General features: G+C 44.7%; 3 protein-coding genes across 7 annotated transcripts; 2 read left to right on the top strand and 1 right to left on the bottom strand.

Annotated features, from left to right (window-relative positions):
• Positions 1-28,141: 28,141 nt before the first annotated feature.
• YWHAQ (tyrosine 3-monooxygenase/tryptophan 5-monooxygenase activation protein theta) lies at positions 28,142-69,147 on the top strand. Of its 2 annotated transcripts, none has more exons than XM_066234711.1 (6): positions 28,142-28,252; positions 28,662-29,020; positions 60,870-60,993; positions 64,348-64,511; positions 65,114-65,209; positions 68,062-69,147. In XM_066234711.1, exons 2-6 carry the CDS (start codon positions 28,727-28,729, stop codon positions 68,119-68,121), a joined length of 738 nt encoding a protein of 245 aa, XP_066090808.1. In that variant the 5' UTR covers positions 28,142-28,252; positions 28,662-28,726; the 3' UTR covers positions 68,122-69,147. The 2 variants fall into 2 exon arrangements, with proteins under 2 accessions (XP_066090808.1, XP_066090809.1); XM_066234712.1 differs by lacking the exon at positions 28,142-28,252 and adding an exon at positions 28,260-28,385.
• Positions 69,148-83,387: 14,240 nt separating this feature from the next.
• Positions 83,388-133,898, top strand: ADAM17 (ADAM metallopeptidase domain 17). Of its 3 annotated transcripts, XM_066237260.1 has the most exons (19): positions 83,389-83,666; positions 95,853-95,985; positions 102,143-102,273; positions 103,951-104,039; positions 104,797-104,965; positions 106,050-106,183; positions 108,669-108,758; positions 111,670-111,783; positions 115,050-115,194; positions 115,282-115,370; positions 116,737-116,889; positions 119,251-119,450; positions 120,466-120,569; positions 124,837-124,971; positions 127,267-127,397; positions 128,020-128,098; positions 128,788-128,876; positions 131,824-131,874; positions 132,294-133,898. In XM_066237260.1, exons 1-19 carry the CDS (start codon positions 83,570-83,572, stop codon positions 132,630-132,632), a joined length of 2,472 nt encoding a protein of 823 aa, XP_066093357.1. In that variant the 5' UTR covers positions 83,389-83,569; the 3' UTR covers positions 132,633-133,898. The 3 variants fall into 3 exon arrangements, with proteins under 3 accessions (XP_066093358.1, XP_066093357.1, XP_066093359.1); XM_066237261.1 differs by lacking the exon at positions 108,669-108,758 and having other exon boundaries at positions 83,388-83,666; XM_066237262.1 differs by lacking the exons at positions 83,389-83,666; positions 95,853-95,985; positions 102,143-102,273; ... (1 more) ...; positions 104,797-104,965; positions 106,050-106,183 and having other exon boundaries at positions 108,684-108,758; positions 111,665-111,783.
• On the bottom strand, positions 132,821-142,411 carry IAH1 (isoamyl acetate hydrolyzing esterase 1 (putative)). 2 transcript variants are annotated; one of them, XM_066237263.1, is made up of 7 exons: positions 142,281-142,411; positions 140,440-140,492; positions 138,660-138,808; positions 137,836-137,997; positions 135,558-135,679; positions 133,906-134,354; positions 132,821-132,847 (listed from the first exon to the last, which is right to left on the bottom strand). In XM_066237263.1, the coding sequence occupies exons 1-6, from the start codon at positions 142,359-142,361 to the stop codon at positions 134,172-134,174; spliced, it is 750 nt and encodes a 249-aa protein (XP_066093360.1). In that variant the 5' UTR covers positions 142,362-142,411; the 3' UTR covers positions 132,821-132,847; positions 133,906-134,171. The 2 variants fall into 2 exon arrangements, with proteins under 2 accessions (XP_066093360.1, XP_066093361.1); XM_066237264.1 differs by having other exon boundaries at positions 133,922-134,354.
• Positions 142,412-142,691: the final 280 nt, after the last annotated feature.

Here is a 142,691-nt window from a genome sequence, read left to right as displayed (position 1 = left end):
AGGATGGATGTGTCAGAGCCGAGAACATGAAGACATTAAGGGAGTTCACTTAACACCCCCGCTGCAGTGGAGATTTGGTCTTCCTGTGAGAACTCAAGGAAACACAGCAGCTGGCATGACCTGAGTCACTGTGACGAGCCCAAGTTTTCATGGCCTGGGATTCTAGACACAAGAGGTGCTGGAGTTTGGAATGAATCAATGGCTTCATGCTTGTCTTGGCTCAAAGCCCTCCATGGGCTCCCTAGTTAGGATTGCTAGATTTAGCAAATAAAAACACAGAATGCCCAATGAAATTTGAATTTCAGATATCCACTGAAAAAAATGTTTGTGTATGTTCATGCAAATGTTATTTGTTGTTTATCTGAAATTCAGATTTAACTGGGTGTTCTGTATTTTATCTGGCAACCTTACCCTCCACCTGCACCCCTAGTGGCTGCCAATTAAGGATTTAGCCTCTTCTGACTTTGCAATCTCATTTTCTACTCACTGTTTCCTTTCTTGTGTCCAACTTAACTTCCTCCTCATATTGCTCTGCATTTTGTTTTCCTGCCCTCTACCTTTGCAAACACTGTCCCTTCACTTGCTACCCTAAAAGCCATGTGTACTGTGCTATCCGTGATCTCCAAAGGGGCCGAACCCCCTCTCCTCTTTAACCATCTTCAGTTGTCTTTTTGAACTAGCTTCTTTAATTGCAGAGGGCACTTATTGCTTTGTTTGCCAGAACCTTCTCCTTCTTTTGGGAAAAGCACCTTCTTTTTGAGACCTGCTCCTCTGACCACAATCACTTCATTCCAACGGGAACTTCTGTGCTCCTACTGACTCTGCCCCCTTGGCCACAGATGATTGGCCCAAAAGTGGACACTTGATCCACATCAGGCCTATGAGATCCTTCCATAGGTGTTTTTTATAACCCATCTTTTCTGGTATCCAGCCAACTCACACCCTAACACCTGTACTGAGCATTGAGCCAAGTTCTTCATTGCTGGGTCATAATCACTTTGTCTATTAGGATAAATAATCACATATGCCGTATCACATAAGGATATGCCATATATCACATCCATGTGACCATGAATGATAGAAGAAGTCACAATATAATCAGATGAGCATTGGTCTGGGAGTCTGGAGAAAGACCTGGGCTCTAGTTACATCTGTGGGCCATTTACTCCCTGCAAGACCCACCATCGCAACAGAGTGCAAACTCTTTGAGGGCAAAACCTCATCGTCTTCTTGGTAGCCTCAGATACATACACTTGGTAGGTGTTAGGTAAGTGGTAAATGATGCTGGTAATAACAGTGATAGCAACAATGAGAGCAAATCTTTCCTCTCTCTGGGCCTCGGCTTTCTTTATTATAAAATTGGAGAATTGTGTTTGAGGAGCTTTAAGAGCACTCTGAGTTCAACCAGTCTATCACCACCAATGCCAATCCTAATAGACTGTCCTGATTGCCTCATAACACCCCTGAGCACTGAGCCAAGATTGCCAATGCAGTCAAAGACAGAAACATCTGATTTGTTAGGCCCGCAGGCAAACGGTCCACAAGAGCGCCAAGGTTTTACAAAAATGTGTTGAACCAGGAAATCGATATTGACTCATTGGTATGACAAAAATAAAAAATGTTAACTATTTAATTAAAGCATAACATTACTTTATTGACTGGCTGTCCACCACCCAAGTTACAGAGTTATATCATTTATATTGAGTTTAAATGATCAGAATTAAGTATTCTTAACAAAATTCAAATACTTAATGTGGCTCTGTGAAAGGTGTCTCCCCTCCTTAACAAAAGGACTTTGCAGGTCCAATATACAGCATTCTGTGTCCTTCACTTTATAAGATCAGCACATTTTAGGAAAGTTGCACTTAAACTGAACTTCCGCAAAGCAAAAATTTGTAGTGATATTTGCTATTGGCTGGACTGCTACAATGGAGTTCATTGCTTTAAAAAAAAGAGAGAGAGCCTAGCGTGAGGAGGACCTGGGTTCGATTCCCGGCCAGGGCACATAGGAGAAGCGCCCATTTGCTTCTCCACCCCTCCGCCGCGCTTTCCTCTCTGTCTCTCTCTTACCCTCCCGCAGCCAAGGCTCCATTGGAGCAAAGATGGCCCGGGCGCTGGGCATGGCTCTGTGGCCTCTGCCTCAGGCGCTAGAGTGGCTCTGGTCGCAACATGGCGACGCCCAGGATGGGCAGAGCATCGCCCCCTGGGGGGCAGAGCACCGCCCCTGGTGGGCATGCCGGGTGGATCCCGGTCGGGCGCATGCGGGAGTCTGTCTGACTGTCTCTCCCTGTTTCCAGCTTCAGAAAAATGAAAAAAAATAAAAAATAAAAATAAAAATAAAAAAAAGAGAGAGAAATAACAGGGCTTGTGAGAAATCCATCAGCTACTTTGTGTCAAGGCCAGAGAATAACTAATGGCTTTGTCCCCAAGGCAATGGCTGCCCAGAGGGTATTGGGAAGGATTAAAGAGTATCAGGGGAATAATTCTAATTCAAGACTCACAGTGCTTTACATCTGTCAAGATGAGAAAATGAAAACTTATCTTTCTCCCTCTTGTCAAGGAGGCTTTGAGAGACAGTCTCAGGAAGAGTCAGAAATCTGAAGTCAGGGAGTAGATGCTGAGCTAGAGGTCAGGGGGCAGCTGGGGGAGCTGCCCATGGGCGGGGGCGTCCCACCAAGCAGCAAAGCAGAAGCAGAGAAGTCCAGGCAGCTTAGTCAGAGGAAGCTCACAAGCGGAAGCAAAAGCTCAAACTACATTTAGTTAATTCATTCATTCCTTCCCTCACTCATTCATTCATTAGCCTCATAGTTCCTTCTGTAAAATAAGACTGTTCAACTTCAGAGTCTTGGGGACCATTCAAAATTCAGTGAAATGTTCTTTTGTATTTACTCAGCTGCATAAAAGTATTTACTTTCTAAGTAGAGTAAATATTTACTTTTGTATTCGCAAGTAAACAAAACCTTAAGACAGAGCCATCTGAGCAGTAAACATTGCTGATTGCAGTGTCAAATCTACACCTTCTAAATCAAAACCCGCTTTGGCTCGAGTCACTATGACCTGGAGGCAACCCAGCCTAGTGATATCTCAGGATCTCCACCCAAGCCTCAAGCTCTGTCAACGGCCCCAGAGAAGGACCTGCCCGCCTGCCATCAAACAGAAAGTCTGACGCAAGTTGGCACCAACCCAAGGAAAGCAAAGCATGTGAGTCCTGAGCAAGGACAAGGCATGGCCCGTCCCAACAGACTTTATCCTTCCCAGGCTCTTCTCCAAGATGGGAAGTTGCAGCCATGACATGTTTTTGCCTGAACAATTTCTACAGACATTCTTGTATTTTGGAGACTTGGCGTTGGGATGAGAGTTTAGCAGCAGTTATTGGTACCTGCAGTATCCAATGAACTATTCAGGGGCACCCCTTGAATGCATGTTTCTGAGTACTCAGACTGAGGTTTTCATTTATAGAAGACAAAAAGTTCACTCCGGATGTATGTACACAAACTTATAAACACACATGTAAAATAAAAACATCACACCAGAGGGAGTCTGGGGTTACCAGCCCATCTCATCTCACTAAGTAATTGCTTCACTTCCCAACTGGAAGTGTTTAGTGTAGTCTCCCTGGTTCCTTATCCCATCACTTTCTGTGTTTGATCCATCCCATCCGCACAAGCACCATGTTCTTACAATATTCCTGGGTGTTGGCCGTATTGACTGCAGAGAGGTCTCATTTTCTGCCAAGTTCTGTCTCATCAGCGCAGATGTTACCCGCTGTCCTCTTGCTCTGGATGCATCCGTATCCATGGATATGGATCTATGGGGAGCTGAAATGCTGATGGGGTTAGGGGGCTTCTGGGACCAAGGAACTCATACATTGAACATCAGGAGAGCAAAGGATAAAGGAGTCCTTTTGGTTGCAAAGAAACAGTGCAGTGGGTTTAAGAGACAGGCTGCTTGCTGCAGTCTTAGGAATTGTCTTTGAAGCAGGTGACTGTCCTACCAGCACCTTCTGTCTGTCCTGCAGCAACCTGGAAACTTTCTCAGAGTATGGGGCAGGGATACTGCTCTAGTTTTGGGTACAGTTAACATTGTCCCCCCCCCAAATTCTTACTCTGTCTTTAAATATATCTTAAAATGCTTGCTATGTTTCTTTTCAATTTCCTTAAAGAAAAAATATGTTTAAAAATAATAATCACCCATCATCCCAATACGCTAATCCCAAAATAGCCATTTTTGATTTTGATGTTACATGTCATACACACACTGATCTTGTACCCTTATAGTCAAGTGTACAAACAGTTTGGATTTTCCTTTATTTTTTTCGTGAGTGGTATATCAAAAGCATTTCCCCACATTTTCATAAAGATCGTGGCTACAAACTATTTTGTCCTGTGGCCTACCATAATTTGCATGATTTGTTTTTTTAGGTTCAAAGCAGAAGCTGTGTCTTATCTACCAGTGGCCACCATGATCCTGGGTCACAGTAGACCCTCAACAAGTATTTACCCATGTATAAGACGCACCCTTTTTCAAAAAATTTGGGGTCTATAAACTGGGTGCGTCTTATACAGTGGTTGTGGCATTTCAAATGCCGTAGATGGAACTAAGGACGAGGCAATATATGAAGACAGTGATTCATCATCAGACACAGATGAGGACAAGATAATGGATGGGAGTTTTGACAATGATGAGGAGTTATATAAATTTTATGATGAATAAAACTTGAGTTCAATAACTTTAAATAATACTTTTTTTTTTAATTTTGGGCCCCCAGAGTTAAGGTGCATCTTATACATGGGAGCATCTTATACCTGGGGAAACACGGTATCTGTTAGGACAGGGGTCGAGAACTTTTTTGGCTGAGAGACCCATGAATGCCACATATTTTAAAATGTAATTTCATGAGAGCCATACAATGACCTGTGTATGTTACTCATTATCCAATAAAAATTTGGTGTTGTCCCAGAGGACAGCTGTGATTGGCTCCAGCCACCCGCAACCATGAACATAAGTGGTAGGAAATGAATGGATTGTAATACATGAGAATGTTTTATATTTTTAACGTTATTATTTTTTTTATTAAATATTTGTCTGTGAGCCAGATGCAGCCATCAAAAGAGCCACATCTGGCTTGCGAGCTATAGGTTCCCGACCCCTGTGTTAGGAAGTCTTGCCTCTGAGTGATAATCAATAATATAACAACATCAGTGTTTATCTTGGCCTTTGGCCACCTCCTACCTCATTGCACTGCTGCTCCTGTGTATTAACACAGGATCTCCTTCCTGCAATGGTTCCCGACCCTCCACAGGGGGGCACAGGTGATGGCTGGGGTTGGCCTCACGGATGCCCATCCAGACCTGGCTAGCAGCATGTGCTGAGAATCATCTGGTTGCAGAAGGTACCCGATGCCAAGGAGCCATGGAACATTCTGGGCCTCAGCAGCCACGAAGCATGCCATGCTGTCCCGTGTTCTAAAGTAGCCGTGCCGGTGTAGCAGTTCCACGGTGCGGTCTTGGCCATGACTGTGGTCAGTGCACAGAGCTCTTCAGTCCTGATCACTTCCACACATGGCCCTGCAGCCTCCTGGCATGTCTAAACATCATTCCATATACTGGTAATAAATCTGTTCTCTTCTTCTTTTAGCCTGAGTCTGTTTCTGTTGTTTGCAACTGAGCACCCAATCTGGTTCAAGCTTCATCTTCTATCAAAATCTTTCCAAGAAAGAATTGAAAATCTTCCCTGGCTGGAGAGCTCGGTTGGTTAGAGCATTGCCCCAAAGTACAGAGGTAGCTGGTTCAATCCCTGGTTGGGGCACATACAGGAATAGATAAATGTTCCTGTCTCTCTCTCTCTCTCCCCCTTCCTTTCTCACTAAAATCAATAAATAAAAATTTTAAAAAGAAAAAAAATTGAAAATCTATTCCCACTGAGGCATAGAAATGCCTCTCTCATTTCTATAAAGATTCAGTACAAATAATATTCTCTTTTCATTATGCATTCTCTTATTTGATTTAAGTCAAAGCATTCTAACATACATTTTTATTATGTCCAACTTAAAGATAAAAACAAATAGGGCCCATAGTGGTCTAGTGACTGGTTCAAGGTCACACAGTGTGCCATGAGTCTGATAACTAGAAATTCCATGCTGTCTTCACTGATCAAACAACCTCCCATCTTAACATATTCCATTTCGGATATTTCGGATGCTTAGGAAAATAACAGGGGTAGGAGATGGAAATGCAGAAGGGAAAGGCTTCTCAGAAGGAGAAATTTTACCCAGTAGGTGGTGATTTTTTGCCACCTAAGGGGAAAGAGGTCCTGGGCATACCCACACACACATGTGCATACACATACTCCCATGCACACACACACGCGCACACACTTGTCCACTGATGTCCTTCCCTTCTGCTTTTCCATTACAAGGTGCCAAGCCTCCTATGAATTGGCTAACAGCCACCCAGCTGAGCAAAGCACACCTTTGATGAGCTGCTTCTATTTTTGCGATACCAAGTGTTCTATCCATAAGGAATTGCAAATGTATGAACCCCTCGCAGAAATGACTCACACGGGGAGGCTCTGACCAAGTGAAGGGGACCAACCGCTGCTGCTTTGAAAGCCGTGCTCAAGGGGAAGCCAGGAGCATCTCCTTCTGTTACAGGACTGCCATGCTACGTACCTGCAGGAGGAGATAAGCCCGCAGCTTCAGGGGAGCTTAGACAGAACTGCAGGGAGGATGGCTCCAAAACGGGGTGCAAGGAAACATTAGGGTCAGGCTCCCCAGTCTTTGAAGGAGATCCCTAATATTTTGAGGTACGTTATAATACTAGTAGGTCCACCTCTTATAACACCCAGTGACAGACATGGTACAGCAGAAATCACACAGTACCGCCTAAGAAGTCAATGTGCCAAAAAAAAAAAAAAAAGAAAGGAGCCTCTATAGATATATCCACCACTGATTGAAAATAAGAGGTGTCCCACAAGAAGAAGGGCCAGAGATGAGGATTTGCATCCAGGTAGTTTATCTGGAAGATGGTCTCCTGAAGAAGTGAGGGAATGAAGAAAGTAAAACCTGGGAGAAAAGACAACGGTGTGTGTGTGCGTGCACGCATGTTTCTATTCCCAGTTCTTGACACAGAACTCCTAAATCCCTTGGAATTTCCTGGGTGATAGGAACATCTTTTGTTCTAATCAGGTGACTCTTGGTGGGCTTCCAGATGGCTTCAGTAAAAGAGTCAGTCACCAGAAAGACCAAGCCAGGAGTACAGAGTTGCAGCCCAACCCTGTGCTCCATGGAGAAGAAAAGGGCCAGGACTGAGTTCATAATTGATCCTTCCAACATGGTGAAGCACCATAAACATCCCCAGACTGCAGATTCGGAGAGCTTTTTGCTTGAGAAACACACTTGCTGGGAGGGTGGTGCGCCCAACGCCGTAGGGACGGAAGCCCCTGAATCTGGGACTCTTCCAGATCTTTCCCTATGCTCCTCTTCTGTCTGTTCATGTGTCCTTTCTTTTTTTTTAATTTTTTTAAAATTTATTCATTTCTTAGAGAGGGGAGGGAGAGACAGAGGGAGAGAGAGAGAGAAGAGACAGAGAGAGAGAAGGGGGGAGGAGCTGGAAGCATCAACTCCCATATGTGCTTTGACCAGGCAAGCCCAGGGTTTCGAACCGGAAACCTCAGCATTTTCAGGTCGACGCTTTATCCACTGCGCCACCACAGGTCAGGCCATGTGTCCTTTCTTATAGTATTATAAATTAGGCAAGTGTTTCCCCGACTTCTGTGAGCCATTAGAGGAAGTTATCAGACCAGAACAGAGGCTTATGGGAAGCCCCTGCCTGCAGCAAAGTCAGACAGAGGAGTGAGTAACTTGCCACTGACGTCTGAAGTGGGGGCAACGTGGTACCAAACCCTCCTCCTGTGGGGTCAGCATGGACTTCAGGAAGTTAGTTCATGATTGCACCGCATGACACCCACTTGGTGTCCAGAGAGCTGGAGAATTGGTTGGTGACAGATCTGGTGTCAGAGTGTTGGTATGTGAGGAAAGAACACACAAGGTTTTGTTTTTTATTCTTTTAGTAATATTGACAATTCAGTTAGTGCTTGAGCAAGACTGGAAAAGAGAGAACACTTGAAGGACCTCACACCTCCCCCCTGCCACCGCCCCCCATCGGGAGTCTATAATTTAACTGCCTGCCTTAAAACCTTCTTTCTTTTTTTTTTTTTTTAAATATTTATTTATTTATTTATTCATTTTAGAGGAGAGAGAGAGATTGAGAGAGAGAGAGAGAGAGAGAGAGAGAGAGAGAGAGAAGGGGGGAGGAGCAGGAAGCTTCAACTCCCATATGTGCCTTGACCGGGCAAGCCCAGGGTTTTGAACTGGCAACCTCAGCATTTCCAGGTCAACGCTTTATCCACTGCGCCACCACAGGTCAGGCAAAACCTTCTTTCTTAAAGCTCCATTTGAAAGAAATCCTATGTGGTTTCTGGTTTTTAAGATATCTGTACATTCCGTTAGCCAATATTCTCAAATGGTATTCCTTAGTGTTTCTGAGAGTTCACAGAAAAGCAGGATTGGGTGGTTGGAGGTTGAACAGAGATACGGGGGATAGAGCAGATGGTGTTCTGGGAGACTTGGAAGTGGCAGCCTTGGTCAGGATTCCATGGGGCCTTGGAATTGGGACCACGTCTAACAGGAAGGAGGGATCAAGCTTTAGAGACAGGACAAGGGTCATGTTTGTTTCTGTGCAGCTTCGTGGGGACCCCAGGGCCCCTGGCGAGCACTGTTCAACACAGGGTGACTGGGAAATAATGACTAACTACCCAGAGCTCCTTCTCTCGGAGACGTCCAGGTGACCCTCCCTATTGCAGCCCCTCCCAGACGGCACGGGGGAGTCAGCACAGTTCCACGTGGCTCCCCATGTTTGAGCCCTGTTGCTTGTCAGGCTTTGTACTGGGCCTAGAGATGTGGAGATGAGAAGGACACTGTCTCTCTGTCAGGGCCCTTTAATTGTAAGCAACAGAAGGGACCTCCAGCTCTGGGGTGACTACTGGAGCTAGGAAGCTGAAGAATCAAGCCTCAGGGAAGACAGAAACCCAAGGAGGCCAAGGAGGCCAGGGACTGGCTCTTCACAACCCCTGTGTTCCAGTCATTTAAAAACAATTGTTTTTTCATTGATTTTCAGAGAGACAGGGCAGGGAGAATGGAAAGGAGAGAGAGGGAGAGAGAGAGAGAGAGAAAGAGACATCAACTCATTGTTCCACTTAATTGTTCCATTTAGCTGTGCACTCATTGATTGTTTCTCATACGTGCCCTGACCAGGGATGGAAACTGCAACCTCAGCTGGCTGGGATGATGTTCTATCCACTGTGATACCTGGCCAGGGCCACTCCAGGTTTTTTCTCTTTTGCCATCCACTCAAATCCAAACACCAGGGAAGAGGTTTCTAATTGATTTGCCTTGGGAAGAGCTGGGCTGCTAGACCTGCAAGACCCAGAGGCTGTCTCAGAAGAGGGAATGGAGGCAGAACTGGGTGACAGCAACACCTATTTTATATCCCTTCAACCAGTATCTGCCCTCAAGGAGCTTGACCCAGTGGACAGCCAGACCAATATGCCAAGGTTGTGGTTTTGATCCCCGGTCAGGGCACATAAAAAAGTCAACCAATGATGGCGTAAATCAGTGGAACAACAAATCAGTATTTTTCTCTGTCTCTATCTCGCTCTCCTCTCGATCTCTCTCTCTCTTAAAGAAAAAGTTATTTCTTTAAAAAAGGAGGGACAGTCAGAAGTGTGCTCAGTGGCATCTCAATAAAAAAGATTTCCAAAGGGAAAGGTACTGGTCACTCACCACTGACCAAAGCACCATGGGTTATACATCTCTGGGGGTCCTGGCTAGGCAAGGGGCCCAGCAGGCTGAGCTCAGCGGGGTATGGCCGGCGGGTTATGAGCCTTGCTTCCCACTCACTCTCACAGCTGTGTTTGCTGCTTACAGTCAGCCAGATGGGTGACTGGGGGCGGACCTGTGGTTCTCACTTTAAAACCTGAGATATCTGTAAGTGGTTTTCCCTGGCTTCCTTTCCCAGCAGAAATCATTCATTTGAAAAGTTTATTTTCACAAGAGAGGTAGCTCAAAACTTGACGACTGATTTTGTTTTGTTCTAAAAGGTTTTTTTTTTTTTTCAAGTTTCTAAAACACTTTTAGAAACGTGGAGGGAACCACGCCCCACCCCAAGTTGCCCACCATGGAGGAGGCTGGAGGCTCTATCAGTGGGGTCCCCTGGCAAGAAGCACTGTGAAATAAGGAGAAAAGTGGAGCAAAAAAGCTGGGAGGGAGAGGAGGAAACAAACAAAAAAAGTGAAAGGGTAAAGAAAGGAAGGAGGCAGGGCAGGGACTCTCAGCCCACACTTGGGAGCTGGGATCTGTGGCTGGCTGGTGCGCCCCCCACCCCCACCCCCCAACCCCTGTCTAGGTCGGGCTGGGCGGCTTTTGTTGGTCCTGAGCACCCCACTGTGTGCTCGCTTGCTGCTTTTCAGAAGGCTGGCTCTTGATGGGGTCCTCAGCACTTCCACACCAACTCCCAGGGAAGCAGGGGTCGGGGCAAGAGCCCACAGTGATGGCTAGGAGACCCCGCTCTGCGTGGGACCCCAGGACCTGGAGCTGGAGCCCCCAGGAGAGCGTCGCTGGGAGCAGCTGGCCTAGTGCAGTCGAATAGCCGCCATGGTTCCAGTTGTAGGAACTCATCTGTCCATGTCCACGCCTCGCAGCAGGGCCAAGGATGGACAGGCACAAGAAGATGGATGGAAGGAGGACTGGACAGACTCTACTCAAGAAAAACCCTTTTGTATTTATTTTGTTCAGTTTCTCTGGGACTTGACGTTTCCCCATTTCACCTAAAAACAAACTGAGGCTCAGAGAGGCTCGTTTGAGGTCAAGCCCCGGATCACTCGGGGACATCACACTACGGTTATACACAGTCATATACGTAGACCTTATGCTAAGAATCAAAGTCCAGTCTGGATCTCACATGGTGCCCTCCCCGGCCCAATAGGATAGATGCTACTGTCCTAACTTTACCAGAGAACTAGGTAAGTGGCCCAAGGTCACATAGCTAGCGAGTGACAAGCCCAGGACTCACTGACAACACTGTATCCACTAGATTTCCGTGGGAAGTTTCCTCCTGTACAGCTAGAACAACCCATTTAGGTAACAAGACAAATAATCTCTACGAAAGGCCTGTTCTGTTCTGTTCTGTTCCTGTGCTCACTCCTCAATCTGTAAAACTCTGAAAAACAAAGCATTTCACACACACACCCCATACAAGCTACGAAAACATCTCCCATTGTCTTTTCAGTGATGTGCTCCTAAGAGAAAAACAGATGTGCCAGCAAAGATTGGCCCCAAGGACAGAATCTATATGAAAGGACAAATGTTAAAAAAAAAAAAAAGGCTTCATAAGCAGAATACAAAATTGTATGTTCACTGTGATTCCCACTGAGTTTAAAATGCCTATGTGTATAAACAAAGGCTAGAAGGGAAATGCAAAAATTAAATCAGTTCTATGGCAAAGGGACAGTTTGTTTTCTTTTCTTAAAAATGTATTTAATGTTTGTATCATATTTGTGCCTTAACAAAAAGACTTTGATGTCATGCACAGAGACTCAATGTGAAATACAAAAGATTTTCACGCAGTGTCATAAACCCAAAATGCAGCTGCTGAAGTCGCTGGAAGAATTAATTGTGGCTTGGTTGACCATGTTTGACCTTGACCAGTCTTGGTAATGGTCACCATAGAGATAGACAGGAAGAGGAGGGAGCCGCTTTGCCACTGGGCCTTTTTGCTGATTGCTTGTTACTATAACACTTTGAATGCAGGCTATTCCCCGCATCTCCATTTTTATAGGGCTTTGTCCTCAGGTCAGAATCAATTAAATTCTGCTAAGTTCACTGTGGGGGGCCAAAACATGGTAGGACAGGGTCTCTGCAGAGTGAGAACTCACACCCCTCTCAATCCTTCACAGTGTTTGGAGCCTGTGGAGGGTCAAGTCTTTGTGTACTCCTCCTGCCACCGCCTGCTCCCCTCGCCCCAAGGGGAAGGCTGCTAACGTTAGAGGCCCCCTCTCTGCATTGCATCATCCAGACAATGCCAAGCACATGGCAGGCACTCGATATATATTTATTGACTATATCTCACTGCTACCTTGCAGCGAAGGCCCGCTGATCGCAGATCAGCTGCATGATCTTGGGCAAGTCCCCTGGACACTACCGTCCATCATTTTCAATAAAGCTAGGTGATGAGGCCACCAGGGACAGGTTAGTGTCATATCCTTGAATCACAAAGCTTGGCATGGTGAACTGCTGTTTGAGGGGGCGGCGCTCGCAAAAGGCCTGCTGAACCCTGACTTATCCTTGGAGGAGGCCCAACTCCTTGGTGGGCTTCTGGGACATTGTCCCGCCTGCTCAGCCCCTGACAGGTTACACAGGGGACTGTTCAAAGAAGCCACTTCAGGAGCTGCACCACGAATCCAAACCACCTGTTCCCGTGTTTGAGCTCAGAACTGCTTCCCTCCTCGGTGGACTAGAGAGTAAAGAGAGGGCAGGCCCGGGGGTCCCGGAGAGCTGTCCTCCCAGGACACTGTCAGGTGGCAGCTGGCCATTAGGAAGCCTCTTCCAGAAGGACATGTTGTCTATTTACTCTGGTCTCTCTCTGTCTCTTAGACCCAAACTACTTCAAATTTTAAAAATAACAGATCCCAGAATGCACCTCCTAAGTCCTCTCCAAATCTTTTTCTCTCTCTCTTTTTTTTTTTTTTTTACAGAGACAGAGAGAGAGTCAGAGAGAGGGATAGACAGGGACAGACAGACAGGAATGGAGAGATGAGAAGCATCAATCATTAGTTTTTCGTTGCACATTGAGACACCTTAGTTGTTCATTGATTGCTCTCCCACATGTGCCTTGACCATGGGCCTTCAGCAGACCGATTAACTCCTTGCTCGGGCCAGTGACCTTGGGTCCAAGCTGGTGAGCTTTGCTCAAACCAGATGAGCCCGCACTCAAGCTGGTGACCTTGGGGTCTCGAACCTGGGTCCTCCGCATCCCAATCCGATGCTCTATCCACTGCACCACTGCTGGTCAGGCGTCCTCTCCAAATCTTGCTGAGGAATTCTTCAAGTTCCTCCTCCTCCTCCTTTACTTCCTTCTCCTCTTCTTCTTCCCTTTCCTTCTTCTTCTTTGCCATTGGATGAAAAGAACTCTTAGAAAATGAGACGTGTACATGTATATTTTAGTCTTATTGCTGGATTGTAGTACCAGCTCCTGGAAAACAAAGACTGACTTACTACAGCTAGTGCTCGACTTACGACCACGATTGGTTCCGACAGATCGGTCGTAACACAATTTGGTCGTAAGTTGAGAAGGCTATATGTACAGTACTGTGAAATGATGTTATTAAAATCTTTAAGTCATATTTTATCATAATTTTCTTTGTTCATTTTATCATCTCTACACCATTTTGTTTCTTATTTTTACATTTGTCAGGTTTAAGTAAAACACTGCATTACCAGTACAACTGGTTTAATATTTGCAAAGACAATTTCCTCTTGGTAGACATCTTGGGAGGGGTTTGATGAAAAATATCCAAGACACAAAACACAAATTGCTGTACCGAGTCTGGGATAACAGTTGAAATGGTGCACACGGAGATGGTAGTGATGCCGGAAGCTGGTCTGCACTGTCCAGCTTGGCAACGCTTGCACTGCCAGATGCGGAGCAGTCGTGGCTAGTGATTGTGGTCGTAAAGTCGAATGGTTGTAAGTTGCATAAGTCATAAGTAGATCAATATTTGTATACTCTTGGCCTAGGATAGGCATGGCCAACAGTTTTTGCCCCCGGGCCAGATTAGAAAGAAAACTTTTTTACGGCGGGATGAAATATTAAAATTAAAAAATGTTAAATACAAAAACAATTTGTTTAAGTAAACAAAATTTTATTATGTAATTTTTATGAATAAATGAGTGAAAAAAAGTGAGTGAAAAAATTTAATATACAATATTATTTTAATAAAAATATATTTTAATAAAAATATAATTTTATACTGTATAAATATCCAAACTGTATCACAATCAATCAAAACTATTTAATTAATAGAATGAGCTCGAAGGGGTTATATAGCAAATAAAACAATTATTTCATTTTACAAACAGCCTGGACACGTTTTCAGTTATCAACTGCAGCTATTGTCTATGCTACAATGCCACTTGCTTCATTCAGTACACTTGACCATAAAAATAAGGAATTGTTTGACCTTGGGTGAGCACTGGCAAACTCCGCCTATAAGAATGTGGGTTTCACATCGCCGCTAAACGTCAAACAGTTCATATCAAGTACAGACAAGTACAAAAGTTGTAAATCTTTATAATGGAATTTTTAAAAAAAATAAAGAAGTATCGCAAATCCATTTGACGAATTATTGGAAGTTAACCCTAGATTAGTCATATGCGAAATTCTTTTCTGCGTATCACTATCTTCTTAAATATCTCAATTTCCAATAATCAAAGACACTTCCACTTCTGAGTAGCTGAGATTTTAAAGTAGCGGAGAATATTAGAAATTTAATCGCGAGCCGCATAAACTCAGTACGCAGGCCGAATTCGGCCCGCAGGCCATATGTTGGTCATGCGTGGCCTAGGATATAACATTGACTATGGCATAGATGCTCAGTGTTAATTGAATGTAGTAAGCACCCACATTGAATTCTGCATTGTGCAGAATGGAAGAGTAAATGAATGGATGAATGAATGGGTGTGTGGATGGGTGGTTAAATGGATGGATCGACAGGCGGATGGATGGATGGACAAGTAGATGGGTGAATAAATAAATGGATGAATGGATGGATGGATGATGGGTAGATGAATTGGTGGATGGATGGTTGATGGGTAGATGAATGGGTGATGGATGGATGGATGGATGGATGGATGGATGGATGGATGGATGGATGAATGGAAGGATGGATAGGTAGAAGGATGGATGGGTAGATGGATGAGTGGAAGGATGGATCGGTGGGTGGAAGGATAGATGGGTGGGTGGATGTATGGATGAATGGATGAATGAATTGATGGATAGGTGAATGGATAGTAAGGCACTATGTCAGAAACAGATGCACAAATTGGAAAATTGGAAGAGAGTTTAATAAAGAATTATTTATAGACTGGTGGGCAAAGGATTAAAGAAAATAACTGATTGAAGTTCCAGGGCAAAGAGAAAAGAATGATCACCAGACTCAAACAGAGTGGCTGACAGCAGAGGAATCTGTGTCTCCCAGAAGAGGAAGCAGTCACAGCAGGAAGCAGGCCGGAGACCTTGACCTCAGCTCCTCCTGATGCGTTATCGGTTGAATTATGTCGCCTAAAAAGATGTGTTGAAATCCTAACTTCCAGAACCACAGAATGTGACCTTATTTGGAGATAGGGTCATTATAGATGTAATTAATTAAAATGAGGTTCTACTGAAGTAGAACAGACCCTTAATCCAATATGACAGGTATCCTTATAAGAGAGAAGAATGCCACATGAAGACAAAGGAACAGAGAGAAGATGGCCCTGTGATGACAGAGGCAGAGATAGGAATGATGCATCTACAAGTAAATGAGGCAAAAAAAAAAAAAAGAGAGAGAGAGAAAAGAAAAAAAAAAACCTAGAGAGTTACTCAGCAGCAACAATGGAGGCCAGTTTATTTTGGGGATGAGGAAGTCCAGGTTTGAATGGAGTAGCTATCTAAAGTCACCTGGCAGTAAGTGGCAGAGCCAGAGCTAGAAACTCCTCTTTGACCATCTATACCCCATTGTCTCCCAGCCCTGGCAGCACCCGGGGAATGGAAGAGTGTGGGTAGATGGAATGCTCTCTGTGCCATGCCACAGGCATGCCAGGTACAGGGGGAAGGCCAGTACCAAGATGCTGCCATGTGCAGTACCCACCTGGTCTCCTCGACATCTGGTGTCCCCATGAGTGTGATGGGTCAGCAGGACGACCTTCCCTAAAGGCCTAATCAATGCTGTGCAGGCCACCAGCTCGGGCCTCACAGGGGCCAGGGACAGCCCTCTCCCCCACAGTGCCTCCAGTCACTATTGGACCCAAAGGGGGAGCAGGGTCTATTGTACATATACAGCACATCTCAGTTCAGACATCCCCATCTCGAGTGTGCAGTGGCCACACGTTGTAGATGGCTACCAAATCAGACAGTGCTGGCCCAGGTCCTGAACAGACAGGTCATCTTCTCAAAGTCACATAGCTGGTACCTGGTGGAATTGAGATATGCATTTTGTCTGTCTGACACCAAACATGGGCATTGCCTACTGCCCCACACAACTAGGGTCCCTAAGGACGTGCGTCTGTGACTTGTTAAAAGCCTCCCACATGGGCTAGCCTAGTGGCTGCCCACTGACTTCCAGTTCAGAAGATGGCGTCTGAGGTGGGGTGGGGGTGTAGAGGAATGGATCAAGGACAAGAAGACACGGTCACAATCTTGGGTTGCTGAGAGGACTGGTATGACAACAGCCAAGGAGATTCTAAGGAATGAAGCTGTCACCCAGAGACACCCCCTTGCCCAAGCAAGGCCTTCTCATGCACTCTGCCCCAAAATCAGCCACTGTCTGCCCCTTACTTCTGTCCCTGCCACCCCTACCTGGTTGCAGGGCCTGGTACATTCTGGAAAAGCTAGGAGCACACAGCTTCTAATCTCTCAATATTTACTGTCTCTGCAAACCAATAAGGCTGCAACCCACAAAGAATGCTGATGAGATCAATGGCCTCTGAGGGGGACTTTGGAACAGAACAGGGGTGGGGAAAAGGATAGTAAAGTCAGTGGGGGGATCCAGAGAGGGGTCCCCACCCTGCAGGTGGACGGTGTGTGAACTGGCCCCGTTACTGAGCAGCAGGTGGACGGCTTCAGAAGTGGGCTTCAATGAAAGCCCGGAAGGAGGCCCCAGTGCTCAGAAGCACATATTTTTCCCCCAAACTAAGAATTGTGCTTACGCAATGGAGGTCTATTCAACAAGTCATGGGTTTCATAAATTTTTCTGAACTTTAGACAAGATTCTGGATTTCTTTTTCTTGAGTATCATTTTATAGCCTGTTTCAGTTCCTAAGTGAGGAACTGTTGCAGCTCCAAAGGGCTCGCTTTGCACACCCAAGACGGGGGACTGAACCCAGTGCCAGGAAATTTGGAGATCTGGGTTTTGTCTCGGTTCTGCCACTAACTAATTGGGAGCTCTAAGATAATGTGAATTAACTGGTCTGGGTTCAGTTTCCTCATCTAAAAATGGGTCTACGCTGTGCATTGCCTCAGAGGCAGCTGTGGGATTCAGCCGGTTCGCACCGGTTCGGCAGAATTGATACCTATTTTTTTTGTTGAGTTTGGTGAAATGGTTGTTAAAATGGCACTTGTCATCAGGGTTCTCTCTAAGGTGGGTGCACAGGCAGCTGCCCATTGTGGAAATCACAAACTGACATTCCTTACTTTTTTTTAACGTTCATCGCACAAAGGTATATTCTAAGCATCCGTAGTAATGTTCTTTCTGTCCATAGGTGAAAAAAATTGCAAGTGAGGATGCCAATCAAGAAGTAATATGGAAATATCTTAAATAACAGTTTTATTGGTTTTTATGTCAAGTATTATTTAATATTTTCCATTAATATTTTAAAACTCTTATAACAGTCTAGTTTTGTGTGTCTCTTTTATTATTGTTATTTATTAAATGCATTAAATAATAAACTATCTTTCAGTATCATTTTTTTATATACTTAAAACAGTCATTAGGGCAGAGAACTTGTTGTTCAATTATTTGAATCCCACCACTGCTCAGATGTCCCCATTAGTTAGTGACAGAGGTAAATGAGGATTGATGGGAAGGAAGATCAGAAGCACACATCTTGCATGCAGATACAGCCCAATGAATGATGTGAATGGAATGAATATAACATGTAAAATATAGCTCTCTCTGCACACATGAATTATGGTCCGTGTTCTTACTCCTACCTCCCTCTTCAGCCCCCTATGTCTCATCTCATGCTTTCTATACAAAGCAGCTCATGTCATCAGCAGCCCCTTTAGTCAAGAGGACACAGAGGGGTAGAGCAGTTAAGTCACTTGCTTATGACAGAACAGAACTGGAATCCAGGTGTGCTGAGCTCCACTCCAGCCCCTGTCGGGAGCCAGCTGTCTTTAGAATGCAAGCTTCAGATTTCTTTTCCTAGCATAGACACTGTTCCCAATTGCCACTGCACATTTAATGACCATACGCTACTCTTGTAAATTATTTCTCTTTTGTAACATGGATCAAAGCGTGCAATGTTTGAATCTATTCCAGAGCCATCTCACCCATCCTTCAGTAATGATGTGGGGGGTGCATTTTGCCATCTACATTAGCTGTAATTTTGAAATATTTATGCGCTGATAGGGCCAGAAAATTATCCAAAAATCAATTTTACAAGATAGTAAATCTCCTGTCACCTGACCAGGTAGTTGTTGTAGTGGATAGAGCATCGGACTGGGACGTGGAGGACCCAGGTTCGAGACCCCGAGGTCACCAGCTTGAGCGCTGCTGGCTCATCTGGTTTGAGCAAGGTTCACCAGCTTGAGCCCAAGGTCACTGGCTTGAGCAAGGGATCACTCAGTCTGCTGGAGCCCCCCGGTCAAGACACATATGACAAAGCAATCAATGAACAACTAAGGTGCCACAAAGAATTAATGCTTCTCATTTCTCTCTCTTCCTGTCTGTCTGTCTGTCCTTATCTATCCCTCTCTCTCATCTCTCTCTGTCATACACACACAAAAATATAAAAAAACTTGAAAAAGTAAATCTTCTGTTCTCCTCACACAAGAAGGGGCATGGGTTTGCTATGGAGAAAATAAAACAGAAGAAGACGCCATTGGAATCATCTCAGAGAGCTCTCAGCTCCTACATCTACTCCGTCAGTGCCTCTGGAGCTCTCCTGTCCCTTCCCCTCCTGTCTGCCACCATGGCCACTGCCTTTGCTCAGCCTCCTCAGCGACTCTGGAGTTTTCTGCGAGAGCTCCTTACCTCAGCTCTCCTAACCCATCCTTCACATCGTAGGCAGTGGGATCCTTCTAGAAAATCCCACCAAATTCAGTCCCTCGCTTAAAAGTTTCCTATGCCCGAGACAGAAGGGTGTTACCAGAGCAGTGGGAGGGGTGGGGGAGCTAGCTGCTGTGTAATGGGTACACAGTTCCAGTTAGGGAAGATGCAAAACTCTGGAGATGGACGGTGGTGGCTGCTGCACAACGACGTGAATGTAGTTAATGCCGCTGAACCATACGCTTAAAAACGATTAAAACTGTCAATTTGATGTCTATTTTATCACAATGAAAATGAAAGAATATCTGTTGATTTCTAATGGCTTTAGGAGACAGTACCCATTCCTCAGAAGACATTCAAGGCTCCTCAGAATATCGTTTCACACTTGCCCCAGCAACACACACACACATGCACGCACGTACACACACCATGTCCTGCCCACTCGTTGCCTTGGATTCCAATGACTATGGAGCCAATGCAGGGTCCAGGGTCCTGGGTTCAGGATCTGGTGCCCATGGAGTCCGTGAAGCCGGGACTGATGTCTGAGGTCCAGTGGTAAAAGCAACAGGGACCTATCAGTCTGGCGAGTCTGCGGTGTGGTTTTGGCCACGGTTCTGGCGACACCTCCTCCCCAGTACCGCCTAGTTTCTCAGCCTGGTTCACCAGCGTTCCTCATAATCAGTTAGAGGTAAAGAGTCCATTTCTGATACTTGCAAATAAGAACTCTGCTAGAGAGATTAACCTTGACCAAGCTGGGTCCCTGGTCTTCAGGAAGGGGAAGGGAAACAGGCATTTTCTGAGCACCTACTAGCTAATGTGGTTCCATGTGTTTTTACTCAAAGAAACACTGTGGACCCATCAGCTCACCTGTGAGAGTACAGAGGCTGCCGAATCCTCTTCACACCTAGACTGAGCTCCAGATTCAGCACCTGAACGAACCCCAGCCCTTTGGGGGCTGCCTAGGTGGTGGCCACAACTCTCTATCAAAGACCCAAGATGACTTACTTTGGCCTGCTGAGCTAACTTCTGATTTCGCCAACATCCTGTATGCTTTCTGTATTTTTTTTTTAAATCTCTCTTATTTGGTCTCGTGTTCTAAATCCACTGGCTGGAGAAGTGACAAGTTGCTGCCCTTCCCCCTTTATTTCAGGAAGATGGTTTGACAGCTGCGGCAGCTGCTGCTACTGGGTCCGTTAGGACACATTTCGGCAATTCGCCTGCGTCTGATCCTCCAAGTGGTGCTAGGGTCAGCAGTCTGGCTGGCCGCGTGTCTGAGTTTCAGATTCAGGATCAAGGACAGTGGCCAAGGATCATTTGTTCGTTAACATTGATTAGAACCATCGCTGTCTCCAGGCACCATGTGGCATATTAATAGCTGAGCAGGGCGATATTGTCTCCTTTCTTCCAGAGGTGACCTTTGATGAAACATGCTTTTATTTATTCTGTTCAGATGCATGAGGCCTCCAAAGTTTTTTTTACCGGGGCTTATCCTGGGTTTAAGGGAATCCAGAAGAGAAATTATTTAAATGAATCAGGGGATTGTTCATATTCACAGGGGTTCTTTCCTCTGCCAAAGCTTACTTCACTGGGTTCTCTTAATTACCAGGCCCCTGGTGCAATGGAGAGTGTGTTTACAGAGCTGGACTGGACAGAGCAGAAGGAGGGCCTGGAGCTTCCAGTCCCTCCCAGCTAAGTCACAGGTGCCTCCAGCTGGGTACTGGCCCCAGGCCAAAGCCTAAAGCCATTCCAAGCAGCAGCCTCAGTTCACTCTGTCCTGTGGCCATTGTGTACTTGCCCCTCAGTCCTCCACCCACCCTTTGTTCATCTGTCCGTTCAGTTATCCATGTGTTGGCACCAAGTTTATCCCCCAAGCACTCCACTAGACACTGGGGCTACCCAGGCAAATGGTGGAGGCACAGCCTCACCTTCTTGGTAGCATTAACCAGTGGGGGAGCAGACCCAGGAGAACTGATGTCATGTGCTTCCTGCTGGGAGGTGGGGGTGGTGCACAGGACAGGAGGAGTTCACCTTGCTGGGAGGGGACGGGAGCCTGAGGACAGCCCCAAGAGACAGTGTGGCTTCTTCTGAGTCTCTGGAGATGAGTCATCAACCAGGTAAAGATGTGAGGGAGGAGAGGAACACGGGAGGGCTGAAACACAGAGGGACAAGCCACGAGATAAGACAGGAGGTAAGTGGGGCTGAGATTCCCTGGGGGCTTATGCGTCACCTCAACAATTCTGAGTCGATTCTATCTAAACACGTACGTAGCAGTGGTCAAAGCACTTTATCAGAATTAGCTTACTAAATCCGCATAACAGGCCTATGAGGTAGGTATTATTATAATCACCATCCCTGTTTTACAAGTGGGGAAACTGAGGCACAGGGTAGTTAGGTAAACTGCCCAGGGTGAAGTTGGAATTAGAACTCAGGCCACCTGGCTCTGAGTCCAACCAATATGTTAAGCTGCAGCTAAATGCAGCTGTAGGGTGTTAAGCAGGAAAGGGATGCCAAGCTCAGACTTGTAATTTTTCCAAGGTTGTGTCTGCTGAAGGGACCGGAAGGTTCATGTCACGTCTCCCCAGTGAGGCCCATACTGCCCGTATAGCTGAGCTGTTGAAGGCAGAAGGAGGTGGAAATACAGAAGAAACTCCACCTCTGGACAACGGATGTCTGGCCCTCCTTGGGTGGTCTGCCTTCTGGCCCATTGAGCCTGTTGTCCTCAGCCACCTTCTCATGGCTCAGCCCTGCCCCAGGCTGACTCCCACCTAAGGAGGAACAACTGAGGCCTTCCTGCCCTTACCAGGGCTTCCACCGGGACAACGGGAAGGATGGAAACGCAGACCATTGTAATCTTGTTGGCTCTCCCCTTTCCTATCATGACCCCCTTTTCTCCATCACCTCCTGATGCCTGACTTCTCCACCGCTCCAGCCCACTCTCACGTCTTCCTTCTTTAAACTCCCAGAGACCTGATTGTGAGAGCGGAACAATCAATCCTGTGTGCATTGTTCTCGAACTGTTCTGTGTTCATTCATCTGTTCAACTCTCTTGAATTGTCTGCAGATGAGTCATAATTGGGGGGAAGGTTGAGGATTTGTTGCTTTATGTACCAATTTATTTTTTTAATCCCAATACTCTAGGCATCAAAAAATAGATGTATATGTATATGTATACGATATGTAAGTTACTTCTCCAACAGCAACGAAAAGAGAACATAATGAACGTTTTTTTGTGTGATGATTAAGGCACGTCTATACGTACCCAGGCCCTGTCTGAAACATGGAGGTCGTGCGCCTTTCCACTAAATATGCCAGCCTCTTAGGCTTTTTTGTTAGCTTTTTGTGGATTTGTGGTCTCCACCCTGTCAACTGATTGCCTTGCCTAGACCTTGTAAATAGACAGGATCCCAGGTCAGCAGTGGGGACAGGCCTGGGCTGGCCAACAAACCTAGCTCTTCCTCTACACTGAATCATCTGGTGAAATGTAGAGGGGATGTCAGAGTGGATGTCAGAGAGACTCCTTCCCAAGAGCAAGTCTCTTCCAACTTCCCAAACAGCCACTTCTGGACCACAGAGAGCTCGGAAGCAGGTGGTTGAGCTCGAGAACTGAGAAGAAAGGGAGACCTTCCCGTCTCTTCCCTGAGCTCTGGGTTAGGCGCTGGCCTCAGGGCTCGCCATCAAGCTCCTTGTAGGCACAGACTGAACCATTTGCAGACTCCCGGCCCCTAGGACACTGTCTGACACATAGTAGACCCATTAATATTTTGTTTAATGAACTGATAGGAAATTGAGCTGGAGTTGGGGGTTGGAAGCACTCCTTTGGGTACACTGTGGATGAACATTAGTGCAAGAAACAGGACATTTGTCTTACTGCTCAGGGACGGGCCATGCGCATTTCAAAGATGGTAGTGTGGTTGTCATAGCAGATGCAATCCTGTGCACAGGGGATACCTGGGGAATAGATAGCTCTACTTGTCTGCTTTCCTTTGTGAATTTACAACCGTTCTAACGATTCTGCATATGGTTGGGCACAAAGTAAGCACTCATTGCGAACCATTGCTGGTATTAGAAATGTCCCATGGATGGCCTGGATTCACTCTCAAAACAAACTCTCACTAAATGCCTTCTATGGGCCAGTCAGAATCACCAGGGGCATGAGGACAGATGAAATTCTGCCACTAGAAGGTCACAGTCTAACGGGGGTGCTGGTGGAGGAGGGGAGAGACAGACTATAAAGAATTAAAAAAAAAACCACAAAGGATGAGGAGATACCCTCTCCTTGCAGATACGACGAGAGTAAAAACAGACTTGCATATGAAAATAAAATTCGCATTGACTCGCTGGCAGATGTAAACTTAGCCACCTACCAGCCTCAAATAACCGAACATTGTTCTCTGGCCAGCAAACACTGAAGCCTCCATCTTTCATGGCAGGTACCAGAATCTTGTCTATTGTACTAGGAGATTGAAATCAGACAGACCTGGTTTTGAATCTTAGCTCAGTAGCTTACCAGTGCAGACGGGTAATTCAACCTCCCAGGTTCAGTCTACTCCACTGTACAGTGTGATCATCATACCTAATTTGTTGAGAGGCACTAGGAATACAAGATTAAAAAGGAAACCCTTATCCTCAGGAAGCTCACAGTCTGGCAGGGGAGAGAGGAGAGAATGACATATCACGGACTTACACTTAAAGCTATTAAGCCTGGCCTGTGGAAGTGTAATGGATAAAGCGTTGACCTGGAATGCTGAGGTCATCGGTTTGAAATCCTGGGCTTGCCCGGTCATGGCACAAATGAAAAGCCACTTCTATAAGTTGATGCTTCCCGCTCTTCCCTCCACTTCTCTCTCTCTCTCCTCTCGCTGAAATAAATCAATAAATCTAAATAAATAAAGCTATTAAAAGAAATGTTGGCATGCCTTGGCTGTGAGCTCGGTTGGTTAGAGCATCAACCAGCACAGAGGTTGCTGGTTTAATCCCTGGTCAGGGCATATACAGGAACAGATGAATGGTCCTGTCTCTTTCTCATTCTCGCCCTTTCTTTCTCTAAAATCAATAAAATAAATATTTTTTTTTAAAGGAAAAGATATGTTGGCCTGGCCTATGGTGGCACAGTGGATGAAGTGTTGACCTAGGACTCTGAGGTCGCAGGTTCAAAACCCTGGTCTTGCCTGGTCAAGGCACATATGGGAGTCAGTGCTTCTTGCTCCTCCTCCCTTCTCTCTCTCTCCCTCTCCCCTCTCCAAAATGAATAAATAATAAAAGCTAAAAAAAAAGATACCATATTTTTTCCTCCATAAGACACACTTTTTCCCCCTAAAAGTGAAGGAGAAAATGTCTGTGAATCTTATGGAGCAAAAAATACGGTACTTTATTAAATATCATATTTTAACACACCACTTGGTTCAGAATTTTTTTTTTATTTTCCTCCTTAAAATTCTAGGTGTGTCTTATGGTCAGGTGCATCTTATGGAGTGAAAAATACGGCATGTTGTTTGTTGAATGATACAAACTTAAAGTATACTTACAGTATTAGTTAAGGTTCTCTAGAGCACAGAATAGTTAGACAGATAGATATCTAGATAGATAGATAGATAGATAGATAGATAGATAGATAGATAGATATTGTAAGGAATTAGCAAACCAAAAATTGGGAGATGAGCCTGCAGGCTGGACCTGATGTTTCCATCTGAGTCTGGAGGCTGTCTGTGATAGAACCTGAAGAGCTTAAGTGGCAGATGAAGCCTGAAGGCCATCTGTGGGAGAATTCTCTTTTGCTTGGGTGGGAGGAGGACCTGTCTTTTTGTTCTTTTCTGGCCTTCATCTGGTTGGATGTGGCCCACCATGTTTTGGAGGGCTATCCGTTTACTCAGTTCATGAGAGTAAACTCAACCTGGAGGACTCATTCATTCTGAAATGCACGCTGAAGGTGACCATTCTGCAAACCATTAGCTCTACTAATCACGGTGACTCAGGAGGTGAGCCTTCCCCAAGGTTTTACAAGGCTCCGAGGCCTCCTGCAGCACCATGGGCATCCCTCTCCCTCCCTTGGCACCCCCCACCTCCACCCCACGCAGAAAGAAAGAAGGAAACGACTAATGTTTACGGAACACTTGCTATTGGCCCAGCATTTTCCTGTGTGATAGCTCTACGACCCCTTAGAGGTAGGGATAGTTGCTGGTTAGAAAACAGAGGTTCAGAGAGAATCACAGTGCCTAAGCTCAAACTGCAGATAAAACTGGCTTCAAGTTCAGTGTGCTCCTTCCTGCTGAAGCAGCCTTTTCTCACCAAGTAAATTAGAAAAAATTACAAGAACATCAAACAAATAAAATAATAGCTTCTCAGTACTTTCTGTTAGCTGTCTGTTCCCTAGAGTTCTTCACCGCACGTTGGATGTGGATGTGTAACACGCTTCATAATTACCAGGATGGAATCCCAGCAGGCGTCCCCAAACTACGGCCCCGCGGGCCGCAATGCGGCCCCCTGAGGCCATTTATCCAGCCCCCACTGCACTTCTGGAAGGGGCACCTCTTTCATTGGTGGTCAGTGAGAGGACCACTGTATTTGGCAGCCCTTCAATGGTCTGAGGGACAGTGAACTGGCCCCCTGTGTAAAAAGTTTGGAGACCCCTGTTAGAGGATAGAGACTAGTCTGGTCTTCCAGAGAGACCTGATGACCCCCAGCAAAGATCTGGCAGAGTGGTTACGTGGATGGGCTTCAGTGCAGAGACCCTGTGCACAGGCTTACACCCGTGCTCTGTCATTCACTAACTGTGTGACTCTGCACATGATACCGAACCTCCCTGTTCCTCAGTTTTCTGGTCTGTGAAATGGGGATGATGATAGTAATGGTACCATCAGGCAAATTAAATGAGTCAATATGTACTTGCAAAAGACTCAAAATAGTGTTTGACACACGTTGTACTCAATAAATGTTAGTCCTTATGTGTCCAGGGACTTCCTGGAGCTTTAATTATTTTTCAGTTGCTGAGGAATTTAGGCATGAACTCATTCCTCTGGTCCCTCATAAAATACTTAATCTCATAGTGTGCCATTATTTCAAAGCAGTTTTCAATCATGACTCCAGATGATCATAACTATATGAGTTGGTGCTCAATAAATATTTGATGATTGAAATGAAAGCAGAAATTTTAGAGACTGTGTTACAGAGAGCAGTAAAATCTGGCCCAACGTCACCTGGGGAGATGGCAGTAACACCTGGACTTTCTGACAAAGAATTAGTGTGTTTGCCCCCTCCCTCCTTTCCTACCACAGGCGTTCAGTCCCCCGACAGTCCCCCCTCAAGAGTCAGCACCCCTTCATCTACTTCCACTGGTCTTTCCCCTGCCTAAGCTGTCTCTAATTCTGGCAAGCTCAAAATTCATTGGGTCGTACAGAAAGCATTTTATCTCACCTTCCACATGCAAATTCTTTCCAATGGGATTTCTTGGTGTCCAGCTCCACCCCAGCCCACATGGTCATAAACACTTGTGTGTCTGCAGCCTGGCCCCAGGGATTCCTGAAATAACAGTAGGACCCTCCGTTAGAATGCTGGAACATAGTAAGGCATTTCTGCATTAAGACACAGGCCCTTTCCAGCCTGGGTGGCTCCTGTCTGTCAAAGCACAAAGCAACCTTTACAAAGTCGGGACAGAGAGGACAGGTGGGAGGGAGTGGAGATTTCTGGAAAGTGTGCACTTCCTGCTCTCTGTCTGCACCCTCAAAGCTTCCGAGCTAGCACCTTTCCAGATGTGTTCTGGTCCCCACTTAGAATCTGCTGCTCTTTCCCGGCTGTGGCAGTCTTTGCTTTCAGTGATCTGTTCTTCCTTGATGTGCTAGAACTGGAATCATGGCAGTATGAGCCCAGATGGCAACTTTCCCCTTACAATGACACAGAGGCCACTTTCCAGACACCCAGGACAGCCACCTTACTTGGAGTAGAGCCCTGGGGAAGTGCCAGAAGAGAAGCAACTGGCTGGAGGGAAGTGTCTGGTTTAGAGGGAAAAAGAAAGGTGCCAGCGATGATGACCCTAGTAAAAGGCACCCGGGCAATCTTTCTCACTTAGGAAGAGTATTCATGACCAGAAAGCCAGAAGTCAACATCTAGAGAAGTTTAGCTTTTCAAATGTCCTCTCAAAAATAATACCAGAAAATAAAGTGTGTACACATAAGACAATGATGTGAAAAATACATATTAAAATGTATAACCAGGAAAGATGGGAAACATAAAAACAGTTGCTTTGGGGTGTGGAAGTGGGAATTAATGAGTGTTTTTCTACAAATTCTCTTTAATGTTATTTTTCGTTTTAAAGAAAAGCATAATTATCTGGCATTGCCGGAGAGACCAGCCTGGACTTTTTGGGTTGTTTTACAGGGGAATTTCAGGTTTTAGGTGCCGGTCTGAAAACTTGAACTTATCATGTAAAAGCCGCACAGAGACCACTTTCTCCAGGAGCTATTTCCTCTTTAATGGGGATGGGATGATTTCTAATTCATAGCCCCAATCACAACGTCATTAAAGGCTGGTTTCAGTGTACTGAGCTCCAAACCTTTGTCACGACTAGGAAGGTGGAGGAAAGAAAGGCGCTTGTGCAACAAAACAGCCGATTGTGTCACCCTCGCGGGCCGGGCCTCCCCAGGGCCGACTAGAGCTGCAGCTGCATTAGTCCACAAGATGCAATGCACCATCTGCACCACTCCTGCAGCAGGACACACGGCCACCGCAGGCGAGGTCGTGCGAGCCTACGGCTCCCGTGCCGCACCCACAAGTGCTGGGGATGGTGGGGAGGATGAGGGAAATAGGTAACAGCATCGCAATGGCAACAGTGACGTCCTTTTACCCTGGATCTAATTGGAGGAAACCCCGTGGCCAAAGCCGCAGCCTGCCGGCCAACCGAACTTGCCCAAGCCGACCCACCCTCCTAGCCTCCGCTTCCCCGCCCGCCCCGCCCCCTTTGCCCCCTTCCGCGCGCTCAGGCTTCACTGGCTAGCGGCGGGTCGGGAGGCGGGACTATGTGGGGCATCTCGGCCTGTCATTGGGCAACGGGAGCGAGGGCAGCTGCGCGGAGACCCGCCCCTCGGCTCCGGGGTAGGCTGAGACGGGAGGGTCCTCTGCTAAAGCCAAAAGCGGATCAAAGTGGTGGGACTCGCGCCGCGGCCGCGGAGACGTGAAGGTGAACGCCGGGGCTCCTCTGCTGCCCTTGTCGTGCCTGGCCGGGCCTGCGGGGAGGGGAAGGCGGGAAGGGCAGGAGTCCTGGAGCGGCCGGCCTCGGCGCCACTCTCCGTACGGACGGCTCCGGCGGGAAGGTGCGGGCCAACGGCCGCTTCCATTTTGGGCCGGGCAGGGTAGGGTAGGGCAGGCGCGGGAGCTGCCCGTCCTCCTCCTCCCTCTCCCGCCTCCGGCCGCCTCCGGCCGGAGCCCCTCGTCGTCCCGGGCGCCCCGCGGGGAGCGTGGGCGGGGGAGGGCAATCCAGCCGGGCCACGCGTGCGGGGCAGACAAAAGGGGCGGCGGCGGACGGGCGGCGGGCGCATTGTCTGACGGCGCCGCCCCCGCCTCTCCGCTGCCACCGCCGCCGCCCGCAGGCCCTCCGCACGCCCCCTCTGATCCGGCTCGGTGCTCGCCCTCGCTGTCCTCGCCGGCCGTCCCCATGGAGAAGACGGAGCTGATTCAGAAGGCGAAGCTGGCCGAGCAGGCCGAGCGCTACGACGACATGGCCACCTGCATGAAGGCCGTGACGGAGCAGGGCGCCGAGCTGTCCAACGAGGAGCGCAACCTGCTCTCGGTGGCCTACAAGAACGTGGTCGGCGGCCGCCGGTCCGCCTGGAGGGTCATCTCCAGCATCGAGCAGAAGACCGACACCTCCGACAAGAAGTTGCAGCTGATCAAGGACTATCGGGAGAAAGTGGAGTCCGAACTGAGGTCCATCTGCACCACGGTCCTGGTGAGTCGGCGGGGAGCCTGGCGCGGGGGGGGGGGGGGGGGACGGGACGGGACGGGACGGGACGGGACACGGGGCCGCCCGGGCTCTTTTGTGCGAGGTTTTTTCAGTGAGAAGTTCACGGGCACGGGAAGGAAATGCGGGCCGGGGCATCCCTTAGGCGTCCATCGTGGTGTGTAAAGAGTTTGGGACGGTGGCCTTGACCTCCTTAATGTGTTATTTCAGTTGAGAGTCGAGAAAGCTGTTTTGCCAGGGTAAGTAGATGTTTTGCCAGGTTCCCGCCAACACCGCGTAACTTTGAAACATCCAGGTGGGTTTGCACTGGACGGAAAGTCGTCGTTAAGCTTACCGGGGCTATCTGGCAACCCTTTCAATGTGTTGAATCAATCAGTTCGTGGGCTCCAGGCTTCGGTTGAGAGAAGGCGCAGGTAGCATTACCGTAGACACGATGTATGTAATAGGGTTCCCTCCCAAATCCGGCAGTGCAAATTTACTTTGAAAATCTGAACACACTTTTTCAGGTAAGAGTTATCTGTAGCCCTTTTTGCCCTGTTCAAAAGAGGGAAAGTTCGGTAAATGTGGAAAAGACATCTATGGAGAACAGAATACCTGGGAAAATTTCAGGATTAAATAACATTTCCTTGCTGTTGTGTGGCTACACGTAAACACTAATGTATTGAACAGAACTCTCCAGCGTGGAGCCGGCAAGGAACGCTCTCCAGGTTTTGAACTGTCTGGACTTAGCAGCGGTGGCCCCTGGGTGTAGGAGGTGTTTGCTGTGATTCACCCTTACCGGTGTGAGCGAACATTTCTAGCTTTGTCATAACCTGAGTCTTTCGATCAAAGATAAGTTTAAAAAATTTTAAACACCAGCCTGATATCCTGGAGTGTTTTTAAGTGTTTTAATACAGGGAGTCATTTCTACCGATGAAATGTGACAATTGTCTTTTTTAAGTGCCACTTTTTACCAGAAGTCTACTGATTTTTGACATGTTTGTTTCTCACTGTACTTTTGGCAGACTTTAAAGGACAAGCAGGCTAGGTTGGTGATTTTTCCAGAAGGAATGGGGGGGGTTGCTTCTCTTTCTTCACCTTTCTCTTTCTTGCCCCGTCAGATTGGTGAGGCAGGAATTTTTTTTTTTTAAACTTCTTTTAACCTGTTTTCCCAATACTGTAATCATGGCTGATGGAGCTAGCTGGTAGAGGGGCAGAGGAAGAATGCAGAGTGTGCACCAAGTGCAGAAAGGTTTACTTATAGGTTGTTCACATTCGTTGTTTTCATCTATCTTCTTAGCTTCCTTTCTGTGCTTGACACAGGGGAGGCAGTTACAAAAGCGTTTTGAACTGAATTGCTTCTGTTCAAAAAGTTTACCAACTTGAAAGTGATGGATTTCAATAGCACGTAGTGATTTCTGTAGACAACACTGAGTCTGTATCAAGAGGAGACTGTAAGAATTCGTATGTGAATGAGAAGCTTTTCTCGATATGTAGAGTCTCACAGCACATTTCAGTCTCTTTCTGTTCAGTAATTACTTAGCAGTTTACTTCCTTGCAGTAATTCTGAAGTACCACAGAATTTTTCCTGTTCTCTAAGGCAGGAATGGAGGAGAATTTAGTTTAATTTCTAAGTTACTTGAAAGAGAGACCAGGTCTGTAGAGTAGACCTTCCCATAGGAGAAAACCCTTGAAATTAGGACAGGTTTTTTTTATATACTGAGTGAAATAGAAGAGTTTAACTTGATTAATATGAGGTGTAAGTAAAACATTTTTTATTGGTAAAATGGCTTGAGTCTAATTGTGACTTAATGACCAACCTTACAAAGAGAAATCCTAGGAAAGGTCATCTTCAATTTGACAACAGTGTTTGAGATCTCAGGGTGTGCGAGGCACTGCTCATGAGTGGTCTAGGAAGAACAGCACTGAGAATGGTAGGATTTTTGCATGGATTTATAAGGAGAACATGTGTAAATGCACAAACATAAATAATATATAATTCCCATGAAATGGTTTTAAACAAGCCATGTGTAGTTTTAGGGAAATGGAAACCTCAGGAGGGCTTCCCAAAGAGTTCCGGGTTTAACGTTGAAGGAGGTTGAAAGAGGTTGAAGGAGGATGGGGGTCAATACGCCAGGCAGAAGGAATACACAGGATAGGCCTTCCTTATTCAGGGAAGAAGGCTTCCATGTGCCTGGAGCAGAGTAGATAGCTGTTGCAGGAGAAAAGCCTGGAAAAGAAGGTAAGAACGGTATGAGAAGGTTGTCAGGGAATTTTCCTTATTTGGTTGACAGTGAGGAGGCATTGGAGATTTTTGAATTATTTTTGAGTGGCGTGCATTGGCATCATCTAGAATTTGTGGTAAGGAGTTTTATGAAAATAATGAGGGTCCCTGGCCCAGTAGCTCAGTTGATTAGAGGTTGCAGGTTCGATCCCTGGTCAGGGCACATGCAAGAATCAACCAATGAGCCCTAGCTGGTTGGCTCAGTGGTAGAGCGTCGGCCTGGCGTGCGGAAGTCCCGGTTCGATTGCTGGCCAGGGCACACAGGAGAAACGCCCATCTGCTTCTCTACCCCTCCCCCTCTCCTTCCTCTCTGTCTCTCTCTTCCCCTCCCGCAGCCGAGGCTCCATTGGAGCAAAAGATGGCCCGGGCGCTGGGGATGACTCCTTGGCCTCTGCCCGGGGCGCTAGAGTGGTTCTGGTCATGACAGAGCAACGCCCCGGATGGGCAGAGCATCGCCCCCTGGTGGGGGTGCCGGGTGGATCCTGGTCAGGCGCATGCGGGAGTCTGTCTGACTGCCTCCCCGTTTCCAGCTTCAGAAAAATACAAAAAAAAACCCCAAAAACCTAAAAAAAAACAATTAACCAATGAATGCATAAATAGGTGGAACAACAAATTGATGTTTCCATCTCTTTCTCCCCCCTCCACCTTCCTCCCTTTCCCTCCCTCCCCCCCCTCTCAAAATCCGTAAATAAAAAAGAGGAAAGAGGAGTGAAACCTGAAGTTTCTGAACATGAGTGCTACAGTGAGGTTTCCTTTTTCATTTGGTGAAAACAGACTTGTTATACAAGTGTAGTAACAGTGACAGGATGGGCAAACTAGGTTCTGAATAGCAGAGATTGTCAGCCTCATTTCATTACATAGAGTTGGTTGGGGGCAGAATTAGTTGAGCTATTTACTCAAAGTGAACATGGTAGACAACTCAACCCTTTGGATAAGCATATTAAGAGAGGCTTCTGAACTGGTAAGGGGAGAAAAAATGTTAAAATCGAGTAATTGAAAGAGCAAAGGAGATAAAAAGGACCCAAAGGACCAGATTATTTTTAAAATCTGAGAAATGATGGACAAGATTTTACCAAGTTGTCTGTCTCCCAATGTTTGGGCTAAAATTTCTTGTCTTTTCCAATTTTAATTTTTTGAGGGGGATGATAAAATTATATAGGTCCTAGCCATTCTGCCTCTGCTCTGACTTCTTCCCAACTCTAAAATGAGTAGTTTTTTGTGTTTTTTTTACAGAGGCAGAGATAGACAGGGACAGACAGACAGGAACGGAGAGAGATGAGAAGCATCAATCATCAGTTTCTCGTTGCGACTTCTTAGTTGTTCATTGATTGCTTTCTCACATGTGCCTTGACCACGGGCCTTCAGCAGACCGAGTAATCCCCTGCTGGAGCCAGCGACCTTGGGTCTAAGCTGGTGAGCTCTTTGCTCAAGCCAGATGAGCCCGCGCTCAAGCTGGCGACCTCGGGGTCTCGAACCTGGGTCCTTCCGCATCCCAGTCTGACGCTCTATCCACTGCGCCACCACCTGGTCAGGCTAAAATGAATAGTTTTTAAAGACCAGATTGAAGAACATGCTGTCATGAGTTAGTGAAGGGGTACACAGGAATGTTGGGAATAGCAAAGTTTTTTTATTTTTCCAAAGTTAGAAGTGGGGAGGCAGACAGACTCCTGCATGCGCCTGACCGGGATCCACCCGGCATGCCCACCAGGGGGCGATGCTCTGCCCATGGGGTGTTGCTCAGTTGTGGTTGGAGCCATTCTAGCACCTGAGGCAGAGGCCATTGAGCCGTCCTCAGCGCCCGGGCCAACTTTGCTCCAATGGAGCTTCGGCTGCGGGAGGGGAAGAGAGAGACAGAGAGGAAGGAGAGGGGGAGGGGTGGAGAAGCAGATGGGTGATTCTCCTGTGTGCCTGACCGGAAATCAGACCCAGGACTTCACACCTCAGGCCGATGCTCTACCACTGAGCCAACTGGCCAGGGCCTTTTTTGCTTTTTTTAAAATTTAATTTTAGAGAGAGTGAGTGGGGCATTGATTTGTGTATGTGCCCTGACCAGAGATTGAACCCGCAACCTTGGTTTATCAGGATGACACTCTTAACCAACTGAGCTACTTGGTCAGGGCAGGAATTGCAAAGTTTAAATGAAAAAGATTAATAGGTTGCAGAACAATCAGGCAGTGTTTAAAAAGCATGTGTAAGGTGTTTGTGAGTCATTAAGAACTATGGATGTGGGGTAAGGGCATATTGATGAAATCAAAGGGGTCTACAGAACCCTTCTTGGACTTGGGGAACAAAACCTGTCATTTACAAGAAAGTGACCTTGGAGTAAGAAGGGAACACTTAGAGAATGTATACAAGATGACTGTCTCAAGCCCATCTTATTTCATGTTAATGGTCTTTTTATAGATTGATTTCATTAGGCTGCTTTGGTATAATATATTAAGCAATTTTAGGAACTAAGCTCTTAAGGTCTATGTACCGACTTTTCAAATAAAAATCACTTAAGGGGGGAGGGGGGATGGGGTGAAGAAGGAGAGAGGGGTTGGGGGAGGGGAGGGGCACAAAGAAAACCAGATAGAAGGTGACAGAAGACAATTTAACTTTGGGGGAGTGGTATACAGCACAATCAAATGTCAAAATAATCTAGAGATGTTTTCTCTCAACATATGTACCCTGATTTATCAATGTCACTGCATTAAATTTAATTTAAAAATATCACTTAAGCCTGACCAGGAGGTGGCGCAGTGGATAGAGCATTGGACTGGGATGCTGAGGACCCGGGTTCGAGACCCCTAGGTTGCCAGCTTGAGCGTGGGCTCATCTGGTTTGAGCAAAAAAAAAAAAAGTGCTCACTAGCTTAGACCCAAGGTCGCTGGCTCAAGCAAGGGGTTACTCGGTCTGCTGAAGGCCCGCGGTCAAGGCACATATGAGAAAGCAATCAATGAACAACTAAGGTGTCGCAACGGAAAACTGATGATTGATGCTTCTCATCTCTCTCCGTTCCTGTCTGCCCCTATCTATCCCTTTCTCTGACACTCTCTCTCTGTCCCTGTAAAGAAAAAAAAAATCACTTAAAATAGGCCTGACCTGTGGTGCGCAGTGGTTAGAGTATCGATTAGGAATGCTGAGGTTGTTCGAAACCTTTGGTTTGCCTGGTCAAGGCACATACTGGAAGCAACTACAAGTTAATGCTTCCCACTCCCCTCCCTTCTCTTTCTCTAAAATCAAATATAATCTTAAAAAAAAGGAGTCACTTAAAATAATAATGTAGATGGTGATGGATAAAGATTTGACTTGGGAAGTGAACACAATATGGTGTACAGAGATGTGTTGTAGAATGGGGCACCTGAAACCTGTTATGTTTACCAGTGTCACCCCAATAAAATTTAATTGAAAAATGATGCCTGACCTGTGGTGGCGCAGTGGATAAAGCGTTAACCTGGAAACACTGAGGTTGCCGGTTCAAAACCCTGGGCTTGCCTGGTCAAGGCGCATATGGGAGTTGATGCTTCCTGCTCCTCCCCCTTCTCTCTCTCTCTCTCTCCTCTCTATAATGAATAAATAAAATCTAAAAAAAAAAAAAAAGAAAGAAAAAAAAAAAGAAAAATGATAAACTAAAATAGTATGTAGAAACTGAATGTTGTCTATGTTGGTATGTAAAAGCTCTGTAAACTTAAATCAGCTATAGCCTTGAATTCAGTTAAGTGTTCTAAATTAATATCTTAATGAAAATCAATCGTTCTGGTTATTATTTTGAAGTAAGACTGTTATTTTTGATAGTTAATGAATCTGAATGTAATTTTTGGATATAATGGAAAAACTATGAGCTCTGGAATCAAGAGGAACAGTTTTTGAATCATTGTTCCGTAATAATCTGTTGTGACCATGGACAAGTTTCCTGGTCTCTCAGACTCTGTTTCTTCATCTGTAAATTGGTAACGAGGTGTCTACTTTTATAGCTTGTAATTAAAATAAAAGCTGAGGTTTATTGGGCACTTACTATACACTATGCACTATTTTTAGCACTTTATATACTCACTTTGTTCCTGTAAGTTAGATTGATAGTATTGTTTCTGTTTCAAAGTTGGGAGAAGTAGGGCATAAGGAAGTTAAGTAACTTGGTCAACATCCCAAAGCCTAGTGAGTGGCAGGGCAAGAACGTGAACCCGGCTGGTGTGGCTCCACGTGAAGTGAAACACATTTGTCTCTAAGTACATGGCAGCTGACGGAAGAGCATAGTTTGATTCTCTGTTTTGAGGAATTTGTACAGTTAAGATATATAAGACATGTTTGTAAGTTAAGAGGGAGGTTAAATCGCTCTGGTGGACAAAACTGCCATAATCTAGATTTTGAAGCCCCCCTCAATCACAAGATATTGTAATAAAATTTAAAAATCTGACAATTAGATTTATTGCCTTTAGATTTTAAGCTCTTTGAAGCCAATAATTGTGTGGTTTATTTTTCTTATTTTTTTCTTTGAGAAGTAAAAGAAATGTATTTTACATATAAATGTAGAGTTAGATTGGTGGTTCTCAACCAGGGTGACTTGATCCTTCAGGAGACATTTGGCTAGTTCTGGAGGCAGTTGTGGGAGGGGTATTACTAGCATAATGAGTAGAGGCCTGAATGCTGCTGAGCATCATGTGATGTGTAGGAACTCTCCCCCCCTCCCCCCCACTAAGGATTATCCACAAATAAAATGAAAATATTAAGTTGTACTGAACTGTCTATCATACCTGTCTTTGGGTTATTGTTAACATGCTGGCATCTTGTCAGAACCCTTTGTCTAGACTTCATTTTGTTTCCTTGTCACTATGACTATGCTATATCACTCTATATTTCATCTCTTTTGTTTTGCTTTTTGTTTTGCTTTTAGAGAGAGACGGGAAGAAAGAGACAGAAAGGAGAGCAGTGAAAGGAATCAACTCATAGTTGCTTCACTTTAGTTGTTCACTGATTGCCTCTCATACAGGGCTTGGTGGGGGGTGAGGGGAGGTGGCTCGAGCCAGTGATCTTTGGTCTGAGGCCAGCAACCTTCGGATTACGTTGATGATCCCATGCTCAGTTTGTCATGCCTATGCAAGCTGATGAACTCAGGTTTGAACCTGGGACCTCAACATCCCAGGTCAACACTCTTGTCTACTGCTCCACCACTGGTCAGGCTCACCTTTTTTGGCAAAGTTGCTTCCAAGGCCTTGAGCTTTGCTCTTAAAAACTTGACACTGATGGCCCTGGCCGGTTGGCTCAGTGTTAGAGCGTCGGCCTGGCGTGCGGGAATCCCGGGTTCCATCCCCGGCCAGGGCACACAGGAGAAGTGCCCATCTGCTTCCCCACCCCTCCCCCTCTCCTTCCTCTCTGTCTCTCTCTACCCCTCCCGCAGCCAAGGCTCCATTGGAGCAAAGTTGGCCCGGGCGCTGAGGATGGCTCTGTGGCCTCTGCCTCAGGCGCTAAAATGGCTCTGGTTGCAACAGAGCAACGCCCCAGATGGGCAGAGCATCGCCTTCTGGTGGGCATGCCAGGTGGATCCCAGTTGGGCGCATGCGGGAGTCTGTCTGACTGCCTCCTGGTTTCCAGCTTCAGAAAAAAGAAAAATAAAACTTGACACTGGTTCTGGCCGGTTTGCTCAGTGGATAGAGTGTCGGCCCGGTATACAGAAGTCCCCGGTTCGATCCCCAGTCAGGGCACACATGACAAGCGACTTAGCTGCTTTTTTTTCTCTCTCTCTTCCCCTCTGGCAGCCATTGGCTCAATTGGTTTGAGCATTGGCCCCAGGTACTGAGGATAGCTCATTCGAATCTCAGCCCCAGACAGGGGTTGCAGGTTGCCAGGTAGAGGGAGTCTGTCTCTATCTCCCCTCCTTTCACTTAAACAAAACAACTAACAACTTGGCACTGGTACCTGACCTGTGGTAACACAGTGGATAAAGTGTCAACCTGGAATGCTGAGGTCACCGGTTTGAAACCCTGGGCTTGCCTGGTCAGGAGAAGCCAACTACAAGTTGATGCTTCCCACTCCTCCCCACCATCTCTCTCTCTCCTCTCTCTAAAATCAGTAAAATATTTAAAATAATAAAAAGATTAAAATAAAAATAAAAACTGGGCACAGAGGCCCTGGCTGGGTAGCTCAGTTGGTTAGAGCGTGGTCTTGTTGGTTAATGCATGGTCACAACATGTCAAGGTTGCAGATTTAATCCCTGGTCAGGGCACATACAAGAATCAACCAGTGAATGCGTAAATAAGTGGAACAACAAGACAGTGTTTTTCTCTTCCTCCCTTTCTCTCTCAAATCATTTAAAAAAAAAAAAAGGGCACAAAGAAAAAAGGTCCAACTGAAAGTATAGTGAAATCTATTTGAAAAATGGACTTAAAGTGGGTGAACAGCAGATATTCCCCTCTCCTTCGTGAGTACCACTGATAGTTGGGCATGTGTAGTTCCAGACTCTTACTCCTCTAGTGCGTGTTTATTTGGATGTTGCGTAATTATACTAAAATGTCCTATTGAACCTTTAGGTTGTAGACAATTTTTGGCTGTTGTACACAACATTGCTTTATACTAGGATTTACTTAGGTAATGTTCTTGGAAGTAAAATTTGCAAATCAAAAGAGAATGCTTTTCTTCCAGCTAGCCCTCTGAAAAGAAGGTATGCGTTTATACTGGTGGCACTTGTTGACAGTGGCCGTTCCTCCTACCCTCTCCAGGACAGGCAGGTTTGGGGGAGTAACGGAAACCTAGTGACTGGAAAGGTTGAAATTTACCTCCTCTTAGCCAGTGGTGGGTGTAATGAGGATTACCTCTGTTCTTTTTTGTTTTAAGTCTCACATACAGTTTCATATATAAAATATCATAGAATGGAAATAGCTAATTCAGGGTATTTGAAAGTTGGGAGGTCTGCTTGATTATATATATTTTTTTTCTTTTCTTTTTTTTTTTTTTTTTCTGAAGCTGGAAACAGGGAGAGACAGTCAGACAGACTCCCGCATGCGCCCGACCGGGATCCACCCGGCACGCCCACCAGGGGCGACGCTCTGCCCACCAGGGGGCGATGCTCTGCCCATCCTGGGCGTCGCCATATTGCGACCAGAGCCACTCTAGCGCCTGGGGCAGAGGCCAAGGAGCCATCCCCAGCGCCCGGGCCATCTTTGCTCCAATGGAGCCTCGGCTGCGGGAGGGGAAGAGAGAGACAGAGAGGAAAGTGCGGCGGAGGGGTGGAGAAGCAAATGGGCGCTTCTCCTGTGTGCCCTGGCCGGGAATCGAACCCGGGTCCTCCGCACGCTAGGCCGACGCTCTACCGCTGAGCCAACCGGCCAGGGCCTGCTTGATTATATTGATGTTCCTTTGTAGCATCAATCTCAACTTTTGTATCATATTTAACACTTTTCAGAGCAATGAAGGAAAATTAGTATCTTTTTGTTTCATTGGCTTGCTAGTTGTAAGTGGTAGAGAGGCATTATTTAAAAGATGCAAAAAGAGCCCTGGTTGGTTGACTCAGTGGTAAACTGTTAGTCCTGCATGTGCATGTCGATTTCTGGTCAGGGCACTTAGGAGAAATGACCATCTGTGTCTCCGCCCCTCCCCCTCTCACTTCTCTCCCTCTCTCTCTCTCTCTCCCACCCTCTCTCCCCCCTCCCTCCCTCCCTCCTCCCTTCCTGCAGCCATGACTCTACTGGAGCGTGTTGGCCCCAGCTGCTGAGATGGCTTCATGGCCTCTGCCTCAGGCGCTAAAAAATGGCTCCAGTTGCAGCGGAGCAAGGGCTACAAATGGGCAGAGCATCGCCCCCTAGTGGGGTTGCTGGATGAATCCCAGTCACTGCACATGTGGGGGTCTGTCACTGCCTCCCTGCCTCTCACTGAATAGAAAAAAAAAAAAAGATGTACAATAAAAAGGAGAAAAATTGTAACTCATTAATTGCTATTTTAAAAACTTAATTTTTTTAGAGTTGATTTTAGAGAGAGAAATTAGGATTAGGTATTCATTGGTTGATTCTTATATGTGCCCTGACCAGCGATCTAACCTACAACTTTGATGTATCTGGACAGTGCTTTAACCCAGTGTTCCCCTCCCCTCTTCTCTTCTCTTCTCTTTGTGAGAGAAACAGGCAGAGGCAGCCACACAGGAGGGGAGAGAGTTGAGAAGCCTCATTGCAGCACTTAAGTTCATTGATTGCTTCTCATATGCACCTGGCCAGGGAGGCTCCCACTAAGCTTGTGACCCTTTGCTTAAGCCATTGACCTTGGCTTCAAGTGACCATCGGGACATGGCTGTGATCCCATGCTCAAGCTGGATAAGCCTGTGCTCAAGAGGGTGACCTTGGGGTTTTGAATGTGGGTCCTCAGCGTCCCAGGCCAACGCTCTATCCACTGCGCCACGGCCTGGTCAGTCTAACCCAGTGATTTTCAACCGCTGGTCCACAGCATGAAATTTCAGGTGGGCGGGTGGTTAAAAAACACTGCTCAAACCCACTGAGCCAGAGCTAATAAAACTCTTAATCCACATGTAAATCAATGGTGAAGATTTCTTGAATATTTTGTGATAAAAATCTGACCAGCTTTGAAAATACTGTTTCATATTGGTATGTTTAAAGACAAAATGATGATGGTGCTAAGACTTCAAAGTGAGGGGATAGACAAAATGAGAGCATCTATAAATGAATATGGTTGCAGCTGGTTTTAATGGGAATTCATTGTACTGTTCTTTCCTATATCTTCAGAAATTTACATAATTATAAAATTATCACTCCCCTAGAAATTCTTCTTGGTATTTACACAAGAGGGATGAAAATGTAGGTTCAGAAAGAGACCTGTACACGAATGTCTATAGCAGCTTTATTCTAAGGGTGGAAAACTTGAAATGATCCATTAATAGGAAAATGGATAAACAGACTGATATTTTCATATAATGCAATATTAATAAAAAGGACTAGGTTACTGATACATACTACCATAGGGTGATGTCAAGAACTTGGATTTTGAAAGGACTGAGTGTTCCATTAATGTTTTTTCTATATGAAAGTTAGTTTTATGTAATTTAGCCTTTAAGATATTTATTAAAAAATATATAATACTTAAACATTCAAGGACTGACATTTGAAATAGAAAATGGTATATATATTGAAGCAGCTTGGTCAAACTACAGTAGATCCTCCTTATCCAGGCCTGGGATATTTATTTCTAAGACCTGAAGTGGATGCCTGAAACTGGAGAGTACCAAACTCTATATATACTGTTTTTCCTACACATAATTACTTGAAGAACTTTATAGTTTTTCTTTGGCTTATTTGAATTGCCAGCATCACTACTCTTGTACTTTGGGACCACAATTAAGTAAAATAAAAGTTACTTGAACACAAGCGCTGCAATACTGTGACAGTTTATCTGATAACTGAGAAAGCTACTCATAGACTAACGGGGAGGTAGCTTATGTAGGGTGGGTATTCTGGACAAAGGGTTGATTGACATCTTGGGCAGGACGGAGTGGCACGGCACAAGATTTCATAACAATACTCAAAAGAGCATGCCGTTTAAAACTTATGAATTGTCTGTTTCTGGAATTTTCCATGTAATATCTTTGGACTGTGGTCGACTATGAATAACTGAAACCAAGGAAAGCAAAGCTGTGGATAGAGGGTTACTGCTGTAGTGATGGTCCCGTGGAAATTTTTATTTCCTCTTCTCCTTTCTCACATCTGCCTCACATTACCATAGCCTCTTAAATTGTGCCCTATAATAGAGCTGGTAAACTAGAGGGTTGTATATAATACAGCAGTAAATGTCTGTGGCATGGGTTAGCATGCTGCAGTGTGTGGTATGTGACGGGAAGCACGTTCCAAGTTTTAACAATCAGCTGGTCTGCGGGTTGAAGTTTTTTCATTTCTCCCCACTTGTGTTTGCTCGCCAACTCTGCTTGCTGTTGTGCAAGTCTTTCCAAATCTTCATTCAGTGACTTGAACTTATTCACCCACATGTCTGAGGCCTTCAGGTCAGCAGCTTGTAGTTCAAAATCTCTGACGGAGACACCGTGGATGTAACTCAGGTCGGCGCTGTCCACTGCACACTCGTGTGGATGGGTGATGAACTTAAAAAGATGAGTGCGCTCATGAAATTCTCCAAAGCACGCTTTATATGACTGTAGGAGATTAGATGTGAAGCCTGCTAGCTGCTAGAGATCGAGATGTTGAGCAGGGTCACTTGCTGTGCATGCATCTTTAAATGCTCCCAATTTTTCAAACTATAGTAAACGACCAGTTTCAATGTCGGTGATGAAGAGTTCCAGTTTGTTTTCAAATGCAAACACTGCTTGTTGAAGGGGATAAGACTATTTCCAACGCCTTGCATTTTCACATTGAACTGGTTCAGATGTTCAGTCATGTCCATGAGATAGTAGAACTTCAGGATCCACTCAATGTTAGCTAACTCAGGATGCTCGACGTTTTTCATTTCAAGAAAGGTCCGGATTTCAGGCCCTGGCTGGTTGGCTCAGTGGTAGAGAGTCGGCCTGGCGTGCGGAAGTCCTGGGTTTGATTCCCGGCCAGGGCACACAGGAGAAGCGCCCATCTGCTTCTCCACCCCTCCCCCTCTCCTTCTTCTCTGTCTCTTTCTTCCCCTCCCGCAGCCAAGGCTCCATTGGAGCAAAAATGGCCCGGGCGTTGGGGATGGCTCCATGGCCTCTGCCTCAGGCGCTAGAGTGGGTCTGGTCGCAACAGAGAGACGCCCCGGATGGGCAGAGCATCTCCTCCTGGTGGGTGTGCTGGGTGGATCCCGGTCGGGCACATGCGGGAGTCTGTCTGACTGCCTCCCCGTTTCCAGCTTCAGAAAAATACAAAAAAAAAAAGTGTCCGGATTTCGCGCTGAGCACTTTTCCTCTTGACATTAACGCACATTGCTGTGCAGAAGCAGACCAGGATAATTGTTCCAAACTTCATCCAGCAGTGTTTTAAACTGGCGATCATGTAAAGCTCAGGCAACAATAAAGTTGACCACTGGAATGACCAGCGACATCACCTCACCAAGCTGCTCGCCACACATCTGAGCACAAAGTGCCTCCTGATGCAGTGAAAACTTAGGATGGGTCTCTTTTCATGTTCACAAAGAAGGGCTGTGAATCCTCTGTTTTTCCCCACCATGCACAGAGCAACATCAGTATACACCGAAATAAGTTTACCCATCGGTAGATTTTTTTTCTTTAGCAAACTCAGTGAAAGACTTGAATAAATCCTCCCCTCTTGTTGTCTCTTTCATAGGCAAAACAGCAAGACTTTCCTCATGTAGTGTGTCACCAACAGCATACCTTGCAATCATGCTGAACTGGGATAAATAGCTTATGTCTGTTGACTCATCCAAAGCGAGAGAAAAGAATGGTGCTGCATTTATGTCCTTTACTTGTGTTGCCTCAGTTTGATTTGCCATCATGATGGTACGATCTTGAACAGTTCTTGTCAACGGAGGCTTGTCTTTTATTCATTTGATTATCTTGTCTTTATCCGAAAAGTTGTCAATAGTTCATTGGCAACATCAAGCATGAATGTCTTGGCGTACTCCCCATCTGTGAATGGCATTCCATTTCTCACAATTGCTAAAGCCACCAGCAAAGCTAGCCGAATTCCAATCACCTTGTTGGGTCCAAACATGGAGTTGCTGCTGACTAGCTTGTACTCTGCACAGTAGCTCTTGACATGCTTTCTTCCTGCTGTTCCCTGCTGGATATTTTGATGCAAATGTAGTATGGTGTGTGTTGAAGTGCTGCTTTATATTTGAGCGTTTCATCGATGCAATTTTATCATTGCATATTAGACACTGCAGAACCTGCTCTCTCCACAAAGGCGAATTCTTCTGTCCATTCCTGCTGAAAAGTACAATACTCCTCATCTTTTTTTCTTTTAGCCATCTTCTTCATCAAAAGGGTTTCTGCAGTTAGCTCACTGACTACTTGATTAAAAGGAAGGAAGTTGCCTGACCAGGCGGTGGCGCAGTGGATAGAGCGTCGGACTGGGATGCGGAGGACCCGGGTTCGAGACCCCGAGGTCGCCAGCTTGAGTGCGGGCTCATCTGGTTTGAGGAAAAGCCCACCAGCTTGAACCCAAGGTCACTGGCTCCAACAAGGGGTTACTCGGTCTGCTGAAGGCCCACAGTCAAGGCACATGGGAGAAAGCAATCAATGAACAACTAAAGTGTTGCAATGCACAATGAAAAACTAATGATTGATGCTTCTCATCTCTCTCCGTTCCTCTGTCTGTCCCTGTCTATTCCTTTCTCTGACTCACTCTATGTCTCTGTAAAAAATATAAATAAAAATTTAAAAAAAAAAAAGGAGGGAAGTTTTTCTTCCTGACCTCACAATGACCTGTGTACGTTATGCATTATCCAATAAAAATTTGGTGTTGTCCCGGAGGACAGCTGTGATTGGCTCCAGCTACTTGCAACCATGAACATGAGAGGTAGGAAATGAATGGATTGTAATACATGAGAATGTTTTATATTTTTAACGTTAGTATTTTTTTTTTATTAAAGATTTGTCTGCAAGCCAGATGCAGCCATCAAAAAAGCCACATCTGGCTTGCGAGCCATAGATTCTGGACCACTGACTTAAGACCAAACAGATTTGACTTACGGTGGCTGTTTTCTTAAACAAACAAACAAAAACAAAAAACTTTTTGCCCTGGCTAGATAGCTTGGTTGGTTAGAATATCGTCCTGAAGCACAGTTTGCTGGTTCGATCCCTGATGAGGGCACATACAGGAACAGCTCAATGTTTTTCTTTGCTCTCTGCCCCTCTCCCCACTTCCTCTCTTGATGAAATCAATAGAAAGAAACTTGTTTCCCCAGTCATTTGTCTTTTTCTTCACAAATCAATGTCTGAGTATTTTCTGAATACTAGTAAATTGTAAGTTGTCTAAGGGGAAGGAAGTATGTACCTTGGTTCTTCTGTTAGTATTGATCTGTCGTTGGTAAATTACAGTTGTGTATGTGTAATTGTTTTTGGTGCAGATTGACAAATTTAGAAAGTTTTTTAAGTGTCACTGGTGAATATATTAATGTGTCCTCCCAAAACTATATCTTGCCTAGAGAGTTGGGAATCTTTGAGCAGAAGGTGTGTAACATTTCTGTGTTACTGTTATGGTGCTCACTATTCAGTTGCTGAGATGGGAATATAGCAGACAGAGGTCAGAGACAAAGGACTGGGCATTACATTTGTTTCTAACAATATCTGGAATTGGCTTAGCAGCTTGGGGTGAAGTAAGAAGACAAAGACTGATTTTCTTCGATATTAGCACATTACGGTTCACACACACTCCATTATTTGTCAAGGCTAAAATTCTTTCTGTTATGTCTTCACTGCATTTGTAACAGCTCTATTGCTGAGTTGGAAGACAGGATGAATGTTCTTAGACAAGAGCATTTTTATTGTTTTGGGATTCAAGTGCTAATTGTTTAGGGGAAGAGAGGGGAGGTGTACTGTGTTCACATCCTAGGCTCTAAAAAGCACCATTGTAGTTGAATTGATGGCAGTACTCCTCATTGGTGGTCATTTTGCCTGGGTTAGGGGATGGTGGTAGCTAGTGATCCTACGTTAGGAGGAGTTGTTTAGGAATATTTTGGGCAGGAAGAAAGATAAAGCCTTTTCTTTTTTTATTGAGAGCCTGAGATTGTTTTCACTTGTTTCTGCGCCTTCCCTTACTGTCCTCTGGTTTTTACCCCTTGTTTTCTTTTGCCCATGGAAGGAATTTACCTTGCACGGACAACTCTGGCTTCTTTTTACTCTCACTGTACCTACAGTGGCTCATACCCCTTGTGTCTGAGAAATACTTAGTCTCTGACCAGCTCGGCAGGACCCATTCATATTAATTTGTTTGGGTTTTGTTTGTTTGTTTTTTCGTGACAGAGAAGGACAGAGAGAGGGACAAACTGACAAGAAGGGAGAGATGAGAAGCATCAATTCTTTGTTGCAGCATTTCAGTTGTTCATTGATTGCTTTCCCATATGTGCCTTGACCTAGGGGGGCTACAGCAGAGTGAGTGACCCGTTGCTCAGACCAGATGAGCCCACGCTCAAGCCAGCAACCTCAGGGTTTCAAACCTGGGTCCTCCACATCCCAGTCCGATGCTCTATCTACTGCGCCACTGCCTGATCATTCTCATATTAATTTTAATTTATTAATTTGACCAATATTCCAGACAGTGTTAGGATTTATGTCTTTTGTTATTTTTAGAATTTTATGTCAAAAAAAGTTTGAACACTTTATAAAAGGAGGTTTTTAGTCTACACAAATAATGATATTAATTAACCCTTTTTCCCAGGGTTAATTCACATCCATGAATGCTTCAGAGTTGTATAAATTCTAGTAAGTAGAAATTGAAGATATGAAAGCCCATTAACACTTTCCCAGGCCTCACCCTCACCCCAAAGCAAAATAAGGACAAACTGTTTACTTGTTTTACAGGATTGCTGCATCAGAAACAATAGTGTACACTTATGTTCCAAGTTTCTCTCCTTGGCCATAGGGGCTTCAAATCTAATTTATTGGCATTCTGAGAGGGGCACTTCAGAATTATAAATTGTGGAGTCATGCCAGTGGTTGGCAAACTCATTAGTCAACAAAGCCAAATATCAACAGTACAACGATTGAAATTTCTTTTGAGAGCCAAATTTTTTAAACTTAAACTATATAGGTAGGTACATTCCTTATCAAGGTAGCGCCCTCATGTGGTACTTTGTGGAAGAGCCATGCTCAATTGGCGATCGCAGAAACAAAGAGGCAGCAGTTGGGTGATCATAAGGACTGGATACTCAACCACTGCTGTGGCCAGCTTCCGTATAGGTGCCGCATTGTCGGAAGACTGTTGATGGGCCTATTTTTTATTTTTATTTATTTATTTATTTTTTACAGAGACAGAGAGTGAGTCAGAGAGAGGGATAGACAGGGACAGACAGACAGGAACGGAGAGAGATGAGAAGCATCAATCGTTAGTTTTTCATTGCGCGTTGCAACACCTTAGTTGTTCATTGATTGCTTTCTTTTTTATTATTATTAAATTTAATGCAGTGACATTGATAAATCAGGGTACATATGTTAAGAGAAAATATCTCTAGATTATTTTGACATTTGATTGTGCTGTATACCCCTCCCCCAAAGTTAAATTGTCTTCTGTCACCTTCTATCTGGTTTTCTTTGTGCCCCTCCCCTCCCCTAACCCCTCTCTCCTTTGATTGCTTTCTCATATGTGCCTTGACCGCGGGCCTTCAGCAGACCAAGTAACCCCTTGCTGGAGCCAGCGACCTTGGGTCCAATCTGGTGAGCTTTTCCTCAACCAGATGAGCCTGCGCTCAAGCTGGTGACCTTGGGGTCTTGAACCCGGGTCCTCTGCATCCCAGTCCGACGCTCTATCCACTGCGCTACCACCTGGTCAGGCTAAGTACCCTCTTTTAATAGTGCTGGAGATACTTTCAGTGTTAGCTTTTCCACTCCCCCCATTCCCAAGACCTGCTGTATATTCCCAGCATCCAACAGTGAATGCCTATGTATTTTACTTTGTAGAGTACCACTTTAAGTGTTCGGGAGATACCTCATTGTTGCTCTGTGCTCTTCTGCTGCTGCAGGAATGGTAATAATAGAAATCAGATGTGTGTCAGTCATCAAGACAGTGCTTCCCAACTCCTGTTGTGTTATGGCACACTGTGGAACATGGATTTATCCCCTGGCTGCTTCTGCTGTTGTTACGGCCAAGGGGATTGGTATCTCTGCCACTTACGTTAGTGGGGAGCTCCAGGTTAGAGTCTGAGCTTGAGGGACCCTGAGTGTTAGGCTTTGAGCTTTTTTTTTTCTTTTTTAAAGCTCAGTGTTGGGGAGTCCCAATCTTCGATTTTTTTTTAATTTTTATTTTATTTATTCATTTTTTAGAGAGGAGAGAGAAGAGAGACACAGAGAGAGAGACAGGGGGGAGGAGCTGGAAGCATCAACTCCCATATGTGCCTTGACCAGGCAAGCTCAGGGTTTCGAACTGGCGACCACAGCATTTCCAGGTCGACGCTTTATCCACTGCGCCACCACAGGTCAGGCCTGAGCTTATTTTTTAATAGGCCATCTGGATCTTTGGGCAGAGGATTGACATTCCAGAATGAAATTTATGGTTAATTGGCAACAGCGCATAAAGTAGATTGGAGAAAGAACTCTAAAACTTGGTCGATCATGTAGGTTATCAGTTTAGTTGAGGTGAAATGATATGGTTAACTTGGGTAATAATAGAAGTAGAACTGGGACTATGAAGTTAGATCAGATACCATGACAGAGGTCAAGGCAGCAGGGTGTGAATGACAGCCAGTGCTAGGGTCAGAAATGGGGAGAGAAACATTGACAATAGTGCTGATGGGCCTAGATAGCTGGAACATTGTCCAGTCTAGACAATAGAAAGTCTTCTTCAGTGGTTTATAGTTATAAGGAGGCTGTATATGTATATTCCCAGAGTATTCTGTGCTTACTTGTTTGAGTTTTCCAAACAAAGTCTTGACTTGGAGAAAATTACATCTAGGGACTTGGGTGACTAAGTATGGAGGCCAGGGGAGTGAGGTCAAGGGAGCATTAGGGTGGCACCCAGGTTTCTAACTAGGACACAGAGTGTGTTTCCTAAGATGAAATTGAGTGAGGGAGTAGAATCAACAGTAGGGTGTGTTAGGAAGGCAAAACTAATGTTTTTCAAATAAGTTTAAAGTCCCAATGGCGCATTCAGAGGTGTGTGTTGTGTTTGTGTGTGCACGCGTGCAATAGGTCTGGTGCTTAAGAGAAGGACTTCTGTGTAGTGCAGGGGTCCCCAAACTATGGCCCGCGGGCCGCATGCGGCCCCCTGAGGCCATTTATCCGGCCCTCCGCCGCACTTCCGGAAGGGGCACCTCTTTCATTGGTGGTCAGTGAGAGGAGCATAGTTCCCATTGAAATACTGGTCAGTTTGTTGATTTAAATTTACTCGTTCTTTATTTTAAATATTGTATTTGTTCCCGTTTTGTTTTTTTACTTTAAAATAAGATGTGCGCAGTGTGCATAGGGATTTGTTCATAGTTTTTTTTATAGTCCGGCCCTCCAATGGTCTGAGGGACAGTGAACTGGCCCCCTGTGTAAAAAGTTTGGGGACCCCTGGTGTAGTGCATGGTGATTGGGGTTTACATATTAAGCAGTGTTCTAAGGAATTTGTATTAACTTATTTAATCTTCATTATACCCCATAAAGTAGGGATTGTCTGTTTTACAGATGAATTATTTACTCTGTTTTACAGATGAATTAACCTAACTACAGAGCTGTAGAAATAATTGCCCAGCTAGATTTGGGGTAGATTTGTGAGTCAGGCAGTTATCTTAAAATGGATAGTGAGCTATTGAAATATATTTGAAATCCTTGATGAAACATTTTCTCCCAGTAGCAGATTATCATAGTTGTTAGATTTTAGAAAGCATAGCCTTAAAGGCAGACACTTATTTGATAAAAGAGAAATTAAAACATGTAACTATCCTTAATTTTAGATAATCTTCTGAAAGGTTGGGAAGCAGTATCCATTAATAGACAACTCAACCCTTGTCCATACTTAATATAGAAGATCTTGAAACACCATGCTCTGCACTTAGGAGGCATCATATTGTTACTCAGCATCAGTTTTGGGAGAGTGGAAACTTCGCAGATTATGACCAGGAATTTTTTCATTGCTTGGTATATTAGTTGCTGTAATTACTCTGGTGACTTCTATTTCATTACTTCTTCCTTCCTGTTCTAAAAAGTTTCTTTTAGTAAAGGTTGAAGTGGGAACTTCAGTTTTTCTATAGAAATATCTTTATTTTGCACCTGCTTTTTTTTTTTTTTAAGATTTTATTTATTTTAGAGAAGGGTGGAGGAGGAGCAAGAAGCATCAACTTCTGTATTTGCTTTTTTTTTTTTTTTAAATACAGGGTCAGAGATAGAGTCAAAGAGAGGGATAGATAGGGACAGACAGACAGGAATGGAGAGAGATGAGAAGCATCAATCATCAGTTTCTCGTTTTGACACCTTAGTTGTTCATTGATTGCTTTCTCATATGTGCCTTGACCACGGGCCTTCAGCAGACCGAGTAACCCCTTGCTTGAGTCAGCGACCTTGGGTCCAAGCTGGTGAGCTTTTTGCTCAAGCCAGATGAGCCCGCGCTCAAGCTGGCGACCTCGGGGTCTTGAACCTGGGTCCACTAATCCCAGTCCGATGCTCTATCCACTGTGCCAATGCCTGGTCAGGCCATATATGCCTTGATGAGGCAAGCCCGGGGCTTCAAACCTGCAACCTCAGTGTTCCAGGTGGATGCTGTATGCACTGCGCCACCACAGATTAGGCACACCCACTTTTCTATGGTACTTCTGATTGGTTATGGAATTCTAGCTGACAGGTTTTATTCTCAGCACTTTGAAGATACTTGATTGTTTTCTGATGAAAAATCAACTGTCATATTGATTCTTTATAGGTAATGTGTCATTTTTCTGGTAGCTTGTAAGAGTTTTCTTGTCTTTGGCATTATGTAGTTTTACCATGATAGTCTAGGTATGGATTTATTTTTATTTTATCTTCCTTGGATGGATTTAGCATGCTTTTCCACTATGAAAAGTCTCATCTTTTACTGTTCTCAGCTGCTATCTGTGAAGACCATCTCTTCCTCGTTCTTTTTATTCTCTCCTGGAATTTATATTGCATATTATCTTAAATGCCATTTCTATCTGCATCTTTTGACTTATCCACATTTCTTTCATCTTGTTCTTTGTTGTGTGTTCCAAGCAGATTTTTAAAACATACCTTTTGTTTTACTAATTTTCTGGTTTTTTAAATTACTGTATAGAAGTCCATCTCCTCCTCATACCTGAAAGCTATCTTTTCTTAATTTGTTGACTCCTTTTCTTTTCCCTGGCTTTCACTCCCCCCCCCCCTCCGCCCTGCTTTTCTTTTTATAACCAAAATTTAATTTAACAAATATAAAGAAAATAATAACGGCCCTTATGTTACCCATTAACCAGTTTCAGCCATTATAAATAGCTTTGTTTATATCCCCACATACCCTTCCCCCGTTTTTATTTTGAAGCTAGTCCTGGGCATCATCTGTTTAATTCATAAATATTAAAATATGTATATAATCTTTTCCTGACCTGAGGTGGTGCCATGGAAGAAGTGTTGATATGGAATGTCAAGGTTGCTGGTTTGAGACCCCTGCTTGACAGGTCAAGGCACTTACAAGAGGCAAATACAGTACATACTACTAAGAGTTGATGCTCCGCCCCTTCTCTTTCTTTCTCTTCTTAAAAATTAATAAATAAATCTTTTAAAAAATACATATGTATTTAGTCATTTTCAACATATCTTATGTTTTGTTACACACTGTTTTCATTTTTTTAGTTCTCGGGTGCTAGCCACCTGTTGATTTGCTGAGTCCTCATTATGGTGGATCAGCCCCTAGAGTAGTTCTGTTATTTTTAATAAGGCGGTTTTAGCATTTTTCCTGCGGAACTGTTTGTGCCTCGCATTGTGGAAGTGTCTTTACATAGTAGGGTTTTTAAAAATTGATTTTAGACAACATTGATTTGTTGTTTCACTTATTATGCATTCATTGGTTGATTCTTTAAGTGCTCTGACTAGGAGTCAGACCTGCAACCATGGCATTTCAAGGCGATGCTCTCACCAACTGAGCAAAGTTTTTCTAGGGTCCCTCTGCCCTTCACACCACTGTCATTGTGTTGTAAACATTCACTTTTAGTTCTTTGTTTTATTTTTCAACACCTGCATATTTTTCTTTGGTGCTCTACTATGTTTTCTTCCTTTTTATCTATTTCTATTGAGCATTTTGACTGTTTTTAGAAGAGAAAGTCTGCTCAGTGTTCCTTTGTTGCCAGAACCCAAGTTGTGTTTCTGACCCATGTAGTTTAAGGTGATGAGTCACAGATTTCTTTCTTTTCTTTTTCTTTTTAAAGGATTTTATTTATTGATTTTACTGATGGGGTGGGGAGCAAGAAGTATCAACTCGTAGTTGCTTCGCTTTCGTTGCTCATTGCTTGTTTGTTGTATGTGCCTTGACTCGGCAAGCCCAGGATTTCAAACAGGTGACCTCAGTTTCCCAGGTCGATGCTCTATCCACTTTGCCACCACAGGTCAGGCGAGTCACAGATTTCTTAGGTACTTCATACTAAGTGTGAATGAGGGAGGTGTGTGTGTGTGTATTCTGATATGCTGCTATTCGGGTAACTTTTTGTGTGTGTGTGTGTGTGTGTGTGTGTGTGTGTGTGTGTGTGTTTTTCTGAAGTTGGAAACGGGGAGGCAGACAGACTCCCGTATGCGCCCTACCGGGATCCTCCCGGCATGCCCCCCAGGGGGCGATGCTCTGCCCATCCGGGGCATCGCTCTGCCACAATCAGAGCCATTCTAGCACCTGAGGCAGAGGCCACAGCCATCCTCAGCGCCCTGGCCAACTTTGCTCCAATGGAGCCTTGGCTGCGGGAGGGGAAGAGAGAGAGACAGAGAGGAAGGAGAGGGGGAGGGGTGGAGAAGCAGATGGGTGCTTCTCCTGTGTGCCCTGGCCAGGAATTGAATCCGGAACTCTTGCACGCCAGGCCGACGCTCTACCACTGAGCCAACCGGCCAGGGCCTATTCGGATAACATTTAAAATATGTTACCACCCTCGCCAGATGACTCCATTGGCTAGAGCATTGGCCTGAAGCACAGAGGTTGCTGGTTCAATCCTTAGTGAGGGCACATACAGGAACAGACTGATACTTCTCTCTCTCTCTCTCCCCCCAACCACCTTCCTTTCTGGCTATAATCAATAAATAAAAAATATAAAAATAAAATATGTTACCATTTCATGTGGTCAGATGGACTGTCCACTAGGTACACATTCAGACTTATATTCAGTTACAAGTCTTCTCATGTATTTTATTGTAAAATTGAGTGGACACATTAACTTCTACTTCCCATATTTGTCAGAAATGTTGGTAATACTATATCTGATTTAAGGTAACAGAAATATTAATGCAGTTTTACTGCCAGAGTCTTTAAATAAATGTTCACGAGAGATAAATTTGGAAAATGAACTAACATCATTAACATGCAAAGAGTTTCTACAAACCAGTAAGGAAAAATTCATTAGGAAATGGCAAAGGATGAAAACACAGTTAACAGAAAAGTACATACAGATGTTTGACTTCATTTATAACATGTAATTTATAAAGTTAGAAGATTGTCAAAGAAAAGATAGTAAAATATTTTCACTTAATTAGACTGGAAAGATGAAAAAAGTTTAATATTCTGTGTTCAGAAGGATGTTGAGAAATTGGAGCAGTCATACATTGCTAGTTGGAAGCTAAGTCCTGGAGGACAGTTGAACAGTTTATTCTACAGATCAAGTGTACATCTGGTACTTTGCTGGAAATATAAAACAATTTGAAGCAACTTAGATGTTCATCAGAGGAGACTATTTAAAATAATGACCTTAGTGCCTTGGCAGGTTAGATCAGTTGGTGAGAGTGTTGTGCAAAGGTTGCTGGTTCAATCCTTGGTCAGGACACATGCAAAAACAGATGTATCTTTCTCTCTCTCGCCCCCTTCCACTCTTAAAAACCAATAAATTAAAAAAAAAATTTTAAAGATTTTATTGATTGATTTTACAGACAGAGGAGGGGGGGGTGAGAAAGAAGTAGTTGTTTCACGTTAGCTTTTCATCGGTTGCGTGTTGTATGTGTCTTGACCGGGCAGGCCCACATTTTCAAACGGCAACTTCAGCATTCCAGGTCAGCCCTCCATCCATGGTGCTACCACAGGCCAGGGTAAAAATATTTTTTAAATAAAATAAAAATAATTGCCTTATGTGCATACAATGAAATACTGTGCTGTGTTATACAGTATGGGACAAAGTAGGTTTACAGTGGTGAGTACATGAAACACAGTTTATTCTTGCATTATTATTTATTTACTGTATTATTTTTTATACAAACAACTGCATACCTACTTTAGCTCCACCTTGTATATATATATGAAGCAGTTATATGGACAAAATGATAATGATTCAGCAGGATTATTATATAGGAAAAGCAAGGTATTGAGCAATGTATGTAGTATGCTAACATGAGGGAGGGGAAACATACATGGATGTTAAAGGTGTAAAATAACCTGACCTATAGTGGCGCAGTGGATAAAGCGTCGACCTGGAAATGCTGAGGTCGCCGGTTCGAAACCCTGGGCTGGCCTGGTCAAGGCACATATGGGAGTTGATGCTTCCAGCTCCTCCCCACCTTCTCTCTCTGTCTCTCTCTCCTCTCTGTCTCCCTCTCTGTCTCCCTCTCTCTCTCTCTCTCTCCTCTCTAAAATGAATAAATAAAATTAAAAAATTTAAAGGTGTAAAATATCTGGAGAAATGTACAAGAAACTAATAATTGGTTGTCTTGAGAGAGAAGGACCCAGGAAAGGAAGAGCAACTTGATTTTTTTACTTTTGAATTTTATGTGATGTATATTTGTTACCTATCATTTAAATGTGAACCAGTCTATTGGATATAAATAATGGAGGAAGAATCCTGTAGTGTTGGATTTGATTTGAAGATGCCAGTATGAGGTAATTATTTAAAAATGAACAAACATAAGCTTTGCTGAAGGAAGGTAACTATGAGAACAGAGTGGGGGAGCTTTTTGGTTAGAAATGTTAGAGTGGTAATTATTGCACATTACTGCTTTGATAAGTGAAGAATTAAAAAAACAAGTAATTCAAGAAAAGTGCTGTATCATGGCTGGTGTTAATCTGACAAATGAGTCTTCCGTGTGACAGGCACTGTGCCAAATGTTTGACGTCCCATCCATAGGGTTTTGTGCTGCATAGACACAAATAGCAGTGTGGCCATAGTGGTGGGGGTCGAGGGTGGGGCGAGGTAGGCCCTGTGTAGATGGGGATGAGAGACTGCTTGTGGCGATGGGTTCATGGTGCAGTGTGCAAGTGACGTTTTACTGTGTTGCTGTTGCCTTGAGAGAGAAGGCATAGGGTTTTGTGAATGTGCCCAATGCCCAATATATTCAGTGTAAAAATAAAAATAATTTTGTTAATGAAAAACATGCCACAGCCCTTCTCTGTCTTGGAATGTTTTCGCATATTTGCAAAATCCTATTTTACCCTTTAGGACACTGCTCACTTGATACCTTCTTAAGAAAAACTCTTCCAATTGTTTAACAAAATAGTGGGGTTTTTTTTTTGTTTGTGCTCCCAAGAACTTGTGTGTCTGCCTTCCACTTACCCGTTTTCTGAGCAGGAGTGGGGAGGGCGGGGCCGACGCTGAGTGGGCGGGGCTTCGTGCGCGGGGCTTCGTGCCCGAGGCACCCTGTGGTCCTGTGTGCAGTTAGTTAACTGTTAGGTAGATACTTACTCAGATCTCTCTGGGGCCAGAGCCTAGTTTTGTTTCACATTTAAAGACACAGGGTTTTTTTTTAGCCCTGGCCGGTTGGCTCAGCAGTAGAGCGTCGGCCTAGCCTGCGGAGGACCCAGGTTCGATTCTCGGCCAGGGCACACAGGAGAAGAACCCCTTTGCTTCTCCACCCCTCCGCCACGCCTTCCTCTCTGTCTCTCTCTTCCCCTCCCCCAGCCAAGGCTCCATTGGAGCAAAGATGGTCCGGGCGCTGGGGATGGCTCTGTGGCCTCTGCCTCAGGTGCTAGAGTGGCTCTGGTCACAACATGGCGATGCCCAGGATGGGCAGAGCATCGCCCCCTGGTGGGCAGAGCATCGCCCCATGGTGGGCGTGCTGGGTGGATCCCGGTCGGGCGCATGCGGGAGTCTGACTGTCTCTCCCTGTTAACAGCTTCAGAAAAATGCAAAAAAAAAAAAAAGACAGAGGTTTTTTTAAAAAATGGTTTTAATGCACAGAAAATTAACCAGGAATGCAGCTACCAGCTACCATGTAAAAATCAAAGGTTGTACTTTGTTTTGCTTGTAACCTGACTGGTCAGGCTATTCATGATAGTTGAACAGACTGTGCAAGTCTGTATTCAAAAGTACTTGGCATTCATGGTTATTCCTAGAGGCAAAAATCTGACTAGATTATGTTTTACACTTCAGACATGGGCATTTATATATTGAAATGCATACTGTTTTATTACAGATTACTTTTATTTCTCCCTTATATGTTAATCAGAACATTAATGTATGTTTTAAATTGTGTGTAGATATATTATTTCCTGATAATTTCATTTTAGGGTAGTAAAGGAGTCATAAAATAGTTGTAAAAAGGGTTATTATATACAATTAGTTGTCTGAATTAGTATTGGTTTATTTGACACATAGGTGATTTTTTGTTAAAAAAAGTTTAAAGCTCTTAGTAATATGGCATCACTGCTAGTTCTGTCCTGAAGTGACCTTTATATATAGTAACTTACATTCTTTCCTTCACTTCGCTCATACTTGAGGTGTTTTTGGTCTAGAATGTCTTGAATTACTAGTCCATCTTGTAATTTGGGGTAGGAAATAGGCTGATTTCCTCAGACCTCTCAGGTTCTCAAAAAGGCACACACCACTTGTCTTCTACCCTCGGCCAGGTAACACTGTCCCTGCTGGAGTGGGCAAGTCTTAGCCCTCAGGCCTCCTGGGATCTTCCAACTATGCTGGTTAAAAAGTTTCAGCGGCCTGACCTGTGGTGGTGCAGTGGATAAAGCGTCGACCTGGAAATGCTGAGGTCGCCGGTTCGAAACCCTGGGCTTGCCTGGTCAAGGCACATATGGGAGTTGATGCTTCCAGCTCCTCCGCCCTTCTCTCTCTCTCCTCTCTCTCCCTCTCTGTCTCTCTCCCTCTCTCTCCTCTCTAAAAAATGAATAAATAAAATAAAATTAAAAAAAAAAAGTTTCAGTGAAGAACTCCTGCTTAGTTGACAAATAATTACAGGAGAAATTCATGGGGAGCTTTTAATTATATAAATGTTAAAAACTGATTTCTTTTTTTTTTTTTTTTTCCCCCCCATTTTTCTGAAGCTGGAAACAGGGAGAGACAGTCAGACAGACTCCCGCATGCGCCCGACCGGGATCCACCCAGCACGCCCACCAGGGGCGATGCTCTGCCCACCAGGGGGCGATGCTCTGCCCATCCTGGGCGTCGCCATGTTGCGACCAGAGCCACTCTAGCGCCTGGGGTAGAGGCCACAGAGCCATCCCCAGTGCCCGGGCCATCTTTGCTCCAATGGAGCCTTGGCTGCGGGAGGGGAAGAGGGAGACAGAGAGGGAAAGCGCGGCGGAGGGGTGGAGAAGCAAATGGGCGCTTCTCCTGTGTGCCCTGGCCAGGAATCGAACCCCGGTCCTCCACACGCTAGGCCGACGCTCTACCGCTGACTGATTTTTCTATCATGACTTTTTACCTTATATGGAAAGATTTTCTTATGCAGGCTCCGGAGCCATTTGTCATTTTGGTTTTTTCTCTCTGGTCTGTATTGATGTTTTCTTGCAAAAAGTACACCTAGCCTGAGCTGTGGTAGTGCAGTGGATAAAGTGTTCATCTGGAAGGCTGAGGTCACTGGTTCAAAACCCCAGGCTTGTCTGGTCAAGGCACATGCGAGAAGCAACTACTACAAGTTGATGCTTCCTTCTCTACTTTTCTCTCTCCCTCTCCTCTCCTCTCTTCTCTCTAAAAGACAAAACCAAACAAACAAAAAACAATGGAAAATAGCTTTAAAAAAACAAAAGCAAAAAGTACATCTAGGTTATACACCTTAAGTGTTCAGTCTTTATTCTCTTTGGCATTAATGATAACTGGTATTGATAATACCTGATACAGCTGTGATCATTTCAATAAGACATGAAGCAGAATCCATGTCTTTTAACTGGGCTAAAATCTCAACCTCCACTACTACTAGCCTATGGAGAGATGCAGTTACTCTGCCTGCTGTTTCCTTCACAGAGTTGGTGGCACCTGTCAAAGAACCAGGCATGCTGCCTGGCAGAACTCCAGAAGTAATGCCCAGGTCACTTTATAAAAGCCAACACTGGCCTGACCAGGTGGTGGCGCAGTGGATAGAGCATTGGACTGGGATGCAGAGGACCCAGGTTCCAGACCTCGAGGTCACCAGCTTGAGCACGGGTTCATCTGGTTTGAGCAAAGCTCACCAGCTTGGACCCAAAGTTGCTGGCTCGAGCAAGGGGGTTACTCCGTCTGCTGAAGGCCCACCGTCAAGGCACATAAGAGAAAGCAATCAATGAACAACAAAGGTGTCGAAACAAAAAAACTGATGATTGATGCTTCTCATCTCTCTTTGTTCCTGTCTGTCCCTATCTATCCCTCTCTCTGACTCTGTCTCTGTAAAAAAATTTTAAAAAGCCTGACCGGGTGGTGGCGCAATGGATAGAGCGTCGGACTGGGATGCCGAGGACCCAGGTTCGAGACCCCGGGGTCGCCAGCATGAGCGCGAGCTCATCTGGTTTAAGCGAAGGCTCACCAGCTTGGACCCAGGGTCGCTGGCTCGAGCAAGGGGTTACTCGGTCTGCTGAGGGCCTGTGGTCAAGGCACATTCATATGAGAGGGCAATCAATGAATAACTGGGGTGTCGCAACGTGCAATGAAAAACTGATGATTGATGCTTCTCATCTCTCTGTTCCTGTCTGTCTGTCCCTCTCTCTCTCTGTACCTATAAAAAAAAAAAAAAAGCCAACACTGTAAATCATACACATGGCACTATGAAAACTAGTAATCAAAGTTAATCATTTTTTAAAGTTTGCAATTAGCTCCTGAGTGACTGTTGGGCAGTTTTCCGAGTCCCTGGAAAGCCCTTGTGCTGGGCAAGAAGATAGTCCTTGTGAGCAGGGCCACAGCTGACTTGTGCTTCAGGAGGGATTGGTGGTAGAGGCACATTTCTCTTTTCACCTCAAGACTTTCTGGTTAGGCTCTTCTCAGCGTCTGGTACCACACTTCTGCCATGTTGAGTCACAAAGCACCAGGTCTTAAAGGTACGGGGTAGCTTTTTTGTGACTTTAAAAAATGTCTTCCAACAGAACTGTCACCATTCCAGAGCCCCTTTGTGGGATCTCCTCTTAACTCCTTCACTCACCTGGGAGAACAAGAAAAGTGAGAGAGAGGCACTTTATTTTACATTACAGTTGCTTAGTATGGACACAAGTCTGAGATTTAGAAACAAGTGAACTTTTTGTGACTGTCCCGTTACGTATAAAAAATGGTATTAGAGGGGGAAAGGTAGTATGATTTTCTCAGATTTTGGGAAAGAGTTTCTTAGGTTTGTTTTAATAGCTATTAAAGTTGTTGGTAATCCTGGTGGGATAATTTGGTTTAGAGAATCGTCCTGATATGTAGAAGGTTGCCGGTTCTATCCCCGGTCAAAGTACATAAACAGATAGATGTTTTTGTCTGTCTTTTTCTCTCCGTCCCCTCTCTCTAAAATCAATAAATAATTTTTAAATTGTATTGGTGATGTTGAGCAGAAGAAATTATTAGTCTTATCTTTCACTTGTTTTTTCACTTAAGAGTATGGAGGTGGGGAGGCAGCATCTCCTCCAGGTGTCTGTAGTGGATGTAGCCCAGAGGGACAGCTAGTGCTGCTTTTCTGGCCCTGCAGCATCCCAGATTTAGCCACAATTTTAATGCTTGCTACTTTTAAATAGTGTATGAACTTCTGGGGCTTCGTTATGTAATAATGCTGTAATATTAAGCTTAACTTCCCCTGAGCTTAGGATCCTTTTAAAGTATATTAGTTTCAACCTAAACTAAACATTTTTTAAAATTTAAATTTAAGGATTTAAAACATTTTAAATGTTTTTCTGTTTATTTTCTTTAAAATAACTTACAGATATAATCATTGTGTTTAGGCCATTTTTATTCATATAAACAAGAAAGTTCTTGAATCAGAACTACATTTTCTAAATTTTTTCATGTCTGTAAACAACCTTTTACTTAGTTATACCCCGTTTCCCCGAAAGTATGACAGTGTCTTATATTAATTTTTGCTCCTAAAGATGCACTAGTTCTTATTTTCAGGGGATGTCTTATTTTCAGGGAAACAGGGTAGATTTATGACTTTGAAACAGTCTTTACTGGGTTATTCTCCAAATTTCCCATTTTGTATCATATATGGCATTTTTATTTAGCCTTAACTGATGAGGCCTGTAACTATTTTTCCAAAACATAAACCTGATCATCATACCTGTTCCTTCTTAAATGTATTCACTAGTTTCACTTTGCCCAGATCAGTGCATCTCAGTAGATGGGTGGGAACATCTGGCTGACCTATCATTGCTGACATTTACTGAGCCCTCTGTGATTTGTTCTGGGCTTTTACAGCTATTGTTTTTACTTCCAGAAAAGCCTATGAGGTTAGGGTACTAGTATCCTCAGTTTTCTATGAGAATTTGTTTACTTTGTAATATTTTTTAATTCAGTTCAAAAAGATTTTTATTACTTAGCATCTAGTAAATTTGATAGTCCCAGAAGATGCCTGTCATGTTTGTATTTTGTGACTTTATATACTTCCAGGTACACCTTATACAAAATACCTCAATTTGAGAAGCACAAGCTTATTGGATCAAGTGCACATTTATTTGTGTGAAATGGGGGCTAAACCATTTCTTTGTATGAAATGGTTAGGGCATATACAATGTTTCTGTATCTCCTTTCCTCTTTCTAAAATGTGTGTGTGCGTGTATTCAGAAAATATATTTTATATATATTAAAACTATATATCCAGGAGACATAATTGTGAAATTGCTAAGACTTTTTTATTGATTGGGTTTTGAGAGAGAAAGAGGTAGAGGAGCAGGAAGCATCAACTTCTAGTAGTTGCTTCTCATACATGCTTTGACTGGGCAAGGCCAGGGTTTTAAAACGGCGACCCCAGCATTCCAGTTCAACACTCCATCCACTGAGCCACCACACGTCAGGCTAGACTACTGGCTCTTCATCTCTACTTAACTTGTTTTGGACAAACACTGGTCTGCAGAGGACACTGCATATCCCTGCTCTGGGCCATGATGACTTACTTTCTCTGTGATTATACATCAAGTTCTTCATACTTGATGTCTTAAACATTTTGTTTGCCTCTCTAAAACAGTTGCACATACCTGTTTTCTAAGTGCTACATTCCTGCTGTTCTTCCTGACAAGTCAAACATCCCTTCTAGGAAAGCCTGTCTAACCAGTGGCCATCTCCTGCAGAGCCAGATACGCTCCTCTGCTTCCTGAGTCCTTGTTCGTGTTATCTTTTACTGTCTGGTGTGCATTTAATATGGTACTTACCTCTTTTTGTATTAGAACATGAGTTCTTTATGTCTTCTGTACATCCCTTCCAGTCAGATACAGTGCCTGGCACCAAACATGTATGAGGAAATGCTTGCTGGATGAATGGACTCTAATTGAGGTTTGGTGTAATCCGGCTTTCCCATTAGAAACTGACTTGCTAGCAGCCAAAGCATTCGACCAGTGTCGACCACCTGACCCCTGCTCTCAGCCCATGCTTTAAGTCTAGGGTGGTATGTTGTAGTTACTGTGACCATTGACGATTGACAGCATATCATTGTGAATTTTTTACTGTAATAATAGCCTCTTATTAGTACTTAAAATTTTATCTTATTTCTTTCAGGAATTGTTGGATAAGTATTTAATAGCCAACGCAACTAATCCAGAGAGTAAGGTCTTCTATCTGAAAATGAAGGGAGATTACTTCCGGTACCTTGCTGAAGTTGCATGTGGTGATGATCGGAAACGTAAGTGTATTTGGCTTATATGTGAAGCTGAAATGGAAACTAGGAAGGAAGAAGGAATGGGCACCATGGCAATAATTTCTGTGTAGTCTGGAACTTTAAGAAACATTTTGGAACCTGTATAAAGAAAGTAATGTTACTTTATGTTCTCAAAGATGAAAATAGAGTCATGAGCTTACATTATTTGCTCTTTAAAAAATTAAACTCAGCCTGACCAGGCAGTGGTGCAGTGGATAGAGCATCGGACTGGGATGTGGAGGACCCAGGTTTGAGACCCCGAGGACACCAGCTTGAGCCCAAGGTTGCTTGCTCAGCAAGGGCTCACTCGGTCTGCTATAGGCCCCCAGTCAAGGCACATATGAGAAATCAATCAATGAACAACTAAGGAACCACAACGAAGAATTGATGTTTCTCATCTCTCTCCCTTCCTGTCTGTCTGTTCCTCTCTCTGACTCTCTGTCTCTGCCACAAAAAAAAAAAATAATAACTCAAATTTTCTGATTATAATCTAAGATATTATTAAAAACAGGCTTTGCTTGACCAGGCGGTGGCACAGTGGATAGAGCATCAGACTGGGATGTGGAGGACCCAGGTTCGAGACCCCGAGGCTGCCAAGTTCATCTGGTGGGTTCATCTGGTTTGAGCAAAAAGCTCACCAGCTTGGACCCAAGGTCACTGGCTTGAGCAAAGAAAGGGGTTACTCAGTCTGCCGTAGCCCCCCCCCACCACCACCTCCATCAAGGTACATATGAGAAAGCAATCAGTGAACAACTAAAGTGCCACAATGAAAAACTAATGATTGATGCTTCTCATCTCTCTTTATTCCTGTCTGTCTGTCTGTCCCTTTCTATCCCTCACTCTGACTCTCTCTCTGTCCCTGTAAAAAAACAAAAAACAAAACAGGCTTCATCTTTTATGCTTTAGAGTTTGGTTTATAGGACAGTATTTTCAGCTCCAGAGTTCTGTGCAAATGCTTTGAGTGATCTCGTTAGCACCTCTAATGCCATTCTACTGTGAAACTAAAGATAGCTAGAGCAAAATTACATATAGAATAAAGAAATGGGATGTACTTTTTCTGTTTGACAGGTTAGCTACCACATGTTTTGAAGGATATGACATTGACTACTAATCACATATAACCAAAATTCTGAGGAGAGGGGAATTGAGAGTATTGTTGCCAGTATATAATTTATCAGAAAACTTAGACATGGGAGAAAGAAACCGCCAAATTGCCTAGCTTGGTTGTTTAAAAAGTCGAAATAAATTTATTAGCAGTGAACTTGGGGCCTGGAGAATTGGTAGCCAAGTATAATGTGAGTCCTGTTAAATTGTGTGTGTGTTTCTGGTACCATATTTATTGTGCAAGTGCTAAGTAGAATTCATTTTTTCCAATAAGTCTATTATTTTCTTCATTTTGTCCCATCTGAAAAGGGTGTACCCCCCAAAAGAGTTACTAACTGAAAGTGAGATAGTGTCACCATCCAAGTGTCAATGTAATTAAAGATATAAAGAGAAAATGTTACCCTGCTGTAACAAAATTTGTATACTGAACTTAATAGTGTTACTGGTATATAATTTCTCTTGCCATAAAAATAAGCAAAATTGAATGTGACAGAATTGAAAATTCACTGCCGTCCCAGCAGTAACCTGATGTCATTCTTCCTGGCTTATTGGCATTTCCCAGCCCCCTGAAACAACATGCTCCTGCAGTGTGGAATTGTGGACAGTCTGTGTTCACAGCCTGGGAGCTGAGACACTTGACTTGCTGTAGTGCCTCCCTAAGAGCCTGCCAGCCAGCCAGCCAGCCAGCCAGCCCTCCTTAGCAGTAGGGCTAACCCAGCCACATGTAGACCAATAAATGTGCCACTTCAGAGCACAGAAAATGTGCACATTCATGCTGCAAAGAGGTAATTTAATTTGTTAGGTCACTATTTTCAAAGTCGTAATGGCCAAAGGCATTCAGAAATCCTGTCCTTTTCAAAACGTGGGTATATTCAGATTAGGGTCAGTAATACTTCCTGAACATTATTTTCAGGAAGGTGACATTTTTATTAGGCCAGCACTCAAACTCTGGTTTTAAAGCAGATTTTGTTTCCTATGTTGGCACTTTTTTATCGCTTCTCTGTATAATATGACTTGATACCAAGGGTCAGTATTATTTTTACAAATAAGTCATAAAGGCAGAGATTTTGGTGGCAGTGATCTTTGTAAAGTGTTTTAATTACTTTGATAAAGGGTATTACAGCCAAATACTTATTTCCCCAGCTTTATTAAAACATTATTGGTATATAACAATTTTTTTTTTTTTTTTTTTTTTTTTTTTACAGAGACAGAGAGTGAGTCAGAGAGAGGGATAGACAGGGACAGACAGACGGGAACGGAGAAAGATGAGAAGCATAAATCATTAGTTTTTTTTTGTTTTTTTTGTTTTTTCATTTTTCCGAAGCTGGAACCGGGGAGGCAGTCAAGACAGACTCCCGCATGCGCCCGACTGGGATCCACCCGGCAAGCCCACCAGGGGGCGATGCTTTGCCCCTCTGGGGCGTCGCTCTGTTGCATCCAGAGGCCACAGAGCTGTCCCCAGCGTCCAGGCCATCTTTGCTCCAATGGAGCCTCGCTGCAGGAAGGGAAGAGAGAGACAGAGAGGAAGGAGAGGGAGGGGGAGGGATGGAGAAGCAAATGGGCGCTTCTCCTGTGTGCCCTGGCCGGGAATCGAACCCGGGACTCCTGCACGCCAGGCCGACGCTCTACCGCTGAGCCAACCGGCCAGGGATAAATCATTAGTTTTTCATTGCGCATTGCAACACCTTAGTTGTTCATTGATTGCTTTCTCATATGTGCCTTGACCGCGGGCCCTCAGCAGACCGAGTAACCCCTTGCTGGAGCCAGTGACCTTGGGTTCAAGCTGGTGAACTTTTGCTCAAACCAGATGAGCCTACGCTTAAGCTGGCAACCTTGGGGTCTCGAACCTGGGTCCTCTGCATCCCAGTCCGATGCTCTATCCACTGCACCACCGCCTGGTCAGGCAACAAATTATTTTTAATTGCTGCATTTCCGGTAATAAAGTGAAAAGACATGAAAGAAGAGAGTTGTCTTAGCCCTGGTGACGGAAAAATCTGATGTACTATATTGTGTTGTTATTAAGCTGGTTATAAGCCAGTCACATAAACTAGTTTTTAAATACCCAGTGCAAGGTAATGTTTTGGTTTGCTACTATGGTTTTAAAAGAAAGCAACAGAGAAAAATTTGGTTCTGCCAAGATCTAGTCAGTCACATATGTTAAGTGTGTTAATATGCTGTGTACTAGGTGGATATTTTCAGTGACTTGCTTTTTTATTTCATTTTTTGCCTTCACAGAAACGATAGATAATTCCCAAGGAGCATACCAAGAGGCTTTTGACATAAGCAAGAAAGAGATGCAGCCCACACACCCAATTCGTCTGGGGTTGGCTCTTAACTTTTCTGTATTTTACTATGAGATCCTTAATAACCCAGAGCTTGCCTGCACACTGGCTAAAACGGTAAGATTTGTGTTCAGAAACACCCTCGTTAGCTAAGGTTGTTTGAGATAACAAATATGTTACTTTCTAGGTATTTTATTTATTTGGATATCTCCTTTTCTTACCATCATGACCACCTACCACTTCCCCTCCAAGTGCCTTGCTCTGTCCCAACTGTGGCTCTCAGCAGTAATAATTGTCTAAAGAGCATAATGATCAGAGGAATCGAAGGAAGAAAGAAATGGAAAGGGACGCCTGCCAGGTGTGCTTACTAGCATAGCTGCATTCTTCCAAGTGCTTCACAAAGGGCGAGTACAGAGAGGCTTTTGCAAGTACATACCTATTCTTATTGGTAAGCATATATTGTATTAGGCACAGCTCCTGTACTCTGTATCCTATGAAAGAGCTAAGAAGTGCTTGTTTATGATTATACATGGTTTTTTACATTTCAAGACATACTCAGAAGTTCTTAAACTGAGAATCTGATTCTATTGAGCATTGTTGTAATTGATGGTAAACATGAAGTGGATGTTAACCTATCCTGTAAAAATGGTTTGTAGTAGTGAACTAACCAGGTTGTTCAATGCAAATACTGTTTACCATGGCTATTAATATTTTACCAGGCTTTTGATGAGGCCATTGCAGAACTCGATACACTGAATGAAGACTCATACAAAGACAGCACCCTCATCATGCAGTTGCTTAGGGACAACCTCACAGTGAGTTGAACACTCTTTTATTTCTTTTTCAAGAACAAAAGTACTTATCTTTTATTTGGGCTCCCTGTCTGTTGGGGCAGTTGAAGAACAGCTACACTTTCTCTTAGAAATGAATGCATAGATAGATCTATAACTAAAAGTATTAAGTGTTTGTCAGTATTTTGTACAGGAAAACTATTCTTTTGTAGGCAGGTTTTCAAGTTGAATGGGCATTGTAGCAGCCCTTCCTGAGAAGGTGCAAAGGTTGGAGGAACTCATAGTGTCACTGACTATTCATTGGGATGGAGACGCTAATATGGAGACTTTCGGTAGTTTCAGTGTTTTCTTCCTTTGGGTCAATTAGCTGTAGCAAGGTAGGGACTACTGTCGATATGTAAGCTTCTCCAAAATCGCATGATGTGCCTTATTCTAACAAAGTCTTACTTTGGGAATTGTACATGCTATTATGTAGGCATCTGATAGGTGGTAAGCCTTCACCTTGATTTACTCCTCTGCTTCTAGGCCCAAACCTCTGTTTTGCTTCTTTTGAAATTTGTTTTTTCTTTGTGTTTCTTCCTACAACTTGGACAAACAGATGATAAATGAAAAAATAATGGAGAAAAAATAGTTTGAGCTTTATTTAGCTTCTTTTTGCTAGGTAGGATTCTTTTTAATAGCACCATATCTATTCAACTTGGATGAACAGGGCAATTATGAAGACACTGAAACCCAGCCATTAGAAATCCCTGTAGATCTGAGGTAACAGAAGCATGATTAGCATAGACAGCTGCTGTACAAGAAAGGCATGCTGAGCGAGTGGACCTTCCCAGGTGCACCATGGTGCTGTCTGTGTCTTTACTGGTTTTGTGTTTTCTCTTTTTAAATTTTTTTATTTATTAATTTTGGGGGGAGGGGCAAGAAGAAAGATAGAGATATCACTTTATTGTTCCACTTATTTATGCATTCATTGTTGATTCTTGTAAGTACCCTGATGGGGGGATCAAACCTACAACCTTGGTGTCTGGGACAACGCTCTAATCAGTTGAGCTACCTGGCCAGGGCTGGAGACAGTTCTTCAGGGACATTTGTTTTTACTTATATTAGTATCTCAACAAGATTCTGGTTTTCTGAAATTTAACTATTGTCTTCATATTTGTTGGTCTAATAGAAATCCGTTTTGTGAGCTGTTTATTATCGTTGATAAATATTGACTATTCATTGTCACTTCATTCCATCTTAAAATTAGGTCCTTAGAGGTCAGTTTGTTTTAATATTCTCCGTAGCTCACTACTCCTTTCTATCTCCCCTTCCCCCCCCATATATTTTTTTAAAATTTACTGATCTTGACAGATTGGAAGAGGGAGTGAGAAGTATCAACTCATAGTTGCTTCACTTTAGTTCGTTGATTGCTTCTTGTATGTGTCTTGACCGGGCAAGCCCAGGACCCCAAACCAGTGACCTCAGGGCTCCAGGTCAGTGCTCCTCCCACTGCCCCCCCACAGGCCTTTCTCAACGTCTTCGCGCACACCTGCTGTTTTCCTGTAACTAGGTCACTACTCCTGTTCAACCTTTTGCAGAAACACAAAGTCAGGCTGTCTTTTTTTACTTCATGATAGTCAGATACTTGAAAATAGTTATTAAGACTATGATCTCCCCCCCCACTGCTTATAATTATTTATTTAATTTTTTGCCTTATTAATCTCAAATTATATTTCACTAGTGCTTTCACAAAGAGCTTTGGGCTACTGGGAATGAGAAAACAATAAATTCTAAGGGTGCTATCTTTTTTTTCCTAAAAGTGTAGTACTTATAACAAGTAAGCTTTTGGCCTTAGCTGGGTAGCTCACGTGGTTAGAGCATCATTCAGATATTCCAAGGTTGCGTGTTCAGTCCCCAATCAGGGCACATACAAGAATCAACCAATGAGCCCTGGCCTGAGAGCTCGGTTGGTTAGAGCATCATCCTGAAGTGCAGAGGTTGCCAATATGATCTCCTGTTAGGGCACATACAGGAACAGATTGAAGTTCTGTCTTACTCTGTCTTCCCTCCCTCCCTCCCTCCCTCCCTCCCTCCCTCCCTCCCTTCCTTTCTCCCTTCCCCTCCCTTCTTCTCTCTCTCTCAAATCAATAAATTTAAAAAAAGAATCCACCAGTCTGACCAGGTAATGGCGCAGTGGATAGAGCATCGGACTAGGACAGAGGACACAGGTTTGAAACCCCGAGGTCACTGGCTTGGAGCCCAAGGTTGCTGCTTGAGCAAGGGGTCACTCGCTCTGCTATAGCCCCCCGGTCAAGACACATATGAGAAAGCAATCAGTGAACAACTAAGCTGCCACAACAAAGACTTGATGCTTCTCGTCTCTCTCCATTCTTGTCTCTGTCCCTGCCTGTCTCTCTCTCTCTCTGTTGCAAAAATACAAAGAGAGAGAGAGAGAGAGAGAGAACCAACCAGTGAGCCCTGGCTGTGCAGCTCAGATGGTTAGAGCATCATCCCCAATACACCAGGGTTACAGGTTCAATCCCCAGTCAGGGTACATACAAAATCAACCAGTGAATGCATAAATAAGTGGAACAACAAAGCGGTGTCTCTCTTTCTCTCTCAAATCACTTAAAGAATAAACTTTAAAATTTGCTCAGTAGTGCAGATGTATCTGCACTGTAAGTGTGTTGTAAATGGCCTGCAGGGATTCACTTTGGGGGGAGGAGTTGGTACTTGAGAACTATAACTTGCAGTCTTAGTCATAATTTCTTGTTTGAATAATTTACAGCTGTCAGAATTGCATTTTGTTATAACTGTTGGACTTGATACAGTTTTCTAATTTGGAAATAGTGACCTAATGCGTTTCCCCCCTCCACCCCCCACCCCACCCCCAGTTATGGACATCAGACAGTGCGGGAGAAGAGTGTGATGCGGCAGAAGGGGCGGAGAACTAACTGCAGACAGGATATCGTCCTCTTCCCTCCGGAAACTTTGTACACATCTCCACTCCTTACTCCATTCGGATTTCCTAGAGGAAGAAGCCCATTCGTGTGTATGGAATCAGCTGTTTATAGTCTTTTCACACTGCAGCTTTGGGAAAACTCCATTCCTTGATTTGTGTTTGTCTTGGCCTTCCTGGTGTGCAGTTACTGCTGTAGAAAAGTATTAATAGCTTCATTTCACATAAACATGAGTAACTTCCAAACACTTACGTAGAGGACTAAAAATGTATCTGGTATTTTAAGTAATCTGAACCAGTTCTGCAAGTGATTGTGTTTTGTATTACAGTGAAGATATGAAAATGTAGTTAATTACAATTTAAAGAGTGTTTTACCTAACTTCTTAATTTCTACATTCCCTACCTTACTCTTCTTTGGGGGTTTCCTTTCTGTGAGCAACTTTTTATTGTTCTTAATGTATTTGTTTTTGGTAGAAATCCAGAAGTATTAGATTGAATGGGAAAGCATTTGACATTTCTGGATTGGGGGTCACAAATTGAAATGCCTCCTGTGTCACGTATGATGGAGGTCTTATGTATCTGATGACGGGGAATTCTCTTCTTCACTTGATTTGCTGCTGTTTCAGTTGACAACTGCCCTTCCTAAAAAAATTCACTTACACTTAACTAGATATCATTGTAGTTCTGGTATTCACTTCACTATGTAATAGAAGTAGCATGTTGCTGCCAGAATACAAGCATTGCTTTTGGTGAATTAAAGTGCATGTTATTTCTTAACACAGTAGAATGGGGAAATAAATTAAAAAACACAAGTCCAAGTCTAAAACTTCAGTACTTTTCCATGCAGATTTGTGCACATGTAAGAGGGTGTCCCATTTGTCTAGTGATTTGTTACTTAGAGAGTTGGACCACTATTGTGTGTTGCTAATCATTGACTGTAGTCCCAAAAAAGCCTTGTGAAAATGTTATGGCCCTATGTAACAGCAGAGTAACGTAAAATAAAACTACATTTTATAAACCATTTACTATGGCTTTGTAACAATTGCATACTCCTATTTTAAAGGATAGGTGAATTTTACTACTTTCTGGAGTCTATTGATACTTCCCTTTTATGTAAAATGTAGTAGTGATCCCCATATTTCTGCATTGTGATACACTTGTCTGGGGATGCTTGGAAATGTATAAAATTGGGCTACATTTCTTATAGGTAGTGTTTTATTCATAGATCAGTTTTGTGGGCCATCTCTTCCTCAGATGTAAATGATATCTAGTTAAGTGTTATATGGAATAAAGTAGACATTTTAAAACTAGAAAAGTTGATTATGTGATTGTGAATGCTTTGGCTGGTGTTAGAATTAAGCGTTGGCAGGTGTTCAAACGGCCTGTCAGAGTACAGTTTAGTTTTCAGATAGTTTAGTTTCCCTTGGTCAACCTTCAGTTGCACCATTAGTTAGTTCCAAATAATTTTGGTTTTTGTAAAATCACAATGGCTTGTTAACACTAACCTGTCATAAATGTTGGTCTGAGAATTTATTTTAAAGTCAAAAGAGAATCTGAAAAATAAGCTATGTAAGATTAATCCTTTATCTCCTAAAATGTGATAAGATTACTAGGATTTTGGTCACCAAAAATCTAAATTAATAAGATTTCTTTTTTTTTTTTAATAAAGCCCAAAACATTTTTTTTTAAATTTTTAATGTGGGAGATATCTAAAATTAGACCTTAACATATGAGTCAATTGTTTTTCCAACTATAATATTTGGAAACAATATGTCTAAATGTACACAAGACTCTGCAAACCCCCGAGTATGATTTCAAGACTTAGCGCTGAATTGGGATCATCTCCAGGAAGGAAATCCATGAGCCAGATGTGGTTTTCTTCTTCCAGATGTGTTTTATATGTTTGAGGAAAGGTAAAACGTTTTTTCCCTGCCTTTATTTGAGGCCGCTTAAAAACAGCTCTAAGGAGTACCTACAAATGAGCTTCCCACTAAGTCAAGTGCAGATGCAGCTGCTGCGTTAGCCATTAATGTTAACATAATCTACCAATGTTCTCAGTGTTCCATTGTTTTAAACAACTTTGGTTTTTACATTTTATGGAAATTAAATAGAAAAATATATGTACAGTTTTAACTAAAATGTCATGACCTCAGTATCTGAGGTAAATTTCTGCATAGCAATAAATGAATCACAGCAAAATTTAATAAAACTAGTAATACACCTGAATCTAATCACTTGGTCCTAACGTTTGAAATTATTTTATAATGCCAACGACACAAGTTCAATTAAGAATTCTAATATCACAAAAATAACCATCATATTAATATCTCAACTAACTAAACAAGAAAATGGTTCCTCTGACACATACTAAGATTTTTTTTAAATAAAAATTTCAGTAGAGATGGGAACATTGTGGACTAGGGAAAAAATTTTTTTTAATAAATTGGTTAAGGAATCAAGGAATTTTGAATTGCCAAAGTAGCTGCTTAAAGAGCAAGTTATTCTCAGCATTTAATCACAGAGTTAATGTCTCTGTTTTAGAAGTCAGCATCTTTTTTTTTTTTCCCCAGAGACAGAGTCAGAGAGAGGGATAGACAGGGACAGGCAGACAGGAACGGAGAGATGAGAAGCATCAATCATTAGTTTTTCATTGCGCATTGCGACACCTTAGTTGTTCATTGATTGCTTTGTCATATGTGCCTTGACCGGGGGGCCTTCAGCAGACAGAGTAACCCCTTGCTCGAGCCAGCGACCTTGAGTCCAAGCTGGTGAGCTTTTGCTCAAACCAGATGAGCCCGCGCTCAAGCTGGTGACCTTGGGGTCTCGAACCTCAGCATCCCAGTCTGATGCTCTATCCATTGCACCACTGCCTGGTCAGGCAGAAGTCGGCATCTTCGTGAGGGGCCCTAGCCCATTGGTTCTCCGTGGGGCCATCTGAGATTGGGGCCTCATAGCGCAAGAGTTCGAGGGGATTGATGGGACATTGCTGAGAACTTCGTAGGAGAGAGGACGCCTTGGTGGGGCGGAAGGGGTAACAATGTTTTGTTTGGTATGGAGGGAGGATTTAAAGCCTCTCTGAGAGTTTAGAACGTTTCAGTGTCACACTTGTTTTGTAGTTAGAACACTGACAGTTTTTCCTTTAAAATATCATTTAGGCCTGACCTGTGGTGGTGCAGTGGATAAAGCGTCGACCTGGAAATGTTGAGATCGCCGGTTCAAAACCCTGGGCTTGCCTGGTCAAGGCACATGTGGGAGTTGATGCTTCCAGCTCCTCCCCCCTTCTCTCTCTGTTTCTCTCCCTCTCTCTCTCTCCTCTAAAAATGAATAAATAAAATTAAAAAACAAAAAAATATATATCATTTAGGTTTTAATAACCAAATAATTGGGGGCAGGGATTACGTACGAACACTGACAAAATAGAAGCACTAGGGATTTCTTTCCCAACATGTAGTACATTCAGCTATGACTTGATCTTAGATTGGGAAAGAACTACATTTGGGGAGGGGGGAACAGGATTTAGAATACACTGATATTTTGTAACTTAAATATCAGTAAAGAGTTTTTTTTTAAATCATAATACTATGAAGGACATTTAAGGACCTAAATATTGTAGTAGTTAATTCAAAAAGGTAAGAATTCTGATTTATTTTTTAATGAACTGATATTTAAGGAGTTGATCCAGACATTCAAAAATATTTGAGACCCATGACAGGCATGGATAGGGGACTGTTTTTGTCAAATTATGAGCCTGATTTTATTCTGACCCTTAATGTGTCAAGTGTATTAAAACTGATACTGGCCTGACCTGTGGTGGTGCAGTGGATAAAGTGTTGACCTGGAAATGCTGAGGTCACCGGTTCGAAACCCTGGGCTTGCCTGGTCAAGGCACATATGGGAGTTGATGCTTTCAGCTCCTCCCCACCTTCTCTCTCTGTCTCTCTCCTCTCTCTCTCCCTCTCTGTCTCTCTCTCTCCCGTTCTCTCCTCTCTAAAATGAATAAATAAAATTAAAAAAAAAAAAACACCTGATACTTTGTTCGTTATGGTTTAGGGCATACTACTTCAAACCAGTGAAGGCAGTTATGTTATAGTTCTGTAGTGCCATAAATCTGTCATCCTGTATAATTTGTATTTTGTCACCTTGGTGAAGAAGAGAGTTACCACGTCTATGTATTATGTGTTACTATTGAGTTTTGAGGACATTACAGTTAAGTACCAATATAAACCACCTGCTCCATAACCATAACTTTGGGTCTATTCATCAAGTCCTTAAGGAACTTATACCTAAAATTGTGATCACTGTTATGAAACCCAGGTTGGGCCTGACCTGAGATGGTTCAGTGGATGGGGTACTGACCTGGGATACTGAGGTCCCAGGTTCGAAACCCTGCGGTTGCTGTCTTGAGTGCAGGTTTGCTGACTTGAGGAAGGGGTCACTGGCTCAACTTGAGTCAAGGCCCATATGAGAAGCAATCAGTGAACAACTAAAGTGATGCAACCAAGAGTTGATGCTTCTCATCTCTCTCTCCCTTCCTGTCCCTCACTTAAAAAATAAAAAGCATTTGTCAATCTGTGTTTTATATTTGTTCTTCAGTTTGTGTGCTTCATAGTGAAGGCCTGTATAACCAATGTTAATGGTATACCCAGGGCTTTATCATAGTGGAAAGGCCTTCAGGATTCTACTTCAGGCCTCCCCCTCCCTGACTTATAGCTATATATGATCTTGGACCAGCATATTGGGGGCCTGACTCATCTTCACAGGCCCTGTTTTGAAGCATCTTCACGAATACAACTCAGTTTCATATAAAAAAAAACTTTTTCCCATTGATTTGAGAGAAGCATCAACTTCTTTCACTTAGTTGTGAAAGAACATTGATTGCTTCCCATATATCCCCTGACGGGGGCTCAAAACTATCTACCTTAGGGTCAAGCTGGTGACATTGGGCCTCCGGGAAGGTGCCCTCTACTGGACCAGCCAGGGCTCATAAAAATTTTTTAAGAGATTTTTTTTTTTTAATTGTCTGACCAGGCGGTAATACGATGGATAGAACATTGGACTGGTGTGCAGAGAACCAAGATTCAAAACCCCGAGGTTGCTGCCTGGAGCGTGGGATCATAGACATAACCCCATGGTTGCTGGCTTGAGCCCAAGGTCGTTGGCTTGAGTAAGGGGTCACTTGCTCTGCTGTAGCCCTGAGGCATGTATGAGAAAGCAATCAGTGAACAACTAAGGAGCCGCAATGAAGAATTGATGTTTCTCATCTCTCTCAATTCTTATCTGTCCCTCTCTGTCTTTCTCTGTCACAAAAACAAAAAAATATTTATTGATTTTTCTAAAGTAGATAGAAAAGGCGGTGGGAAGGAGCGGGACGCGTCAACTTGTAGGTGCTTCCCATATGTGCCTTGACCAGGCCCAGGTTTTGAACTGGCGCCTTCAGTGTTACAGGTCAATGCTTTATGCATTGTGCCACCACAAGTCATGCTGTAACATTTTTGAGGTAGGTTTGTCTCCTGGTTTAGGAAACTGAGGTACATGTCCTAGGACATTTCCAGGACTTGGGTCTCATAGTTAAGGCTCAATGGCTAAGAGGTGCTGGGATTTGGACCTGGGTTTAAAGTTGGTTTATTCTTAGCAACTGTGCTATGTTGCCCTTTTTTGGAGATTAAAGCAGTAGTTACAGTAGATCAGTGCTTTTAAAAACTTAGGTCATGGCCCTGGCCGGTTGGCTCAGCGGTAGAGCGTCGGCCTAGTGTGCGGAGGACCTGGGTTCGATTCCCGGCCAGGGCACATAGGAGAAGCGCCCATTTGCTTCTCCACCCCTCTGCCCCGCTTTCCTCTCTGTCTCTCTCTCTTCCCCTCCTGCAGCCAAGGCTCCATTGGAGCAAAGATGGCCCGGGCGCTGGGCATGGCTCTGTGGCCTCTGCCTCAGGCGCTAGAGTGGCTCTGGTCGCAATATGGCGACGCCCAGGATGGGCAGAGCATTGCCCCCTGGGGGGCAGAGCACCGCCCCTGGTGGGCGTGCCGGGTGGATCCTGGTCGGGCGCATGTGGGAGTCTGTCTGACTGTCTCTCCCTGTTTCCAGCTTCAGAAATGAAAAAAAAAACAAAAACTTAGGTCATGACCGGCCTGGGCTGGCATGGCGAAGTGGATAAAGTGTTGACCTGGAACACTGAGGTCGCCAGTTCAAAACCCTGGGCCTGGTCAAGGCACACATGACAATGAACAACTAAAGTGAAGCAACTATCAATTGATACTTCTTGCTCCATCCCTACTTCTATAAAATCAATAAATAAATTCTTTTAATAAAAAACTTAGATTATGGCCTGACCTGTGGTGGCACAGTGGATAAAGCGTCGACCTGGAAATGCTGAGGTCGCCGGTTCAAAACCCTGGGCTTGCCTGGTCAAGGCACATATGGGAGTTGATGCTTCCTGCTCCTCCCCCTTCTCTCTCTCTGTTTCTCTCTCTCTCCCTCTCTCCTTTCTAAAATGAATAAATAAAAATTAAAATTAAAAAAGTGAATGAGGCCTGACCTGTGGTGGCGCAGTGGATAAAGCGTCGACCTGGAAATGCTGAGGTCGCCGGTTCAAAACCCTGGGCTTGCCTGGTCAAGGCACATATGGGAGTTGATGCTTCCAGCTCCTCCCCCCTTCTCTCTCTCTCTCTCTCTCTCTCTCTCCCCCCCCTCCTCTCTAAAAATGAATAAATAAAAAAAAAAGTGAATGAATTTGGTTAGATGGGGACAGGAATAAGGTATAGGCATAAAAAAAAACAAAACTTAGATTATGACTCACAGTTAGTGGACAGTGGGTCAAACCAACCTTTTCCCAAGTGAAATACAATGGAAAATGCATGATTAACATGAATTTTGTGAAGTCAGTTTTTCTGTATGTGAATAGTGGGTTGTGAGGTGAATTTGATTTCAAGTGAGCCAAAGCCATCTCTTCTAGATAGTTAAGGATTTCTTTGCAGTACATGTCTTGGGACTGACTGGGTTGTGCATATTTTAAGGTTGTGGAGAATGTCAGTTTTTAATGATGGCGTGATTGGTTCTGTCTTACCTACCATTGTGAGATTGCAGCACTTTCTGTCTTAGAAGGTGCTAAGTAACGAGAACTTCAATGCCTTTTTCAAAAAGGGGAGGCTCCCTGCCTTGAGAGTGATACTCATTCTACATTGCTCTAAGGATTCCGTAAAGATTAATTCTCTTACGTTTTCTTTGTTCTTGGACACTGTGTCTGCAACGATTCACAGACTTGGCCCGAGACTACTGAGAAAGTACTTAGACCCCACAAGCTTGACAGAGTGAGGATTTACTCACCTAGCAAAGAGGCTTACGGGCTTACCAGGATCTGAATTACTAAGTGGGATTGAAACTGGGTCGAGACCTGCATAGAATGAGTTGAAATACAGCTCTTTCAGGAATATTGGGTTCTCACGCAAATGCTAATCAAAAGGGTTGTTTGCTGTCATTTAGAGATTTAGGCATTTCCTTGCTAATTGAGACAGGTGAAGTTATACAAACTTCTGTGAAATCCTGGTTTGTGGAAAGCTGGCTAAGTTCTCTGCTTCACTCAGACATTTGCTTTGCTCTTGCTCAAAATAAGTGCTGCTGAGGTTGGCTTCCCCTGTCCCCTCGGCCAGCGCTGGTCCACAGACTGGTGCTGGTCTGCCAGAAATTCTGTGCCAGTCTGCGAGAGTTAACCATCCTTATGTTGTATGAAGATTATAGACCCAAACATCTGAGTCAGATTTGCTTTTGCCACTTATGAGCCCATATCATTGATGAAAATCCTATTGAGGTTGTCTTAGTTATCTTTGAAACTTGTGAGCTCATTCGAACAACCTTTTGCCCTGTGGAGAGCATTTACAAATCATGCGCAATGGACTGAAAGCATGTGGACAAACTTAGGTGGTATTCAGTGCACTGTACATGTGGAATTTGGAACGCAGGCACCAGCTTGTACCGTGTTGCACTGTTGTGCATGATAAGATAAAACTTCATTGCATGTTTCCGTTTCTAGCCAGCTAGGTCACTGGTCCCCACGTGTAAAATGATTGACAACCACCAACCTCAGCTGTGGAAGTGCCCTGTTGTGGTTATTAATTTTTCTGTGATCGCCTTCAGTGGTTTCCTAGATGAAATTGTTGAACACTGGAAGTGATTTGTTGAAGGGGCAGCTGAACTTAGACTTGGCGTGCCTCCTGGCTTTCTTTGTGCTGCAGAGATGCGGGGAATTGGAGCTCGGGCCTCGTTTTATGAGGACTGTGGTGTATACTGCAAGTTGGCATTTACTGCAAAGATCCCCTCCACTTGCTCATCTTGTGAGCCCCACACCACACCTTCTGACCTGAATAATTCGGACCGCTGATGGAGACCAGACTACTCGTTCCCCATTTCCTGCTTACATGACCAACCTTTTCACTCATCTGTGATTAGTACTGAGCACTCTTGCTCCGTTCTAGACCTGTGGGTCTTTAGACAAGTCCCTGTGTTGCAGCCATTCCCCTGGAAACGTGTTCATTCAGCTAAATTCGGGAACGTGGTAAGAACCTCAGGATTCACAGAAAAGATGTCTGAAGACTATTAATGGTCTTCTGAGGCTGGTAGCGACACCAATAATTTGGAGCTAGGAAAATTAAGGGGGCAAGATTATTAACTGAGCTACACTTATCCATTCCCACAACTGCAAACCTGAGAGGTAGTGTGACCTTGTAAAAAGAGAGTACCAACCTGGAAGGCCAAGATCTAGCTTATGTGTTCGTTTATTCATTCAGCCACTTGTTAAATATATTGAGAGCCTGCTGTGATCCACTGGACTGGACTGGACTGGTTACTGGGACTTGAAACTTCACTGCCTGATCTCTCAGCTTCAGTTTTTTTAGAAGGCAGACAACGATCCTGCCCATGATCCAGTGTGTGAGAAAGTACTTCTTAGTGTCAAGGGTTGTGGAGTAAGTATGTGGAATGCTTGAGTGGGAAAGACAGCCTGATTTCGGAATTGAAAGGTTCTGGTAAAGTGAAACTGGGCTCATGAATAAGAAAACCAGCCACTCTTTGAGCAGACCTATTGCCCTAGATTTTCAAGGACAAACACAAAAAGGAGATGACAGTGTAACTAGAGAATGCAAAATTAAAAAAATAAAAAAACTATTCAGCAATAGTTTTGCTTCTAATTAGCATTCTCTGATGGGAGAGAATGGGGAAAGGTCGTTCTGCTGAAGTAAGTGAAAACACATCAAGACCCAGGGAAGAAATGCCTGTTTCTCAAGAGCAAACATGGTGCCTACGGGCTGTAATTAGGAAACTCCAGTGTCACCTAGAGGTGCTAAGACAGGTTTTCAGTATTCCTAAGTAATGTGCGTAACAAGTTCCCAGGGGCTGCTGCTGCCACTGCTCACCAGGACTTGGTACTTTGAAGAATTGATGCCAAAGTAAAGATCAGGTGAGTTTCATAGCAGGGGAGTAAGAAATAAGTCAATGAAAGGATCCTGGGATCAAGCAGCTCCCTGTTAAGATTTGTGTCCCCCTGAAGCTAATGAATGAGAGGGCCTTCAACTGAAATGGATCAGGTTGTATATGCAGAAGAGCACAGGAAGCCTTCTGGTTAACTTCCCTGCCCCCCCCCAGTCTTTGCCCAGGTTAACAGTTTTGTATTAAAGTAACAATAAAATACAGTTTCACTCATCCTGACCAAGCACATTTCATAGTTTAACAAGATGCCAAGGGGATCACCTAGAAAAACTGATCCGTACGGTCTTTAGTAAGGAGGCTGGTGCCTAATCAGGCGGTGGCACAGTGGATAGAGCGTCGGACTGGAATGTGGAGGACCCAGGTTCAAGACCCTGAGGTCTCCAGCTTGAGTGCAGACTCATCGGGTTTGAGCGAGGCTCACCAGCTTGAGCCCAAGGTTGCTGGCTTGAGCAAGGGGTCACTCGGTCCGCTGTAGCCCCCTGGTCAAGGCACAAATGAGAAATCAATCAATCAACAACCAAGGAACCACAACGAAGAATTGATGTTTCTCATCTCTTTCCCTGTCTGGTCAATATGAAGTCAGAGGTCTGCATTTAGTGTTGATGGGAGATTGGCTTAAAATTTGAAACAGGAAGCCAGAAATGTGTGAGCAGGAGGCTCAGAGTTGTTTGCGTGTCATGGTTGCTGACTAATGGCTCTGTGGATATTGTGGGTCGAGCCAGGAGCCCAGTAGTAGTTACAGGGTAAATCACTTGAATTTCTTCTATTCCTATTCACCAGTCCCTCTAATTCCTATATTGTTGATTGTCTAAAAGATTTTATTTATTGATTTTACAGAGAGAGGAGGGAAGGGGCAGGGGATAAGTATCAACTCATAGTTGCTTCATTTCAGTTGTTCATTGATTGCTTGTTCTATGTGCCTTGCCCCGGTAAGCCTGGGATTTTGAACTGGTGACCTCAGCATTCTATCCACTGTGCCACCATAGGTCAGACCCTAAATTGTGGATTTAAAGCAAAAATAAAAGGAAACAACTCTTTTTTAAAGATAGAAGAAGTAATAATGTAGGCATTTAGTATTGCATTGTGTTGACATATATTATTTGCTTTTTAGGTATAGAGCTGTAGAAAAAGGAGCAGGAAGCTAGTTCAGGCCAAAACACAGGTATTTCTTGTCAGTTGAGAGAGACTGAAGTTACCTCTGCAAATTTTGCTTGCATTTCTAATAGATCAAATGGTAAAAGGGATGGAGACATGATATTGAAGTCTGTTGCTCACCTGGCATATTTCCGATCCTGTGTTGGGCACTAACAAAAGAGCTAGCCTTATCTTTTGAGTCTACAGTCTGCGGAGACAAGCACAATGCACACATGAAGCATCAGACATACCAATGCAGTGAGTGTGACATGCAGCGCTCAACCAGTTAAGTCAGTGAATCAAATGTGTGCAGTACTGCCTGACCTGTGGTGGCGCAGTGGTTAAAGTGTTGACCTGGAACTCAGAGGTCGCTGGTTTGAAATCCTGGGCTTGCCCGGTCAAGGCACATACGACAAGCAATCAGTGAACAACAAAAGTGAGGCAATTATGAGTTGATACTTCTTGAGACCCCGCCTCACCCCCTGTAAAATCAATAAAGAAAATCTTTAAAATGTGTGTAATACAGAAATGACTGGGTATAGAGAAGAGATCAGCCTGGAGAAGTAGGAAAAAGGATGATCCAAATACAGTATGTTGTCCAGGAATTTTTTTTTTGTACCACCTGCTAATAAAGAGTTCCTGGCTCTGGTGGGATAGATTGGTTGGTTAGAGCATTGTCCCCATATGTCAAGGTTGTGAGTTTGATCCCAGGTCAGGGCACATCCAAGAACCAACTAATGAGCTTGACCAGTGGTGGCTCAATGGATAGAGCGTTAGTCAGAATGTTGAGGCTCCCGGGTTTGACCCAAGGTTGCCGGCTTGAGCCCAAGGTCCCTGGCTCAGAGCCCCCAGGTCAAGGCACATATGAGAAACAATCAATGAATTAAAGTGCCACAACTACGAGTGGATGCTTTTCATCTCTCTCCCTTCCTGTCTTGCTTAAAAAAAAAAACAAAACCAAAAACTAATATTGGAAGTGAAATACCATCACTTCTGCTGTATGCTATTGGTTACACAGACCAATCATGGTCCACCCTGAATAGTGAGTGACTCCACAAGGATAGGAGTATCAGGAAGCAGGGATCATTGGGTGACATCTGGGAGGCAACCACAGTGGCTATCCTATATCTCAGGTATTTATATTCCACTGGGTAAATGAAAAAGAAGGACCTAAGTTTTAATTTTAGAAGTCAGTATTTACATTACACTAGAAATCTCATTCTTTGCAACTACTTATATTTATGATGGGTTTTTTTTTAGTGTATGAAGGGGGCACATATTTAAAAAAATATATAAGGTCTACCAGAAAGTTCTGTCCGTTTTTGGAATAAAACAAAATACAAATTCTTCTGACTTAATTCATGTGGCACCCATCTTTAATATTTCCACACCAATCCTATCTTCCGAATATGATCCGAAATGGTTTGCTGAGCTGAGTTAAGCCTTTCTGCGATCTCCGATGTTGTCAGAAAAGGATCTTGCTCCAACATGGTCTTAACAACATTGTCATCGATCAAAGATGGTGGCCCAGAATGTGGCTTATCAGAAAGGTCGAAATCACCTGTTTTGAATTTTTTGAACCATCTTCTGCATGTCCTATCAGAAACTGTATCTTCACCAAACACTTTCAATAAATTTCTACATGCTTCTGTAGCATTTCTTCCTTGTTGAAATTTGTAAAAATTACAGTGGCGTAAATGAACTTTTATCAGTAGCCATGGGTACATTATTGCTTCACACATAAGACTAATGTGAATCAACTTTTAGTTAATTTGCTACGTCAGTATGTATACATTAAGTGATAAAAATAGGCACACATGCGCCAAATAAACGTGTTTACGTGTCGAAACTTGTGATAGAAATGGACAGAACTTTCTGGTAGACCTTATATTTTGGTGATAAGAGAATAAACGTTTGAAGACCACTGGCTCAGACAACTAGTTCCTCTATCCAACAGCCCCTCTTATCACATTCTCTCGCGCCTTATCTCCCCCACCTGATATGCCTTGATCTTAAAGGTATGGGCAATTTAGAAATGAGTATGAAAATGGACCAGAAGTTTACTTTTTAAAAAATGGCATTTACTGGACAGCTAAGTGCCTTCCATGAGGAAGACTAGAACTGTGATGGTGAACCTTTTTATAAAAACCGCCCACTTTTGCTGTGCTGGTCAACCCGTCCCTCCCACGCACTAGTGGGCATTCCAGCTTTCATGGTGGGCGGTAGTGGAGCAACCAAAGGGCGCCTCGATTGGCCCACCAACTGCAAAAGTGGGCAGATTTTATATAAAGGTTCGCCATCACGGCACTAGAACTGGGGGGGACACCAAAAGAATATAATCGAGGATCTACTAAAGTTATAAACTGGAGAATCTGGTGCTTGGGTTTATTGTGTAAAAAGTTGTACACAACTGCTACATTTTTATGGAATAGTTTTATTTTTAATTTTATTGATTTTAGAGGAGAGAGAAAGAAAGGCACGGGGAACAGGAAGCATCAACTTGTAGTAGTTGCGTCTCCTATGTGCCTTGTGACTGGGCAGGTGCAGCGTTTCAAACCAGTGATCTCAGCATGGACTAATTTTTTTTTATTGATATTAGGAAGGGAGGAAGAGAGAAAAGGGAAACATTCATTTGTTCCATTTTGTTGTTGCATTCATTGGTTGCTTCCCTGCAACCTTGGCATTTGGGGACCATGCTAACTGAGCAAACCTACCAGGGCTTGGAATCTTTTTTAAAATGTTGCAGCCCTGGCCAGTTGGCTCAGTGGTAGAGCATCGGCCTGGCGTGCAGGAGTCCCGGGTTCGATTCCAGGCCAGGGCACACAGGAGAAGTGCCCATCTGCTTCTCTACCCCTCCCCCTCTCCTTCCTCTCTGTCTCTCTCTTCCGCTTCCACAGCCAAGGCTCTATTGGAGCAAAGTTGGCCTGGGCGCTGAGGATGGCTCTGTGGCCTCTGCCTCAGGCGCTAGAATTGCTCTGGTTGCGACAGAGCCAGAGCGACGCCCCAGATGGGCATGCCCGGTGGATCCCGGTTGGGCGCATGCGGGAGTCTGTCTGCCTCCCCATTTCCAACTTCAGAAAAATACAAAAAAAAAAAAAATGTTGCATATAATTTGTGAAATTTGGCTCACGTTTGATTAGGTCTTGTATGGTAGGTGGATAATGGGGAAAGGTCAGGCCCGGGGGAACTTTGGCTAGGACCACCCACAACCAAGCGCGCCATAAGAAACTTCTTAGGAACCCTTTGGATAAAAGCCACTGTCTGCCAGCCAGTGGGATTTCACCACATCATATTAGCTCCACCACCCTAGGGATCCTTTAAATATCTCCCACACCGGTCACAACTTGCGACTTCCCTGGCCTCCATCTTCCCTCGGGGTCAGGGAACCTCGCGGGCAGGATGCTGCTCTGTACTCAATAAAACCTTTTGTTATTCCACACTTCGTGGCTCCGGCCCCTTCCTTCCTTCTCGGTGGGGAAAAATACCTTACAGGTCTGTCATCAACGTGTATGTTTAATGAAGACATTTTATACCTCAGATGAACAAACCAGGTTCAGTTGAGCCCCGAATGCACAAAGCCAGTAATTATGGAAAACTGATGGAAAAGATGCTGGGATTAACTGCAGTGAACCTAAACTGAAACCAGAGTTGGGGTATTTTATTAGGAACTAGCCTTGAAACTTGACCAGGCAGGACTAACATCATTCCTAATCGTTTCACGATGGAAAAAGAGGGTGTCTCTTAAGTGAAAATGTACTATGTCCTACTTGCAGACACTGTAGTTGAACCAAAGTAGTAATACGCATCCAACATGACTACAATGTTTTATTCAGTAACATAAACACGAAACCAGAGCTAAAATTATGCAAAGGATTACAAAACAAAACAAACTGCCTTGGAAAATTTGTAATCTAAGCTAGCTGGAAGAATCGAGCTTCTGCATTCACACAAATGAGTTAGGTGGAAAAATCCAGTTTCTGGACATGCTTGCAGCGCCGCAACGTGCAGCGGGGCCAACGAGAAAACGTGCATTAAAGAGTGAAGCTTTTTAGTTATGATGGAGGGAGGCCTGCGGGGTCGCCGGTGCTCACGCTAAGCGCGGGAAGCCACGCCAGACCCCCGTCTGCGTCTTATCGCGCGCTCCCCAGGGGTCAGGTGCGGCGCCTCCTCCTCCCGGGAACAGATGCTCCGTCCTCGAAGTTTGGTTTGTGGGTCACTGGCCGGGGCGCACGGGGCCAGGAGCCCTTCCCCGCCCGCCCGGGACCGCGCAGCTCGTTTAGTAAAACGGAAAACGGGGATCCTAAGGTCCTAACCAGAGGTAGGGCCAAGGCGACAGAGGGCCGGACGCGCCTTCGAGGGCCTGCTTCCGAGCTCCGCCTCCCCGGCAGCGGTCATCCGGGGAAAGGCGAGGGAGGTGCGGCCGGGTCAAGTCAGGACGCCGCGGGTCGCGTCCGGGTCTGCGACTGCTGTGCGCGGCGGGAAGAAAGGGGCAGGCGGCGGCGCGGCGAGGGAGAGGGACGCTGGCGCGGGGCGGGGCAAGTGGGGCCTCCCGGCATGCCGCGCGGCGCTCGGCTTCCGCCTGTGGGCGGTGCGGGGGGCGGGAGCCGGAAGTGGATTGAGCCCGCCTCCCGGGACGCGGCCTGCGCTTCCGGGGCGTCGTGCCGGGCTTTAGTCTTCCTATAGGCAGCGCGGGAGGAACCATTGGTGTGAGGGGCCGGGCTGGGCTGGGCCGGGCGGGTTCCCACCTTCCCCCCCCCTCCCCGATGTGAGCAGAGTCCCGGACCCCTCGTAAGGCGAAGGCTGTCTAGAGAGGTGGGACGGTGGCGCAGGGAACATGAGGCCGTGTCTCCTCTTCTTGACCGGCGTGGTCCCGCTGGTGCTGTCGCCGCGACCGCGGGACGAACCGGGCTTCGGCTCCCCACAGCGACTCGGTAAAGACCGGGGGAGTCGGCTCAGGCGGGGGCCCGGCGCCGGGAGCGCGCCGCTGCGGGCGGACGTACCGGGGAGCCGGAGCCGGCGTCTGGGGGCGGGGTGCTGGAGGGCTGCGGCTCGTCCCCGAGTTTTCTGTGGCCACACGAGGGGGTGTGGCGCAGGGCGGAGGGACCGGGGACACGGGCTTGTGCCTGAATGGGAAGGGAGTCCCGGAGCGCCTAGGGAGGGCTCTGCATCCGGGGGCGGGGTGGCAGTGGGGGCGCGGGCCGTGCGCCTGCCCCGCGCGGGGTCTGAGCCCTGCCGCTCTTACTGGGCGTTCGCGGGCGCCTGGAGATCCTCCCGCCGGAGGCGCGGTGCTGATGGCGGCGCCTGGGAAACCTATTCTGGAGGCTGCGCTTTGTGAACATCGCGCGCACGCACTTCGTCGTTTCAGTGGTAGCTTGACTGGGGGGATGGGGTTTGGGGTCGGGGGCGCTTACACCTGCTGCGACGTCTCGTGCTGCTGTCCCGGGGAACGTTTCCCTTTGCCGCTTGAAATCAAGAGGACCGTGGGGTTGACCCAGGTGATCAGTTTTGAGCCTAGAAAGGCAGAGGGGTCTTAGGTAGACATTCTAAAGAGGTTGAATTTTTTTTTTTAAGGATCGAGGTGCGTGCACGAAGAGGAGATTCGAAGTTGGGTGGGCGTTGGTGTGAACTGGCAGTTGTCTGTGACGGTCCTGTGTCTTTTTAGAAGTTGACACATGAGACAGTTCGATTAATTCGTAATAAAGGATGGAGCATTCATTTCCCCTGGGTGCCAGGTTGTAGCCTTTCAGTGAATTTTCATGGTTGTATTTGGTCCCCAGATCCCATCATTTCTTAACGTGCAGTGTTGGGCAGATTTGGACACCACGTGGGTGTTTTTGAGGGGCTGATGCAAAGTTTCGCATTAGTCCCCTGGCACTTCTCTTATTTAATGGAGAGAAATTGTCGGTGGCTGAGGGTGTTAGAGGTGTTGAGTGTTCTCACCTGAACAGCTACTTTGTGGTGGATCTGAAGTTGAAATGGTTACAGGTGACCAGTTGAATGAAAGACAAGGGAGCTAGCTCCTTAGGACTTGCTGCGATACAAGTCCTGTATTGATAAGTCAATACAGATTGAAGGAAAATTTTGAGGTAGAAGTGGTCAGGGTGGAAGGGAGGGATAGGATAAGGATCAACTTCATAGGGCTTCATGTTAATAAAAATAACAAACATGTATTTTGAGATATTAAGATTTTCACCACTCTAACACATCTGATTCACTTTTATTATTCTGTTCACAGGCAGAAAAATAAGGAGCATGAATACTAGGGATGCACATAGTCATAGTATAGAGGGAAATCTTGCTTTCTAGGTCAGTTATCATTCAGAAATCATAAGGGTTATTTTTTGGCCATGTGTTTTTTATTTGCATAGCGTAGAATACCGGGGCGAGAAAAATGCATGGATTTACCCAGTTCTTTGCCAGATGTTTGAAGAACACATATGGTATGCAAGTATCATGTGTGGCTTTGGAACTACAAAGCTCAGACAATACCCACCTTCAGCACACTGTGGCATAGTGGAATAGGGAAATCTGAACAGGCAATTCCACAACTACCTGGAAGAGAGGTATAGAGCACAATCTGGCAGGTAGTACTGTCACAGGGAACTGAACCTAGCCTGGAAAGGTTAGGCAAGGCTCCCTGAAGGAGGTTATATTTGAGCCCAGAGTTTAAGGTTTAGGTAGGTGAAGAGGGAAAATAAGGACACTCCTTATGGCGCCCTTAGAGGGTGTTGAAATTAAATGTAGGGATCGTGCCTGGTTTTTAAAATAAAGCAGCAGGAAAAATAAGTCCCTGGTGTGGTGAGTTGTCAGGTTTACACAGTTAGTGATAAATATATGTCTTGTGGGTATTTTTTTTCTTTTGAAGACAGTTGACTTATTGTGTGTTTTTGATGGCTCAGGATATAATTTGTTGCTTAACTTAACCCTGCTATTTAGATTGAATTGGTCAAGACCAATGAATAGTTTCATAGTTAAAAGGGCATTGTTTATAGTTTATTAGCCTACTTATCCTATAAATGTTACTGTAATGTCTATATATTGATTAGGGATTTGAATCCTGGCTTTTGGAGTGCTCCATTGGTTATGCAAAATGATTTCATTCGAACTGTTATGAATTGCATAATTTAGGAAAGTTATGAATCATGTGAGCTTAGTCACGAAGATATGTTGAAGTTGCAGCTGGGGTGTATAAGTCTCACTTTGATTTCAAAAGTGGTTTCCCTTAAAAAAAAAAAAGTGGTTTCCCTTTGTGTTACTTTTAATATAAGAGGATGTAGTGGGTGGAAAGAAAAAAATGTAGGTCACAGATGAGGGATGAAAGCTGAATTGGAATCATATGTTTAGACATTTACCTTGAGGTTTTCCGGGTGGGGATTCTCCACATTGCACTGTTCATTTCTCATTGACAGGACCATTTTATTCAGCGTTTTGACATCTGGCTTCCTCTTTTGATGTTAATTTTGCTTACAGGCTGCATTCTTTTGAAACCCAAACACGTAACCACCCTAACTGTTCCCTCTACCCTTAAAGGGAGGGTGAGTGCAACTGGGTTTTGTACTCATCAGAGATGAACTGAATTCTAGAATAGAATGAAGGGAAGAGTGAAGCAGAGAGCCATGGGGGGGGGGGGGACGACGAGGAGAAATCCTTTTGCCCTTTACAGGATTTTCCAGAACATTAAGTATAGGTGTCCTTCAAAGCCAAGTGTGGTTGATGTTTGGATTTTTCACCATTTTGTATTTATGAGCGATGGCGAGTGTGTTTAGTGGGAAATATAATTTGAGAAAATTACGAGAAATATTGGTAGGGCAAGAGGGACAGGACAGGCTTCAGTGAGTGAGAAAGGGGATGAAATGAAGCGCTTTATCCTGTATCTCCTAACTATGTAGTCCTTAGTCCTAAAACCAGCCAAAAACATGGATGTCTGCCTGCCCACACTTCTCCTTTTTTATTCTATTTATTAATTTTACAGAGGGTGGGGGCAGGGGCAGGGAGAGCAAGAAGTATCAACTCAGTTGCTTCACTTTTTAGTTGGTCATTGCTTGCTTGCTTGTACGTTCCTTGACCGGGCAAGCCCAGGGTTTTGAACTGGCGACCTCAGCATTCCAGGTCGACGCCCTATCCACTGTGCCACAGATCAGATTTTTTTCCTTTTAACCTGAATTTAGGTGCTGACAAGTCTTATCTGCTGCCTTGGTTTCCCTTACTATCAATATATATTTGACTGTATTCTTATAACTACTATCTCTGATATAGACTTGTTCTCTGAAGTTTCACCCTCATGTGTCCATTTCCCCACATGATGCTTCCTAGTGTTCATAGGCACTTCAGATATAACATGTCCAAAAGTACTTTATTGTCTGTTTGATTAGAAGAATGAGTATAGGAAAGAGGGTTTACTTTAGGTATAGTCAGGGGTGCTGAAAATTGTGGAAGTAATCTCATTGCCTGCCCTGCATTTGCATCTCTTTCAGCTACAGAGTCTTATGGACCAGTCCAGGTTTCTTCAAGTTTCCCTTGGGCAATGTGGAAATTTGTGCTCAGTTTCCATGTGATTGATTTTGCTGAAGAGTCTTGGTCCAGGTTAAATCCCAACCCTGGTGAAGAATTCTTGACAAGGAATCATTTGAGGCAGCTCATCTTCCATCCTCCCTAATTGGTATAAACCCCTAAAGTGAAGTTTTTAGTGTTCAGGACCTGGGATCTTCTGCCTATCAGAGACCACTGCTCTCCTTTTCTCATCTTTTATTCCCAAGGAGGGATTCATTCACACCCACGGCTTATTGCACAGTAACCAACCAGGCTGCCCTCTTGTCCGGCATGTTTCGGGGAGTACTGAAGAGCAGTCAGGTTCGTCTGTCTTCTGTACAAGCAGAATAAACACTTAACAGCAGTCCTGGATTTATCTTTTCCACTTCTGACACCAGAAGTAGCAGCATGACACTACAGTGTCACTTTGGGGGAATGTTTTGTACTCCATGTAGCAGAGCAGTGTAGAGCAAGCAGAATGCTACAGGGGTTATGTGTTACACTTGCAAGTTGTATTCCAGGAAATGCAATTTATTACAAAGAGAAATTAAGTATAATTCCACAAATGTTTCTAGATGCTTCTCATTCAACACTTCATTGTTTAAAAGTCAGTTTTAAAAATGTTGTCTCAGGGCCCTGGCCAGGTGCCTCAGTGGATAGAGCATCAGACCGGATGTGCCGACATCATGGGATTTGATCCCTGGTCAGGGCACATAGGAGAAGCAGCCAGTGAGTGACAACTAAATGGAACAACTAAGTGGAACAACTAGCTGATGCCTCTCTCTCTCTCCCTTCCTTACCACTCCCCTGTGCCCCCCTCTCATCAATGGAAAAATTAAAAAAATATGTTGACTCTGGGCTTGATGAAAGAAGTATGGGCATACTTTATGTCATTGTATCAAATTCAGTGGCCATAAAATCTTTTCCAGGGAGTGAAACATTTCTCCGTAAGAGAAGGGTGGAGTGGGAGGTGTATCAGATCTTCTAGAGGCCACTCCATGTTCTCACCCAGAAAGCTAGTTTATCACAGGCCCAAAGGTCCAGCCTTCTCTTTATTCTTGGAGAACATATAGAAGGCACAAAATAACTGCTGCTTTTTACCACTGATGCCAATGTTGAAAGTCATACAATCAGAGATTGGTCCTCTCTCTCTTCCCACCTGAAATCACTATCAGTTACAGAATTGCAAACATATGATGACCTAAAGCAAAAAGTCCTATGTAAATGAACAGTGTAATTGCAAACTATATACTGTATAAGGGACAAGATATAGTATGGAAATTCAGACTCTTTCAGCATCTAGCTGTCTCTCATACGAACCCCCCTCATTGAAACCTTTTTTTTTTTTTTTTTTAAGTCTTCATGGATATGGTGCTACTATGTTCCCTGATACCCAAACTAGAATCTACTGGGGGCGTCCGGGGGCGTCTTTTATGGTCTGCACGTGGATTGCTGAGCTGCTTACAAGCCGATTTCTGAGACTTCAGTCTATTCTCTGGCCCTCTCTCCACACTGCAGTCACCATGAAATTTCTAACTCACAGCTGTTTCCCTTATCCAAAGACCTAGACCCTTAATTTAGCTCCACAGCCTTTCATGACCTCTCCAGTCTGACACCTTTTCACGTCCTCTGGGGTTCTGCACTGCAGCCTGAGTTGCTTCATTGTTTGAGTATTCTTTTCTCTGTTTCCTGTGGACTTTAGCACATCTTATGTCTCCTGCTTAGAACCTTCTTTTTCCTTCTCTTGGCTTCCTCCTCATCCTTTCGTTCTTCAGTGTTGTTTCCCTCGGAAAGGCTCCCTTGGCTCACCAGGCAGGGGTCATGCTCCAGCTGTGTCCTTCCCTGATTCCTGCACCTTCCTCTCCCTTGGCGCCAGACATACTTTTTAATTATTTTTGTGTGGTACTCTTTCTACCAATGTCACAACGTTGGAAATATATTTCTCTCTCTCTGTTATATCTCTAGTGCTTGGAAAGTAGGAGGTTTTCAATAAATATTGAATAAATGAATAGGTGGAGTCTGGGGAAAGAGGAGAACCAACTGCAGAATGTGTGTGCAAGAAAGGACGGTTGGGGTGGGACAGATACAGAAGCAGCAAGGAAGGGGGTCTCCAAGGACAACTATGTAGGAGGCCAAGTGAGGGAAACATGCGTGTGGCAGAGAAGAGCAGGAAGGGCGGGAGCTGATACCTAAATCGTAGTTACTCTAGTCTGATCTTTTGAGTGGTCTTCTGTTTTTTGATTTCTCTTTGTAGCCAGCTGAAATGAGAAAAAGCTCAGTAATTTAGGGTGATTGCTGGAGTAATTTGTAGAAATCAAGGAAGGTGTTCTTATTCCAGAGACTGGGCAGCCATTGTGGAGTTTTTGAAAGGGAGGTTATGACCATACACTGAGCTAAGAACAATAGTTAAGTGGTTTGTATTAAGTTTATTGACAGATTTGCATGTGGCTAAAGGATAAAGACTCTTGGAAAATAGGGCAAATATAAATTCTGTTGAAAAAGCTATAGAAAACTGAGACTACCAGTAGTTGAAATTTGGGAAGTGAAGTGCAGTGAAATATGGAGTATCTGCGAGGTTACTTGCTTGTGAAAGGACAGCAGCAAGTGCAGGAGGTCAGTTTGTTGAACAAGGATAGTGCTTTTAACCATGCTGTTAGGAATGGCTCTAGAACATCCAGCTGGTGCTATGTAGTTCTTGTACTAGGACAAATTACAATGGAAACATAGTAGTTTAGTTAAGTATTGTTTTTTAATTGATTGATAAAAAAGAGAGAAATATTCATTTTTCTTCTACTTAGTTATGCATTGGTTCCTTCTCCTGTGTGCCCTCTAGTAGCTGATTAAGCTAACTGGCCAGGGCCAGAAGTTAAGTATTTTAAAGTGCTTTAGCAAGTTACATTTAAAAAGTGCTTGTTACGGAGAAAATATACCTAAAGATAACCAGTGAGCCTGACCTGTGGTGGCGCAGTGGATAGGGCGTCGACCTGGAACGCTGAGGTCGCCAGTTTGAAACCCTGGGCTTGCCGGGTCAAGGCACATACGACAAGCAATCAATGAACCACTAAAGTAAAGCAACCAACCATGAGTTGATACTTTTCATTCCTCCCCCTTCTCTCTTTCTCCTCTCTCTGTAAAAATCAATAAATAGAATCTTAAAAAAAAAAAAGATGCCCTGGCCGGTTGGCTCAGCGGTAGAGCATCGGCCTGGCGTGCGGGGGACCCGGGTTCGATTCCCAGCCAGGGCACATAGGAGAAGCGCCCATTTGCTTCTCCACCCCACCCCCTCCTCCCTTTCTGTCTCTCTTTTCCCCTCCCGCACCCAAGGCTCCATTGGAGCAAAGATGGCCCGGGCGCTGGGGATGGCTCCTTGGCCTCTGCCCCAGGCTCTAGAGTCGCTCTGGTCACGGCAGAGCAACGCCCCGGAGGGGCAGAGCATCGCCCCCTGGTGGGCAGAGCCTCGCCCCTGGTGGGCATGCTGGGTGGATCCCGGTCTGGCGCATGCGGGAGTCTGTCTGACTGTCTCTCCCCGTTTCCAGCTTCAGAAAAATACAAAAAACAAACAAACAAACAAAAAAAAACCCAGTGATGTTACTATCTTGCTCTTACTATTTTTTTCTAGGCCTATTTCATACATAGTTAAGATCATGCAATTTGAATAGTTTTTTTTTAAAAACCTACCTTTGTTTAATATTATAGTTTCCCATGTTCTTTTTTTAAAAATTTAATTTATTGATTGATTTGAGAGAAAGAAACATTGATTTGTTGTTTCTCTTATTTATGCACTCATTGGTTGATTCCTGTATGTGCCCTGACCCGGGATTGAACCAACAACCTTGGTGTATCAGGACGATGCTCTAACCAACTAAGCTACCCAGTCAGGGCTCCCATGTTCTTAAAACCCTGTTTTTAAGAGCATTTTAAATTATTGCATTTTTTTCTTGGTTATTTAGAATTACCATAATTTATCTGTTTCCCAGTTATTATGTTTTTATTTTTATTTATAAAAATAATGCAAGGCTGAATAATGAACATTTTTGTATTTAAAGGTTCTTTTCTTCCATTTATTTCCTTTAGCCCAGTTCAGTGGTTCTCAAACTTCAGTGTATATTAGCATCACTTGCAAGGCAGGTTAAACACAGATTTTTGGGTCCTACCTCAAGAATTTCTGATTGAGTAGAGAACAGATCTGAAAACTCATCTTTTTAACAAGTACTCAGGTGCTGCTGCTGATGTGGGGAGCACACTTTGAGAACACCTGGCCTGTAATATTGACAGTGAAACTACAGTATTGAGGTTGAATTTCTCTCAGTCAGTAGGAGTGATTATGATCTTGAATGAAACTGAATTCATGTACCAACCTGCATCGTGAAGTTGAAGGGTGAAGGATCGTATCAGCATCTCAGCATTGAGAATTGGTGCAATTTGTGAACATAGGAGTACTGTTTCATGCAAGGTTTTATGCTGGGTATTGTGAGGGAAGGGTGCTGTGGTGAATAAAACAGCTCCCTTTTGGCTATTTTACAGTCTATTTGTGAGATAAAAAGCAAATATAATTCAAAAGTGCCAGAAGAAACACAGCTTCAGAATTCAGAGGGAGGTGAGGTGAGGTCCTGTTTGGTTGACTTATCAAAATGTAGAAGGCCAAGAAGTAGAAGGTCCAAGAAGAGCTAGACTGTCTTTAAGGAGTTTAAAAAAGTATGACATCACACGTTGGCTGGAGAGTTCAGTTGGTTAGAGTGTCGTCTCAGTATGCTAAGGCTATGGGTTCAATCCTGGTCCGGGCACATGTAAGAATCAACAATGAATGTATAAATAAGTGGAACAACAAATAGATGTTTTTGTCTCTCTCTTTGTCTCTTCCTCTCTCCCCCTCTTTCTCTCTCTAGAATAAAAAAATAAAAAGAAATACCCTGGCCAGGTAGCTCAGTTGGGAGTGTCATACACCAAGGTTATGGGTTCAGTCCCTGGTCAGGACACACACAAGCATCAATGAATGGATAAGTAAGCGGAACAACAAAGCAGTGTGTCTCTCTTTCCCTCCCTCTTTTGCTTTCTCTCTCTCTAAAATAAATTTTAAAAGCCTGACTAGGCAGTGGTGCAGTAGATAGTGTGTTGGCCTGGGACGCTGAGGACCCAGGTTGAAACCCCCAAGGTCACCAGCTTGAGCACAGGCTCAGCAGTTGAGTGCGGGATCATAGACATGTTCTATGGGTTGCTGGCTTGAGCCCAAGGTCGCTGGCTTGAGCAAGGGGTCACTGGCTCTGCTGGAGCCCCCCAGTCAAGGCACACATTAGAAAGCAATAAACAACTAAGGTGCTGCAACTATGAGTTGATGCTTCTCCTCTCATTCCCTTCCTGTCTGTCTGTGTCTCTCTAAAAAAATAAATAACTACAAATTTTAATACTTTCTTTTTTAAGTAAACTTTATTTTCATTTTTTTTTTTTTTTTTACAGAGACGAGAGAGAGAGAGATAGACAGGAACAGAGAGAGATGAAAGGCATCAATCATCAGTTTTACGTTGTGACACCTTAGTTGTTCATTGATTGCTCTCTCATATGTGCCTTGACCGTGGGCCTTCAGCAGACCAAGTAACCCCCTGCTCAAGCCAGCGACCTTGGGTCCAAGCTGGTGAACTTTTGCTCAAGCCAGATGAGCCCGTGCTCAAGCTGGCGACCTTGGGGTCTCGAACCTGGGTCCTCCGCCTCCCAGTCCGATGCTCTATCCACTGCGCCACTACCTGGTCAGGCAAATAAATACAAATTTTAAAGTATGGCATCAGTAAATTGGGGTATTCAGCCAGACAGGCTCAAGTTTAAAAGGCGAAAGAGTTATGTGATCTGAAGAGAAACCAGAGTATGCTCAAGTTTAAATCTCAGTTCTATGCTACATTAGCTCTGTGACATTATTCTCCCTTAGTCTGTTTTGTCATCTGTAAAATGGGGATAATAACTCAGGGATGTTTATAGAGATAACATAAAACACTCAGCATGATGTCTTATAGGAAAGAAACACTCGAAAATTGTTGAATAAATGGTAAACTTGATTTTTATTGGTGCTGCTAAGCATTATAGACATTAGCAAGGATGGATCACCAACAACCATTCATAAGCATAAAACTGATTGATGCCTTCTGAAACAGCTTTCCCCTGGATTAAATTTTTTTGAAAGATTTTATTCATTTATTTTAGAGAGGAGAGAGAGAGAGAAGGGAGGGAGGGAGGGGGAGGAGCAGGAAGCATCAGCTCCCATATGTGACCAGGCAAACCCAGGGTTTCGAACCAGTGACCTCAGCATTCCAGGTCTGGATTAAATTTAAAAGGAAATTTTGTTAACAGAAGATGGTGGCACCTAGCAAATGTAAAAATTGCTGTTACTTTGTATAATTTTAACTTGAGTTAGACCCTGAGGTGGACTTGAATTTATTATGATCCTGTAGCTGCATGCCTACCCTCTGCTGTCTTCAGGGTTGCAGAGGGGGTGGCATTCTTACACTTTTGACCACTCTTTACAAACTGGCCCTTCCTGCTCCCTCTCTCTGCAGTCCTGCTTTAACATCCACAGCACTGACTTGTATTTGTACATTGTCTCTCATCTCTCCCACAGTAAAACAAGTGCAAGGACTTTGTGTATCTAGCCCAGTGCCTGGCACAAAGCAGTGAATAAGTGAATTGAAGAACAGACCAGTTGAGGAAGTTTAAGAAGAAGAATAATTTTGGGGCGATTCTTTATTTTATACAAGGTGTTGTGAGCATATTTAACCTCAGTAGCAATTCATTTGTATTTTAAGCTCCTGCTCTATTTTGAGGGCATCCTAAGTCCAGTGGAATGATTTTGAATACCATTGCTTCTGCAGTGATATTTGTTGAGGGAAAAGGAAAGCATCAGCTCAAATATTTTTAGACAGTTTCTACAGAGACTTAAGTCACCAAAATTATATTCCAAAAATTCTCCTGATTTTGGAAGAGGCAGCAGAGTTGCTGTTGATGACAAGCGACTTATAGGGCAGCACAGAGTTTTTACTCTTGCTCTGTATCAAATAAAAACATTTTGTTCTATTTTTGGAGCAGTGAGTGATTTTTGCTTTTCTTGGGTTCCAAATCAGTTGATAAAATAGCCTGACCGGGCAGTGGCGCAGTGGATAGAGTGTTGGACTGGGATGCAGAAGACCCAGGTTCAAGACCCTGAGGTCGCCAGCTTGAGTTGAGAGCTCATCTGGTTTGAGCAAAAGGCTCACTGGCTTGAGCCCAAGGTCACTGGCTCGAGCAAGGGGTTACTTGGTCTGCTGAAGGCCTGTGGTCAAGGCACATATGAGAAAGCAGTCAGTGAACAATTAAGGTGTTGCAATGCGCAACGAAAAACTAATGATTGATGCTTCTCATCTCTCTCTGTTCCTGTCTGTCCTATCTATCCCTCTCTCTGACTCTCTCTGTCTTTGTAAAAACAAAACAAAACATAAAAAAATAATGTTGATTTTTCCCAGGGAGTAGTTTGGTTTTATTCTACTTCCTGGTGTCGACTGGATTGATCATTTGCTGTATTTATTGAGGACAGCAGTAATAAGGATATTAATCACTTTTTTGCTCTTTAATTTGAAATATGTGATCTGTAAAAGATTTACTTTTCTAGTTTTGGTTTGCTCAGGCCATTAATACATTCATTGCTCTTTCTTATTACACATCAACTGATAAGAAATTGATGCGGCCCAGGTTGGCAGTAGGCAGGTTGTGTTGGTCACCTTGATGTTAGGGATTGTAAACATACAAGCCAGAAATTCCTTTATTTATTTACTCGCTTATTTATTTATAATTTAGTTATTTTTTAAGAGACACAGACAGGAAGGGAGAGAGATGAGAAGCATCAACACATAATTGCAGCACTTGTTATTTATTGGTTGCTTCTCATATGTGCTTTGACTGGGGGGCTCCAGCTGAGCTAGTGACCCCTTGCTTAAGCCAGTGACCTTGGACTTCAAGCCAAGCTACCTTTAGACTCAAATCAGCGACCATGGGATCATGTTGATGATCCTGTGCTCAAGCTGAATGAGCCTGCACTCATGCCGGTGACATCAGGGTTTCAAACATGGGGACCTCTATCCACTGTGCCACCACTGATTAGGCAAGCCAGAAATGCCTTTAATTTAGAAGTTAGATCATTGCATAATATGATACTCTTTGAGATAGCAAAATTATCACTATCTCATATGAACATGCTGTCATGTTAAGATTTCCCTAATTGTCACAAATATCTTTCCACAGTTGGTTGGTTTGACCTAGGACCTAAAAGAGTTCACACATTGGCTTGCTTTACATATTCTTGTCTCTCAGGTCTTAGCCCCTCCCTTCTTTACCATACCTTTTACTGTATTTCCTGAAGAAACTGGGTCATTTGTTCTGTGGGAATTCTAACATTCTGGGTGTGGCTGAATGCTTGCTAAGGTTATTTAATTTGGCAACATGAATATTTAGGTTTGTGCCGGGCACTTCATAATGTGTCCTATTAGGAAGAGCTTGTTATCTGACTCTCATTTTAAAATATTACAGTCGATTAGTAGGTTTACGTGTTAATAACTTTTTTGCCTTTATTTCAGAAAAGCTTGATTCTTTGCTCTCAGACTACGATATCCTCTCTTTATCCAATATCCAACAGCATTCTGTAAGAAAAAGAGCTCTACAGGCGTCAACACATTTAGAAACACTACTAACTTTTTCAGCATTGAGAAGGTAATTTGACTATTCATAGAAAAATGTTGGGGCAAGTGGGACTTGGTTTGGCAAAAGCAGAAAAATAAGTGTTCCCCCACATAGATTTTTTTTTTTTATTACAGTTGACATACAATATTATATTAATTTCAGGTGTATAAGGGTTTCTTGGAAATTACATTTTTAAAGATTTGTAATTGATATACTTAGTTTGTCCTGATTCTTACATCTAAAATTTATACTGATGATTATTTTAAAAAAGTAAATAGGTATCTCGAGGATGTCAGTGATGGTAATATTATGTTTACAGAATTTTAACAAAGAATTTAAATTAATTGAATTATTATACCTTAAAATGTTTGTGCTACTTTAGTACTCTCAGCTGTGTACAGAGTACTACCTTTATTTTATGTATGCAGACACTGAGGGTTAGCAATGAAGGATTTTTATTCACTACCCCACAGCCTAGTGGTCAGTTGAGTCTAGAATTTAATGCTCTTTCTACATTGAATTCTTTTCATGTGATAGCATGAATTAATAGATGTGGGCTGGGCCCTGGCCGGTTGGCTCAGCGGTAGAGCGTCAGCCTGGCGTGCAGGGGACCCGGGTTCGATTCCCGGTCAGGGCACACAGGAGAAGCACCCATTTGCTTCTCCACCCCCCCCCCCTTCCTCTCTGTGTCTCTCTCCCCCTCCCGCAGCCAAGGCTCCATTGGAGCAAAGATGGCCCGGGCACTGGGGATGTCTCCTTGGCCTCTGCCCCAGGCACTAGAGTGGCTCTGGTCGCGGCAGAGCGACGCCCCCTGGTGGGCGTGCCTGGTGGATCCCGGTCGGTGCATGCGGGAGTCTGTCTGACTGTCTCTCCCAGTTTCCAGCTTCAGAAAAATACAAAAAAAAAAAAAAAAAAAATAGATGTGGGCTGTTCGGGCAGTGATTTTATTATCTCTTAATGTTTTGCAAATGTAAATCTGTTAGATAATTGCAAGCTTCTTTCTAAAGTCTTTCTAGAGAGCTTTACTAATATCAGAAACAAACAGTGGGAGAACATAAATGGGCTGAATTTTTTTTATTCATATGATAGGCCAGTGGTCGGCAAACTCATTAGTCAATAGAGCCAAATATCAACAGTACAATGATTGAAATGTCTTTTGAGAGCCAAATTTTTAAAACTTAAACTAAATAGGTAGGTACATTGTTATTAACTTAATTAGGGTACTCCTAAGCTGGCCAAAGAGCTGCATGTGGCTTGCGAGCCGCGGTTTGCAAACCACTGGGATAGGCCTTCTCCAACAAATATTTTTAAAAATAAAAGTAATTCTGCCCTAGCCGGTTGGCTCAGCAGTAGATCGTCAGCCCAGCATGTGCGTATCCCGGGTTCAATTCCCGGCCAGGTCACACAGGAGAGGCGCCCATCTGCTTCTCCCCCCTCCCCCCTCTCCTTTCTCTTTGTTTCTCTCTTCCTCTCCCACAGCCAAGGCTCCATGGGAGCAGAGTTGGTTGGGGAGCATGCGGGAGACTGTCTCTCTGCCTCCTCGCTTCTCACTTCAGAAAAATACAAAAGTAAATAAATAAATATTGCCCCATTCTCTGTCCCTCTCACCACTCCCCAGAAGTACGACCACTCCTTGGATTTCAGGGAAATGATGGGTCCCGTTTGACAGCACAGGGGCTAGTGGGTACTGAGAGGCCACCTGCCTGCCTTCCTCTTGTCCTGGGCTTGCAGCCGGGTTCTAGCCCAGGGGGACCAGTGCCCCTGCTTTATCCAGCTTTGGGGTGTTTCTTCAGCTCTCTGTCTTGGTTTACTGTTCAGGAAACTGGGTCTCTCAGGGAAATGCCAAGTTGTGTTTTTATAGCAAGCAGAGATAACCACCAAAGACTTTTGAGAAAAACATAGAAAATAAGAGGTTATTTCATCAGTCTCTTACTACATAATGACCAAAGAGGCCGCATAGCCGATTAGGTAGAACTCGGATGCCAGTGTCTTCTTCTTGACCAAGAGGTGGAATGTTGACATCTGCATCTAAAATCTAGGATAAAACAGAACAATTCACTTAAGGGAACTTCTACATAATGCCACCTCTTAAATCTTTCCTATCGTGTCATTTAAGAATGGAGACTTAAGTTTTAAGACAATATGTTCCTAAGAGAAATGTACTTATTTAAATCTTTTTTTTTTTTTTTTTTTTTTTTTTGTATTTTTCTGAAGCTGGAAACAGGGAGGCAGTCAGACAGACTCTCGCATGCGCCTGACCGGGATCTACCCGGCATGCCCACCAGGGGGCGATGCTCTGCCCATCTGGGGCGTCGCTCTGTTGCAACCAGGGCCACAGAGCCATCCTCAGCGCCCGGGCCAACTTTGCTCCAATGGAGCCTTGGCTGCGGGAGGGGAAGAGAGAGACAGAGAGGAAGGGGGGGGTGGAGAAGTAGGTGGGGACTTCTCCTGTATGCCCTGTCCGGGAATCGAACCCGGGACTCCTGCACGCCAGGCCGATGCTCTACCACTTAGCCAACCGGCCAGGACCAAATCTTTTTGCAAATATAAAACAAAATGCAGGTTAGAAACATGTGAAAAAATAATTTTTTCTTTAATTGTACCATTCAGCAATAATCACATTTTGAAAACATTTTTGGAGACGATATACACAAAGGGGAAACAGGATCGTTTCATAATGTGCAGTATTGTTTCTGCAACCTGCTTTATCATTTAGCAATATATCTTGGCTGTCTTTTCCTCTGAAATAAACATTCATTACTTGTTTTCAAAAAAAATAAAAAAGAGTAATTTAGTTGTCTCTCAGTCTCATGGGAATTGGCTCCAGAGTCCATGGCAGATACCAGACCAGGAGATGCTCAAGTTCCTAATGAAATGGCGCAGTATTTGCGTATAATACACACATGCCTTCTGTATACTTTAAATTATCTCTGGATTACTGGTAATACCTAATACAATTTAAATGCTATCTAAATAGTTGTTATACTGTATTGTTTAGGGAATAAGAAAAAATGTATATATTCAGATGCAACCAACCATTAAAGGCCTAACTTCATAGTACATGCCAGCAACACTGAAGCTTTAAAAAAATATATTTTTGAGCCACATTTGGTTGTGGTTGTGGAACCATTGGATATGGAGGACTGAGTATATGCACCTGGTTTAAAAAACAAACCACAGAGGGTTTAAGTTTTCACTTCTTAACTCAGTCCCATTTCAGATGCAGAGAGGTTTCCTGTTATCAACTTTCAAAAGATTTTAATGCACATTTCGTAATATGTGTGTAGGTATGATACATAGATAACATTGGTTTACCTTATTTTTAACAGCTGCATAATTATTTCTGTTGCATAGAATTTTAACTGTTTTGACCAGTGCCCTAAAGATGGATGTTATTTAATAACCCATGTGATATTTTTGTATAATAAACGGTAATCAGCCTGCCCAGCAGTGACAGCAGTGGATAAAGTGTAGATCTGGAATGCTGAGGTCACTAGTTCAAAACCCTGGGCTTGGCTCTGGCCGGTTGGCTCAGTGGTAGAGCATCGGCCTGGCGTGCAGGAGTCCCGGGTTCGATTCCTGGCCAGGGGACACAGGAGAAGCGCCCATCTGCTTCTCCACCCCTCCCCCTCTCCTTCCTCTCTGTCTCTCTCTCTTCCTCTCCCACAGCCAAGGCTCCATTGGAGCAAAGTTGGCCCGGGCGCTGAGGATGGCTCCATGGCCTCTGCCTCAGGCTCTAGAATGGCCCTGGTTGCAACAGAGCAACGCCCCAGATGGGCAGAGCATCACCCCCTGGTGGAAATGCCGGGTGGATCCCGGTCGGGCGCATGCGGGAGTCTGTCTGACTGCCTCCCCGTTTCCAACTTCAGAAAAATACAAAAACAAAAACAAAAACAAAAAAATCCCAAACAAACAAAAACAAACCCTGGGCTTTCCTGATCCTCCTCCCCCTTTCTCTCTGTCTCTCTCTGCCCCCCCATCTCTAAAATTAATTAATTAATTAAACCATGATCTAGTGACTATGTTTGTAAATATAGCTTGTCTAGGTATTTTTATAGGTTACATTTCTAAAAGAATGGGTCAAGGATACATTTATTTTATATATATATATATATACACACACACACACACACATCTATTAATATAGAAATATTTTATTTATTGATTTTAGAGAGAGCAGAAAGAGAGGAGGGATGAGGGGATGGGAAGCACCAACTCGTAGTAGTGCCTTCTCATGTGCCTTGACTGGGCAAGCCTGGGGTTTCCAACTGGCAACCACAGCATTCCAGTTCGATGCTTTCATTTTTACATTTACCAGCTGTATAACCTTGAGTATGCTAATTAACCTCTAAGCCTCAATTTTTGCTATGTGAATTGTAGATAACATATAGAGCATCTAGAACTGACTGGGTGTTCAATAAATGGTCTGTGTAATAGGACAAGCAGAACTCTGACTTGTACTGTCTGGATATGTGTGTTTCCATATTCTTCAGAGGCTCCAGAAAAGATGAATGCTTTTGCCGCAGACCAGCGTGGTTCGTAACTCTGGGTCTTGAGTGAGAATGGTGCAGAATTAAGAAAACAGACCTATTAAGAAAAAAGCATGGGATCGGGGGCCTCTTCAATGCTGATGGCAATGTCCGAATGCCCCATAGCCCCAATTTGCTTTATTATATAGCCATATGCAAATCAAGGGAGTCGTTGATACAAAGTTATACATCTGAGGCTAAAACAGGAACTCTCCCAAGGCCTAAACAGGAATCCCCCTACCATGCATAAGCAAAATCAACCAACATCTGAACAAAGAGTAAGAGGAAGGGCATGTAAATTTCTTCCAGCAACTTAAGCAAGCAAGTGAATTGGGTGCAAATACTCAGCATCATAGCAATATGGAGGTAGAGGGGGGGGGAGAACTTAGCCTTTTGCTAAGCCTCAAATTTACAAAGGCTTGCCTGACCTGTGGTGGCGCAGTGGATAAAGTGTCGACCTGGAAATGCTGAGGTCGCCGGTTCGAAACCCTGGGCTTGCCTGGTAAAGGCACATATGGGAGTTGATGCTTCCAGCTCCTCCCCCTTCTTTCTCTCTGTTTCTCTCTCCCTCTTTCTCTCCTCTCTAAAAATGAATAAATAAATTTAAAAAAAAAATTTACAAAGGCTTTTTGCCACTGCAAAACATGCTTTGGCTGTTTGAGTCTTTTTTCCCCTGTACTAGTTGTCTCAGTCTGCCAAAGTCTTTATTTATTTATTTATTTATTTACTTACTTACTTATTTTTAGAGAGGAGAAAGAAAGAAAGAGACAGAAAGGGGGAGAGAGGAGAGAGAGAGAGAGAGAGAAAAAGAAAAGGGGGAGGAGCTGGAAGCATCAACTCCCATATGTGCCTTGACCAGGCAAGCCCAGGGTTTCAAACTGGCTACCTCAGCATTTCCAGGTCGATGCTTCATCCACTGTGCCACCACAGGTCAGGCTTTTTTTTTTTTTTTTTTGCAGGTACTGAGAGAGTCAGAGAGAGAGAGAGATAGGGACAGACAGACAGGAACGGAGAGAGATGAGAAGCATCAATCATCAGTTTTTTGTTGCGACAGCTTAGGTGTTCATTGATTGCTTTCTCATATGTGCCTTGACCGCGGGCTTTCAGTAGACCAAGTGACCCCTTGCTCAAGCCAGCGACCTTGGGTCCAAGCTGGTGAGCTTTGCTAAAACCAGATGAGCCCGCGCTCAAGCTGGTGACCTCGGGGTCTTGAACCTGGGTCCTTCCGCATCCCAGTCCGACACTCGATCCACTGTGCCACCGCCTGCTCAGGCTGCCAGAGTCTTAACAACTAAAGAAGTGAGTCTTTATGTCTTTACATGAGATTAAATGCACTACATACTTGCAAAATAGTAGTTAAAGCTTGTGTAGTGTTTTTATAATTATTTTAAAGATTTTATTCATTTGAGAGAGGAGAGAGAGAAGGGGGTAGGAGCAGGAAGCATCAACTCCTGAATGTACCTTGACCGGGCAAGCCTGGGGTTTCTAACCAGCGACTTCAGCATTCCAGGTCCACGTTTTATACGCTGTGCCACCACCGGTCAGGCTGTGTAGTGTTTTATTAATGTCAACTCTTCTGTCTCCTTTTCTTTTAGAAAGTTTAAGTGAAAATTAGGCTTCCATTTTTAGAGTAAAAGATGGATACATTCTTTCTTTAGGCATTTTAGATTATACCTGACATCAAGTACTGAACGCTTTTCCCAGAACTTCAAAGTCGTGGTGGTAGATGGTAAAGATGAAAGCGAGTTCAGCGTCAAATGGCAGGACTTCTTCAGCGGACACGTGGTTGGTCAGTACAGAGTGTGTTTGTTTGTCTTTGTGTCTGGGTATTAGGTGTCTGCATCTCACCTGACTGCATGTTCTTTTCTGGGGATGGGGAGAGAAGGAGTAACAAAGAACTGCTCTTCTTTGTTTTAAGTTTGGAAGCAGAAACATTAGAATAGGAGGATATGAGGCCCTGGCCAGTTGGCTCAGTGGTAGAGCATCAGCTCGGCATGTGGAGGTCCTGGGTTCGATTCCTGGCCAGGGCACACAGGAGAATCACCCATCTGCTTCTCCACCCTTTCCCCTCTCTTTCCTCTCTATCTCTCTTTCCCTCCTGCAGCCAAGGCTACATTGGAGCAAAGTTGGCCTGGGTGCTGAGGATGGCTCCATGGCCTTTGCCTCAGGTGCTAAAATGGCTCTGGTTATAGCAGAGCAATGCCCCAGATGGGCAGAGTATCGCCTCCAGGTGGGCATGCGGGTGGATCGGGCACATGTGGGAGTCTGACTGCCTCCCCACCCTGCTTCTCACTTTGGAAAAAAAACAATAAAAAACTGGGAGGATATGAGTATTACCAGCATGTCATACTAGCTGGCTGTTTTGATTTTTTTTTTCTTTCCAGAAACAGAGAGAGAGTCAGAGAGAGGGATATAAATAAGGACAGACAGACAGGAACGGAGAGAGATGAGAAGCATCAATTATCAGTTTTTCCTTGTGACACCTTAGTTGTTCATTGATTGGTTTCTTTTATTTATTTATTTTTTTATATTTTTTTTACAGAGAGAGAGAGAGTCAGAGAAGGATAGATAGGGACAGACAGGCAGGAACGAAGAGAGATGAGAAGCATTAATCATCAGTTTTTCGTTGTGACACCTTAGTTGTTCATTGATTGCTTTTTCATATGTGCCTTGACCGCGGGCCTTCAGCAGACCGAGTAACTCCTTGTTCGGGCCAGCAGCCTTGGGTCCAAGCTAGTGAGCTTTGCTCAAACCAGATGAGCCCTGCACTCAGCTGGCGACCTTGGGGTCTTGAACCTGGGTCCTCCGCATCCCAGTCCGACACTCTATCCACTGCTCCACCGCCTGCTCAGGCTGTTTTGATTATTAAAATTAATTTTCTCTCAAGTGATAAGACTTGAGCCTTCTCTTTTCTCCAGAGAAGGATTGTATACTTCCTTTACGAGATTTTAAATGGGGAAGCCAGGAGTAAAAATAATTGACTTTATGATCCTATTACGTATTTAATTTAGTTAAGAAAATATATCAAACTAGCAATTGTGGTTTACTTCTGGAACTTTTTCTACAATAAGGAAAAATAGCATTAAAATTGTCAAATAGTTTAGTTTAAGGCCTCTTTGTTTCAAATTATGCTTTCTGTTTCCTCTTAGTTCTTTCTTACCCCAAAGTAGTCAAGAGTTATTTCAGAAGGAAATCTATATGTTGGTTTATTTTGTTCTATAACAGAATTCAGATCATTCTCACAAATAGCGGGAGGCAAAGAGACAGGTGTCAAAGAACTGGAATAGCAGCTTCTCCTGAGGATGGAGAAGCTGTCGCTGCTTGGGGTGTTTTCGTGATGGTGGGTCCTGCCACCCTCTTGGCAGGTGTACTCTGAGGAAGAGCTTTATTGATTTTTAATGGCAGTAGAGCATTATTTATTTTTTTGATATAAGTATTTTGTAATGAACAATATTTTTCTGTTAAGGTGAGCCTGACTCTAGGGTTATAGCCCACATAGGAGATGATGATATTACAATAAGGATCAACACAGATGGGGCGGAATATAATATAGAGGTAAATCTACACGTGAATTTTTATCTTACATATTTTTTTCAAATTTTTATTTTTATTAAATTTATTGGAGTAACATTGGTTAATGACCTAAATTTTAGGTGTACATTATAGTATGACTTATGTATACTCAATTGAATGCTTGCCAGTTGAAGTCTAGTCTCTGTCACCGTATATTTGACCTGGAAACATCCTTTAGTTCTAATTTACTGTGTCCTTGCAATATTGCAAGTGAAGATTTTTTAAAAACTGCTTTCCATGAAAGCGATGTTTTAGCCATATTGTTAAAAGTTTTTAGTCTTCTCATGAAAATATGTTCTTCCCTGTGAGTAAAACGGTGTTAAGGAAACTAAAATGGAAAGCACAGAATGAACCCTTATTTCGCTTTCATTGCTCTGTGCCCACTACCTGCAACAGCACCACACACAGTATTTATGTAAATATTTGTGAATTAATTAGTGAAAAAGGATGTGCATTTTCTCTTCTGGGTCTTCTAAAGAATTTTATAACTTGTGCAAAGTAATGTTCTTCACATACAGATGAAATCAAAGAATCAATAATCCATGTATTTACCAGCATAGAAACTCTGATAAAAATTGAAATGGTTTTTTGAAGGATTGTTTTTTTTGTTGTTTGTTTGTTTTGATAAAATGACTAGGTCGTTTTACTTACTGGACATGTTATCTACAAACAAGGATGCAAAAATTTACTATTTAGGAATTTTTATATTTTCCATCTCAATTATATTTTTCTATTTTAGCCACTTTGGAGACTAATTAATGATACTAAAGACAAAAGAATGTTAGTGTATAAATCTGAAGACATCAAGAATGTCTCCCGTTTGCAGTCTCCAAAAGTGTGTGGATACATAAAGGCAGAAGATGAAGATTTGCTTCCAGAAGGCCTGGTTGCCAGAGAGCCCCCTGGTGGTAAGACATAAAAAATGTGTTTCAAATAAGAAATGGGCATTACAGATGTCTTCTTAAGGGTAGTTGTTAATTGATTTTTTAAAAAGCATGCTTATCAAGTAAGTATAGTATTTGGCTTGAAAATAGTTTTGTTCAGAAAATTTTAAGTTAATTCTTTTGCCTATAATGTAAGAAATGAAAACAGTAGAAAACAATGGTAACAGTGAAAATTGGACTTAAAAAAGATTGGGGAAAGGGAAATTGAATAATCTGAGGAAAATATTTTTTATTTGAAGGAATTTAAAAATGACAAAATAATACTGTTGTAAAATAGATAAGTTTATAAAAAATTAGTTGGTAGCCAGAGAGGTCCATAATGTTTAGAAAGATGAAGGTTATCAGTGTTGGGACAGATCAATTTAGAGTTGTTTGAAAACAACCATCTTGGCCTGACTTGTGGTGCAGTGGATAAAGCATTGACCTGGAACGCTGAGGTTGGTGATTTGAAACCCCGGGCTTGCCTGGTCAGTGCACATACGAGAAGCAACTACTACAAGTTGTTCCTGCTCCTACCCCCCTTTCTCTCTCAGAAAAAAAAAAAGAAAACCATTTTGGAGAAATAGTCTACCGTTCTCTTTTATGAAAACCTTTGAAAATATTAGTAACATTTTAGTATGTAAATAAATTCTTAAACAATTTGGTTATTTGATAAGAAAAAATGTATTAACACAAACCAATTTTTAACATTTGATTATCTTGATATTTATACTACTACTTGGTTAATTCATGGGCTTCTAGAATAAAGTGAGAGTGTCATAGTCCAGTAATAAATAGGTGACTGCTTTGCTTTTAAGTACTTTTTAAAGTTGCCTCATTTAAAATATTAGAGACATTTTTTATTGGTTTTGAATTCCACAGTTTTAAAAGCTGTTTCACTTTTCTGTCTTCTTCCAAATTGTTTTTTTGTTGTTGTTCAAGATACCTGTCAGAAAACTAAACTCAAGTAAAGTTTGTTTCAAAAATATGCTAGACTTACAGTGTTACTATAAAAAAACTCCTTGTTTTGATGAATTTTGATTTAATAGTGCATACAAATTCATATTAGAGCTTGTTCATCGGGTGAAGAGAAGAGCCGACCCTAATCCCTTGAAGAACACGTGCAAATTATTGGTGGTGGCTGATCATCGCTTTTACCGACACATGGGCCGAGGGGAGGAGAGTACAACTACAAACTACTTAGTAAGTATTTGGTCCTGGAGAAGGCTGTTGGACAGAAACATTCATGTAGGCAGACAGGTTCTACTTAAGAGAATATTGCTCTACTTTGAAGCATACCAGATCTGTTTCAGATGCTGTATTATTTTGTAAAATATTTGAGGGCTATCATCTGAGATTCTTGTGTTAGTGCATGGAGATCCTAGTTTTAAATTTTTGAAAACCCATTTTACCTTTGAACTATTTTTTTTCTGCACATTAGACTTTTTATGCATATTAGGTTTAGGAAGAGTTCATTATATAGGTAGGCCTTTTTATACAAGTGAATCCTTTGAAAACATTACTGCTTGAATGGCAGTAATCTTACTGGTGACACATGTGAATATGTGCTCTAGAGTGTGTTTTATTTTTGCCTGTATTCATATTTCAGAGAAGATGGTAAGTTTGGTTTGTGTCCTAAAATAGCTCATTATTGGACTGTGACTGCATGAAACTGATGGGACTTTCCTGGTCATAAACAACTCTAGGGCTAAGCTGGGAAGGGAAGATTGCAGACTTGTTGACTCTGGATTTTTAAGCACTCACTGTTGTAATTTGAAAAGTCAAGGGAATCAGATTTCATTGGCATTTATTATTAGTATGACCTCATTTGTCATGATAATTTGGCATTGACCGAAACATTGTCTAGGAAATCAGAAAATGCAGCTATTCATGAACTAGAGCCTAGTGCAGTAAGCATGTCTTTCTCATTGCTTTGCTTTTCCCATTCTGTTTTATTCTGTTCCTATCCTCCCTCCCTCACCCTTCTTTCCCTTCTCTCCCATGTCAAGTGAAAGAAGTCATTGTGAAGTTAGTAGGAGCAGTGTGTGACATCATGGTAATTCTTCTAAGTAAGAGAGGTCTTTCTTGGAGAAGTTTCTTAGTGGAGCTTTGTATTAAGGGGTTCCCCTTAATTTACTCTTTGTTCATTACACCAAAAATATGAATATAACGAGAGGTTTAGTCTTAGAATTTGCATTTCTTAGCCTTATAGTTACTATAAGAGAATAGTTTCCTATCTATGACATGCTTTAAAGTTTTGCCTGAACAAAGCTCATGTACCTAGTTTGTTTGTTTATTCATTTTTTACAGGGACACAGATTAAGAGAGAGGGATACATAGGGGACAGACAGGAACGGAGAGAGATGAGAAGCATCATCAACCATCAGTTTTTCGTTGCGACACCGTAGTTGTTCGTTGATTGCTTTCTCATATGTGCCATGACCTGCGGGCCTTCAGCAGACTGAGTAACCCCCCGCTCAAGCCAGTGACCTTGGGTCCATGCTAGTGAGCTTTTTGCTCAAGCCAGATGAGCCCGTGCTTAAGCTGGTAACCCCGGGGTCTCGAACCTGGGTCCTTCCGCATCCCAGTCCTATGCTCTATCCACTGTGCCACCTCCCGGTCAGGCTCATGTACCCAGTTTTGAATAATAAAAAATTCTCTTTGAGAAGAGAATTAGGTAATGGGCATTTTGTTCTTAGGTAGTGTGAACGTCATTGGCCATCACACTATCCCTCTCCACCCACCCACCTTACCTGCTTCAGACGTCAGTGCAGGAGAGAGGTGGAGTGTGAAACCTCTTTCCTCTAGCTCTCTCCTCCCCTGGTCTTCAGTGCTGACCTCTGCCCAGGGAGGGCCAGGGAGTGGGCTGAGTACCGGGCACTGCTGCTTTCCTGTTTCTGAGGAAAGCGTTTGAGGAACTTTCCAAGAGATAGAGCGAGGACAGAATACTTCATAGAGGAGAATATTGGTAAATTGATCGACTTAACTTTAATTTTTGTAGTTGACTGGAATGGCCTTTTTTTTAAAAAAGCCTGTTACTTGGGCCTGACCAGGCGGTGGCACAGTGGATAGAGCGTCAGACTGGGATGTGGAGGACCCAGGTTCGAGACCCCGAGGTCGCCAGCTTGAGCATGGGCTCATCTGGTTTGAGCAAAGTTCACCAGCTTGGACCCAAGCTTGCTGGCTTGAGCAAGGGATTACTCGGTCTGCTGAAGGCCCACAGTCAAGGCACATATGAGAAAACAATCAATGAACAACTAAGGTGTTGCAGTGAAAAACTGATGATTGATGCCTCTCATCTCTCTCTGTTCCTGTCTGTCTGTCCCTACCTATCCCTCTCTCTGACTCTCTCTCTCTGTAAAAAAAAAAAAAAGCCTGTTAGTATTTTGGTTCCAATATGCAATTAAGTACTTGAATTTGCAGTAAGGTATACTGCTGTTTATTCTGGTAACAGCACTTTATTTGAGGCTAGGATTCATTTCTTTGTTAGCTCTGTCAATGATAAAGAATAACATCTTATGCTCGTTTTTATAATTGGTAGAAACTTTTATAACAGCATTTTCTCTAAACTGATATTTTTCTCTCCGTAGGATTTGTTACGTTACAAAGAGTAGTAAAGATATACCTAATGTCTCTCTCTCTTTCTCTCTCTCACTCTCTCTTGTCGTCCCCCCCCCTATATACACAGATAGAGCTTATTGACAGAGTTGATGACATCTATCGGAACACTTCCTGGGACAACGCGGGTTTTAAAGGTTATGGAATACAGATAGAGCAGGTATTTATCAATGGATGTGGCTTAGATTACTCAGCTGAGTTATGTGGTATAAATATTTGTCACATTCATACCCCAGAATTTATCTTCAAATGTAATCATAAATAAATATTTTAAAATGCCAGTAATTTTTTTTTTAGGTGAGAGGAGGGGAGATATCCAGTAATTCCTTTTTTTTTTTTTTTTTTTTTTTTTGTATTTTTCTGAAGTTGGAAACGGGGAGGCAGTCAGACAGACTCCCACATGTGCCCGACCGGGATCCACTCGGCACGCCCACCAGGGGGCAATGCTCCACCCACCTGGGGCATTGCTCTGTTGCAACCAGAGCCATTCTAGTGCCTGAGGCAGAGGCCACAGAGCCATCCTCAGTGCCTGGGCCAACTTTGCTCCAATGGAGCCTTGGCTGCGGGAGGGGAAGAGAGAGAGACAGAGAGGAAGGAGAGGGGGAGGGGTGGAGAAGCAGATGGGCACCTCTCCTTGTGTCCCCTGGCCGGGAATCGAACCCGGGACTCCTGCGTGCCAGGCCAGCGCTCTACCACTGAGCCAACTGGCCAGGGCCGCCAGTAATTCTTATAAATTATACAGTGTTTTTGATATTAATTTATAGATTATGAAGTTTTCTGTTCTTAAACTTGTTTTAGGCGGAAAGCCTTTTTTCTGCTATAATTCTCCTTTCTCTGAACTCATGGCCTTTTTATCCCCTGCATTATTTTGTATTTGGTTTACGTCCTTAGTTAGAATCCTAGCACATAGTAATGAATCCTTAGAAAATATGCTCAAAACTACTGTGTACATTATAAGGCATTTGTACGTACAAAACCATTAACTCTCGCCTGACCTGTGGTGGCGCAGTGGTTAAAGCGTCGACCTGGAAATGCTGAGGTCGCCAGTTCGAAACCCTGGGCTTGCCTGGTCAAGGCACATATGGGAGTTGATGCTTCCAGCTCCTCCCCACCTTCTCTCTCTGTCCCTCTCTCCTCTGTCTCTCTCTGTCCCTTTCTCTCTCCTCTCTAAAATGAATAAATAAAATTAAAAAAAAAAACAAAAAACCATTAACTCTCTTTTCCTTCAAATCTCCTGATTTCTTGTAATCCCTTAATAGAGTATATACAGCCATGATGGGTTTTTTTTGTTTGTTTGTTTTATTTTTTTTATATATATATATTTTTTTGTATTTTTCTGAAGCTGGAAACGGGGAGAGACAGTCAGACAGACTCCCGCATGCGCCCGACTGGGATCTACCCGGCACGTCCACCAGGGGCGAGGCTCTGCCCACCAGGGGGCGATGCTCTGCCCCTCCGGGGCGTTGCTCTGTTGCGACCAAAGCCACTCTAGCGCCTGGGGCAGAGGCCATGGAGCCATCCCCAGCGCCCGGGCCATCTTTGCTCCAATGGAGCCTTGGCTGCGGGAGGGGAAGAGAGAGACAGAGAGGAAGGGGGGGGCGGGGGTGGAGAAGCAAATGGGCAGTTCTCCTATGTGCCCTGGCCGGAAATCGAACCTGGGTCCCCCGCACGCCAGGCCGACGCTCTACCGCTGAGCCAACCGGCCAGGGCTTACAGCCATGATGTTTTAATGTTATCTTAATATCTTATGATAAAAATTATTCCAAATTGATGACACAGATTAAAAGGGCTATTCTGAAATTGGGTATTGCTTTGGACAAACACTTTGATATTGTTTTTCTTTTCTAGGCTTTTTGTACTAAATTAACCATGTTCTTACAGGTTCTGTAGATAGAATTTAGAGATTAAAAAAATACTCGGAAGTATATACATCATTCTTATCAATGTAAAGCTTTTATAGTACTTGCATAAAACTAAAAGAATTTTTTCCTTTTCTATTCCTTTACTTGCATTTTCTTTTTTTTAAAAGTTATTATTTGAATAGGTAACATATACATGATACAAAAGCCAGTGAAAAGTAAGTCTTCTCAATTTCTGCCCACTGTAAAACAAGTTTCTTCCCCCAGAGATATTCATGTCACTAGTTTCATGTGTATTTTTTCAGAGATATTTTATGCATGCATAGCATGTGTGTATGTGTGTATATTTGACATGTGGTGGTACACTATACTCTTTGGATTGTGCTTTTTCATTTCATGAATATGTCGGTGATTATCCCATTATGTTACACATCAAGTTGCCTCACTTGTTTAAAAAGCTGCAACTTGTTCAATTTTTAGGGGACCAGTAAATAAAGCTCTTTTTGCTTTAGAACTTTGAACCAATTGGAAAAAGTGGGTGTGACAGGAGATAAGAACATCCACTTCTTTACTAACAGATGGATTGGAAGGTGTGGGTTAGATGTGCAGTCACAGCAGGCTTCCTGCTTCATCCCAGAATTGACCATGGCCACCTAGCACTGAAGCTGCAGAGCCCACCCAGTGACCTCACCATGTGGTGGCAGAGCAGCCCAGGATGCGACTTCTGCAGCAGGCAGGGCCAGAGAGGTGCCAGAAGTCACCATGCTGAGCATGGCTTTGTTCCTTACTTGTTTTAAGCAGAATTACTATGTATTTGTAGTACATGCACAAGGCATGGCCATTCTTTATACTCTTCTATTCCGGTGGTATACAGTGATGTACGTCTTATTGTTCTAAATCTCTGCATCACTGACTATAATTTCAATTATTTTGGGCTTATGGAACCTAAGTTCTCATTTTTTTCAACTGAATAGAAGAGTTTTTGGAAGTACATTTATAAATTTATAAATCATTCATTGTCATGTTTCCATATCATATGTTTCTCACTTTGCTTTTAAACATTGAATATTTAGAGCTGAAGAATTTTATGGAATTTTGGTTTCAAAACATTTTTTTCTAGAATCGTAGTCTTTTATTGACTAAAAAATGCAGTATTCAGAGTCTGTGACTTTTCTTTGAGGTGTTCTGAGTGTATTATCTCTTTAAGTATAGATTCGCATTCTCAAGTCTCCACAAGAGGTAAAACCTGGTGAAAAGCACTATAATATGGCAAAAAGTTATCCAAATGAAGAAAAGGATGCTTGGGACGTGAAGATGTTGCTTGAGGTAGGTTGTGGAACGCTAGGTGTGATGCTGTGTGATTTCTGCGGTGTGGGTCGGGTCTGCGTTAGCGAAGTGGGTAGCAGAAGCTCTGCTTGGAGACCAGGAGCAGTCCCCCACAGACCAGCAGTCTTGTTCCCTGCAGCAGGGCCGACGGCAGGGTAGGCAGAAGCGCTTCGCAGACTGAGACTGCTCAAACACACCTTATGCCTGATGTCTGGGGAAGTAATGGGACTTTTTTTTTTATGTTTATTTTATTGATGGCGGGGGTGGGGGGGAGAGACAGGAACATCAATCTTCCTGTATGTGCCCTGACTGGGGAGCAAACTAGCAACCTCTGTGCTTCAGGATGATGCTCTAACCAGCTGAGCTATCAGGCCAGGGTGTAATGGGACTTTAGAAAATTGGTTGCTAACCAATATATAAATTTTCATGCCATTGTATTTGTTCAGGTCTCTTAGAAACTTTTCAGTGACTCTCTTAGGTCAGTAATGGTCTAACGGTGTGGAAATGAATCAGGCGGTAGAAATATAACTTAGAGATTTGGAAGTTCTGTTCAAGAATTTAACATTTTTGTTCAAGAATTTAAAATTTTTATGTTTTATTCTGGTAGTAAATCTAAAGGTAATTAACCTAAACACCCTGTGCCATATGGATCTTGGCCTCCACAGGATATGATTTACCCTGTTTGCCACATGATTTCAGTGTCTGAGTTGGTGTATACTACAGCTTTGTAAAATGACCTCCTATGAAATGATAGTGTTTATCTTTCAGTAGGTTGGTAATGTATTAGTTTCTTGGTGCTCTAACAAATTACCCCAAATTTAGCAGCTTTAAACAACACTTTACTTATCTAGTCATTCTAATGGGTTAGTCCAGCTCAGTGTGGTTCTGGTAGGTGTCTCAAAAGGCTGAGATCCAGTTTTCAAAGCCTGAGTAGAATTACGGGATGTTATCAACTCTTTTTTATTTTTTTTATTTATTCATTTTAGAAAGGAGAGAGAGAGGGAGAGAGAGAGAGGAGAGAGAGACAGAGAGGAGGAGGAAGCAGGAAGCATCAACATGTGCCTTGACCAGGCAAGCCCAGGGTTTCGAACCGGCGACCTCAGCATTTCCAGGTTGATGCTTTATCCACTGCGCCACCACAGGTCAGGCGGGATGTTATCAACTCTTGATTCAGTTTGAGATCCATCCAGTGCTCTGTGTAGGGTACTAACATACCTTGTCTACTTTGACTCACTAGCTATCCCAAAATAGCACCATTACTCTTCTAAAAAAACTCAGCCCCCCCAAAAAGAGAGAAGAGACAGAGACTTGGCGCATGTGTATTAGTCTGTTAGGACTGCTGATAACAAAGTACCACAGACTAGTGGCTTAAACAACAGAAATTTATTTTCTTATGGTTCTAGATCCTGGAAGTCTAAGATCATGCTGTTGGCTAGGTTGGTGTCTTCTGAGGTCTGTCTTTTTGGCTTGTAGATGGCTGTCTACTCCCTGTGTCCTCACACTTTGTTCCTTCTCTGTTTGTACTCCAGTCTCTACTTACAAGGGCACCAGTTAGATTGGATTAGGCCCACCCATATGACCTCCTTTTATCTTAATTACCTCTTTAAAGGTCCCATCTCCAAATACAGTGACATTCGCAGGTACTGATGGTTAAGACTTCAACATATCAATTTGGGGGGGACAGTTCAGCCCATAACAGCAAGGTTAAATGACTCGTTCCTGGTTAGTTATAGAACTTTTAATGGCAGCCAGAATTGAGTGGCCAGATGTCCTGACTCCTAGGACAGCTGCACTAACGCACCTGTCTGCTTTTCGGTGGGAGGAACCAAGGACCCCTTGACACACTACAGGTGCTACTCCAGTTTTCTTCGCTCAGGCATTAGCAGAATCCCAGAAGCCTCGCCCTGTTGCCATAAACTGTCAGAATCCCAATGTGGCCATACCTTATCCCTCATATAGGGCTTTTCTGCTCATTTTAAGCATTTTAAAAATCAAGGTCTTTTTAAATTGGAGACTATGGGTTGTTACTGTAGAGCAGAAGTCGGGAACCTTTTTGGCTGAGAGAGCCATGAATGCCACATATTTTAAAATGTAATTTCATGAGAGCCGTACAACAACCTGTGTACGTTACGCATTATCCAATAAAAATTTGGTGGTGTTCTCGAGGACAGCTGTGATTGGCTCCAGCCACCCGCAACCATGAACATGAGAGGTAGGAAATGAATGGATTGTAATACATGAGAATGTTTTATATTTTTAACATTTTTTTTATTAAAGATTTGTCTGCGAGCCAGATGCAGCCATCAAAAGAGCCACATCTGGCTTGCAAGCCATAGATTCCCGACCCCTGCTGTAGAGGTTTTTGAAGGAAACATATATATGGAGTCCTTTTAAGGAAATAAAATATCCTCCCAAAGCACCAGTGCTGACTTAAATGGAATTTAATCTTAGTTTTTTGTAGCAGAAAACTAAGTATATATGCTTTAGTGTAAGTTTACATTTATAATTCCTATACATTGTAAAACCAAAGCAAACTTTAAAAAAAAACAAAAAACAATTGGCCTGACTAGGCAGTAGCATAGTGGATAGACCACCAACCTGGGACGCTGAGGACTCAGGTTTGAATCCCTGAGGTCTCCAGCTTAAGCAAAGGCTGAGCACCTTGAGCCACGGGGTCGCCGGTTTGAGTGTGGGATCATAGATGTGACCGCATGGTCACTGGCTCAGCTGGAGCCCCCTGGTCAAGGCCTATATGATTAGCAATCAGTGAATAACTAAAGTGCTGCAACTATGAGTTGATGTTTCTCATCTTTGTCCCTTCTTGTCTCTGTCTTTCAAAAAAAAACCCCAAAAACGAAAGATCAAAAACTGCAAAACCAGTAGACTCCTTGAACTACTTTGGAAACATGCTTTGGGGCGAGGCGCTGAGACCCCCGGAAGAGGCATCCCAGCACTGAGGCTGACAGATTTGGAGTGCTCCCGGGGCTGGGCTGCACGCTCCCACACCAACCCGCTTAGATTCCTAGGGTTGCTATAAAAAGCTCCAGCTTTTCCCTTTTGTGCCCTTTTCCTGCCACTACTGTTTCGATGGCAGTCTGCTCCTCACCTGTGCAGGTGGGTGGCCGAGAGCTGCGGGCATGGAGCATTGTCCCGCACGATTTGGTTCAGCCCTGCAATCATACGGTACTGTTCAGGAATATGTGTTTAAAACATCTTTCATAGGCCGTCATTGTTAATCTAATTAAGAATACTTTTCTTTTATAAAGCAATTTAGCTTTGATATAGCTGAGGAAGCATCTAAAGTCTGCCTAGCACACCTTTTCACGTACCAGGATTTTGATATGGGAACTCTTGGATTAGCTTATGTTGGTTCTTCCAGAGCAAACAGTCATGGAGGTGTTTGTCCAAAGGGTAAGTTTCCGTTTTATTGTGGGAATAGTAGGCCGATGGCTTATATTGTAATTCTATACTGAATAATTTGTTTTCTTTCTCCTTTAGCCTATTATAGTCCAATTGGAAAGAAGAATATTTATTTGAATAGTGGTTTGACCAGCACAAAAAATTATGGTAAAACCATTCTTACAAAGGTATGTTCTTTTGTTTTTTAAAAGGATGGATTTTTAGTTTACTGTAGTTGTATATTGATGTAGGTATCTTCTAAGAGAGTAATACTGAGGATTTTTTTGTTTCTGCCTAAGAAAACACATGTTCTTTGGTGGAAAATATGAAAACAAAAGGCATAAAGAAGAAAATAAAAATTCTCTGTTAAACTTCTTTGAGACCTATCTGGTTCATTGTTTCTCCCTAAGATGTCCCCTGTGGAGCCCTTCCGCTGCCCATGCTCTGTGGTCCTTGTTTCCTGGCCTTGCAGTGTGGCTGGTGTCTGAAGACACTCTGGACTCATCTCATGGGCCCACGTTCTGCCTCTTCTATTAAAAAGATTTTTTTTTAATTTATTGATTTTAGAGAGAAGAGAGAGAGGGAGAAAGAAGCATTGTCTTGTTCCGCCCATTTATGCATTCACTGGTTGATTCCTGTATGAGCCCTGATCAGGGATCAGTTTGACAGCCTTGGTGTATCGGGATGATGCTCTAACCAACTGAGCTACAAGGCCAGGGCTGTTCTCTTCTTGACTTATACCATCATTTTGGTATAAATCCCCTATATGCTCCTAAGAAATGGTACCTGGAGGCAGACTCTTGACATTTTGCATATCTGAAAATGTCTTTATCCTACTTTTAAATTTGATTGATCATTTAACTAGTATATTTCCAGTTCTTTCCACATTTGAAGGCATTGCTCCATTGTCCTTTAGTGTTTTGTGTCACTATTAAGGAGTCTGAAGTCATTCCAATTTTATATGCTTTATATGTGACCTGTTTTTTCCCTCTGGAAAATTTTAGGATCTTGTTGCCCAGATATATCCATTAGGAATGTGTTAGATATTCCAGAAAGCCCACAGAACAGAAAATCCAGTAACTAGTGACTTAAATAAGGAGATATTTGCCTCAGTTGAGAAGTTCATGGATAGCACTCTGCAGTGCAGCAGTAGTTCAGATGCTCTGGTGTCCAGATCCCCACTGTTGCCGGCCATTTGAAGCAGAAGGCCTTTGTCCACATGCTTATCAGCTCATGGTCACAAGGTGTTCCCTGCTGTGTCACAGAAAGGAAGACAAAGGGAGTATCCTCTCTTTATTTTGAAAAGCTAACTTGGAAGCCCACCCACTGGCTTCTGTTACTCTTTCAGCTGACAGTCATGTGACATGGCTGCCCAAACCCTCGAGGGAATGGGGAAGGTGGCATTTTCAGCCAAGTACCTTGTAGCCTGAGCAGAGTTAAGGATTCTTTCAGGATCTGATTAACCAGGACACTATTTAAGACAGCAGGGCCCACTTGCCAAAGCTGATGATGGTGGGTATTGGGAAATGATGTTTTCTTTTCATGATCTTTAAGGAGGCTGACCTAGTTACAACTCATGAGTTGGGGCACAATTTTGGAGCAGAACATGATCCAGATGGAATGGCAGAATGTGCCCCAAATGAAGACCAGGGAGGGAAATTCGTGATGTATCCCATAGCTGTGAGTGGAGACCATGAGAACAATAAGGTATGTGTCTATTCGAGCTTCTTTGTGTAGTTAGGAAAGAAAGTGGCTACTTAATAATAATCAGAGCTCAGGAAAGGTACATTCTTGGGGGTGGATTGCAAATTACAAAGTACCTTAAAACTTAGTTTTGTGTGTGGAGTGCAATGTGGTCCATTTCAATCTGGTTAAAGCAATTGTTTGGGCTGTTTGTTACCCAGATTAACTGTGGATTGGAGCTGTATGGAACATTAGTAATAGTGTTGGCTTGTGTTGGAGTTGTAGACTACAGGTCTTTAAGTTGAAACTTCTGTCATTTCATTGACAAGTTCATTCATTTAAACTCAACAGTAGTTCACAATTTGCATGTTTTCATAAACTTTGCAACAAAATACAGAATTCATGAGATTCTAAGCTTCCTGTTGGAGGGCCCTTGTCTTTCCTGTTCAGGCTCTGTCTCCAGTGTCTGGCAGGGTTTTCTGGCTCAGGGTAAAAGTGTGTGGAGTACATCTACGAACAAGTTACTACTGAGGGTTTCTGACAGAGGACACTAGTTGATTTGGGGTATTGTACAATTGCAGAGACTATAAGAGTGGCTGTGATTGGCCTGACCTGTGATGGCGCAGTGAATAAAGCGTCAACCTGGAAGCTTGAGGTTGCCGGTTTGAAACCCTGGGCTTGCCAGGTCAAGGCACATATGGGAGTTGATGTTTTCTGCTCCTCCCCCTTCCCTTCTTTCTCTCTCTCTCTCTCTCTCCCTCCTCCTTCTCTAAAAAAAAAGAGTGGCTGTGACTACCTAGAACAGGGGTCCCCAAACTTTTTACACAGGGGGCCAGTTCACTGTTCCTCAGACCATTGGAGGGCCGGACTCTAAAAAAAACAACTGAACAAATCCCTATGCACACTGCACATATCTTATTTAAAGTAAAAAAACAAAATGGGAACAAACACAATATTTAAAATAAAGAACAAGTAAATTTAAATCAACAAACTGACCAGTATTTCAGAACTATGGGCCTTTTGGCTAATGAGATGGTCAGTGTCTGGTTCCATATTTTTCACTGCTATCCATAACAAGTGATACGATGTGCTTCTGGAGCCCTGACGTGTGCGTCCCGCGTCACCGTAAGTAGTACTGTACGTGAGTGACGCTCCGCTTTGTAGCGCTGCCACATACTGTGCTCCTCTCACCACCAATGAAAGAGGTGTCCCTTCCGGAAGTGCGGCGGGGGCCAGATAAATGGCCTCAGGGGACCGCAGTTTGGGGACCCCTGACCTATATGCTGAACTAACTGTCCATAGCTGTCAGGTCCTTTCATTGGACCTAGAGTTAAAGGCAGTGCTCAGTGCGGGGCAAACCCGCTGCCGCCACCAAGGAAAGCGGGCTGGTGGTGGGGTGCAGCTAAGAGAACTCTGTAGAGCCACACTCTTAACATCATCAACAGTTAATTGAAAGATCTTTTTATAAAGTCCAGTTAGTGTTAGGATATAGGTCTTTGGGTATCTTTCTGGACATATTTCTTTGGTGTGATTCAGTGGTCACCATCCCTTGGAAGATCCTGTGCTCTCCACTCCTCAGAGGCCTCGTGACTCTTGTCTGGGATGAAAGGGAAGCTGCTGTAGCTGTTTGCAGAGAACTGTCTAGTTCCCACGTCAAATAACTCCACTAAGTTACCCCAGGTCTCTTACCCCTTTTCTTTAATAATGTCGAATGATTTGGGAAGTGGACTGTTTTAGAGGTCTAGTTAAACTTCGCAAGTTTAGAAAGGGCCATTTCCATGTTCTGGGGAAGCTAGGGGAACAGCTCCTTCTGGGACACTGGTCACCTTGAAAAACTTGGAATCTGTTAAAATCTTGAGCACCCATGAAAACATTAAATCACTTGAATCTTTTAACAGACTATATGTAATACTGTGCCTCTTAGTAAGTTCAGCTGTTTAAAGACTTTGCATAAGGGTTACTCACACAAATAGCCAGGGAAAGTGGAATAGATAAACCAGAGGCAGACCTGTCCTCACGCCTGAATACTGTGTAGGAAGACTGTCACAGCTTATGGTCCGGCAGAGCTCATGGCTCTGCACTTGTGCTGAACTACTTGTCCTCTCGATGGACTGGTTGGAGTGTTTGGGCTCAGCATGTGTATAGTTTGCCTTCCTGTGAAGAATTTTAGGTTCTTAACCAAATTCACACCAGCTTTATAGCCTTCCACAGAGAGAGATAACTCAGTTCCATAGAAAGGCATTTTGAGGTGACAGTGATGGCACTTGACATGCCTTCAGGAGGCTTTGGTAGTGACTTCACATTCGAAGTTTAGAGAAGTGATACAAATACAAGGAAATGAATTTTTTAATTATTTTGGGTCCTTTGTGGCTTTTTTCTCTTAAGATGTTTTCAAACTGCAGTAAACAGTCCATCTATAGGACCATTGAAAGTAAGGCCCAGGAGTGTTTCCAAGAACGCAGCAACAAAGTGTGTGGGAACTCCAGGGTGGACGAAGGAGAGGAGTGTGACCCTGGTATCATGTACCTGAACAATGACACCTGCTGCAACAACAACTGCACGCTAAAGAAGGGTGTCCAGTGCAGGTGAGACACGTGGGCCTGGGGGTGGGTGGTAGATTGAAAATGCAGGGGTTGCCCTGGCCGGTTGGCTCAGCGGTAGAGCGTCGGCCTAGCGTGCGGAGGACCTGGGTTCGATTCCCGGCCAGGACACATAGGAGAAGCGCCCATTTGCTTCTCCACCCCTCCGCCGCGCCTTCCTCTCTGTCTCTCTCTTCCCTTCCCACAGCCAAGGCTCCATTGGAGCAAAGATGGCCTGGGTGCTGGGGATGGCTCTGTGGCCTCTGCCCCAGGCGCTAGAGTGGCTCTGGTCGCAGCATGGCGACGCCCCGGAGGGGCAGAGCATCCCCCTTGGTGGGCAGAGCTTCGCCCCCTGGTGGGCGTGCCGGGTGGATCCCGGTCGGGCGCATGCGGGAGTCTGTCTGACTTTCTCTCCCTGTTTCCAGCTTCAGAAAAATGCAAAAAAAAAAAAGAAAAGAAAATGCAGGGGCTTTGGATCTGTTAGAGGGCGTGTGCATATGTGTTTACCCTTTAGAACAAGAAAAGTGCGTCCTGGAGAGCAGTCTGACACTGGTGGAACCCGTGACCTTGCACACACTTTGCTGTATAGCACTCCCTAACATAGTTCAGTCTTTTCTAAGGAAACAGATGGAAGGGAAGATGATTGACGATTCACAAGGGTGTTCATGGCTACATTCTTTCATAATAGCAAAATGTTGGAAGCAGTCTGACAATCTGGGATATAGATAGATGAGTTGTGTGTCTATATGGTTCTAAAATCAATAAGTACAATCTTTAAAAAAAGAGAAAAAGAGCCACTTTGGAGTAGCCTGGAGCTGCTCTCAGTGGCTGCTGCTGGGTCCCACACCTGGACAGGTAGACAGGGTGCAGGCGGCGTCAGTACCTGGGCAGTTGCGCTGCCGGACTGAGTGACCCAGCCAGAAGACCTGCCCTGCAGTTGCTCTCATGGCCCCATGACATGACTCGTGTTCACTGTGGGGCTGTTCTTTGACTTTAACTGTCTCTGTCTGCTCTTCTGCAGTGATAGGAACAGTCCTTGCTGTAAAAACTGTCAGTTCGAGACTGCCCAGAAGAAGTGCCAAGAGGCTATCAATGCCACTTGCAAAGGCGTGTCCTACTGCACAGGTACGTCCTCCTGCCGGAGTGCTCTGCTCGAGTGGGTATGTGTATGTCTGGGAAACCAGATTCATTTGGATGAAAACAACCCTTTTTTCACTTCGTGTGCAGAGTTGGATAGTACTCCTTAGTTTGTGGCACACTTGTCACAATATGTACAGGACCCATGATTGTTTCTTTTCATTTATTTTGTTTCCCTCACATAGGCATCCATTTAACATTTAGTGGGATTAGTGTATATCCTTGACACATAATGTGCTGTTTTGTGTCCTTGTGTTTTTAACATGCCAAGATGATGAATCTATTTTTTTTTTTTTTTTACAGAGTCAGAGAGAGGGACAGATAGGGACTGACAGGAACAGAGAGAGATGAAAAGCATCAATCATCAGTTTTTTGTTGCGACACCTTAGTTCATTGATTTCTTTCTCATATGTGCCTTGACCATGGGCCTTCAGCAGACCGAGTGATCCCTTGCTCAAGCCAGCAACCTTGGGTCCAAGCTGCTGAGCTTTGCTCAAACCAGATGAGCCCGCGCTCAAGCTGGCGACCTCAGGGTCTCGAACCTGGGTCCTCCGGATCCCAGTCCAACGCTCTATCCACTACATCACCGCCTGGTCAGGCTACCTTAGATCATCTTTAAACTCAATACCGTGTTTGTACAAACCATCTCTTGCGCTCTGTGGTATCTATACTGAGTACATTGTTTCAGGCACCCGCTGAGAGTTAGTTATGTGATCATGGTATTCGTCCAAGTGAGCCCTTGATACTATGGACAGGACTGCGCAGAAACCCCCGTGTGTCTCCTCTGGGGATGTAAGAGCTTCCTGGGTGTGCATGCAGCAGTGGGATTGCTCAGTCACACAGGGCAGCATGACACTAATCGCTAGGGCAGTGGAACAAACTAGCACTTTTTTTTTTTTTTTCTTACAGAGACAGAGAGTGAGTCAGAGAGAGGGATAGACAGGGACAGACAGGAACGGAGAGAGATGAGAAGCATCAGTCATCAGTTTTTCGTTGCAACACTTTAGTTCATTGATTGCTTTCTCATACGTGTCTTGACCATGGGCCTTCAGCAGACTGAGTAACCCCTTGCTTGAGTCAGCGACCTTGGGTCCAAGCTGGTGATCTTTGCTCAAACCAGATGAGCCTGCGCTCAAGCTAGTGACCTCAGGGTCTCGAACCTGGGTCCTCCTCATCTCAGTCCGACGCTCTAACTACTGCGCCACCGCCTGGTCAGGCAAACCAGCACTATCTTATATTTTGCCAATCTGATGCTTATAAAGTGATTTCTCATCCTTGTTTACATTTCTCTTGAACTTCTCTTTGTTTTACCTATTCAGATTTCTCCTTTTGTGAATAGCCAGTTCATATATTCAGTTCATTTTTAAAAACTGGGTTTCAGCCTGACCAGGCAGTGGTGCAGTGGATGGAGCATAGGCCTGGGCTCCTGAGGAGACCCGTTCGAAATCCCAAGGTTACCTGCTTGAGCACGGGCTCACAAGCTTGAGTGTGGGGTCATAGACATGAGCCCATTGTCACTGGCTTGAGCAAGGGGTCACTCACTCTGCTGGAGCCCCCAGTTAAGGCACGTATGAGAAAGCTATCAATGAACAACTAAGGTGCCACAACGAAGAATTGATGCTTCTCATCTCTCACTTCAAGCCTGTCCGTCCCTCCCTCCCTCTTTCCCTCCCGCTCCTTCTCCCTCTCTCTCTCCCCCCCTCGCTATAAAAATACATATTTTCCACAGCTGCTTGTTAGCTTCACAGTTTTACTTTTCACAGTAGGACTTGAATCCATCTGGAGCTAATCTTTATATTGTCCATAGTGTAAAGATTATATCTTCTAGAGTCTTGTCAGTTCTTAAACTTTTCGGAGCTATACTAGATACATAGTGGACATATTCCTGACACCTTCTTTGTCTGCTCTTTCTCCACCAATGCATAATGTTTCTTTTTGATGCTTGTGATATTTTTGGGTATAAATTGTTTTATTTAATATTCATCTTGCTGTCTGAGATGGTTTTTTTTGTTATTTTTTGTTCCTATTTGGTATATCTATCCCATTATCATATTTTTATAACTTTTATCTTTGGTGGGATTTTTGAATAGCCTTATTGAGATTGGAACATACCATAGCATTGCATAGCATCCATCCATTTGTAGTGTATAGGTCAGTATACTTGAATATAGTCATGTACACAGCCACCAGCGCAGTCTATTTTCAGCCACTTCCACCGCCTCAGAAAGGAGCCCCGCACCCTGTAGACATCACTTCCATCTCTTCAGCCCCTGGCCCCAGACTCCTCCACTTACTCTCATCTCTGGATTGGCCTGTTCTCACATTTCGCATACATGGAATCACAATACGCTGCCTTTTGCAGCTGGCTTCTTTCACTCAGAATGTTTTTTTTTTTTTTTTTTGCATTTTTCTGAAGCTGGAAACAGGGAGAGACAGTCAGACAGACTCCCGCATGCGCCCGACCGGGATCCACCCGGCACGCCCACCAGGGGCGAAGCTCTGCCCACCAGGGGGCGATGCTCTGCCCATCCTGGGCATCGCCATGTTGCGACCAGAGCCACTCTAGCGCCTGAGGCAGAGGCCACAGAGCCATCCCCAGCGCCCGGGCCATCTTTGCTCCAATGGAGCCTTGGCTGCAGGAGGGGAAGAGAGAGACAGAGAGGAAGGCGCGGCGGAGGGGTGGAGAAGCAAATGGGCGCTTCTCCTGTGTGCCCTGGCCGGGAATCGAACCCGGGTCCTCCGCACGCTAGGCCGACGCTCTACCGCTGAGCCAACCGGCCAGGGCCCAGAATGTTGTTTTTTAAATACAAAGATTTTATTTATTGATTTTACAGAGGGTTAGGGAAGAGAAGTAGTTGCTTCACTCTAGGTGTTCATTGGTTGCTTGTCATATTGTCTTAACCTGGCAAGCCCAGGGTTTCGAACCCGTGACCTCAGCGTTCCAGACCAGCACTGTCCACTGCGCCATCACAGGCCAGGCCAGAATGTTTTCATGGTTCATGCATGTTGCAGTATGAATCAAAACTTCATTTATTTTTGTTGGTGAATGATATTCCATATGGATGTATACCACAGTTTTTTTTTATTCTTTTCATCATTTGACCTTTGCATTGTTTTTACTTTTTGGCTGCTTTGAGTAGTGCTGCTATGAATATTTGTGTGCAGGTTTTTGTGTGGACACATTTTAATCTCCCTTGTGTATATGCCCAGGAGCAGAATTGCTGGGTCATATAGTAACTGTTCAATCTTTTGAGAAACTGCCAGGCTGTTTGCAAAGCAGCTGCACCATCTTACACTCGCACCAGCCGTGCATATGCCTCCAGATTCTCCAGATCCTCGTCAGCACTTATCATCAGTCTTTTTATTGTAGCTGTCCTAGTGGATGTGAAGTTGTGTCTCCTTTGGACTTTTCGTTTGGCTTGTGCTGCTTCTCCCAGAATGAGACACTTGTTCCATCCTCTCTCTCAAGTTTAACATCTTTTGATGACTTTTCTTTGTCCTTAAGACTCACTGATTCATTCAAGACCTCTGTGGTAGATGTGCAGTTTGATGGGGTTGAGTAGAAGTTGGGCATTAGGTTTGCTCTGTGCTGTCAGGGAGCGTGCCACCCGGAGGAGGGCACAGGAAGGAACTGGAGTCAGGCAAATAAGGGTAAACTGGAAGACGTGTCCCAGGAGGAAGAAGAGTATGGTCAAGGGCTGTGACATGGAAGGGACCCTGGGAGGTCAGGGTCTCTGAGACCAAATCTCCATGGTGACAGAAAGCCAGCAAGTCCCCCCAGAAGAGGGGAGACGAGCATTCTGGGCAGGAGGACTGGCATAGGCTAGGGCCCTGGAGGAGCAGCTGCCAGCCAAGCACGGTAGCAGCGCCGTGCACTGCCTCTGTTCTCAGCCTGCACGGGAGGTAGCTTTCAGTCGAGGTGACGGTACGGGGTGGGGGGATTATTGGTGATGACGGTACGTGGGTATTGTATATGTCTGTTAGGTCTCACGGTTGAAAGGTAAAAGCAGACTACATGGCAGATGTTAGTGACTGAGGTGAGGTCATGAAGACTGAGTGGACATTTGGGACCTTTGGGCGTCAGGCGCACTTCCCAACCCTGTGCTTATTGGCTAATTGGACACCAGCTGCGTCGTCCTTACCTGGTGGGTCACCGTTTACTCTGTGCCAGGTTGGGGCTCAATGTCGGGACAGTGAGTATGGTAATGGCCTGGGGACTGTGACTCATGACGCCTCTGCTTGTTGGTGCTTCTAGGTAACAGCAGTGAGTGCCCCCCTCCTGGAAACGCCGATGACGACACAGTATGCTTGGATCTGGGCAAGTGCAAAGATGGGAAGTGCGTTCCTTTCTGTGAGAGGGAGCAGCAGCTGGAGTCCTGTGCGTGTAACGGTGAGCACATGCCCCGCCGCGCACGGCTGTGGGGAGGTGGCCTGGGTCTGCCAGCCCTGTCCTTCCACTCGGGGGCCTGGCAGTGTCAGCTGCCACTGAGGACAGGGGGGAGCCCAGTGCAGTGGAGGTGCAGGTTGCTATGTGGAGACGGACCCTGGCCCTTCCAGCTTCTCTGTGAAAACCGCGCTATTAGTCTCCCTTCTTGCCGCATTTTCAGACCATGTGGCCAGAGTGGGGCAGGGCAGGAGGGAATTTTGTGGGTGATGGGTGGTGGTCTGTCTTCACTGCTCCTCCCGTGTCATACACACCATGAAAGCAGCAGGAGCGGTCTGTGTCCCATTGGCATTGAACTGTGGTGTTCCTTCAAAACTTGACTGGAGCCTGACCAGGCAGTGGCACAGTGGATAGAGCGTCGGACTGGGATGCAGAGGACCCAGGTTAAAGACCCCGAGGTCGCCAGCTTGAGCGCGGGCTCATCTGGTTTGAGCAAAGCTCAGCAGCTTGGACCCAACGTTGCTGGCTTAAGCAAGGGGTTACTTGGTCTGCTGAAGGCCCACGGTAAAGGCACATATGAGAAAGCAATCAATGAACAACTAAGGTGTCGCAACGAAAAACTGATGATTGATGCTTCTCATCTCTCTCCATTCCTGCCTGTCTGTCCCTATCTGTCCCTCTCTCTGTTAAAAAACAAACAAACAAAAAAATCCCTGGCCGGATGGCTCCGTGGTAGAGCGTCGGCCTGGCATGCGGAAGTCCTGGGTTCGATTCCTGGCCAGGGCACACAAGAGAAGCGCCCACCTGCTTCTCCACCCCTCCCCCTCTCCTTCCTCTCTGTCTCTCTCTTCTCCCGCAGCCAAGGCTCCATTGGAACAAAGGGCGCTGAGGATGGCTCCATGGCCTCTGCCTCAGGCGCTAGAGTGGCCCTGGATGGGCAGAGCATCTCCCCCTGGTGGGCGTGCCGGGTGGATCCCGGTTGGGCGCATGTGGGAGTCTGTCTGACTGCCTCCCCGTTTCCAGCATCAGAAAAATACAAAAAAAAAAAAAAAAAAAAGACTTGAGAGAGTTGGTTCCGAGTGGCCCATCTATCAGGATACTTATTGTTGACGACAGACTAAACCTTCTGCCCTCTTCCTTGCCAGGTGCCTGGGCCAGGAGCCTTGCTTAGTGATGGTTGGCGACATCATGCTGGCCTCTCAGACACTTGGCATCAGTATTCCATGTTATTTTTGGAGCCCTGGGTCTGAGGAGGGCCTCAGGCTTGACTGTGCTCTGAGCTTCCTGCCCCACCCCAGAGAATTCTAGTGATTTCAAAATAAAAAGCCAGAAGGGTTGTGAACTCAATGTCCATCCAACAGAGTCAGTGGTCTTACAGGTGGATAACTTGTAAATAAAAAAGATAACACAATAGAGGCCAAGGAAATAGTCTGAGTGAGTGGCACAGGCTTAGGGTGCCCCAGAAGGGCACACAGCAAAGGCCCTGGAATCGTGTGACAAATGAACAATAAGGAGGCTGTTTTCCCTTTGAAGTAGTTTTTTCTGTTTGTGGTGTCCTGGTTTATACTGGTGACTATAAATGCTGATTCGCCTCTGGTGAAGTCTGTCCCGAGTCACACTGCTGGTTGATGTGCTGGGCGCTTCTGCTGTTCGATGGGTGCCAGTGGCTTATCTGATGCCCCGTCGTCGCCGTCCTCATGTGCTGTCAGAGGCTGGCCTCCACAGAGGGAGTTGTCATGCACAGGCCACAGTGCTCCTGTCACATGATGGCAGTTCTGTGACAGCACTGTGATAACACTGGGACGAAGGGAAACATTCTGTGTTATGAAGAAGGGAGCATAATTTGGCTTTTTTTTTTTTAAACCCTATTTTTTTTTATTTTATTTTTATTCATTTTAGAGAGGAGAGGGGGAGAGAGAGAGAGAGAGAAGGGGTGAGGAGCTGGAAGCATCAACTCCCATATGTGCTTTGACCAGGCAAGCCCAGGGTTTTGAACCGGCAACCTCAGCATTTCCAGGTTGACGCTTTATCCACTGCGCCACCACAGGTCAGGCCGTAATTTGGCTTTGATTCTATTAAAGGAAATGTTTCTGTGTAATTATTTTGTATCTTGTGGCCTCTACTTGGGACTGAGGAGCATGAACTCAGAAGTTATTCCTTGAGGGGTGCAATATGGATAGTATTAGCTTTTGATATAAAAATAAAAGTTTTCATTCTGTGTCGGAGGCCCAGGTGGGAGGAGAGCAGGGACAGAGGGCCATGTCTTCGAGAATATTCAGCTGTTGGCCCCACTGGTTTCAGAGACCAACAACTCGTGCAAGGTGTGCTGCAGGGACGCGGCAGGCCGCTGCGTGCCCTACGTCGACGCGGAACTGAAGAACTTATTTCTGAGAAAAGGAAAGCCGTGTACAGTAGGATTTTGTGACATGAATGTAAGTAAACAGCTGCTGCATGTCCTCTGCACCCACTGTCCACTCTGTAAGAGTCTCTCTGTGAAGTGAGCATATAGGCACAACCTATGGGCAGGGGCCAGGGGCCCAGGAAATTGAGCCCTCTTCCCAGAGCAGGGGGCTCGGGGGCTTTGGCAAAGTTGTCTGGTTTGGGGTAGTGGATCCTGATTATTTGGTTTTCTAGGTTAATTCTAAAATTGCAAAAAATGTAAGTTTTGATTTTGAAACAGATATTGAGTAGGAAAGATCTAGAAGCAGCTTGACCCACCAAAGTCAGATCCTTTGTTCTCTACAAAAACATAATTTTATTTGTACAAAAGCATGGATGAGTGTTAGTATTTGAGAGGCTTCTCAGGCTGTCTGGTTGTGTCCTGTGGGGTGTGTGATGACTGGAACCCTCATCTTTAACTGGTTCTAAGTGTCAGTGAGAGCATACCCTCAAGTGCTCATTATACTTCAGCTACTGCCCATGTCAAAGATGAGCCCTATACAGAAGAAATTTCAAAAGAAGAGCCCTAGGTGTTTGATTTAATGAAGGCTCTCACACGTTAGTTGCTTCTAAGTGTTTTTCCTTTAGGGATAATGCTGTGTGTTCTGTTCACAGGGCAAATGCGAGAAGCGAGTACAGGATGTCATTGAGCGACTCTGGGTCTTCATCGACCAGCTGAGCATCAATACATTTGGTAGGTGATCTTCCCCGGTGCTGTCTGCTTAGGACTGAACTCATTTCTGTGATGATACTTGAAAAGTATGGCCTGAGACTCATAGGCTCTAATCCTGGAACAGAAGATGGAAATATTCACAGCTGTTTCAAAACAAATGGGCTCTCTGTAGTGTGGACGCACAGATTTTCAGACAGGAAGTTAGTACTTAGTCAAAATACTGGCTTCCTTCTCTACTATAAATATGAATATGTGATAGTGTAAGCACTTTTCAGTTCCACAGATTGTAAATTTGAATCCTGTTTGATGTAGGAATTAATTAAAAAGGGGCCTCATATTTTGCAGAAGCAAGGATGTATTATGTCCTCTAGGACCCATAACTTAGTCACAAAGATAATACCCCGAGAGCAGCAACACTGTTTTTAGAAGCACTGTTCCCAGTAGCCTTCTGTACAGTGATTCCCTTCACACAGGTGCCCCAGGGGTCCGTCACTGTAATTTGTGTCCTCAGGGCTGTTTCTGGAAAGGGCCCTGTGGGGTGGGGAGAGGGTCAGCTCTCACCGGTGGCATGGACACCTCTTTCTATACTGCGTCAGCAGTATTCTCTAGCCAGCAGTGGTGTTTGTCTCAGTGATAGTGTCGTAAGAGCATTTAGTTTTAGATTTGTAAAGTATTTTGATCAAGACATCACTGTTTGAAATTGTTCACAGGGAAGTTTTTAGCAGACAACATCGTGGGTTCCGTCCTGGTTTTCTCCTTGATCTTTTGGATTCCTTTCAGCATTCTTGTCCATTGTGTGGTAAGTCACAACTTTTAAGGAACAAAATATTTTCTTAAAATTTTGAGCAACTCCAGCCCTAGCTGGACGGCTCAGTTGGTTGGAGCACCGTCCTGACATGTAAAGGGGCTGGTTCAGTCTCTAGTCAGGGCACATGCAGGAACAGATCGATGTTGTCTCTCTCTCTCTCTGAAATCAGTAAATAAAAATTAAAATTTTTTTTTTTTTTTTTTTTTTTAATTTTTCTGAAGCTGGAAACAGGGAGAGACAGTCAGACAAGACTCCCGCATGCGCCCGACCGGGATCCACCCGGCATGCCCACCAGGGGCGACACTCTGCCCACCAGGGGGCGATGCTCTGCCCATCCTGGGCGTCGCCATGTTGCGACCAGAGCCACTCTAGCGCCTGGGGCAGAGGCCACAGAGCCATCCCCAGCGCCCGGGCCATCTTTGCTCCAATGGAGCCTTGGCTGTGGGAGGGGAAGAGAGAGACAGAGAGGAAAGCACGGCGGAGGGGTGGAGAAGCAAATGGGCGCTTCTCCTGTGTGCCCTGGCCGGGAATCGAACCCTGGTCCTCCGCATGCTAGGCCGACGCTCTACCGCTGAGCCAACCGGCCGGGGCAAAAATTAAAATTTTTTTTGAGCAACTCCAATCATATAATCTTTGGAAAAGATTTTATGTATTTTTTAAAATTTACCATTGATTTGAGAGAGGGCAGGAGGGAGAAAGGGAAGAAGAGAGAGAAGCAGCATCAACAACTCGTTTCACTTAGTTCCATTTAGCTGTGTACTCATTGGTTGTTTCTTAGACATGCTCTGATGGGGTCATCGAACCCATGACCTCTGGTTCACCTGGTTGATACTTGATCCACTGAGCCACCTAGCTAGGGCCAATAAAATTTGTCCTTAACAAAATCTGACCCGATGTTTCCAGTGACATCTTTTGGTGTTATTCCTAGGAAAGCATATCTTGTAAAGAGCTTAGCTGCTGACAGTCTCTTAAAAGAAGTTTACATATTGTGTGTGGGTGTTTCATTCTCCCGTAGAATTTAGCTGGATCTCTCTGGGGCCTCTGATGAGTTTAGTGTGTAAACAAGAGCTTTTGCAGGCTGACTTTGTTGTAACAGAACAAACATCAAATACCCGCATTCCCAAGGTGATGCCTCTGTTCCTTACAGATCCTTGACATTACACAGGCATTCAAACTCTTCCAACTCAAGAGAGTGGGCAGTGTTTTCTGGTTGGGTTATTGGCATCCTAATAGGTGTGTGGTAGTACCTCATTGGTTTAATTTGTAGTCCCCCCCCCCAGTGCATTTTGATGTTGAACATATTCTCATAATGGTTTTTTTGCTATCTGTGTATCTTCTTCAGTGAGATATCTGTTTAGATCTTTTACCTGTTTTTTACTTGGGTTGTTTTCTTTTTGTTTTGTAAGTTGTATTGAACAGTTCTCTTGGGGGAGATGCTTTTGCACTTGTGAGCTGAGGAAGTTCACACAGTGCCAGCCTTCCACATGGAGTCCATGCCATCACGGCCTCTCTGGGAGCGGTGCCATGAAGGGGTTCGGCTCACTGCACTGCCAGACTTGACTGCAGCTGTTACTCTCAGGGCTCCTGTGGAGCAGGGATGGGCAGATGGGCACAGGTGAAATAAAAATGCCACGGTGCTCACTGTCCTTATGGAGATTTGGCTGTTTTTCTTGAAATTATTCCCTGGATTGCTGTAAGCCTTTGTTTAATTTCTAGAATTCTAAAAATGTAGATTCTGACAGTTTTTGTTAGTTTTCTCATTGTTATTGAGGGAGCAGTCCTTCTATTCTCGTTCAGAATGACTTACAGCTAACAAGTTGAATTTGGGCTTAGAGGAACTCTGAGTGCTTATCAACAAGGGGATCTTGGACAGACACACTCTTCTGTCTTCTGCCAAGGGTAGGAATCAGACTGACGCTCCTGCAGTGCCCTCGTGCGGGCGTCTGGGGAACTGCAGCACAGCCAACTGGCCTGAGTGCTCCCAGCTGTCTTCTCCTGCCTGGGTGGGAACACTGGAGGCTCTTCCTCAGGGTGCCGAGCTGGGTGGGTGGGGCGGGGTCTCTAGGGAGCAGGTAGTTCTGCCAAAGCCAAGCTCTTTTTACAAGTGACATGGTGGAAGTTTTGATGGATGGACCACAGTGCCATCTGTTATAGGTGCATTTACTTGAGAGTTGAACTGTCTCTGTTTGTAATGAAAGTTACACTGTGGTCTGTGAGGTCTGACCTTTGATTTCCAAGCAGAATCAGGGCAGCAGGCCTGGGTCCATGGGCTCAGGGTGCCCTGCAGTGGTGGATGGAGCCATGCGGTCAGCCTTCTGCAGAGCTGTGATATAGGTTTTGGGGCCCAGTTTCTTTTAAGACTGCGGGCCACAGGAACTCTGTAAATGGCCAAGAAAAATACTGAGATCGTGGCAGCCTGGGACTATGTGAGGCCAGTGCCAGGTGAGACTGGACATAGCCTTAGCCTCCCACCAGCAGCCGGCAGTGCCCCAGCACAGGTAGGGACTGGACACCCTCCTGCCCACGGTGGGAAATCACTCAGAAAAGTTGCACTTAAACCTTACCTACTGACTTTTAATATTTAAAAAAACTATGGATTGTAGTGAGAGAGGAAGGGAGAGAGAGACAGGAACATTATTCTGTTCCTACATGTGCTCCAACCAGGGATTGAACAGGCAGCCTCTGGGCTTTAGGGCAATACTAACCAACCAAGCAATCTGGCCAGGGCTAAACCTTGCCTTACTTAATATCAAAAACATGTATTTCCTGCAAGTGCAAAGGAAGCACTTCTAGGCTGGTGACAAGTTATTCTCATCTATTGAACCTACCGCTTTCTACAACTCAAGTTCTAAGTTAGTTCTTCACTCACTATTAGGAGCTTGTAAGGAATGAGCACTTAACCCGGTGTGTGGGAATGACCTACCTGTTTTCTTTCCAGGATAAGAAACTGGATAAGCAGTACGAGTCGCTGTCTCTGTTTCACCCCAGTGTAAGTATGCGGCAGGAAAGGTTCTTTCCAACGGCACCCCGCTAGGCCAAGCCCTGGAGCAGGCCACCCAGCTGCGCCCTCGGGCTCTGGAGGCCAGCAGGAGCCCTAGGCTGGATGTGCACAGCACATGCTGTCCTGTGACAGCAGCGGTGGTGCATGGGGAATGAGCTCTTCACACCAGCTTAAATAGTTGGAGATCTTGTCTTGAGATCTGACCTTGAGAGACAAGTTGTAAGTGCTTTTCTGGGTCTTCAAATGGTCAGTCGGGCCATTTGAGAGCTAACAGTTGAAGTCATTTCCAAGTTGAGGGCACTGCACTGACTGCTTCCCTCAGCCTGAGGGCTCACGGTGTCAGTGTGCACGGCCCGTGGGGGGGGCTGGAGGGCCTGGCCCTCACCTTTCCTTTTGTGTCTCTTCAGAACGTGGAAATGCTGAGCAGCATGGACTCCGCGTCGGTTCGCATCATCAAGCCCTTTGCGGGGCCGCAGACCCCGGGCCGCCTGCAGCCTGCCCCCGCGCTCTCTCTGCTGCCTGCGGCTGCGAAACTCGACCACCAGCGGATGGACACTATCCAGGAAGACCCCAGCACGGACTCGCATGTGGACGAGGACGGCTTTGAGAAGGACTTCCCAAACAGCAGCACGGCCACCAAGTCGTTTGAGGATCTCACGGACCACCCAGTCACCAGAAGTGAGAAGGCCTCGTCCTTTAAGCTGCAGCGGCAGAACCGCGTAGACAGCAAAGAAACAGAGTGCTAGTTTAGGGGCTGAGGCTCTGAGCTGTTTGACCCAAGTGTTTTCATAGGTTTGGGAGAAACAGGAAGTGACCTCCAGCAGAGGCTGATCACGTGTTCGGACTTCCTCCGCACGCTCACTTGTGTGGGTGGGCCCTTTCTGTGTGAACAGGTAACATGAATCTAGCTAATTTTGAGGCTTTCAGATTTCAGTTTGTTATGGTTAAGATATCCTTCAGCCTGTGGTGCAAAAGCAGAAAATACAGCTGGATTGGGTTATAAGTATTTACGTTTTTGTAAATTAAACTTTTATATTGATAACAGCACTGATTAGGGAGATAGGAATTCTCTTTTTCATACAGTGTAATGATAAGGCATTTAGCAGTTACTTGTAAGGACAACTGGAACACAGAATAGTGTGTTATCTCCAAAATATGGGTTCTGTTCCTAGGTATTACCCAGAGCTTTTAACAGCAGGGAGAATGACACGTCTAAATTTAGGAGTAACTTAGGTTAAATGTTTCTTCAGAATTCCGAGGTTAGTGCTCTGTAGAACTAAAACAGTCGAGTTTACAGTGAGAGTTATAAATAATTGCATTCTAGAATCCTGACAGCTGTTTTAAGACCCTAATTTCCTGGGCAATTTTGTAAGTATCTTCATGTATCTATAATAGCTATTGCTTAGAAAACTCACAAAACCTAAACTACTTCAAGTAAGAGGGTACGGTCATCCTTATCAAACACTAGTGGCCAAGAGGGTACATGAGCAATTGCTCACCAAAAGGACGAGCGTTGAATGGGCGGAAGGGTGCTGTGCCTGGTAGGGAGTGCTGCCCCCCTGGGGTCTTCCTCCGACACAGGTGACCCTGGCCCTTGGCATTGACCTGTAGGGCTGTAGCGCTACTGCCTGCATTAGTGCTTCCGGTTCTGGGTGGTGTGCGGTATTTTGCAGGGAAGCCCATCACATGGGATTCTGACCTCCTTACACATAGTGAAACGCTCCCCTGTAAGTCCTGAAATGTGCTCACCAGCCAACACGTTTAACAGAGAACTTGTAGACTTCCAGGGCAATTAACCAAACCTGTGACAAATGGTGTCTTTTTTTCTTGAGGATGTTTGTTACGCAGATACCTGTTACACTAATACTTGAACCTTGTACCTTGTGGTATTTGCTGTCTTTTATCTCGTCACAATATTCTATTTTAGTTACACTTTTGAAATCTGATTTGAGTGGGTATATGTCAGAGTGAAAAAACAATTTTTTATAAAATCAACTTTTTAAAAAACAAAACTGTTACCTTTTTTTCCACTTACAGAATCAGCAAGCTGCTCAGGGCCTATTTTGTAGCTGTGGCACTGGTGATACCTGCATCAATCAATGAATATTAAATATCAAAACATACCTAGGTACAAGGCTTCCCTGAAAAATTAGTGTTTATTAATCTTGGTAACAAATGTATTTTTTTGTTCCAGGGTCATAAGCAAAAGGTTAAGCTTGAGAAAAACTATTCTTTGATCACTTATCTCGGGATTTGGTGCATTGGTGGCGCCTTGGTTTCCGTGCCTAGTGGTCCCCGTCCCCGAGAAGACTGAGCTCGGGCCTGGCCTCCGCCACGTCCCGCCAGTAAGGGAGCAGCAGTGGGAGGGAGGCCACCTTCTTTTCCAGCAGGGGCCAGAGGTGTGAGAACAGGAGCTCGTTTCCCTGTGGGGACAGGTGGAGCCCGTCTGACAGATAGCATGAGAAGTCCTGTCGGGAGAGGGGACTTAGTTAGGGGTCTGTGCTGGCTTCCCAGGGTGCCCCTTGTCCCCCGCCCCCCAGCCATCCTGGGGGGGCCGCAGCGGCACTTGGTGCACGTGCACGACTTGCAAGTGTTTGGAGCCTATGGCGCAGATAGACGGTGGGCACTTTGCAGGTGAGCTTCCCCACGCCTCCCACCACGACCACCTGAGCTGACAGCCCTCCAGGTCAGCCGTTCGGAGAGGAAAAACAAAATGTCATCAACTAAATGAAATACTGGCTGTGAGAAGGCCCAGTGTGTCAGTTTATTTTTGCCTCTTAGTCTAGGAATTACATTGACAGGCGAGTTCTTAGGGAAGAACTCGGACTCAGACTAGAACAGTAACTGCTGGAACCCAGCAGTCTGTTCCCGGTGCTGAGCTCAGCAGCACTGACCATGAGAGCCGCCGCCCCCTTCCGTTAGATCCCCTTCCTGTCAGATCTGGACAGCCCACCCGCTTCCAGTGCTCAGGGCTCTGGCCCTGGGCCTTGTCTGCTCATGTTTTAGATTGGACGGCCCTTGGCTCTGGGACCCGTATTAACTGACGGGACTGGAGGGCAGCCAGCCCTGTGTGCAACTTCCTTTTCCTCGGGCAGCAGGACCTTCTCCTGGGAGCGGCTCCACGCAGACAGGCAGCTCTGGATGCTGCCGCTGCTCGTGGGTCAGGTCTAGTCGGGTTCAGAGGGAGACAAGCCCAAGGGTTCATGTGTATACACCCAGGCATGGGCTTGCTGGGTCCCATGTATCTGTATCGGAAACCATCTTCCCGAGGGGGCTGTACCATTCTGCATGGGGACCAGCTCTTCATATTTGTAAATGGGATTTCTGGACTTAAAATAATTAGAACTACGTATCTCAAAGTACAAAATCTAGTTGACACTACATTCTACTTAAATTCATTGTTTTGCCTGGTAATGTGCTTTAACTTTCCCCCATGCCGTATCATACGAGGTCTTGGCCTGGATGTTCTTAAACACGAACCGCTTACTGCTCCTGACATCAGTGCTGGTTCAGACCGTCCAGGGGCTCTGCTGCACACAGCTCGGATTGGTGCCGGGTTGGAGCCTCCATTCCCCTTTCCGCCCAGCCTTCTTCACCGGTGCAAGGGTCAGCTGTCTCCCAGACTCAGAGCCACTCTGTGTCACCCCACAGAACTGAGCAAGCCCCCATACCTGGCCATCCTTCTGCAGCAGGGCCCACAGGTCAAGCACATCAGTCCCACAGTCTTGAGCTACATCTATGCAGGCACTGGCATATTCACCGACAACCGAGTTCAGGCGATTTAACTTGCAACCTATTAAGAGGAAACCCAGGTGACTACCAACAACCCAGGTGTGGGTCCTTGTGCTCATGATGACCTGGGCAGTCTGTTCCAGACCCGACCTGGGCGAGCCAGAGGGCCGGGGACTGTTGCAAGGATGGGTCTTGCCGGTTACTCCCCAGCACAGGCTGGGCACGAGGGAGCTGAGTGGTCACCATGGCCCCCTGCAGACGCTGGACAGAAGTCCCAAGGCAGGTAAAGGCCTGGGGGAGCCTGGCTGGTGGCTACTAAGAGGTACACTGCAGAGGGATTTTTATATGTAATAAGCTACTGCACTGTAGTGGGGAAATGACTTGTGGACTTTGAACCAGAAAAGTAGGAGCTAGAAGGGACCAGAGGGTCAGTCACTTAGGCTACTCAGGTTAGCACAGTCTCTGCAAAGGACTGGAAAGTAAACACTTGGCCCTGTGAGCACATGGTCTCTGTTGGCAACTGTCCAGCCCTGCTATAGCTGAAATGTAGCCACATGCTACACTACATATACCAGTGGGCCTGGCTGTCTTCTAATGGAGCCTTCTTGTAGGCAGTGGGCCATAGTTAGCTGACCCCAGTCTGATACACTTCTCAAACATGAGCGTCTGGCAGAATCACCTGGAAGAAATATCAGCAATGTCTGCTCAGCAGGTCTGGGATGGTCCAAGAATATGTAGGTCTACCAAGTTTCCAGGGGATGTTGATCCACTACTTTAGGATTAAATAAGAACCTGATGGCTCATAATCCTGCTCACTAAATCTAAGTAAATATGTTTACCCTGGCCAGGTAGCTACGTTGGTTAGTATCATCCTGATACTTGCAAGGTGTGGGTTCAGTCCATTGTCAGAGCACATGTAAGAATCTACCAATGAAGGCATAATTAAGTGGAATGAGTTGATGTTTCTATCTCCCTCCCTCTAAAAGTCAATTGCTGTTTAATACCAGGGTTCACCCCCACATAAGGGAAGCAAATCTCACAGAACAAAGCTTACAATGTTCTAGATACTGAGTTTTTTTTCTATTCCACTTAAAACAATGTTTATTGTAACACACCAGTCTGAGCAAAATCCCCCCTTGACCCAACTGGGGGCCTCTGTCCGCACCTGGCAACAGGACCTCCATGCTGGCTCCCTCCTCCCTGTACTCAACTCCAGGGTCGATCTTCCCGATTTACCGCCTCGGGGAGCAAGCGGTCCCTGGCCTTCAAGATTCCACGTCAGTATTTTCAATAGCCCTTTACTAGTACCTCTGCTATAATATATTTTTTTTTTATTTATTCATTTTAGAGAGGAAAGGGAAAGACAGAGAGAGAGAGAAGGGGGGAGGAGCTGGAAGCATCAACTCCCATATGTGCCTTGACCAGGCAAGCCCAGGGTTTCGAACCGGCAACCTCAGCATTTCCAGGTCGACGCTTTATCCACTGCGCCACCACAGGTCAGGCATATAATATTTATCACCGAGCTGCAACTATCTACCTGACTGGGGCCCTTGGGCCAGGTCCTTGCGCAGTATGTGGAGGGGATGCGGTGTGTGCGTGGGTCCCAGTGCAGCATGTGAAGGTGATGCTGGGGGGGGGAGCCTGGGGCACCCCCCCCCCAGCCGCACACTCACTCAGCCTGACTCCAGGTGACATGGGGGTACCCTTGCACTTGCACACCTCTGCCAGCGAGCCTCTGTTTTGGGAGAAAGGGCTCACTGCTGAGGGGAGGGATCACAGGTGTGCAGAGGGACAGAGCAAGGGCCCCTACACACGGAAATGGGAAGGCAACCGGTAGCAGGCACTTGCCGCCCTGGAAATCAGGACAGCATCCCGAACGTGTACACCTGTCACAGCCACAGTGCCTGCCAAAGCCCCAGCTCCGGCAGAGAACCACCAGGTCCACCTGCTCTGGGCGCTCGCTCAGCGGCCTGTGGCTCTCTCTCTCTGTGGCTTTGTGTGCCCTGCAGAGCGCTGGAAATGACAAGGCAGCATGTGCCAGGTCAGGTGGCCCGATGGGCCAGAACAAGACTGATGTCCACGTCACAGTTATCGGGTGTGACAGAATGGAAGCTAGGCTCTTTTTCTTTTAAACTTGACTGCAGACAGACCAGCCTGGGTTTGCCGCCCCCCAGGAACCTGAACCGTGGGCCAGAGGGCAGAGCCCCCTCTGCTCACCTTGGGCGAGGCACTCCTGCTCCCAGGCTGCCTCCCAGAGGGGCGGTGGAGTGATGAGGATGACCCTGCTCTCTGGGACATCCACGGACTTCAGGTACTGCACCATGCTCTTCAGGTTGGCCCGGTACTCGTCCAGCGGGATGTGCTGCTTAGGGTTCTCATCTGTGCAGGAAAGTGGCCACATCACCCAGCGCTAACCCCCTCCCTCTCCCCAGCGCAAATGTCTAGCCAAAGAGATAGGCCTCCACTCCAGCCTCTGCCCCTCCCATCGCTGAGATGCTCCCTCCGGGCCGCAGTTGAGCTGGCAGGATCAGGTCTAGGAACTGCAGGCCCCTGCTGTACGAGTGAGGGCCCTTGAGAAGCCTCTGGGCAAGGACCCAGCCTTCCAAGGCCAAGGCTGCCTATGCACCTTCACACTGTTGCAGGTGGAAGGCCCGGCGTGGCCCCTCCTCTAGTCACAGCAGCGCTTCTTCCCAACCTGGTGACCGCCACCCAGGAGTCCAGTCCACACCTGGCTCGGGGGCTGCCTGCAGCTACTTTTTTTTTTACATCCGCGAGACTCGGGTACAAGGTGCACACCTGAGCCCTCCGCTGCCAACAACGTCAGCTATGGAGAAAAGCACCAGGCCCAGCTCCACAAGACTAGAAAACGTCAGTGTCTGAAACTGCAGGTCTGTCCACACCCCAGGTGTGTAGGGAACAGGTCAGGAATAAAATGCACTGACGTTCAAGGCAGAAGAAATACACATCCTCAGGGAGCCCATTATACATTTAAGTTTGCTGTAACGTGAAAACGAACCAGGAAAATACAGAAATGCCTTTACCTTTTAGTGCACTGTCGTTGGCACCAAAGAAAATTGTAACTGCTACTGGGTTGTCCAAAATATTCCCTTTCCTGATTAATCTTGGAAGGATAATTTTGGCCCACCTAGTATTATAGCCTGAAAATCCACGATTCAGAACATCACATTTTCTGAAATGAAAAAATAAAAGTGAATTGCAGACAAAACTGTTCTCAGTCCCATCACCACCTCCATGTGAGGGTGTGCGGGGTGAGGGTGTGCGGGCAGGCCCGTGATGCCCTGTGCTGACCCGGCCCAGGCTTCTCTCTGCCAAGAGCAATAGCAGAGTTAAAGCATGCTGCTCTTAACATCCTCCCAAGATGGAGGAAGGCCAGACATATCCTCATGAGAGTGAAGAGTAATTACCAACAAAGGGCAATGTAGTCTGCAGGCTAGCTGATTTCATGTATGGTACAGTGTGCTGCTTTTAAAATGCCTTCTACAACAGACAGTTCTTAATCTGAGCAAGTGTCATAGGTAGCAAGTCAATAATTAGCTGGTGCTCAAATGGTCTGTTTAGTGGGGCTAAGTGTTTAGAATATTTGAGACTTTTTTTTATAGACTTTAGAGTTTTAGATTTACAGCAAAATTGAGTGGAAGGTTAAAAAATATTTTTTAAAGAACTGCTCAATGGAAGGACAGTTCCCCCACCCTGCACACATGGCCTCCTTGCTGTCAACACCCCCACCAGAGTGGAACAGCAGTCACCCAGTGGTTTAGCTTTGATTAGATCATTTTAACAAGTATGTTACTTGTGTTTCAGTTTAAACTAGGTCATTAACAAGCATTCCATTCCCTCTAAGAAACATGATTTGGCCCTGGCCAGATAGCTGGCTCAGTTGGTCGTTAGAGCATCGTTCCTGAAGCTCAGGTTGCCAGTTCGATCCCCAGCCAGGGCTCATACAGGAACAGCATGATGTTCCAGTCTGTCTGTCTGTCTCTCTCTCCCCCTTCTTCTCTTGCTGAAATCAATAGATTACAAATATATAATATGACTTGAGTCCCAGTACTGTCTGGTCTGATGAAATACACCAGGGCCCTGGAGCGGCTGCTAGGGGCAGAATCCTAGCTGCAGCAGTTAGAAGCTGCGACTTTGAGGGGGGTAGGTTTGTTGCTCCACTTATTTATGCATTCATTGGCTGAGTCCTTTATGTACCCTGAGGATCGAACCTGCAACCTTGTCACTGCAGGAAAACGTTCCAACCAAGGGAGCTACTCAGCCATGGCCTGATGTGGAAAATATTTCTAAATATTTATTTTAACCTTTTCAATTAGAACATTGTTTCCTGGTTAATGAATCTCTTAGCATTTGCTTAAGTTTGATGAATGAAATACCATATCCATCATTATTTCTGATACATTTTATAAAAAGAATTTTGGAGGAAAAAACGATCTATCCAAGCTTTGGGTTAAGAATACATTCTGCTTTCTTTCAGCTGAACTCACTATTCACTTCAACCATACCCACCATAATTACTGAAAAAGAACTTGTCACCTTTACATGGGGAATAGCTGTGATTTTGTTTTTGTTTTTGTATCCCAACCCTTAATATAGTTTTCAGAACTTACAGGGTTTGATGTCACATGGTGGCAAACTTCTTTTTCCTGAACCCTGAGAGCCTGTTCCTCCCCTCCAACCCCCAATTCACAGAGTAGGAAAGCAGCAGTTCACTGTGGGAAACAGTATCTCACTGTCTCATCCGACATGCAATACCCTTTTCCATCAATAAACAATCAAGTATCACGTGGGAACAGGGCTCACCTGACTAGCCTGTCCGCCAGGGATGCACCCCATCCGCCCTGCTGGAAAGAAAACTGAAGAAAGAAAAGCCCATTAGTACCTATCAGCATGATTAGGACCCTTTAGTAAATCAGGGGCTCCCTTTGCACTCCCTCACTTGGCCTTCACCTTCGCTTTGCTCAGAGGTCACTTTAGGGTTTATGGCACCTCAGTGCACTCTGGAAAGAGCAGCTATTTTCTTCTTATCAATTGGATTGGAGCCAGCTGAGTCATTATTGCTGAAACCTCATTATTAGTCACTGTTATCTATATAAAAAAACGACTTTAAAAAAATCTATGCACAAGAGATAAAACCCAACTGTATGTTCAGTTAAGAAATGAAGTCATGGCCCTGGCCGGTTGGCTCAGTGGTAGAGCGCCGGCCTGGCGTGCAGAAGTCCCAGGTTCCATTTCCGGCCAGGGCACACAGGAGAGGCGCCCATCTGCTTCTCCACCCCTCCCCCTCTCCTTCCTCTGTCTCTCTCTTCCCCTCCCGCAGCCGAGGCTCCATTGGAGCAAAAGATGGCCGGGCGCTGGGGATGGCTCCTTGGCCTCTGCCCCAGGTGCTAGAGTGGCTCTGGTCGCCACAGAGCGACGCACCGGATGGGCAGAGCATCGCCCCCTGGTGGGCGTGCCCGGTGGATCCCGGTCGGGCGCATGCGGGAGTCTGACTGCCTCCCCGTTTCCAGCTTAGGAGAAATACAAAAAAAAAAAAAAAAAAGAAATGAAGTCATGCTATACTGAGGCAGGATTGTGAGACGCTAGAAAAACTTGGCAAGTAGAATGGGGAAACTGAGAGACAGCTGACAAACAGGGCAATTTACAGCCCGACACAGAACACCAGGGCGGAAGGCCCCGGGTGCCCAGCAATGGGCAACTGGAACCGGACCTTACCCTCCCTGGGCAGGTCGCTGGCCTTGCGGTTTAGACCCCCGGACCTTTCCTCCCTGGAGATAACTCAGCCGTATTTCAGCTGCCGGCCCAGAACAGAAGCGAACCGGGTGGGACAGCCAGGACCAGCTGCAGTTGACTAATGACCCCTGCCCTCGCGCTGACCCATCAGCGGAGAAAGGGCACACTCGGAAAAGCTGAGAACCATTCGGTTGAGATCGTCCCTAAACTCCCAGCCTTTAAAAACCCTAAAACAAAGGCCCCAGGGAGTGTTCTCCCTCCTGGGAACACGCCCACTCCCCACCCTTCCCCCCTCTCCTTCCCTACAGGCGCGCTTCCCCTACGAGACTCCAAGGTCCACACGGCACCTGCAAGCCCGGGGTCAGCGGCAGCGCCTCCTGGGCTACCCCCTGAATCCCTTTCTCTGACTTCCCAGACAGCCAAGCAGCCCTGCTGGGCGTTCCGGTCGCTTCTGTCCCAGCTGTAATAAATGTTCTCAGCCACCGAACCTCGCTGTGCCGTCTGCCCTGCCACTACCGCCGGCCAGGCACCCAGGCGCCCTGTCCCCCAGCTGCACGAACTAGACAATCAGCTGCAGGCCGCGGGGCACATCTCCACGCGCAGCCCCAGGCTGCATCCCCACGCAATCTGGAAAGCCCTTCCTGCCCAGATGCCTATGGCACCGTTATTTCTAGCGGGTGCAGCCATGGACGCCGGCGGCAGCCCGCGGGGTGCGGGAAGGGTGCGGGGAGCGGCCTCGACACCTTCGTGACACAAGGGGGACACCGGGACCGCGTGCGGACAGCCGCCGGCGGTTGGGGAGGACGCCACGCCCGCGGCTCCCGGCGGGGACACAGCCGAGGACGCCCGACCGAGCCGCCCTGTGAGGAACCACCCGGGGCCTGCAGGCGGGACGGAGCCGAGGGCGGTACCTGGGTGATGGAGTCTCCAAAGAGCAACACCCGCGGCCAGAACAGAGAGCTGCCGCCGCCCAGCCCCTCGCACAGAGCCATAGCCCAGCCGCCAACTTGCGGAGCAGGCCGGATATCCGGGCGGGGCGAGCGGCGGGGGGGGGAGGGGGGGCGAGGGGGCGCAGCCGCATCGGACTTCTTCCTTCTCCGGGCCCTGGACGTCCGGTTCCCCGGGGTCCTCGGCCAGGGTTCCTTTGCCGGCTCCAGGCCATCTTTAAGACATGCGGTAGCCGTTGCCTCTAGCGAAACTCATTTTTTTTTTTTTTTAAAGGTTTTTTTAGTTTATTTTATTTTATTTTACTTATTCATTTTAGAGAGGAGAGAGGAGAGAGAGACAGGGGGGAGGAGCTGGAAGCATCAACTCCCATATGT

This window comes from Saccopteryx bilineata, chromosome 6 (genome assembly GCF_036850765.1).
Source record: "Saccopteryx bilineata isolate mSacBil1 chromosome 6, mSacBil1_pri_phased_curated, whole genome shotgun sequence".
Classification (NCBI taxonomy): Eukaryota; Metazoa; Chordata; class Mammalia; order Chiroptera; family Emballonuridae; genus Saccopteryx; species Saccopteryx bilineata.
The sequence above is the reverse complement of the archived record's forward strand: the minus strand, read 5'-3'. Positions and strand labels throughout refer to the sequence as shown.

Bases quoted from the DNA above. Each gene is read 5' to 3' on its own strand.
- YWHAQ (XM_066234711.1), top strand. From the start codon at position 28,727: ATGGAGAAGACGGAGCTGATTCAGAAGGCGAAGCTGGCCGAGCAGGCC. The intron at 29,021-60,869 runs GTGAGTCGGCGG...TATTTCTTTCAG, and splicing joins CCATCTGCACCACGGTCCTG to GAATTGTTGGATAAGTATTT. The intron at 64,512-65,113 runs GTAAGATTTGTG...ATATTTTACCAG, and splicing joins CCTGCACACTGGCTAAAACG to GCTTTTGATGAGGCCATTGC.
- IAH1 (XM_066237263.1), bottom strand. From the start codon at position 142,361: ATGGCTCTGTGCGAGGGGCTGGGCGGCGGCAGCTCTCTGTTCTGGCCG. The intron at 140,493-142,280 runs GTACCGCCCTCG...TTCTTTCTTCAG, and splicing joins TTGGAGACTCCATCACCCAG to TTTTCTTTCCAGCAGGGCGG. The intron at 138,809-140,439 runs GTGAGCCCTGTT...TTTTCATTTCAG, and splicing joins CTGGCGGACAGGCTAGTCAG to AAAATGTGATGTTCTGAATC.
- ADAM17 (XM_066237260.1), top strand. From the start codon at position 83,570: ATGAGGCCGTGTCTCCTCTTCTTGACCGGCGTGGTCCCGCTGGTGCTG. The intron at 108,759-111,669 runs GTATTTATCAAT...CTTTAAGTATAG, and splicing joins ATGGAATACAGATAGAGCAG to ATTCGCATTCTCAAGTCTCC. The intron at 119,451-120,465 runs GTGAGACACGTG...GCTCTTCTGCAG, and splicing joins AAGAAGGGTGTCCAGTGCAG to TGATAGGAACAGTCCTTGCT.